Source organism: Conger conger, chromosome 2 (genome assembly GCF_963514075.1).
Source record: "Conger conger chromosome 2, fConCon1.1, whole genome shotgun sequence".
Taxonomy (NCBI): Eukaryota; Metazoa; Chordata; class Actinopteri; order Anguilliformes; family Congridae; genus Conger; species Conger conger.
This window is the reverse complement of record NC_083761.1, coordinates 14,933,861-15,078,039: the sequence shown is the minus strand read 5'-3', so window position 1 is coordinate 15,078,039 and position 144,179 is coordinate 14,933,861. Positions and strand designations below refer to the sequence as shown.

The window sequence follows — 144,179 nt, the reverse complement described above, 5'->3', positions numbered from 1 at the left end:
CAATGGAGGCAGCAGGACAACTGAAAGTGCCAGAGCCCTATGAAAGAATATCTGACCAAGAATGTACATTGCCATCAAGAGTTTTTGAGAAGCAGGATTGGGTGAATCCTGGGGCATAATTACTGCGCGTCTCTAAAGCGTCCAGTGAAAGTGACTGACTTGCAGGGTCTGATAGCCCCATCAGCATCTTTGCCTCCCACAGGCGTGTACGGGGCACAGCAGGGGTGGCCAGGCCCCGTAGCCTGGCACTGTGGCCCAGTTTGAGTCCTCCCGTCTGGGGAATGGAAGGGTGGTCGGCCCCATACGATATTGGTGGCTGCAGGGGTCGATCATTAGCGGGCTCAGTCTGGGACCAGGCCGCATGATGTCTTGTAGGCCCATCAAGGCCTCCTCCATCATGGTCTGTCAGGGCAGCCCAGCTCCTTCTCCTGCTGGACCCAGACTTCAGAGATGAAGACGGAGCACCCTGAGAGCTAATTGGACAAGGCGCGTTACAAGCTAAGTACATGCACCGGCAAAGGAGGGCAGAGCGGCGTGTGTGACGGATTGGGAGATTGGTTTATTTCCTGTTCTGGATTGAACATTAACACGTGGGCATTGCGAGGCAGCCGTAGCACATCCTGGAGCATGCGGAGACTACCAGGACAGGAAGCAGGCGATTTGAACGCGGGGCTGTTGAAGCTGTCTCACCCCACGGGCATCAATCACGCCCTCTTTGTTTTACAGGACACAACAAGATGGCGAAGCCTTTGAGAGAAAATTGCCTGGTTTGTACTTTTTTGCCGTATCAGGGCAAAATTGGGCTTTGAGCAGAACTTGAGGAAGTGGAAGAAGTAGGTGGAAAGTGTTGGAAGTCGGACCGGTTGAGATCAATCAAAATAGGGGGTTTAGCAATCCAAGAAACCAGACAAATGTTCTGACAGTAAATAACATCAATTGCAAACTTGGGGTGAAATATTTTTTAAATGTTAAATGTAAAGTTATATCACCACTGTAAAGATATTAAACATTACATAACGTCATTATTTCCTTATACCTAAAGATATATTGGGATTATAATTTGTTCTGTGTTTTGAGTGATAAAATTACTTCACAGTAAACCTCTTCCACTATAACTTTTGTCTCAAAAAAGCACATAATTCAAGTATGAAAATAGGGACCTGGAATATCTGAACTGTATAGGTTACCCACTGATGCATTGAATGAAGTTGGTGAATTATGTTTTCTGATTCATTTGAATCTGTCCATAAAAACTGAATGGCAAAACATGACAAAAAATAACCATGATGAAAAACTTTTTTTTCGTCATCAGCTAGCCCCATCTGTTTAAATGGAGGCTTTGTGTTTTGACTCTACCTCTCCTGTTTCTCCTGCGCTCTTCATTTCCTTGATAGCATTAGATAAAGTATGTGATAATGGCGGCTCACCGGCTTGGCGGGTTTCTGTGATATGCAAAGTGAATCACCATGCAAAATGACATACTCGTGGCTGCATTAATGCTGCACTGAGTGGCCCAGTCCTTGTTTGACGATATGAATAGAAGCTATGAGGAGGTTTTTCTAACTACTACACAACGTCAGCTTTAATGAATTCTGTCGGAAAGAAGAAAGACATTTGAAGCATGAAATGGATGCGCAAAACACGCTCTCGTCAAGAGCATTTGGATCGCGGGCTGCTCTGTGATACGCACATCTGGATTACCATTAGTGCCTACTTCCGCTGGTAAGACAACAAGCATGCCGCAATGGAGCAAAAAATAAATATCATTTGGAAAATTGTAGTCATTTCAACTCATGGTAATTAAACATTTTCTTTGGAAGTATTGCATGGAAACAATTAAAATATATTTAGAAATGGAAATATTATTTCTTAGTGGCTTGTGGATAGTGCATAATACTTTTTCAAGGAATGTCAGCAAGCATCTGATTGGATGACCTATTACTATAGCGAGCATTGGAATCAAACAATGCATCTGCACAGTAAATGCTATTTTAAATTATGATCTTGGGTCGGAAGTACAAAATCAAGTAATGCAGTGTATTCTATGTCTATTTGGTCATTAATGTCAATCAATCAACTAAACTGACCGAATAACAAATAATTAGAACAAGTTCTGCTGTAAATATTATTTAAATAGTTTTGTGAACAGGTGTAAGTATTTTGACTATATTGGAAAAAGGAATTTCATTGAACATGTTCACTTCTGAGATCTGAGAAAATAAACATAGGCTCTATAGTTCTAACAATCAATAAAACTTTTCAAATCACCAATAAACATAAATATTGAGATGCATCCAAATTAAAGCCAATACTGCACATTGAACCTTTACAACTTATATACAGTAATTAATACCTACAGGTGAAACTTCATCAGATGTTCAAGTGCAGTCAATTGCAAGAAACAAAACTTGCTAAATGCTAATAATTTTATTGATTATGAGACACATTAATCATTGTACTGAAGAAGACATCTTTAATCTATAAGTGATGTACTCTCTTACATGGAGAAGGCCAATTTTTATTTTAATTATAAAGAGGATTACTTTTATGAATGCATGCCAGAAGGTTAATCTTGTAAAAGACACATAACAGTAAGCACATTGTTGTGAACAGGGATCAGCAGATCTGCAAACACTGTGTTTTTCCCCCCATGTTTAATTAACGCTGCTGGGTCGTTAGAGATTCGTGAATTAGGTAACAGTACCCTGAATTAAAACGAACACTAGCTGGAAAACTCAGAAACTCACTCATTTACCAATAAACTTTTGGCATTATTAGCTCCATTAAAGAATGGGATTGTCAAAGCAATAACATTTTATAAAATTACACAAAATGGGAGGAATATTCCTCCACGTTAATGAGCCACTCATCTGAGAATTGTCTTAATGGGGGCTCTGCCTGAGTGTTATTACCCAGAACACACTAGGCCCCTCCATGTGGAAAATAGAGTTTGATACTGGTGCTGATATAATTGTCTGCTATGACTCTTGGTTTAGGCACTGTGATTCATCTCCTTTCAAATTAGCAGAGACACGGCTGGGTTTCATTTCTACCATAATCTGTAAACTCCACTGAATTCCCTGGAAAATAATAAATTGCGGCTTCATTTGTAACTGTCAGATGCTTCTCCTCAGCACCCCCACCCAAACAGGAACAAGAAAAGACCCAGAAAAATAAACATGAAATTCGCAAACTGAATTTATTTTATTTTGCCATAGAATAGATTCACACAAATTCAGTAAATCATTTAAATATGGCTATAGCATTGAATATGATATTCAATGACTATATTTAAAAATATGGAAAAATTACAAAATGTAATCATTTTATTATATTTATTGCTTAAAGTTCAATAAATAACTGTCAACTTTAATTCTTAAATACACAACTTTACTATTATTTCAAATGTATATGTGTTTTTTGGCTGCTTTGTAAATGCCCATCAAATATGTCAGCAGTGTGTCTGATTGTAACCTTGTTTTTGTCCTTTAGGTGTAACATCAGTGTGTCTCTCCACCCCAAATCCCCCCTCCCAGACCCCCCCCCCCCCAACACACACACACACACACGCACACACATCCCCCCCTCCTTTTTTTGTTGTTGTCTTTTTCTCTTGTTAATGGCAGGACTCTGAACCGTCAGCTCTCACAGAGGTCATCCATCTTCTCGGGACACCCACCCACCCACCCAGGCCGGAGCGAAAGCACCCAGCGGTCGCTCTCCCCCAGCCCCTGGTCCCTGGCTGCCATTATTCCCCGTGTCAGGGCCCGCGCTTCCCCCAGTGATTAATCATCATTTGGAGCGCGCCGTCGGGGCCCTCGGAGGAGGGCCGGGCCCTGCAGGGGGTGCTGCCCCCTCGGCGGGCGGAGGAGAAAGGCCCTGCCGCTGGGCCTTTGTGTCCCAAGCTCCTCCAGGGCGGGCCACGCCCAGCTCTCTGCCCCCTCTGCAGCGTCTGCTATTGGACTGCTCTAACCTCACGCCCTGATGAGGCTCATCTGACCTGCTTCAGTGTCTCATTTCTGCTGCTGTACTGTACATCAAAAGTATGATGGTATGAATTAGAATGTTCACTTAAAACTATTAAGTCACTTCAGCCATTGCAGCATGGCTCAGAAGAAAGACACACAACTGTGTGTGTGGACTCGAGAAAAGCAAAATTTAAAGAGTCATTAGAGTCAATGCCAAGTGATATCAAAATTATTATTATTATTATTATTATTATTATTATTATTATTATTTATGTATTTAATTCATTTTATGGGGGTGGGGTTGTTTTTAGAGCTGTTCTGCTGGACGTTAGTGTAAATGATACTGACAGGGATGTGGTAGGTGTGAAGAGTGGGCGGGCCATCCTACCCAACACCAGGATATCCTGTTTCTTAGCAGACTCATGACTGACTGCCCAGTCCAATCACCCTGACCAGCCCTTCCTAACTGCAGCTGAAGAGTTTTAATAAACATTACCCATTAATGAATCCTTTTTAATTGATTGAAATCAAAATGTGCTTCGACTCTTATGAAAATAATTTTTCATTTTAGTTTGCTTGAAATTATCAAAAATCCTATTTTCATCCGATATTGAAGTTTATGACATACACCACCATGTCATAAACTTCAATATCAGATGAAAATATGATTTTTGATAATTTCAAGTAAACTAAAATGAAAAATTATTTATGAGATTATGTTTATTAACTTTTTGTTCTGTATACTGTACGATATATTCTCAAACAAGTTTTTTTAATTTTATTTTATCTCATCAATAAACATTTATTTGCAAGGCAGAACGTTCATTTTCATAACCACACAACTCAAAATAGCCTGAGTATTATTTACCATTTAAATGAGCAAAGCAGGCTGACATGAACATTAGGAGACTGCTGCTCCAGTGCCAGCTGTGGCACGTATTGGCTGGGTCCCGTCTGTCCCTGCCCACACAGTGTGACCCTCTCCCTCAGGCCGGCACAGGAGCCACTGAGGGGACGTGTGAGCGGTGATGGGGATCCGCTGTGGACAGCAGCACTGTGCGGTGTGACAGGTGAGGAAGGGGAGCGCAGCCCCGGTGTTAGGGAAAGGTCACGCCGGCCGGTCGTTGCTGTGGGCTCTCCTGAACGTCCGTGTGACTGGGCTTGCCGGAGGATGGCTGGGGCGGCAGGGGCATTATGGTGCTGCTTAAATGGGGCTCTGGGGACCGCTGGGATTGATTAGTGGGGTCTTCTTAAATAAAGATGCGTGTGTGCATGCATGCGTGCGTTTGTGTGCATGCATGTGTTTGTGTGCATGCTGGTGTGGGTGTGGGTGTGTCCTGTGTGTCTGCCTGTCTGTGTGTGTAAGTGTTGTGCGTTTGTGTGCACTTATACATATGCAGTACAGTATGTATATACCACCGCAGCTGGTGTGTGGTGAGTGTTCTGGTATAAAATTGCAGCTGTGCATGACCTAAGTGGATGCTACACATTGGTGGTTGAATGTTTTATTTGCATTACTGTCACCTTCCTGTCTTTGACCAGTCTGGCCATTCTCCTCTGACCTCACTCATTAAAGTTTTTGCCCACAGAACTGCTGCTCACTGGATGTTTATTGTTTTTTGCACCATCCTCTGAAAACTCTAGGACTGCTGTGCCTGAAAATCTCAGGAGCAGTTTCTTAGATACTCAAACCACCCTGTCTGGCACCATCAATCATTCCACAGTCAATGTCACTCTATTTCTTCCCCGTTCTGACATTTGGTCTGAAAAACAGCTGAACCTCTTGACCACCTCTGCATGCTTTTATGCATTTAGTTGCTGCCACATGATTGGCTGATTAAATATTTGCATTGCCAAACTGGTGTACAGGTCCATGTGATAAATTGCTCACTGAGTGTAAATGTAATGGTCTATCTATACGTAAGTTAACTTTATAATCGAGCCTTACGTTATTTTAGGTGAGATGCAAGCTTTCTTACAAAATAAAACCAGCGAGACGACTTGCCGAAGTAGAATTTCCCCCCATTAGACAAGAGACGAACACACAAAGATTCCGAGGGCATCTTAATGACAGTTTTTAATATTTGAGCGCTCTCGCTTCATAACGACCTAATAGCCCCGGTGCACACAATTCATTACTGACCGTAGCAAAGATGACTGATCTGACGCTTAATGAGTAAACTTTGACTGGGGCTGAGGCAGAGCAAAGACTTTAACAAGGTCCCATGTTTCCTGAAGGCTGCCACTAAATTAAAGAACCATTTAAACGGACCATTTGTTACTTTAGCCTGGCGTGCAGCCGCTCCTCAGAGGCAGCGCTGGGGCATTGATGAATAATAATTCTGAACTCTTCTCAGGTGAAGATTAAACACTTTAATGATACCATTTGCTTAATGTCCTTCTGCATAAATCTGTTTCATGTGGAACTGTGTCATGCCGTCTAATTTCTCTCTCCAGTCAAATTTATGTGATATTTTGTTTGTACATTTTTAAAAATGATTTTTAATGGAATGCAAGAATTGACAGAGAGGCCAATTACGTTGAGTAAAGATAAAAAGTAAAGATAAAGTGTTAGATTTCCACCCATTGCAACAAGGTTGTACCCACCTGTTCAGCAAGCATTTTACATTTGGCTGTCAGTGCATTGCCTTTCTGTATTTGAGCACTTGAATCTTAATATACTTTATAACCAGGAGATATCCATTTCCCCCATTTAACTTTCTAGATGTTTGTCTGCAACAGCACTATGCCCATTATTTAATTTTACCCCCAGTGCAGTTATTGTGGGTCACAAAGGGACAGAGTGCAATGGTGAACATGTGAGACTTTCAATGGAAAGCATGGTATACACCGTAACTATACAACGTATCTGCCATTTACACTCATTGACCACTTCATTAGGTAGACCTGTACACCAGCTTGTCAATGCAAATATTTAGTCAGCCAATCACATTGGAGCAACAAGATGCATAAAAGCATGCAGACATGGTCAAGAGGTTCAGCTGTTTTTCAGACCAAATGTCGAAATGGGGAAGAAATATGATCTAAGTGACTTTGACTGTGGAATTGTTGGTGCCAGACAGGTTTGAGTATAGCTTATAGTAGAATTGACTTGGCTTTCACTTGGTCTTGATGTAATGTCCAAAATTATTGATGAAAAATATCATAGTTGCGAGATTTAGCAATGGCTGTATGGGCGATTGACATAGCTTTGACATAGCTTAATGAATCCAGGTAACCAAGCTGTCGTGAGAAGCAGTAACCACTGGGATTACGATCTTATTACAAGATGAACTTCAATCCCCCCCCCCCCCCCCCCTGTTGAAATACAAAGGTATAAGAGTGCAGTCACAGTTCTGCCCTCAGAGTGACTGATTACTGCCCAGTGCATCCCCTGGACACAGTCTGCCTCACGACCCTGCATGAAGCATCACCTATACACTGTAACTGACAGCCCAAAACCCCAGACCTTCTCCATCTGACAGTGGTTCACACTGCCAGGCCTCATTTGGCACCCCAAACCGTACATGGCGGGCCTGAAAAAGCATTACTGCCGCTAAATGGTTATTGATGAGCGACTGACGATGACACGAGTAAACCGCAGAAAAATGTTTCTCTTTCTATTTTTTTTTTTTAGTGTCCTCATTGTTTAACAGGAACATTAGTGTTAATGGCTGTTCATGATGAGAGAAAAGCCAAATGTCAATGGCAGAACGAGAGAGGTTCTAATGAGTGAAATGGCGGGATCTAATCTGACACCAGGGCTGTCATTCCGGCGGCGTTTCCACGTGCGTGCGGGTTTGCGAGCGGACTGTGGGGTTCAGTGGAGTGGGTTTGGAGAGGGGTGGAAATTGCCAGCTAATAACAACTTTCCACCGAGACGGTGGACGGCTTTTCATCTCATCTACCGTGTTGCGCGAAATACAGTAGCAGTGACACTCTAAACCGCGTGAACATTATTAAGTGTTTTTTCTTTCTCCTTTTCTGTTTTATAAGTCAAGGCGATAATTTTGGCAAGGAAGATTCCTCACATCTACGATCTAATCCTTTTTAAAGTATAACCCATAGGTGAGGTACCTCCTCGGAAAAGCAAAATATATGAGTTAAAACGTGAAATAAAATACAGAAAATGTAGTTTGATACAGTAAACTATTGTAGAAAATATTTAAAATTTACAGTATATTCATACTCATCATTCTGTGCATATATAGCATACTAGCGCTATACCGTATTAATTTCATACTCTGAATCAATATACATGTCTAGAAACTAATTCGACTAAATGTGAAAACGACAGTGATTGAATTTTTTCATTCCTTTTGACAATGAATACTATTCCTTTTACTGTAATTTGGATTTCATGTTTTTTTCATAGCGTATATTAAACACAGTTTACAATGTCACACAGACAGCTGTGAGAACCGTGATGATAATGAGGTGATTTTGAGATTGTTGTCAGCATACATACATAACCAGTACATTAGAGAGATGTTTATTTAATGTCATAATCTTACATCTACAGGGGGCTTTCAATGCCATGAATGTGATGCATTTGAGTAAGTGTAGCCTTGCTCCTGATTCCTGTGGTGACTGAGGTAAAGAGGCAGCTGGCTTGTCCAGGTAACAGGAAACGTTGTCATCCGCCTCAGGAGCTTTGCTGCAGTGCCAGGACATAGCATGAAAGCACTGAGCAGGGAAGACAACACTCACCTTCCTATGCAAATGCAGGGCGGGTGCCGCAAGGTCCCATGCTGTTCCAGCTCTTTAGAACAGCTAACAGTGATGGGGAGGAACTGGGAGGAGGAACCAAGGAGGGGGGGGGGGATGCTCAATATATCCCGCAGCAACATTATATTTTGACATTTAAATAATACATTAAGGCAATATAATAATACATTAAAGCAATATTTTCTTGGGCAAACTTTTTTGTAATCATTTGTAATATTGAAATAAAAATTGTAATATTTATATGAACTCAAAGTTAAGCAGCTAGTGCAGATTCCTTTTACCCCCACCAAACTTTGAAGCCCAAAAGTACAACTGTAAACTGTAAAACCATACAATTTCCAAGGCCATATTGAACAAAGCACATCATTAAAAAAATACAGAACTATCTATTATATGCAACATAACAACAAAACATTTTGTTATGCATAAACTGCTATTATAGGACTGTACATCCAAATTCACAAAACAAGAGTACACATTATCTTGAAAAGCTATGAAGAATCAATAATTTCTTTAGTCAGTAATTTGACCTATCATGACAGCAAAATTCACTTTTTAATTTAGCATTTTGTGGCAGCCACATTACCGAGATAAGATGTGACATCGTTTCCATATGGTGCTCAATCTGCTCTGCTGGGCTCTGGACTGGAGGGTCCTTAAAATGAGGGGAAAGTATGGCCACCAGTCCACGCCTGGAGCATGGTGTGTGAGTGACAGCAACACCTACAGAGTCTCCTATCAAAGTGCCCCTGCCTCTCCCAAGCCCATCAGCCTCTCAATTCACTTGATTACCATGACAATTTCAATGTCAAGACGCACTGTGCGCCGAAAGCACCCCCCATTGTCTTGTTTTGCGTTGTTGTTTTTCTTTTTGCTGCACTCCGGGAGGTGGGGGTAAAAAGAAAAAACCCTCATATACCCCCTCCTTTCAAAGTACCAGAATATAGATTATCACTGCACTTGCAGAAAGATTATCAGATGTGGTGGAGCCACCATCCCTGGAGTATCTCCCCTTCACTCTGCTGCCGTTGGAGCTCGGAGATGTTCCTGCGATGAAGATTCGCTGAGACTTTTCTTCAAGCCCCCTCCAAGCTGACAATGTGAGTACACAACCTACCCCACTCGACCTGATCATTTTTCTTGCGTGTCTGTTCCAACTTGTTTTCTGCAACATGCTAGTCTTTCATCTAACTCTGCTGGGTGATGCCTGCTGCTCCTCCACAAAGCCTTGTCAACAGCGGGCTAAATGTGATGTAATTGAAATGTATTATTGGACCGGGTACAACTTTTTCTGCGATAATGACAGTCTCTTATTACCAAATGTAACGGTTATATCCAGTTATTTAATTAGCACGCTTCTTGTGGTGTAAAATATTCTCCATCGCAATCAATCAAATCTGCAATTTGCTCAGACATACAATATCAATTGGAATCCACTTGCCATACACTCCAGTCATTATTGCTATGGGGAATATGTAGGTGGGAGGGAAAGAATTATCCAAAAGTGAAAGTAATGGGTCATGTTTCTTGATGCAGAAGTGTTTACAGTTTGATGGATTTGCTGGGGAAAGGCAAATTTTATGTGGTTATTTGAGCTTATGGAAAACTGGTAAACAATAGGTTTTTTTTCTTATTGCTTTTTAAAGATGTAGTGGACATAATTATGAATAAATAATTATACGTAACAAAAGCCTTTGAATGTGGATCGTATGTAGTGGTAATTTATATTGAGATTTGATTATTTTTTACAACTTTTTCAAACTTTTACTCTGACTTAAAAACTCATTTGGAGCGCCACCTTTTTAGTTTGCTCTGATCGAGTAAGCATATTTATTTTTGTACAAATTTTACATAAAAAGTTGTTAGAACACAGATTTAAATTTGCATATTTATTTTATATATACATATTTCATAGTTTTCTTTTTATCTTGCAAAAAAGTCAACATAATGTCCAACCCAATAATATAATTTACCAGTAATATAAATTATCAATATGCTTCTTAACAATCTGATAGATTTATACCATGAACTGCATTTAGGCTTTGTGAACTTAGAAGAAAAAAAAAGAAAAACTAAACAGAACCACAAAGATAAAACAGCCGCCCACTCAAGAAAGAATCAATACCAGTTGCATGGAATCTCCCACTGGCTGTCATGTGACCTCAGCCACCAAAAGAGCAGGTTAGTGTCCCGTCACTGGCCGGTGACAACCTCATTTGAATTTTGTGGGTGGACTGTGACAGGTGGCTTTATGCATTACTGCCTTATGCCCGCCCTGGGCCTGGAAAGTCTATGCCCTGCGTTCCATTCCCATTGCATTTCTCATTGTGCGTTTGTTTGGCAGTTGTTCTATTGACGGGTTGACCTCATTATTTTAATAATTTTAAACCTTTAAAAACTGTGTCAACTCTCTGTGTGTGGGAAATGATCCTGGGCCACAGTGAAGACCAATTAGCGACATCGATGCTCTGTGCAATTGTTCTTCAACTTATTAACATCGTTAGTCGTTCAGGTTGACAAAATAAAATGTATCCCTCTTAACATACCCGACTATCTGTCCATTTCCCTGACAAAGGACTCGAGCCCTAGGACTGGTCTGGTAGGAAAGAATCCTGCAGGATCTAAATTCGCTTGAATGTCAAACGCGTTTCGCCTAGTGCCAGTAAGCCATGCGAAACAAAAAACACAACAAACAACGAAAACAAGCAAACAATGGGCGAGCAATATGAGAAAAGGTCGTTTGATTAATGGTCATGTGCAGTAGCGGTTTGGCCCCGGGTGACACCGAGCGCACGCAGACAAAAAGCTGGTGAATTCAGGGGCCGACGGCGTGTGGGCGCGGTGAGCTGACGGGCCAGCGCTCCCAGCAGGGACGGCCCGGGCTCCGCGGCCAATGGGCATCCGCGGGGACAAACCCCATCTGCCAAGAGGGGCCTGCTTCTGCACAGCGTGCAAACATTTTTCTGCCTGTGGGCGTTCAACAAAAGACAAGAGCATTTCAAACGGTTTCCTTATTTAATTTGCAGGGGAGGAGGGTGCAAGAATTCCTGAAAATGTGAAGTATTCCGATGTGTGATTCATTTATGGTATCATTAGCAAGATGCCCCCCCCCCCCCACCACTCAACTGTTCATAACTTTTTTTGTGTATTTCATTTCATGGCCATTATATCAGCTTTTGAAGAACATTGTGTACTTTGCAATGGTAGCTAAATGGGACTATTTTGAAACGATACATTACAGTTCATGAATCAGCCTTTTTTTCAAAAACCATGCTGTTAACGTACAAAATGCTAGCCCACTAAAAACCTTTAATTTGTGTCACACTTTAAAACATAGAACTATACATCAATATTCGCAAATGCAGGGACGTTTGTCATAGCTCATAAAACAAGACAATTTACATTTTAAAAAGAAAATTTCATGATTATTTGATAGCTCTGAAGATTGGTCAGATTATCTATAGCTGGTGTCTTGCGAGACAGGACTGCAATTAATATTGCTTGTAAAGGGAGCAGGTTCATTACCTTTGCCTCATTATGGGTGTTCAGGCTCTGCGACAATGTTTAAAGGGCTATCCCCATTATCAGGCCCCGACACGTCCCTCTAATCAACATGGCCAGCGCCGTTCTGTCACGGGCCTGTCACATAAACACTCGCCGTATTTATTCACACTTCTGCTATTACGGGTAAAAAATGCTGCTGCCCCTGGCAGACGCGGGAGCCTCTTTCACAAACGGCCCTGAGGGATGTTAATGCCGCACGCTGTCTCCTCTAACGCACTATTGAGCGGCCCGGGTGATTTGCGGAGCTATCGCCGGCAGCCAGGGCAGTGTCATTATGGCAGCTGCCGGGAGCACAATCGTTCACTAGCCAGCCCGGGCGAGTGGCCCCAGCGGTGGAGTGAGGGCGGCTAGCGACTCCGTGGCCGGGGAGAAATGCGGGGTGGATATGGAAAGGAGAGGAGCCTCATTCTTTCCGACGTGAGAGAGAGGCAGCGAGAGTGTCTTTTGGTTCACCTAGGTTTCTGGTACAGTAAACCCCTTGGTAATGGTGTGACTAAAACTGTACCACAGAACTGCAGCTGTGTGTACCAGGTAATGCAGCTGTTAGTAATCCTACAGCAATGTATACTGACTTACATAACTTAAAAATAAAGCTTGTGGATTGTATGAGACATACCATGTTTAATGGTGGGGGAGCTGACATATTAAACTCTTTTGTAAAACAAAAAACAGGCAGGAGCCACCGCCGCTTACATTGAGAAAGTACAGTTTCCGTGTAGGATAGTACAGCCATAACCTGTAATGTGAGACGCCAGCACAGACCAAAAAGACAGATGATGCCAGATAGCAGAGACAGTAGCTCTGCGCGGATTAACCCTACTCGTGGAGGAGTCAGAAAACACAGTACAGGAAGTGCTGGATGGAACAGTAAATGTTGGGAGTTTCAGAAAGAAAGGTTAAGGGGCGGGAGAGAGAGATGCATTTTCTGATCTCTGGGTTCCAGCTGTAGGCTAGAGAGTGATGGGTGGATGAATAAAAACTTGTGGTGTAGCCTCATCAGATAGATCATTACATTTGTATAGCGCTTTTCTAGATACTGAAAGCGCTTACTGTGATGAGGTGGAATCTCGCCTCAACCACCACCAATGTGAGAAAACACCTGGATGATGCACAGCTCCCATTCTGCGCCAAAACGCTCACCAGACACCAGCCGAGGTGGAGAGGGAGGAAAAAGCGATTCACCTGCTGTGGTGAGCAGGTGCACATCCCTATGAGCCAAACAACCAGACCAGGGAAACTATACCAGAAGCCATATTTTTTTACACAGGTAGACATATTTGCACGCATTGTACCTGCACGATATTACCTGAGGTCGTTGACATGAAATTAATTATTATTGTGCTAGCACATAAACAGCACTGCATTATTCACGCAGGTGATGAGAGCATGTTTTTATGTTATAATGGCTTTTTCATCTTCGAGAAATGATACAGCAGTTCAGACCATAACTTAGGAGACAAAACTCAGTCAGTTCCACACTTGATGAAAGTAAAAGCTTGTGCCACAATCCTCTCTGATCTCTTTTGTTATTTTAGTTACACAACCATTTTTTTCCAGCTCAGTCTGGAGACTTTCTTAACCATTCTATTGATTTGAATATTCTCCCTTTTATTACATGCTGTCTTTAATGTGACTTAAATGTGTTGATAAAAGAGAAGTTTCCCGTTAGCTCACAGAGCACAGAGGTAGCATTCATACTGTGAAAGAACTGAAGTGATTGTGAAAATGATGACAGGAACAAGCGTCTGTTGTCAGCCTGGACCAAAGGCTGATGCTGTGTATTAATAGCTGTAGTTAGGAAAAATAGAGGCTCACAAAAACAGCCACACAGCAGATGTGGGCGGGCATTCTAAACTCACAAATACACACACATAGACACACACGCGCGCGCATATACACGCGCACACACACAGACATACACAGACACACACACACACACATGTGCACACATTCACACATACAAGCCTGAATGTCCTTCTCAATAAACAAATAATCTTCTTATAATCCTGAATTAGAGCACTAAGGCAAAAAATAACAAACAAAACAACTGAAACTCCACCGTAATACAAGCAGGATTAGTCACAGTAGTTAAGTAAAAATGTTTTTTACATCAGTCCATGTTCCAGTTTTGGGTTTTACGTAGTACATCCAGCTACATCAGGTATCCTGCCCTGTGAAACAGGGCCGTGCTCTATCTACAGGATGTAGACACTTGGTTACAGAACCACTCAATTTGCATAGGATGAGGAGAGTTCATTGCCTATTAAATTGAGAAGCACATAGATATATAGACATAGATAATATCGTACACACAACATAATTTTAAAGAATGATTCAAGCAGGTATGAAAAAATCCCACTGCAGCTCACTGGCATCTACCGCATACAGTACGGATCATGTTGGGGGTACTGTATCAACTTGTACTCTTGCATTACCAATATTGCAAATGACTTTCAAAAGAAACTGTAGAAAATGGCTACCCTTTCCATGGCTTCCCTGGTCAAGCCCACAACAGAAACATACTTCTGAAGAAAAGCATCTTATGAGCAAGTGAATAGATAAACAAGAGCTTCTTTGTCAATTCTTCCTATTGCAGTCCAACTGGTCCACCTCGAATGGTTTTGATGTCTCAGTCAACACAATATAACTGCTAAGACAGTCTACCATGTTCATGCCTCAAGTAAAGATGCAGCTCCTGTACTCCTGAGGCAGAATTTAACACGCCATTATTTTTCTTTTAAACTTTTGGTCAAACACTAGAAATTACCTGAATGTGCTTCAGGACAGCACCCTGTGATTATGAATGTGTGCTGTCTACGGCGTGACAGCCTGGCCTCTGTTACATTTAGAACAAGGCCTAGACATGCCTTTACAGAGGAACATGTCTGCGTTTTTTTTAGTGGCGAGTTCAACTTCTAATCTGAAGTATTACTGGTTGGTTTTTAAAACCTTTTTTGTTTTTTTGGTAAACATCTTTGAAGAGAATGTTTACCAATCGATACGATATATTTGGTGCGATTTTAGTCATTAATATTTATATTGTATTATATCTTTGCGTAGTGTCTGATTTATAACGATTGACTATTCATTCTTGTCGTATGGACGCGTGTGTCTCTTTGTTGATATTATAACAAGTATCATACTGAAATATTATGGATAGAGGATGAAACATTTACCTGAGGAATTTCCTGAAGACATGATGTAAATTTATTCGAGCGCGACCCTCCATCGTGGGCTGATGATGGACCTATAATTAGCAGAATTTGGTCACTGTGTGTGTATATTCTCAATCACCAATGCCGGTCTCCCTCCACACATCACACTACATTATATTAAATCACCGGTTTAAGGTCAGGAAACTACTATATCCTATTATCTTGCAGGTCGAATTATTCACAGACAGAATAGCTAATAGTGTAACACGATTTGTGTCAACCATGTCGAGACAGCAGTATTTTTCAAGAAAACAAGGCCGTACGCTAATGGAATGAGTTTTATTCATAGTCATTCCAGTATGTCTAACGATAGACCTAAAATGGACAACTCCGAAAAGCGCACGGAAGTGTTTGGCGTGCGCAAAATTAATTGAGTGCGCATTGACAGCATTCATTGACTTCAGCCTGATTTGTGTAAATCGCGTGTGCTCTATATGCGGCGTTCTTCCCCCAATCCCCTTCTCTAAATTAAAAGACCAAGCCGCCAATATGTGATGACCTGATCAGTTTTACCACGATATCACACTTCTTAACGCAGTCCTTGCGTCTTGCTTGCTAGTCTGAGAGAGTGAAACGGATGCCTAATATTCACGTAGTCAGTCATTCTATTTGTAACAATTCGAGATGGAGCCTACAGTAGAATTTCTGGTGTGTATATACCCTACTAAGCGCTTGCGCTCTGAGTTGGCGGGCAAGGAAACGAGTAGGTGGATACCGCCACAAACCAAGATACAAACACTGTCTCAGGGTTTGGTGGTTATAACTATTTGTAGAATATGTGGTACCCTGGTTAAAGTCGACGTCATATCGTTTAGGCTGTTACCCACGTGAAAATGCCCATTCTTTTTTTCTTTTAGCCTACATGCAACACACTACACAATTTAAACAAAGTAGGCCTATTCATTAAAGGTCGATGTCAATTATTTAATATTAACTATGCTATTATTCAATTTACATCAACGACTAAGACAAAGTCTTCCGTTTTTGAAAGAAATGACAACCCAATGTTTAAAGTTTAAACAACATAAACGTTAAATGCGCAAGATAGTTTGAGTTGATATCACATTATAGTCCATTGAACGCCTCGGGAAAGCTGAAAGCGACAGCTCAACAATAAAGCGACAGATTCACTTTCTGGCTAGTTAGTGGCACGACCATTGTATTGATAGCCTATGACATTTAAAACAAATGTCAACATGAAGGTAAGCGCAGTCATTTTAGTGGTCATCAAATTCCACTCGTTTATAGAACGAGAACACATACGCTATTACTTAAAAACAAACGTGGATTTACGCCAACCCGTATTTCCGTAAAATTGAATAATCAAATTAAACAAATTGTTTCTCGTTTGCACCTTGAAAGTGGAAAAAAAAAAAAAAGTTGTACAGATAGGCTGCTAATTAAATAAGCGACCAAAGCTGAAACTCGTCATATGGGAATGTGACTTGTACTGAGATTTAACAGTGCCCGAGATACAAATGTTAAAGATAAAAGTTAAGTAGGGCATTAGCACCGCGACCCGACTGTGCTCGACTGACAGATACAGTTGTACCCCAGTTACCACACGTACTGAAGCGTAATTATAGGCTCAGTAAGCGGAGTACATTTTTCGTCAAAATACATTTCAAATCCACGTGAAGATGTTTATTCACACATGTAGGCCATTTGTTGTGTCTTGGACTAGCATGGAAATTAAATCCGGCCCCCTCAACTCCCCCCTCCCCCGTCTCCTTTATTAATCTGCACAAGTTTCTCAACCCACGGGGGAATTTTCTTATAACTGCCCAAGCCTTGTACGCTTCTGTATTTTAAGCAGCGCTTCTATCACCTCTCACAGTGGAAATGTTTTTCTCTCTATTTTTAGCAACGTTATGGTAACAATATGTATACCCACATCATTTTAGAGTCCGAAAAAGGATACCTTATATCTCGTTTCATTACAGTCGTAGAAAATCCCGTGTAAAGTAGAAATTGACAGTAATACTGTTACGCGGAAGTACGCGTAAATGAGTTGTAGACCAGGAAACAAAACTCAGATTAACTACTTCAGCGCATCTACTGAAATTATAATTTACGCGCTCCATTCATTCAATTGTTAGTTCCATTACATGCCACTGGGTGGTGACCGCGTGAGAATGCGACCTAATAATCAAAACTTACAATTACAATGATCATTTTCTTTTTCTTTTTCTTTTTTGGAGGGTGGTGATATGATCATCATCATCCTCTCAGAGACATATATACGTATATACGCAGCATTACATTTTGTAAATATTATTTTAAAAGATAGACTGGATAATTAGATAATAGTTCCATTGGTGGTTTTCCTGCTTAGTAAAACAAAGGGTATGATAGAACATAATTTCCACTTCCTACTGTATAAATAGAGCGTCGAGTCTGCTTTCCACAAACTTATTCAAATGAGCCTCATACACTTTCCGCCAGTAATTCAAAAAAGGAGAAAATTCCGTGATTGAGACTCATTTGCTTGTGGTTTTCATGGTAGTTCAGCAGTGTGCCTGTGCTCGGCAAGACTCGTTCGTTTCCGACGCTCATATTCCGGAATGGGTTCCATATATGTACATATGGGTGTATATTTCACTCACCGGATGAAACCATTTATGGTGTGAGAAATGAACCGGAATTCCTCATAGCGTGTGAGAAATAAAGTCGGTATTGGCCTGATTATTAAACGCAAATAGTGGCAAACATGTCAGCAGATGTTGGTATCCAACTACATTTATCTCCGAAAGTTGTGTGATTATTCATGTTTATAATTCCTGCAAAAGCATATTTTTATTGACATTGTATCGGCAGTTGTCACTTGAGGGTTCTCTCCATTGACAAGTATTCCGTGATGTCGTCACCAAGTCTGAAGCCAATCCAAGCGCAACCTTTTTTTTTTTTCAAACCATCCAGTCCTTGTATGGTCAGTGACGTAACGGCGCATTCAAAGGCTCTCAATAAATACATAGTGCCACTCTCAAAGCCAAGATCTGTCATTCAATGAACATATCCACCAGAGCAGGGTTATATAGGTGTATTTAAACTACAAAGTGAGATATACCCGCAGTTTCTATGAAGGCTGATTTGTACTAACGGATCTCTTAAAGGAAGAGGAATTGGGTGTTTTAATCATACAGCTAGCCTCTGTAATAAACACACCGTTTTACACTGAAGGTTAGCGCAAAGCCTATTTTAGGGTAAATTATGACAGCCAAAACTTTGGAGAAAACTCCGGTAACTCTTAGTGGTTTTGTGCACCCTCTGTCCGAGAGCATCTATTCCGTGGACGAGATCGCTACATCATTGCCAACTTCGGTGACCATTTTCCCAAATGCCGATTTAGGGGGGCATTACGACCATATTAGTGGAGCTTCGGGAGGTAAGCTTGAACAATACAACTTTATACGTTTTTTTGTGGTTAGTTTTAACTTTTTCCCTTTCTGAACATTCGTGTATGTGTGCAGTATTGATCTTCAAAGTGAAACTATTTCCACTGAATTCCATTAGTTTTATAGACAGTGTTAAATATCAGCTGATTAGGCGGACACCTGGAATTATTGTCAAGATACGATCAGGTTTTTTTTCCTCTCTAGGCTGGCATTAATTGATATAGCCACATTGGTCACCGAAATACTCGGAACTCGCGTTCGGTTTTCTGTCCTAGAAAATTATTGGCAGTATTTTCCATAATACCCGTTATAGCCCCTTGCTTCATAATTATTTGTGTGTATTCTAACCAACAATTCAAAACTGTGAAGTACTCAGGTTAAAAAGCAAGTGCTTTCGCGCAACAAGCCCGTGCGTAAGACGCACTCCTCTATCTGAGATTTACTCCTAACAACACTGTTTTTGTGTTATTTTACAGATGGCTTGATCAATGGGGACATGAGCACAGAAAAGCGCTCTCTCGACTTGTCTTACGCCAGCAGTTTCGCACAGAACCCGACTCCACGAAACCAGACTTTCACCTACATGGGAAAGTTCTCCATCGATTCTCAGTATCCAGGTAACTGGAACCCAGAGGGCGTCATTAACATTGTTAGCGCCGGGATCCTGGGCATGACCCAGCCATCTTCAGCGTCCTCCTCACCGGCATCCTCAGTTTCTCCAAACCATTTCTCTAGCACCCTGAGCTGCACCATGGCGCAAAACCAGTCAGACATGGATCACATCTACTCTCCACCACCACCTTATTCTGGCTGCGGGGAGGTGTACCAAGACCCATCTGCCTTTCTATCAACCTCCACCTGTCCCATTTCGTACCCTCCACCGTCCTACTCATCGCCGAAGCCCACCACTGACGGCAGTCTTTTCCCTCTGATCCAAGACTATGCTGGTTTTTTCCAGCCACCCTGCCAGCGAGACATGCAGTCTATCCCTGACCGAAAACCATTTTCCTGTCCGTTGGAGTCGTTCAGAGTTCCACCACCACTGACTCCGCTCAACACAATTAGGAATTATACACTGGGAGGACCAGCTGAAGTACCCAGGCTGCCCACAGCTTACAGCCCACAAAACTTACCCCTGAGACCAATAGTGCGGCCAAGGAAATACCCAAACAGGCCAAGTAAGACCCCGGTACATGAGCGACCGTATCCGTGTCCGGCGGAAAGCTGTGACAGAAGGTTCTCTCGGTCCGACGAGCTGACCCGACATATTCGAATTCACACTGGACATAAGCCCTTCCAGTGTCGAATCTGCATGAGAAACTTCAGCCGCAGCGACCACCTCACAACCCACATTCGTACGCACACCGGCGAGAAGCCATTCGCCTGTGATTTCTGTGGCAGGAAATTTGCCAGGAGTGATGAACGAAAGAGGCACACCAAAATTCACCTCAGACAGAAAGAAAGAAAATCTTCAGCCGCTCCTACGGCAAACACGAACTCAGAGCGGTCCGTCAGCATCAGCACCACGACCGGAGGGGTCTGCTCCTCTGGCACTGGCCAGTTGGCTGCATGCCCCTCCAGGGCAGTATAAGAAACACTATGTAGGCTACATTACAACTATGGTACTATAGACTGGGATAAAGGGTAAAGTGTTAATAGATATTTTGGATGCTCAATCAAGTGTAACAGCGACACTGATTGCCGCGCGAAATGCCAGGCCAGTATCTTATATCACGTGCACAACCAGCGACCGCTTTCCTTGCGCTCAGTTTGACAATTTTGCTACAGCCAAATGTTAAATGACTGAAACGCACTTTGTTAGGCGACTTATATATAGGCCTGCTGCAAGCTGTTATCAATTCACTAGACACAGAACAGAAAGTGTCTGTCTTTTGGAGATAAAAGAGAATACATTTTGTTTTGTTCTGTCACAAATGGGTCTATGACAGTTTGCACTATGCTGTAATAACTTTCCATCATCAGCATTGATTGCAAAACAGAGGGTCAAACCGAACAATGTTAACGATGACATACTTGCAATAACTGAAAAAAGTAATGTTATGTGTATGTGTTGGTGTTAACATGCTTGATCGTTTTCTTGTTGTGCCTTGACATGCCAGTTTTCGCCATCTGTTTGTACATATTTTCAAAACCTTTTTGATTAAACTGTATAATATTCGTGATTTAATATCAATTTTTAGAATGATATATTTTTGTACGCATTGTTTGGTGTTATTTTCATGTGTAGCATAGAGGCCCAAAAAGGAATGTAAATAATTTATCACTTATGACGACTCGACGTTTGTGTGCTGTCAATGTTTATACCACTGAAATAAATGTATTTGGAACAAATCCACTAACGGAGGTCAAGAATGACCGCATAATTAAGAAATTGTTTGCTTGTCAGTTCAAAAAGAAATAAATGATTCTGAACAACCATGAACGCCTTTTATTATAACAAGACTAATAATATTTATTATCCTTATTGCAGTTCATATAAACAACACAACAGTAAGGGGTGGCGGGTTCCCAGGGACACACAAGTGAGTTCCAGTTCCAAGCACACATTCAGGCTCACAGTGATGGGTATACTGTAGTCTATTCGGGGATAAAATCAGGACATCCTTAAGATCAGCAAGTGCACACGTTTAATGCTGAATTTAGGCGAATGCTTATGCTGCTGTGTGCAAATGTCCCATTATGTGGTAAATTCAAGCCTGCACACTGATGTGATGGCATGCATAGCGATATCTGTTCACTGCACACTAATAATTAATTGCATATAGGATCACACACGTTTTATCTGTCAGCAATCTCATTTTAAAGAGTTGGGTGGGAAAGTAGTCTTCCCTAAAGGACGGAAACATGTGCAGTTATTTAAAAAATATGTTATCGAAATTCTGAAAGAAATATTAACAGACTGCTGTATTGACACAACGGCTTATTTTGGTCGATTATAGCTTTCCAAAGCACTAAATCGTTTGATAAAGGGAGAAAACTGACGCTTTTGTTCCAATCTCGGATATTGCAGATAGCTTTTAAAAGAATATCCGTGTGAACATTTTATTACAAACTTGTAATTCTGGCAATGTCACTATCCCGAGTTTAGCATTGCTGTCGTAGGCATAGATTTGAATAATTTAGAACTTTAACAAACATGCAACCTATTCAGCAATTTCATTTTCCTGAGAAAAACGGATCTCTCCCCACTTATAGCCGGGGCATGACATGCCCACTACTGTTGCTATAACACCTCGATTTCTTAAGGCTATTCGTTTCATGAGACGGGGAAGACGCAGATACACCTGTGCTGATGCATAGGACAAGGAGGCTCCCTGGCTCCCCGTCATAAATTGGACAATATGAGCTATTGAGATTTTGCTTAATCTCAAGAGCACTGAGACTGAGCCAAATCCGTAACATATATAATAAAGATATGAATAGGTAAAGCTATAATACTAAGGAATGCTAACGTCATCAACACTAGATATGGAGCAATAATGTATAATGTGGTTACTGTTAAGACAACTCACAAAGGAATATATTAATTACATTGTTAATCACATTCTTCATACCCATGTCTTCAGACAAATCGGTTTATGGGCACGACCCCAGTTCTCACAAACAGGATTCTAAATATATATAGCTATATATTGCACATACTTTTCTACTTATGCAAAATCTACTTTAAAGACCATGCTGAAATGGTGAATTAATGAATTCATAGGGCAAAAAACTTATCAACTTTATGATCTGGCAAAAATACTCTTTCTGAAAGAGTGCTGTATAATATGGGTATGGCAAAAAGTAGGACTTGGGACTACAACTAACTGACAAAGCATCTTTATAACCCCACTGGCAATTACATGCAATTATGCTGACAATAATTGTACTGCGTTTAACAGCTAATCTCAAATTAGAATAGAGGGCTAAAAGATAAAGAAGGATAAAAGAATGAATTCCGCAAAGTTGCAAAGAGAAGGACACTGCAGCTCTACAGCTTACAGCTTCATGCCTGCTCCAGAGAATAGGGTGATTCATGTACTTCCTGGCTCAATGTTCAATGCAGAACAAAATGGGAGGGCTTTAGCTAAAAAAAATTGTATTTTTGTTTTATTCGCATTTCTATTAAGTTTATAAAGTTCATTAAAAGAAATATGGAGCAGGAGTCAAAACAACATGTGCCTTTACATCATTACAGAATTTCGAGCTGCTTTGACAGAATCATTTTTGCTTCTAAATCATACACAAATTATCGCATTCAATGTAATGTACAGCTGCAACGTCAGTTTCAGGGCCGCTTCTTGCATGCACAGATTCCACTAGAAAGGAAAAGATATGAGAAAGGGCCCCCCTCCCCCCCACACAAACACACACACACACACACACACTCTTCTAGGAGCTGCCTGGACCTGCTAGTGCCAGGAAAGGCTTTCCCTGCAGTCCCTTGGCTCCGCCCCTGCCTGCATGCATAGTCCATCTCCGTGCAATTTGGCTTTGTAATGATGCTACAAGGGGATTGGGTGCCATACCTCTATTTCATGATTGCACTTCAACAAGTGGCTCACCAAAGGGTGCATTCAGTTTCACATATACGTTTCAGACCTTTCACTTATTGTACGTAAAAAGGCATTCATCTTAATGTGTTGGGCATTGGTTAGATTCTTCAATAGAGAACATAACTGCCTTGTGTCTGGCTTCAGCGGGTTCTGTAAATCATGGCCATCGATCAGAACAAGCGACCCGTCTGTCTTTCAGTCCAACAGACAAAAGCTACAGCAGTGTTAAGACTGTACAAGTGACCTTCCACTTTCGTGCTGCTCACCACAGCAGTGAATAAACCAGCTGAATGGATTAAGTGCTTGAGTCATTAAGCACACATTAAGTTTGCTTTATGAAAAGCAGGAGGAACACTTGTGACCACTTAAAGTAACTATTGATCTGCATTTCCAAGTGTAATACATACACAGGTTACTGTGCTCATTGCACAGCTAACGCAAAACTAAAGCTTTAAATGAAAGCTTCGTGCAACTACTGATAATATTCCCATGAAATGTACATTACATTACATTAATGGCATTTGGCAGACGCTCTTATCCAGAGCGACGTACAACAAAGTGCATACCCATAACCAGGGATAAGTGCGCCGAAAGACCCTAGAGGGAAGTACAACTTCAATTTTTTTTTTTAACAAGCAAACAACAAAGCAAAAGTGACCAAACTTAACTAGCCAAACGCTGCTTACCTAGCCAACTACAAATACCGATACACAAAAAAGTAAATCACAGAAAGACAACGATTAAGGTTCACAGGGAAGTAGGGAGGGACGGGGAGAGGTGCTGCTTGAAGAGGTGCGTCTTCAGTTTGCGCTTGAAGGTGGGGAGAGATTCTACAGTTCTGACCTCAACAGGGAGTTCATTCCACCACCGTGGAGCCAGAACAGACTAGTCGTGTAGGGTCTGATTTTTTGTAGGTAAGCTGGGGAAGACCCCTTAACTGCTTGGAAGGCTAGCACCAATGTTTTGAACTTGATGCGAGCCATGACAGGCAGCCAGTGGAGGGAAGTAAGCAGGGGGGTGACATGTGAGTATTTGGGAAGGTTGAAGACCAGACGAGCTGCTGCATTCTGGATAAGTTGGAGGGGTCTGATGGCGGACCCTGGGAGGCCAGCCAAGAGGGAATTGCAGTAGTCCAGGCGGGACAGAACCATCGCTTGGACCAGGAGCTGGGTCGAGTAGGGGGTGAGAAAGGGGCGGATTCTCCGTATGTTGTATAGGAAGAACCTGCATGACCGGGTCACAGCCGCAATGTTCTCGGAGAGATTATTACTAGCATAATAATCACTCTAAAATTCTGCACAACACCCCACATTGCTGCATCAGGAAGCAACTGTGGTGTGAGAAATCATCTCAAACCACAGAACAGTTTCAGATTAGGGCCAGTCTACTATGAATATTTGGATGCAGGGAAGCCTAATATTGCCTTCCATTGATTGTAGAAACATAAAAAAACATGCAACATAACGTCTGACTTATCACTTGGAGCTCATCGAATGTGTAAGAGGAACTCAATAAATAGGCTTAATCCAATCAACATTATTATGCCATCTCTGATGCATATCTCTTTAAAAAATATTGTCTGGGACACTAGTTACTTTGAATCAAAGAAAAGTAAAACGACTGCCAAGACATCCCAATATTCACTCATTAAACACAAAACACACAATGCAATACACTGCAAACAGTAAAGTGTATTGTTGTGAAATTGGAAAATCACATCATATATTCAATGAGAAATGTATTAATGAAAATGAATCAATGAAAAATAAAAAACCTTTGTCAACTACCAATTTTAAACAAATACACTTAACTGGTGAGACTAAATTCATAATTTCATTATTTTTATTGCTATAATTACATATCAAATGACAGCATTTTCACAAAAATAACTTAAGTTACAAAGCTGAAAGATGAGAAACCAGTGCTGATATGGTACCTATACTACAAAGCTAGGAAAACAGTAACTATGCCGTATCTGTGTACACAGGTATTTATATAAAATAAATTAAACACAGTTTAAGGCTATGTCTAAGTTACACTTTGACATTGAATAAATGTGTTCCAGGTATGATGGCATTCAATATTATCAATACAGCCTGCACAGACTGTACAATATAGGCATACATATATGGCTTTCTCTGACGTGGTTTATGGCCACATAAATCAAAGCCCCGTGATTGAAAACTGACGGGCATACAGATTACATCGAGCTGAAAGCCATGGGATGAAGTTTGAATAAAAAAGAGAATTCTGAATAATTCCGTTAAGTCAGTGTCTCCAAAGGATCGACCATTAAACCCCGTATCCACTATTTATGAAGCCAAAGGCGTCAGTGACTGACCGTTTAAGAATTAACTCATCTTTTTTTTTTTTTTTTTTTTTGATTTGTCTAAAAAGAAACCACTGGGCCAGGATAGGGTTCACCACCACACCAGAAATTATCAGGCTGTGGAATTTTAAGAAGCCATACATCTTCTTGCTCCTGTTGTCCTGAAACTGTCTGAAGAACTTTGTAATAATGGCAGTCTCTCCCGTCATCGGGGTCATAGGGGGGCGCGAGGACGTCGAGAAATGCAGCTGGTCCGTCAACCGCATCGATCTGATGGAGATTGTCTTTCAGCGGAGTCAAAATGCAAGGACTGCTCTCTTCTGTGTACTCCCCAATGGACCTCTGTATTGAGCGCCTCAAAGCCTCCTTCTGGTTCGGAAGTAGTGGTGGGTTGAACTGTATTTCGCTCTCTGCACCAGGTGGGTTATCCAACTTGTCCAAGCACCTGATTCTGACCTTGCCGTAGAGAACTTTCAGCAAACCGTTCATCCCCGGATGGTCATGCAGTGGGATGGAAGCTCCGGGTTTCAACAGAAACACCCCCATGCTGAAGTCTTCGGTCTCGCATATATGCATATACGTGACCGGAGGGCTGTGGGATTGAGACTTCGATGAGCTTTTAATTTTCCTTGGTGTAATCTTCAGATCTGCCGCCCTGATTTCATTTAGAAGGTTGCTGAGTTCACCTTGGTTTCCTAAAAACACTTCGTTGTCACCGTTGGCAGAGCCACAGTTTTTGAAAGTAACGCTTGCTTTCCTCGCTATTTGCTGAATTAAGGACGTCATGCTATCGCGGGGTACTTTGAGTAATTTAGCTAACATTAGCCAAGATAGATTGCTAACAGGCTCAGCAGCCTTATTGATGCCGTTTTTGTTCAAGCGTAGCCCCCCAACCGCAAGTTTTCCCAAGTTAACGTTATGTTAGTCCAAGCAGCGACTTGTTTCCGTTCAGAAGCCTTGATTCACCCCGGCTTTATGGAATACTGTGGGAACATCACATGTAATACAATCGTCAGTAACTTGTTTGAAAATTTAAAATACTACATGGTATTGGAAAAATGTAGTTTATCTAGAAAACACTCACCGAAAATCCATTTCACCGCCACCACCCCATTCACGGGTGTTTGGTCGACACGTCCGACTCCGCAGTGACAGCGTCTACATGCGTAAAATAGTGCATTATGGGACATGTAGTTTGTTCAGAAGAAAATTACATTTATGTTATTTTACATTGCAAGTTATAAACGCACACTTTGATCGCAGCGTAGTATTTGTAATTTTTCTTATAATAAAATACAGGTCTTACTTATTTCTAGTCCAAAATGTGAATAAATTATGTACATAAAATGGTATCGCACTACGATTCCCACCAGGCTTTTGCTTCCAAAGTTTACGCGAGGGAAAGGCCAGTTGGTAGGGATGTTATCTTTCCCACTCATTCGATACGACACGTCTTCGATACTTCTATTCGATTCAGTGCTGATACAATACAAATCAATCAGTTTGAAATTTTAAAATACTACATGGTATTGGGAAAACGTAGTGTATTTTGAAAACACTCACCTAAATTAATTTGCATTTAGCTCCCATTCAGTTCAGTTGAATGTGATACAATTCAGTTTCAATGTAACATTTTTACCCATGCTGTCTGCTGAAATGACTTATCCTGGATCTTGAAATAAAAGTCAAAATGTTTGTGGAAGTGCACCTGGTATTAGGGTAGTCTGTTTTGTTAGATATTAGTAATATGTTGGAAGAAAACAAAATGGAGTAATGTAGGCTTAAACAAAAGTCATTGGACATTGAAAAGACAAATGACTGAAATTTACTTACCCAAATTTACTTATTTATTTATCAGCCAGATTTAACATGGATATGCTCCTTTTTGAATGGTTACCCAATTATAGCACTATAAGACTATAATCACAATAATATTAATCACAATCTGAAAAATAACTACATCTACATCAGTTACAGCAAGATAGACATGTTTCTGAATTTAAAGGCAAAATGTCCCCTAGATTACAAACTAGAGACAGACAGGGCCATCTTTATAAACACAGATTTAGCCTAGTCCTATATTAAGTTCTATTTTGAATGGAGAATCTCAATTTATTCCTGGACTAACCTTAATCTTTGTCTGTGAAACTTGCCCACAATGTTTTACTTTGATGTGATTCACTTTAGCAACTCATGAAATGGGAGTCCGCCAAGTGGAAAAAGTGGGTAAAGTCACAGGTTTGAGCCTCCAGTGACTTTACAAAGTTGATTTTGCCCCACTAGGGATTGAGTCTGTATAAATTGGTCAGGCTTCCTCAGGTTATCACTACATGAGACCTGCCATTTCTACCACTGATGTGCCAGGTGGCCACAGGTTGCTTGTAAGTATCTGTGGGACATATGGGTCTCCTTCGATCAGCGCTATCTCTCTCTTGGTGCACTGTGGGGACAGTAGGCTGACAGCAGGCGCAGCACCGGTTTATGCTGCAGTGCTCCTGCTATGCATGGGTGAGAGGTGACTCAGGTGTTACTTGAAAGGAAAAATCGATTATTTCCCTTGGTCTTTCTCTCAAGAGTCTACAAATGTTTAGCATGGCCCTGTGGAATAACATGAACATCATTCAATAGAATACTATAAATGTATTATTAAGCTTTTCATTATAGTGATAGCTATAATAAACTAATATTATATTAACATCCATCCATCCATTATCTTAACCCTCTTATCCTGAACAGGGTCGCAGGGGGGCTGGAGCCTATCCCATCATACATTCGGCGAAAGGCAGGAATACACCCTGGACAGGTCGCCAGTCCATCACAGGGCACACACACCATTCACTCAGCATTCAGCATTCACAAACACTCATACCTATGGGCAATTTAGACTCTCCAATCAGTCTAACCTGCATGTCTTTGGACTGTGGGAGGAAACCGGAGTACCCGGAGGAAACCCACGCAGACACGGGGAGAACATGCAAACTCCGCACAGAGAGGCCCCGGCCGACGGGGATTCGAACCCAGGACCTCCTTGCTGTGAGTACTACCCATTGCACCATCCGTGCCACCCTATATTAACATTATTAAACATATTAATTACATTAAATATTGTATTGTGTGAAATGTTAATGAAATTAACTTCCCCCCCTAAGAAAAGCACATACAGTGGGATGAGAATGATATTGAGAGAAAAAATATATAATTTGAGTAATTCCATTTGAATAATTAAAGTATGTGATGAGATAAATTGCTGTCAAATAAGAGCGGCTCAATTAATATTCCAGAGTTCTGTATGGCCTTGGAGTATTTCCCTCTCGTTTTCTGAGTTATAGACAACTGCTCTACTGCTGAAAAGGATAGCGGCTGTGATCGAGTCATCACAGCTCCAGTCTGAGAATTGATATGTCTGTGTTATAAAACATAATAAGGTGAAAAACATCCTAATTGTTTTGTGAGCCTGACGGGGTCTGGGCCGGAAGTACGCCCGAGCTGACTCAGGGAGGTGAGCACTTAAACCATGCATCTGAAGCATGAGTGCTACAAAGACCACCCTCTTGAAAATAATGAGGCCTGTTCATTTACTCTAAACAGAGGCCCATCTAAATAGCACTTCCGCTCAGATAATTAAATTAGGCCCCATTCATTGCCGTGGATATGGAAATCAGTTGCTCTGACACATATGGTATTTCCACCAACACTGTTGTGCCGCAGGTTTGAGATCAGAATCAAGGAGCAGCTCATTGAATCCGTTTTAACAGACTGCTGCTTATGTTAATTAGATCCCATTGTCTTGAGAGTCAGGTATTAAAAAAATCATCCAGGGAAGGGATAGCTTGGACATGCCAAGCATTTATCCGTCTAGAAGGCATAGTGATCAGATGAGCTTTGATACATTATTCGGGAGGGATGTCAAGCCCAGGAAGTCTCATTTAAATATGCTTCTTCCTCTTTCGAGAAAATAAATTCCAAACGCAGATAAATTTTGCCAAAAAAGTAAATGGGCTCAAGGGATGTCAACATAATCTCAAATCTGTGGTCTGTATGGATGTATACACTCAGTGACCAATTTATTAGGTATTTATTATAATTATAGGTCTTCTGCTGCTGTAGCCTATACACTTAGATGTTTGATGCCTTGTGTGTTCAGACATGCTCTTCTGTATATCACTGTTGTAATGTGTGGACAGAACAATTTTTCGCACCATTTTCTGTGCAAACTCTAGAGACTGCTGTGTGTGTGAAAATCACAGGTTGATTAGCAGATGCTCAAACCACCCTTTTTCAGTTACGTTGAACTTTTATACTTTTCATTTGCCTATTCCCACTTGCTTGTTTATATCCAGTTCCCACTGTTTATACTCATATACTGTACTAAAGATTGTAACCCTTCTGCCTAACTTAAAACTGAACTGGTCATGTGTAGTTGTTCATGGGTTTGGAAACATTACTAATTTTCATATGACTAACTTGTGAAAGTGTGGCACCATGTACAAAATAGGAAGCAGAAAATATTTGTAAAAATCTTCTCATTGTTTGTTTGTTTTTTGTTCACACAACAGACACACAATGTTCATTCCTCAGAAATATATTTGTGGTTCGTCAGAATCCAGACACTTGGATGCAAGTTTTCCGAAACAAGACGCACACCCCCCCTCCCCCCAATAATGTCTTAATGTTGCACAGAAGAAAGGAAACATTATTCACTGCTGTTTAAAATGTGCATGACTTACATTGCACAGAAGTCAAGAAGAGAGAGCCTTCATATTTCTTGCAGAGATCTGGCCAAGAATCCACAATAAGAAGAGTATTTCTTTTCCCTTGTGAAATCAGCAAGCAATGCATTATGACTTTCTAATTGCTTATGGATTCCAATGAACGTCTCCTTTGTTGTACTCAATCTACTGCCTGTTCTCTTTTGTCATTGTTATTGCTTGCATGCCTTCTCCTTTCTAGCCAGAGTCCTCGCTTTCCCCTAGCATAGGAGTAAATCATTTATTTGGAAAGACACTAAAATGGCTTGTTATTTAACTATGCTAACAATTTGCAGACATTATGAAAATTCATAAGTTTGCTGCCTGCTAGATAAATATCTGCATAGATGAGTATCAAAATGCAATGCAAATGTTTGTTCTTTACATTGAAAGGTTGCATTCTGCACAAAACAGGCCCCATTTACTGATTATTTTTCATGAACACCCAATTGTGCAGATTTGTGCAGACTTGTCCTGTTATCACGGTGCTAATAGATACATTTACCACCGAGTAATCAAAAATAAATTAGCAGCTATTGTCTTGATATACGTCACACTAAAACATTTTTTACAGCCTAATTTTTTGATGAAGCCTGCTATGAATATTCAGGGTTTCAGTTAAAGATTTACAGTTTATGTGTGTACTCTGTGGTAGGTTAAATAACGGGTCTGCTTTAAAAAAAATATCTCAGAAATATACTTGGAAAGGCGCAATGCAATGTCCTGTTGTCCTCAAGGACATTCACTCCTCAGCCAAGCGTTCTGAGTGGTCTGCACGATGCCTGGAGGTCCCTCTGCCCTGCCCTCTTCACTGGGGGACCAAGGCCACACTGCAAAAAAACTAAAAACAAGTAAATCTAAACAAGTATTTTAGTCTTATATCTTGACTTAAAATAGTATTTATATTGATCTTTTGCTAAATAAGACAGAAATATTGTCAATGAGGTTAAATAGTCTGACTCATTCCAAGTTATACCAGTGGGGTAAGACATTTTCAAGCAAACGGTAACTTCAAACAAGCTAATATTTTCTACTTGGGAGAACACTTTTTTTTTTTTAAGTGTCATTACAAGACCAAAACACTTAAGGCAGACATTTTTTGCAGAGCACCACAATAGTTATCTTTTATACTAAAAGGTTGCTGATAATAATGTCTAGAACAGACAAGCTGACCATGAGCAGCACACTGCATTGCAGCACAGGAGGAAGTGGCTCATCATCAGTGTGGGTTTATTTAGCTAATACCCAAAGCCAAGTTTTTCTCAAGCTTTTGGTATTGTGTCATTCCCCAATATTTCGTCATGTGATGATGTTTACTCCCAGAATAAAAAGGGTTAAATTGAATTTCCTGAGAAACAGGCATGGCAGATGATACCTGCTGTATAGATCGGTTTTTCATTACCACTAAATGAAGTTGTTCACAGAGACTGTGAGTTTTGAGCAACAGGTCTTGACAACTGTGGTAATGCCCTATCTATCATTGTGTGAGTACCCTACTGTCTTTCATGCTTGACTTCTGAACTGGAACAAGGACCTGCGAGTGTTTTAGAATTAGAAAGGATGGTAGACTGTTCTATGTCCTGAAAAAACTGTAAAAAATATTTTTCTTTAACCTAGTGTAGCTGTGTATATGAAGTCATACAGTGTATTCTGTCATATCTATGATATGACCCATAGCTGCTGTCTTCCATCCAGGGCAAAGAGACACATTCATTTTATAGGGTATACAAGACAAGCTCATAGTATGAAATAATGGAACAGAACACTGACATGTATTAACGTTGGTGTTAGATGGAAACCCCCCTTCCCTGCCGTGAAGACTAGATTTCATGAATTAATTAACTGCCCTGTATCAGAGGGCTTTTCTGTGTTTGTTGCATTAAACGGCATACATACATTTCAAGCAAATATTTGTACATACATTAAAATGAAATGACGTCTGGCGACTGACCCATTGTCTCTTGTCTGTGCTGGAGAACAATGGCCACCAGTGCACCCTTGAATTGATTCTCATACACAGGAAAAAGCATGCTGAATTCCTCCACCGTGCTGCATGCTTATTATGGGTCACGCCTGGATGCACGATATATGAGTGATTAAAAGTCAACTGTTCCTTTTGGCCACGTTTGAGCTTCTAGGTTCATTGACTGGAAGGGAATTTCCCCCCACCCAACACAGTGGGCTAGTGCTCCTCTGGGTTTCAACAGACTCTGAGCACTGAGGAGAGGACCAGTGTCATTTTCAACTGGGCCTTCCACGGAGCCAATTACAGTGCTCACAGTGTCCACTCACTGGGCCCCCATTGCTATGCAAATTCTCTCCTTGTAAACTGGGAGCCGTCCCTGTCAAGGTGGACGGCCAGAAAGGAACGGCCGACAGGAAGGACCCCCCTCCTGCCACAGGGGGCTTTCAACCTTTGTGGGAAAATGATGTACGAGACAGCGTCTCCTATGGAACCTGAGGAGAACACGACAGAGTGGATCATCGCAGAGAAAACACTGTCCCCCGTAATGGAGACTGATGGCCTCGTCCTGTCTCCTTGTTATTGTTATTGATCAAGATTGAAATGAGTTCTCATATGAGGCACCTCAGACTGCTGGCGTCTCACGCCTGCCGGCCGCCACGTGGGCCCTCGGCGGTGGACTTCCCACCGCGCCGACGGCCCCTGACAGGAGCTCGGGGGCCCCCACTGTGGCCCGGCGGCTGCGTCATTGGCGGTCCCGGATTCCTTTTGCCATTGAGACGCATTCCTCGCATATCCCGATTTCCTTTATGTCCAGGTTTGAAATGCTTGCAGGTGGACAGAGGTGTCAGGAATTGGACAGCATCCTGGATGTCAACTCGGCAGAGCCCTGTACTGCCACTTCGTGACGAGACAGGAAGGGGGTTGGGGGGGTGTTGACTGTTTGACAGGGAACAGGTATCTCCTTCACTCAAACTACAGCCCTTCCTCCTGGTTCTGACTGGATTTGGCTCAATTAAGGGGAGCTTGTTGGGTCGGGAAAACAGCCAAACTTGAGTAGGGATGACATGACAGAGCAGGGTCTTTTGTCTCTGCATTATTCCCAGACTAATGTGTGGCACTACATGAAAACATTTGGACCCGATCTCTTGTGTATTTTCCATCTCTTATCACAGAGAAAATACAAATAGCTGTGTATATATAGATTAAATAAACAGTAATTTCAAACCCTCGGGGTTCAATTATGGTTAATGACTCTATTTCCGTAATGCTCTTTTATAGACTTGATTAAGCAGGCTAAGATTTTCGTGCAATATTGTTTGTGCCACATTGCAATTATTATTTCCACTGGTTTATTTTAGATTCATTTTCTTTGGAGGGTGCACTGTCCTTAGAAAGACTTCTATTTGCCTTTGAACATAGCAAGACAATTCAAACGGAGCATTTAGTATGGCCTTGTATTGTTTGTATTTTGCTTTGTTTCAAAGTTATTGACCACTGTTGGTTATCAGCAATTCTTAGAAGAGTTTGCTCCCAAGCACACAAATTACTTTCTTTCTCTATTACCAGCAGCCTCTGCTTCGCCACACTGTACAGTACTTTACTATCATTGATAGATAATGGTGTGTGGGGCCATATCCCCTCCATTTAAATGTAGGGGTATGCCCCTACAGGTGGCAGTACCACACAGAAACTATTTTTATGCATTTGATTAAAAGATTTTAGTTCCTCTTAGCATTTCACAATATGAACTGTGAAATGCGAATAAGTGGAAGTCCCCATCAATTCGCACATTGTCAGTCTGAAAGTGCATAAAATGAGACAAAAATAATTTTAAAAATAACAATTATCATTATTATTATTATTCAACCATCCATCTGCTATCTAACTTGATCGTTCATGGACAGGACTATGGGGGGCTGAAGCCTATCCCAGCATGCATTCGCCAAGTGGCAGAAATACGCCCTGGAGTGGTGGCCAATCCAATGGAGGGCACACACACCATTCACTCACACTCATATCTACAGGCGATTAGGACTCAATTAGCCTTAGTCTTTGGACTGCGGGCGGAAGCGAGAATATCTCCAGAAACCCATGTAGGCACAGGGAGAACAACACACAGAAAGAACTCGCCCTAGATTTGATGTGAGGCACCCTGCTGCCCATGGTTATGATCATTGTTATTTTGTTAAATTACTATTATCGCTGTATCAGTCAGGATGATGTGATCAGTCATTTCTGGGTTATCAGTTTCTCAGAAGAACCAGCAATGGAATTTCAACATGATCTTTATCATCATCACAAGTAGATAATATAGCTTCATGTAATTCTGTAATGTAATAACCTTTTTCATCTAATAAACACATGTTTATTTATGTAAACCTGTATTATTTAAACTCCAGTAAGGAATTCAGAGTCAAAGAGTGTCAAAGAAAATGTTTGTATTTCATGTCCATGTACATAATGTATGCAGTGGGGCCTGGGGTCTAGATTGTTATATTGTAAGGTATTCCTGAGAGTAATGCTGTGTTTTCCACAACTACATCACTAAATGAAATATTGTTGACCATAATGTAATGTAATTAACCTGAGCTTTGAAATGAACGCAGAAGAGAGTAATATTTTATAACAGTTTATTTATTTATTTAAAACCCATCTAGAATGTTGGTGACACTGTTGGTGAATCACAGCCATGATTGGCACTATAAGTTCCTCTTTCCACTTGTCCTTATATGTTTTATATGTGAAATAAGGCCAATTTAGTCATTATTGCTCATGCAGTAACTTCTGTTTTTCTTCTGCTAACCCCTGTATTGCCTAACAGCCCCTTCTGCCAGGACAAGAAGGTCACAGTCAAACGATATATGTCCAGGCAACTGCCTTGAGCATGTGTATACTTCATGTTTTTTTCTTTTTTCAGACTGAATAATTCCAATGCCATTATTGTGCAATAGACTTCTCACTTCTGAATAATTTCTTGGGTTGTTTGACCACAAAACCACATTGCAGCACGATGTCTAAAAAACATGCTTAAAATATATTTCAATAACTTTTGTGGGAGAAACCTCTAATTTTCTTATAAATATGTTTAGGGTTTCAATTGTAGAATTTTGCAAACAAATCCTACAGATATGTTTACTTTTTATGTCATTGGTGTTATGCCCTAGTGACAACATCGGTACTGCTAAATGTGTGTGTCCTTTTCTGTTGTTGCTTGTTTAGTTCAGGAAGTTTACAATAGTCATGCTGTTGTTACTCATGGATCAAGGGGTAATGATTTTGCAAACAATATGACCACAGCTCTAAAAGGGGACTGTGCTATTCCTGACCATTGCTGACCATAAGACCCTGACATGGACACATCACTCACCACAAGATGGGACAGGGTGAGGATGTAGGTCTGATAGGGAGTTTGGCTGGGGGTGGGGGGGGGGGGTCACACCCGTTTGGCACACCCAATGAGACAGTGTGCAGTCAGTGCCTCTCCTGGGTGGGGGGAGTCTAGTGACCTTAGAACAAGGATCTGAAACTGAAGGATAGCTGCACTCATCCTATGCTGTGTTGGGCGTTGTCTGTCATCATACATGCTGCAGTGAACGAGACATGTTGCTGATCTGGCTCTGAATCAGATGTGTGGATCCTGAGTGATCCTTACCTAAACCAAAGTGTCAAACAGTGCCTGCAAATCTCAAAATCAAGCCTTTCAAGTGGTCTGTTCAGATTTCATAACAGGATTTAGGTTATTACATGTAGTGGTTACACTGAACATTTGTGACTTAAGATACTGTTGAATTTGTGTTTGTTATTTGCATTTTCAAGTTGTGCATTTTTTCCTCTGTAGAAAAGGTCATCAGCCAAATAAATTTGATAAATTAAAATATTGCAAATACTACTGCCGGTAATACTACTATTACTACTGCATTTTTGTCGTGTTGGAATGCACCCTGAGCTGCACCCGTGAGGGCATCCTTTGAGGAAGTACTTTTTCAGACCATGTGACATCGTCCTGTGGATCCACCTCTCCCCCATCTGCCATGCCTGTAGTTGAAGTACTATCAAACTTCCGCTTGAAAGAGCAAGTATGTTCCATTTTCCTAATAAACATTTCCCTGATTCATCAGTCCTTGCATCCTTTCCTCACTCCCTTTCCTTGCCTCCACCAATGAGTGGAGCTAGGAGCGAGGAAAGGAGCCAAGGAGAAGTAACGAGGAGGTAAACGCCCATAGACTGGGGCACAGCAACGATATCACCCTTAAACTCTCCAAGTGGTACACAGGGCATGGACGAATTACCATTACCCTGGCATAAAGGCTAAAAGTCAAGTATTGCAAAAGCAGAAGGTGCAGTTCTGCTCTGCACTTAAATATAGGCTATGCGACCTTTTCACTTCCGGTAACATGTAAATATTTACAAAACTGCATGACTATGTGTTGTCTGATGGTTGCTGCTTAGGAAGTGAAACTAATTTTAAAAATACATTGTTACAATCTCTTTCTTTTTCTCATACTATGTCTATAATGCACACACATACAATACAGTGTGTACAGTACATGTACACACACACATACAGACGCACGCACACATGCACGCACACACAGTATATAGGTCAAAACTCTTTTTTAACAGGAAGTCGAATATTCTGGGTAGTTCACGCTTAAATCAGAAGGTAAATCATTCTTAAAGCTAACTGAAAATACAGTAAAACTCAGGTCCCCATCCTGTGTCTGACGGAACTCCTGAATGCGCTCTTGATACGTGGCTGCACTGTGGTTTCTTTACTTGTATTTTTATATGCAAGCTTGCATTCCCACTCTACTTGTAATATGCTGACCCATGTACACAGCAGACAGCAGAAAATATGATCTGGTGAGTCCTCACAACGACACAGGCTGATCACTTTTTTTTTTTTCCTATGATTTCCTCAAGTGCACACTGCAAGCAAAAACTCTGCCCTAATTAAATGAATGGGCAGCGGGGGGAAGTGTGGAAGACACGGTTTCATTTGCATCATCATCACCAACAGGTCTGCCGCTTGGAATAACTTGGGTGCTATTGATCTGCCTCAGCTCATAGTCATGCCCGCTGAGCTGGAAACCTTGCACACGTAGGCGGATGTGACATTCATCTCAGGCCCAGGCAGAGCTGATAGCATCTGGCCGTCTCCCTGAAATGAGTGATTGCTCCACCTCGGCCTGTGAATGACCTTGGAGGGGAAAGTGTCTTGGTGCGTCTGCCCTGTAAACTTGACTTCTTCCACAGGAAATTTGTGTTCCATGACAAAAGGGCTGGATCCTCCCCCCTGGTTGGGCCCTCATGTCTCTGGGCCTGTTTTCTGCATTCCCCAATCTGTGCGAGAGGCCGTCTGCTCCCTCCAGAAATGAGGCACTGTCAACCAGGGAGCATACAGTCAGGTCCATAAATATTGGGACATCGACACAATTCTCCTCTTTTTGGCTCTATACACCACCACAATGGATTTGAAATGAAACAAACAAGATATGCTTTAACTGCAGACTTTCAGCTTTAATTTGAGGGTATTTACATCCAAATCAGGTGAACGGTGTAGGAAACAGTTTCTATATGTGCCTCAAACTTTTTAAGGGGGACCAAAAGTAATGGGACAATTGGCTGCTCAGCTGTTCCATGGCCAGGTGTGTGTTATTCCCTCTAGAGTTCATTTCAAGTGTGCTATTTGCATTTGCAAATCAAAACAAACCCATCAGAGAGATAGCAAAAACATTAGGTGTGGCCAAATCAACTGTTTGGAACATTCTTAGAAAAGAAAGAACGCTCAGCAACATCAAAAGACCCGGAATACCACAGAAAACAACTGTGGTGGATGACAGAAGAATTATTTCCCTGGTGATGAAAAACCCCTTCACAACAGTTCGCCAGATCAAGAACACTCTCCAGGAGGTAGGTGTATGTGTGTCAAAGTCAACAATCAAGAGAAGACTTCACCAGAGTGAATACAGAGGGTTCACCACAAGATGTAAACCATTGGTGAGCCTCAAAAACAGGAAGACCAGATTAGAGTTGGACAATGACCCGAAGCATACTGCGAAAGCAACCAAAGAGTTTTTTAAGGCAAAGAAGTGGAATGTTATGCAATGGCCAAGTCAATCACCTGACCTGAATCCGATTGAACATGCATTTCACTTGCTGAAGACAAAACTGAAGGGAAAATGCCCCAAGAACAAGCAGGAACTGAAGACAGTTGCAGTAGAGGCCTGGCAGAGCATCACCAGGGATGAAACCTAGTGTCTGGTGATGTCTATGCGTTCCAGACTTCAGGCTGTAATTGACTGCAAAGGATTTGCAACCAAGTATTAAAAAGTGAAAGCTTGATTTATGATTGTTAGTTTGTCTCATTACTTTTGGTCCCTTAAAAAGTGGGAGGCACATATACAAACTGTTGTAATTCCTACACCGTTCACCTGATAACGGTGAAATACCCTCAAATTAAAGCTGAAAGTCTGCAGTTAAAGCACATCTTGTTTGTTTCATTTCAAATCCATTGTGGTGGTGTATAGAGCCAAAAAGAGGAGAATTGTGTCCATGTCCCAATATTTATGGACCTGACTGTATATCCCCATGCGCTCCAGAATGTCCAATTTCAGTACAAATTACTCAAAAACAATTGAATAATTCAATGATTAAAAAAAACATTTACTTTTATTTTGCCAGGCAGACCCATTGAGACTAGATCGGTCCAAAACAGTAGTACTGAAACACGAAGCCAGATTGTATGCAGAATTTTTCTAAATTGGTTCCGCTTGCACAGCAGTTACTAGTGTTAAACCAATGCTAGCGGTGTTAATTAGACATTAGCAATGTCAATATGCACTCTATTAGAGTTAAAAGTACTCTAGAGTTTCAATGCTGAAGATTTTGCTGTGTGTTTTCGGGAAAAGGCAACTCGTTGAATAGAATCAAAGCTGGCTGAGATATTCTGCAGCAACAAATCCTAACAGCAAAGCAATGGCACACCATATCTTGAGAAGTTGTAACTTCCTATGTTTATATGACTGCAAATGCATGACTGAAAATACATTTAACAGTATTGCCCTGCATGAGTCCATTCAGCAAAGGTTATTGCTGCATTTTCTCAGGCCCGGTCCAATGTCGGTATGAAAGGGGGGCGATTAGAGTTGGTTGTTTCGATGCAGCACACTTATAGTCCGCTGGGTATATGCAGGAAACCAGGCTGTTCTGTAGCTGCTGTGCACATGCTGCTTCGCCCATGAGGTGACACCAGTTCTCAGAAAACCAGCAACACCGAGTACAGGCCACATGCAGTCTGGTCATTATGCCACTCTGCCATTAACCTGAAATAACAAATACAAGCAAGCCATGCCACCCTGCAGTTACACTTCTGACAGTTTACAAAAGGACAAATGCATAAATGAATATAATATCAGATTGATGACACAATCTCAGAAAAATTCTCTTTAAGGTGTGAAAACAAAGTTACATTTTCAAAACAGATTCAAGAATCAAATTGTATTTTACGTGATAGGGGCTACTCAAATTCCACCATAACTTCAATATGACATTCAAGACAACAATGCAGATCTTGTTGTTTCATCATCCGTATAAAGTTTATGGCACAGGCAGCAGACAGGGGAATTTCAGCATAGCAAACCCAGTACTTGGTGACAAACGAGATTCACAAGCGCGCTGGGCACCGCACCTACGCGGTGAACTTTCAGACCTCGACGTGGCGCAGGCCAGCGATACCCACGCAGGGAGCGGCGGTGTGGCCAGTGGCGGGCACGCCACACTCACACCACTGTGGGATGACACTCTTCTGCCCTCTATTGGTCACCACCTTCAACTTCATTCACACCCCGGCTCGTCACCATTTACATTTACATTTTAGTCATTTGGCAGACGCTTTTAATCCAAAGCGACTTACAAGTGCATAGGTTCTACCACAAGTCAAAGCATCACATCCAGAACTAGAAAAATACACCTGGACTGCTGTTCTAAACATATAATCGTCATCATAAGTGCAATTTTTTTTTTTTTTTTTTTTTGGGGGGGGGATTTAGACAGGGATAGGGGTATCAGAAGGGGGGGGCGGGGTAAATCAGGAGGGGGGACTAAGGTAGAGTTTGAACAGGTGTGTTTTGAGTCTGCGTCGAAATAGGGGGAGGGATTCTGCTGTCCTGACAGTGGTAGGCAAGTCATTCCACCACTGAGGAACCAGAACGGAAAACAGGCGTGAACGTGCAGCTCGACCGCCAGGTGCCCGTAGAGAGGGAATCGTAAGGCGACCAGAGCTGGCAGACCGGAGTGGTCTAGCTGGGGAGTAGGGAGTGATCAGGGATCGTCAGGGATCGTCAGTCGTCAGTCGATCAGGGATCGTCACCAGTGTGGTCACCTGCCGTCGTTCCTCACTGGTTCAGCCCTATGTTTTTATTGGTGCATTTTTGGAAGGTATGAACTACATCAGACCGCTGTTGATTCTTTTAATGACGGAGCTGGCATTCTCAGCTCAGATTAGGCCCAAGAATCCAGGCCAGCACCAATGTTTTTCTATAGGCAAGTCTTGCATACATTGCTTTGAATTCATTCAAGTAGTCACCCAAGCAAATGATAGCCCTGATAAACAAAAGCAATTTGCAGTTAACGTGGATGGATTCTTGGATACAGAATCACACAGCATACAAAGTAAGTCCTATAGGAAGCTCCTGAAGTTTTATTTCGTGTCCTTTACCTGTCTTCATAGGAGATGTCTGGTGTGCTCCTGCCATTGCCCTTGACCAAGGCACTGGGCTCAGAACTAGAGTTGGTCCCCAGGTTACCCACTGCCCCCAAGTAACTAGGATGGGTCAAACACAGAGGACAAATTAGCCCACAGGGTTCAATTAAGTATATCTTTATCAAATATCTTTATCTTATCTTCACTGACCCTGGACTGATGGGGCTCAGGAGAGAGTGACAGGAGAGGCAGGTCCAGGCGGGATCCATCTTGGATCCCTTCCCTGCGAGCAGGGGCCAGGACTGGCCTGAGCCAGGCTGCTAAAGAGTGTTTCCGAATAAAGCAGTTTATTTACTCTGGCGTAGGTCTCCCAGAAGGCTGTTTGGTCATTTCCCACATGTTTTTAAGACACCCCACTCACTTAAAAAAACTCTGTTTACACTGTTGTTTTTGAAGATGGCCGAAGAGAAATGACGTTTCATCCACTTTTTTTTTTAAACAAGATGCGGACATTTCACAGAACAGCACCCCGAGGACCAAGAACTGTATTCACAAATCGCATTTCGATTTGTAGGAGAATAATGCAGGCAGACACTTTCCATTTAATACTAAATGTACAATGGATGGTTCAAGCAAAATAAACTTTAACGATTCTTGAAAGAGAGAAAAGAAGAGGGAGGGAGAGTGATGAGTGAGAAGAAAATAATTTCAGAAGGTAAGCTGATAAATAGCCCACAACAATGATGAAAATCAGATATTCACATATGTTTTAGATCAAGGTTTATATTTTAAGACAGGAATTCTGTGTGTGTAGGCAACAGGCATGGTCCTTCATATAGGAGGCCCTCCATCGTACAGGAAACCACAATGGAGAAAGAAAACATGTTAGATTCCCCTTATGGTAGAATATTTATGAGGGTTTGGGAAAAATGAAGGCAGCAGATGCTCCCTCACCATTTTTCTCATCATTGAACAGCTTGGTGAATAGGAAGCTTGATTTACAACTGTGAAGTTCAGCGGATGTCTTAAAAATAACAAATGAACAAATCAACATCAGTGATCCTTTATGACTTTTGGACCTGTGACAACTTGAGAGTGTTTCATGTCTAATGGACACTAGCCTGTCATCTTATTGAGGAGTTGTGAGTGAAACTGAATGTGTGTGTGTGTGTGTGTGTGTGTGTGTGTGTGTGTGCTGGTGCTTCCTCCTAGCTTGTGAGCCCCTGAGAGTTTATAAAAGCAGTGAGATAAAATATCAGTTACCCAGCTCAATTTCAGAACTTTTTAAATGATAAAAACAACTTTTGCATGTTCCCCTGACCTAGATACATTGAATATGTGTTTGTCATTCTGTGATCATCATTTTATATTTTTTTTAAGTAAAAATTATTAAAATTATATTTTTCAATTTTCATTCCATTACAAAAATAACCAAGGGATGTGTAATTAAACAATTCAGATGTTTGCAGTAGCATATTCTCACCTTTTATTAAAGGGTATTTATTTTCATACATTTTGGTTTCACCGTGTAGAAATTACAGCACTTTCAGGGGCACCATAATGTTTTGGGCAAATGTCTTCACATGTGTTTTGGATTAGCCAGATGTGTTCAGTTGCTTCTAGTCTTCATTCTAGGCTTTTGGTTGCCTAGTCCCTTTGTGGAATTCTGGCAGCACAACCGGAGTTGTACCAATAAAAGTCCAGGAAGCCAAACAGTCATAGGCGAAACAACATGCTTACCTAAACCAACCATTTGGAGCATCATTATTAACAGATCATCATTATTTCCCAGATATTAACCAAATAATTTTCACCATAATGAAACACCCCAAGACACCTGTCCAGCAGATCAGAAACAGTCTTGAGGAGGCAGGCGTGGATGCGTCAGCAAATACTGTCTGCGGAAGACTGCACGAACAGAAACCTTGCAAGATGCAAACCACTAGTTACAGGAGCTGCAATAACAGGATGGCCAGGTTACAGTTTTCTGAGAAGAGTCTAAAGAACCTGCAGAGTTCTGGAAAATGGTTTGTGGACAGATGAGACCAAGATTGACTTTTGCATACTGTAAGCATATTCTTTGGTGTACTATTGAAGCGACTGAATACACCTGAGTAATCAGAGGCAGCTGTAAAATTACTTTTGGTCCCCTAAAATGGAGGGGATGTCAACACCCTAATTCCTACACTGATCACCCAATATGGCTGTAAATATCCTCAAATTAAATGTGACTGTCTGCACTTTAACCTCACATTCATCGTTTCATTTCAAATCCAAAGTACAGAGCCAAAAACACTGAAATTCTACCACTATTCAAATACTTATGGGCTGCACTGCATATAAAAAAACACGATTCTAGTCAATATAACAAATTGTTATCTCCATTTTGATGCCCAGTTGGATCCTTTCTGTCACATTACAGCAATAGCCTCCATTAGTTTGTTTACATGTGTGCTTATGACTTAAAATGAAATCCATTGGGGAATTAAAATCCCACTCAAGGATGTAATAATTCATGCAAGAAAGGACCAGCCACAATTTCTAGCAAGTTTCTATCAAGATGTCAACAGCACACATAGTTTTGAATGTGTGTTTTAAAAACACATCACTTGTAGAGTTTGTTTCCAATGCCATCTGATTTCATTGGCTCTGTCAAATAGAGGACATTGTTGCAGGCATCACCAACTGGTAAATAAAATATGTTTTTTGTATTTATTCTAAATGTCAGGATCTACATTAATCTGGTGTTCAAGAGAATGTTAGCAATAGTTAGTATCAAATAACTGACACACTGTACAGTATATTAAAGAACGGTCATTTGCCACAAAAAGATGGGTCACTCCAGGGAATAAATATGTATATATCTCACATCACATCTGTATTCATGAAGCACATCTGGAAGGACAAACCATACAAAGGCAATGTGCTTTACCATGCATTCTATGTCATACCTGATCTGTAAATATCCTTGAGTGACCATTTCAGACTTCAAAAATAATGACCCACTATAGCTGGTGATGAGGCAACATTCCTCTCTTGTCAATACTGCATGCATAATTCTAATAATGCACCAGCTAAAAATACAGATGTACAGTACACTAAAATTTCATGACCAATTAGAAATATGCAGATTCCTTTTTGCATCTCTATCCTATCATTTATTTCTGACTCAACATTCACAATTCATCAGAGAAATTGAATTAAAGATCTTAGACACCAGCTCTTTATTCTCATTGGCTATCTTTTTCAGATTCATCACAATTGTACATTTAGTTTTTGATAAAACCACCGTATCCAGGATGAAGCCCTCCTTACTGAAGATCATACGGATCAGATATAAATGTATTGTTAAAACACCAGTTTTGAGAGTTGTGTGTCAGTGGTGTCAAATGGGTAATATGTTCTTATATTTCCCAGATATCAAGTTCCCATGACTGCTTAAATGTAACATCTGCAGGGGAACAAGACTTTGGCTTGAAACATTAACTAAAGCATTAAGCATTAAATGGGTCTTTGCCCTTACATATCACAAACTACTCAAGTGTAGAACCCTCCACTGTCCAAATTTCCCCAGAAGCAAACACTTTATAAAAGATGTTTTCAATAATGTTCTCTCCAGCATGGTGCCAGCCTGGTGCTGTATTATCTATGTTGAACATAAACATTACAGTACTCTTCCAGCTGTAACTTAGGCTTAAAGCACACTGCAGGGAAAGCAATACGTTCAACTTAGGCAGGGACGTCACATTAAGTCACAAGAATGGAACTCATACATAAACTCTCAATGGCATCTACAGGTGTTATGGTACCCAATGAACCCAGCATTTTCGTTTAGTAATGTTCCAGCATGGTGCTATGAGAGCCACACATTTTCCTGGCTCGAGTGTAAAGTTGGACTTGAGACCTTTTAGTCTTCACCTCTCCCTTTATTTTACCCTCTCTCATTAGTCTCCGTTTCTTGGGAAGTTTCGTGGGAACCGAGTCTTGACCTTTTTGTATTTGTTCTGCCAATATGAATCATCGGCGATGATCGTGTGACAGCTGCCTCTGTAATGCAATTAAGCCCGCTTGGTTTAAACTCAGACAGCTTTTCACTGTCAGCTTCCACGATAATTACAGGCTGTTGCATGTAAAATTGAGCAAAGAGATCTAAAAAAATGCCAAGAACACAGTGATGGGAATACAGCCAATTGCTGTGTGTCGCTGTGAATGATTTCTGTTGTGCGATGCAATGATATAAATTCTGACATGTAGCATTCAAAGAACTTGACGGTGTCCTTATTTGCTTATTGCCTGTGTTTACATTGGCACTGGGGGAATGATGGTATTCCAGGTCACGCTGTATTTTTTGGTTCTCTGAGAATACTTATTTGCATACAAGTTGTCCCTATCCAGGCAGCAAGCGTTTTATAGAGTCTTCAAATAGAGTGGCAGAGAGAATTGCACCTTGAAATTTACTGAGGTACTTCAGGATGTGACGTGGTGGGACAACAGCATGCTTAGAGGGAAGTAAGCACTTCAGGTAATGTTGGAACAGGTTTGTATCACAGTTTGCGATTGTAGAAAATCAAGGCTAACAACAAACAGCCAAACAAAATAAAGTGCTCAACTTTCATGGCCACTTAAGGCCCATCAGTTATTCAATTATCACTGAAGCAAAGCTTGAATTTGAATGAGAGAATCCTACTGGGTAATGACTGAGGATGTGAATCACCTGCTGCTTCTGATTGGTTGGCATTCATTATATCAGCTTTGATCATGGGCTGTCATCAGACACACTATGTCTTAAGATCTGAAACAGCAACAGCAGTGCTTGGGACCCAAACTAAGGACTTTCTGGTCCCACGTGTAGTTTCCCATTGGGAGTCGGAACTATGTGGGAAAGCTTTGGAGATTGCCCTAAGAGTCCCTGAATAAAGCAGCATTGTACTGTGCCAGTAATGCCATGATTGTGGCCTCAGTGGTGTCTGTTATGAATTCTGGGTCTGAAATGTCTGTTGTTCTCATCAGGGCCCTCTGCTGATGAAATCTGGCCAGTTATCTCCTCTCAGCTGCGATGGTGCAGTGGGACAGGTCTCCCCTCTCCACTCAGCGTATGCTGGGTTTCAATCAAATTTCATTTGTAGAAAGAAGTTTGGCACTCCGCAAAACTTGGCAAAAGGGGTTCAATTATTCCTCTTATTAATAAAAAAAATGCTCTAAATGAAGTGTTTGCATTTGCTGAAAACCTCAAAAGACAGGAAATTAAATTGATCAGCCCTAAGACGAACATCAGCCTACTCTCCAACAAAACGTATCAGAACAGATCTCTGTTACAGCCATGTATAATGCCTACTGTATGTCAAAGAGCATATACTCACCACTGGGCAATTCATAATCGGAGAGTAGTGCGCTGTAAAGTGTATTGGCAAATTTGCATATTAAAGGCAATATACTTATTTAGCACTTTTCTAAAGCATGCTTTATTTCCAACGTGTCCAATGTGTCCTATTTGGTACCAACTATTTAGCAAAAAAAGTTTTATTAAGATATTGTATGGGTATCCAGAACACAGGAATGGCGCAATGTAGCAATACCAAAATCTGTAATTGACATTGTCGTAGACCTGCAAAATGTCATTGAGATTGGTTTGTAACAGGTCAGATATTGAGGTTCACAATTAGCGATTTTTAATGGAAGTGCTAACCAACGCAAACATATGATAAGTGTGGTAGGCCTTGAATGCTGTAAACTCAGAAGAGCTGTACTGCACGAACTGAGTGAACAGCAGAAATGTCCATTCATATCCACAACTCTGAGCCTGTTTTTGTTGAAGACATTCTCAGTGTGTCCCTCTTTAGGGATTCAAATGGAACTTTTTCCTTTTTCTGTTATGCCATCCATCCAGTGTTTCTTGCATCACCTCCACCTCTGTGGTCTCCGTCATTATCACTGCAACACAAACACAGAAGTGCACGCTCGTTTGGAGAAAGACAATCGGCTCTGCCTTGCTCTATTTCCAATCAGCCCAATTATTGCTAATTAACAGAGCGCCTCTTCAGACTGTGTGTGTGTGTGTGTGTGTTCTCAAACAAAGAGCCCTGTGGGAGAACAACCCCATCTCCGCCCTTCCGTGAGGTAAGAGAGCTCTAGCTGAGATAACACAGCAGGCTCTTCGCACAGCTCAAAATATAAACTCTTGACAGGACAGAAGAGGCTTCCACTCCTCCTGCTCACCCCGGTGATCTTAGCCTCCCGCTGTACCATGCTTGGGATCAGCCGTGTCTTGCTCTGTGTCAGGGCGAGCGGCTCTGAGCGAGATTCCCGCTTCTCAGTAGATTCCCAAAGATCACGTCTCACCCAGGGGCTAGGCTTTCTGCCCGATCAACAGCCTGCATTCTATGTCTGTTTGCTCCATTCACAGCAGACTCACTCCTCTGCTCTGCACAGCACTCCACCTCTCCCAGGAGAAGGACGTACAGTAAGGGGGCTGGAGAACAGCCCAGGGACAGCATGGGAGCTCTGCTCATGAACACCACTGCATTCAACTGGATCAATAACAGTTCTGTCAGCACACATTTAGATTACACATATTTAGATGACATGTATTTAGATTACTTAGATGGATATCTATGGCTTGTTATATTTTTTTCCCTTTTAGCATGTTTTGGCATGGTCTTATAAAAACTGTAGATATGTCTCTCTTACTTTTTTTCTGAATAAATGAAGTTTGAAAATGTCTCTCTCCCTCCCTCCTCTCTATTTCTCTATTTACATTACATTAATGGCATTTGGTAGACGCTCTTATCCAGAGCGACATACAGTTGATTAGACTAAGCAGGAGACAATCCTCCCCTGGAGCAATGGAGGGTTAAGGGCCTTACTCAAGGGCCCAACGGCTGAGTGGATCTTATTGTGGCTGCACCGGGATTAGAACCACCGACCTTGCGTGGCCCAGTCATTTACCTTAACCACCTACAGTTACTTACTTGGTCAGCCCCTGGATGTCCTCTTGTACAGGGCCGTTCAGCATTGCACAATGCATGCTCCAACACAACCAACACGATCCTCAACATTGTGCTGTATTTTCCCAACTCTTGGGCCCAAAGAAAAGCCTTCGTGTCAGTCTCTGAAAATGGTGTTTGGTCTATGCCTATTGTTTTTCATGAGATATCCCTACTTCTGAATTATAATCCATATTTAACATTTTATCAGTTGATATGCTATTTATTATTACAGTGAAACCAACAGGGATAACATACATGAAAATTCTGTTGTTGCCCATTTAACTTCTGTAACACAAATTATCTGTTTCACTCATGCTCGTGGTAAGACCGGCCATCTGGCAAGTCTGAAGGTTGCCAGTTCAATCCCCTGGCCGGGGTGTGTCAGGGGTGTCCAGACAAAAGATTTTCATCGGTTTTTGTCACAGAATAACCATGGTCTGAACAACTGTGATTTTTTCAAAGCAACATTTTAAACCTTTTGAAATGCATTTCCTTTCGGAGCGAGATTTACCTACCATGGTAGCATAGCAACAAATGATTGTACAAGGGTAATGAGCTCCTCCACGGCTTTATAAAGTGCCCCACTCTTGAAACAAATTCATAACAGGCATTATTCTGGCACCTGTAATAGAAAACAGCAGCTACATTCTCATCTCAAGCACTGAATGCTCTGGCCTGCAGTAATACAAAATCACTCACAAGTTATGTTGGCAAGTAGACAGACAACTAGTGTCAAACCTGTAAAATTTCAGAGGTTACACTCAGCCAAATTGAAGGGGGAGACTCACTGAAATCCCATTAGACCAGGGCTTAGCTCTAGTTCTGTGTAGCAGTAGATATCACTGATCTCCTTTGGGTGATGAGAGACCAGATCCAGACAGAGAGAGGATATGCTTCCACACTGAGGACTGTGGTTGGTCAGATCAAGTCACTGACTGCCTGCACGTGATGAATGTCCAGTGAATGTCCACTGCAGTGGCAGCCTGCTGTGCCTATTCAATGGCAAAAGACATAATTGACCCTTGTTTTGGATAAACCAGGGTCCTGACTCACTGTGGCCATTAAAGATCCCATGACACTCTTCACAAAAGGGGGTTCCTCGGTGTCCTGGCTGAATTCCCAATCCTGGCTCTCTCAACCTGCCACCTAATCATCTTCTGATTCAATTGGCAAAAACATTGCTCTCTCCCTCTCTTCCTCAGCTGATGTGTGGTGAGCGTTCTGGCACAAAAATGGCAGCTGTGCATCACCCAGGTGGGGTGATGCACCTGGGTGGTGGTGGAGGTGAGTTTCCCCCTCAACAATGTAAGTGCTTTTATCTATCCATCTATCTGTCTTTTTATCTCTCTATCTATCGAGAATTTTTTTTTTTAATCATAGATAAAGCCATACAGATTGTAAATTATCCCAGAGACATAATTCAGTAGGCTGACCTAATTAAACTAAAATGAAGTACGTAATCCAACCAGCAATACGTACTTGTTACATTGTTAGTGGTTGACATGCAAAATAGCAGTTTCAATTAAATTACATTTACTTTACACACACAGTCACTATAGAATTAACTATAGATGTTTTGAAATACTAGAAGTTTTGTCATTCCTCATAATCTGTACAATAATTTACATAGATAAGAGTGCCAAAATAAGATGATGTTGATAATGCGTCTGTGGACCTACTGCTTGCATGATTGCTCCAGTTATCTATTGGCGCCATCTTGTGTCCAAAAAAGTTCACAGAAGTAAACAGATCCAAGTCTACTGCCTTAAGATATCTGCAGAAATAGGAATGGAACATACAATTAAATAAACAATATGGTATTCATATAGAAAATAGTACTGAAATGTAAATTTAAACAAACAAATTGAAGAAAACAATAATCGGCTGAATATGTGTGGCTGACATTATTGTGAGTATTGAAATGTTGCCACTTTAAACTATGCCAAAGTATAAATCCACATGAACACTGAAAGACAAATTCATGTCTGAAGTTGCAGCCAAACACTTTTGTGAATTAATGCCGATATATTTAACATGTTTTGTCATACTGTACATTCGCATTATATAGCTGCATACATATAAATTAATGCTCAAGCTCTCCATTTGGAAAAATCAAGACAATCACAGTCTCAGATCAGGTCCCACAACTTTCAATTCATTACTACCCAGTCAGAATTATGTGCAAATAAATATTCACTAGAAATGGAACAGATATGATGTAATTAATATAATCAGGACATTCATCTTTTAAAGTTTGGACAAGCATTCTATTTATCTGCCTAATTTCAGGTCTGATAATTTATCTTAAAGTTTTATTTAGATGTTGAATGCTATTATCTAAATCCACAGAAATAAATGTCCTTTTTAAGTTTGCTGAATTGATCTCGGTTCATTGAAACTGTGTCAGATCACACCTGGGGCCTATATCACATAGCAGGATCACAGATAGCTGGATAACTACAGCAAAAAGAGCAGTTTTGTGCATTTTTCCAGCTAACTCAGAGGTCCCGCGACATGATACAGGCCCCTGTTGCAGCCTCACTCATAGAAGAACCTGACTGGTGAAATACAGTCACTGCTGTGAGCCTGAGAACACTCAGTTCATGGAGAACTACAGTGCAGTGGTGTGAAAAGCTTTTAAATGAAGGGTTAGAATCCACCTGTATATGGAATAGTTTTGCAACATCAACATAAAACATTCCAGTAGTGTTGTGTCATGTAAATGTTTGTTTTAACACTAATTTCAGCTGTTTAACCCCTTGTGCAGTATATATGAAATTACAATGTCTATAGATTCATTACTATCTAAAGTCCAGGAGTCCTATAAGCCCAATAATTCTTTTCTCACAGAAAGTAAATAACCATACAAAACAGGAACAACCCAAGCTTACATACTCCTGGGAATTCCAGAAGCAGGGACAAATTCTTAATATGCTTTGAAGAAATAATTTATTTTCATACCGGATCCAAATTATAGGATCAAATCTGGAGAAGAGCTCTCTTTTCTGGCTTCAATAATGACATATTATTCTCTCAGGGCTCATGTCGGACCTATGGTAAACTAAGGGAATAGGTTATCCAGCCATCAAATGCACACCGTGAAACAGCTGTTGCCTTCTTGAGTGGCTAACCCACCCCATGCGGAGGGCTTAGTGTTCCTGTACGTCACACTATCGCAAAACCAGATTCAGAGAGACGCTCTGATTACTGCTCAATTCATCCCACAGCGGGCTGCTGCAGGGTGCAGACGGAAGACACAAAGCCACCCCACAAAGGGTTAAACATTTGCACACCTGTTTACTTTTGCACCCCTCCTCTCGTTTGTGCCAGTCATTACTAAAAGGCGATTATCAGCCTCCCACACCATGTACAGGTTTGGGTTGGGGGAAGGAGGGGGATGGGTTTAAGAATAGCTATGTACATGCAGACAATTCTCCCCTTTTTACTCTTTGTGAGGAGGAAATGAGGGCGCACTGTTGGCTTTGTGTGACTTAATGCGCACTGTTGGCTTTGTGTGACTTAATTAGACATTATGTATCTCCACACTCAAAAGCTAGTGACAGAAACTTCCTTTTACTAATATTGTTTTGCATATTATTTTTTCGGTAACATGCCCATCTTATCTGAGACTACTCCATGAGAGACTCACCAGCTACTATTCCTGATAATCAAAATAATGATGGTTCAAATAACCCATTACAGAACCACTATCTATTTCTGCCTTAGTTCTCTTAAATTAATAACGGACATAAGGAATATGATATGATATGAAACTACTTACTTTGTGAAACATGTTATGCGTCATAAGAAGCTCTGTTCCACGTGATTACATGACATCATTTACACATATATGCATCACACAACACAAAAAACCTGACCAAAGCCTTATGGTGAAGTGTCAAAAATAACAAACACTTTAGAAAAATAGGCAGCAAATCCTGGTGGCATATATTCAATACTTCAAAGAACTAGGGAAGACTACTGAAACAACTAACAAGCATTTTCACCTTTAAAAACTGGAGATGTATCTAATGACGGGAAGCAAGGCAGAATAATACCAATATTCTGACATAGGCCTTCACGACAGGCTTCATATTTGGAAATCATTTACGATAAAAAAAGTTTGAAAAACAGTATCAGGAGGAATAGTCATGCAGAGCATCCATTACAAATCTCCTGGGCTTCTTTGAGAAAAAAACAAAAACAAGTTTAGACTCAAACCAGTCCCAGACATATGATACTACCAATTTGGTAAAAATGTAAATAGTATACTGTATAGTTTATAGATGCTTAATATAATTGAATGAGAAATATAATAGCTGATGAGTAGGATATAACGAGTATCAATATGAATAATCACATCTTAGCAGTGGGTGCTGTAGTGCTGTAGGAGGAGTCCCCCATGGATCAGAGTTGGGACCTGTGCTCTTCCTTATTTATGTTATGAAGTGAATCATTAGTAAAAATATGATTGACTTTAACTCATAAAAAATCATCTTGAATTGGGTAGGCGTCCTGCCAAATAAAATGCAACAGTGGCAAATTCTGCTTGTTGGAAAATACAATATATTTTTATGGAAGGGCAAATTTAGAATGTACTCAACTGAAAGATATTTGGGAGTAATAGCTGTCCCAAGCCCAGACTCAAAAAGCAATACACGATGCTGTGATATAGCAAATATAGAAGATATAAAAGATATAGCAAAATGTATAACTCACAGGTTACTTCCTTCATCAGTCCAGTGCTGTGTCCAGTTCTGGGCTCAACACTCAACGATCTAGATTTAGAGGAACTCAATTGGTTTCAGGTGTCAAATTTAGTTAAAGGCAAATACTAAAATGTTCAATCACGTCGCTCTTGGCAAAAGGGGGGATTTGAGGTTTGATTTGATATTTGAAAGGTATTTCAGGTTCCGTTCTGTCAGGGGAACAAATAGTATAGGTAGAAATTATATGAAGGCACATTTTTCATGTATCAGTAAGTTTTTTTTCTACCACTACATAAAATAGTTGGGTCATGAAGTAGATGCACAGACCATTGAAGTACTAATGACTAGGTGAAACAAATTGCTGCTGTAGATATATTTCCTAGACTGTATAAATGATGGCGAGCCTCAGTATGCTGAATGGCCTGTTTTTGTCATAAACATTCCTACATTCTCAATAAAAATTGTACTTGGAGCTCTGCAAAAGCAAAGTATTTGCCAAACACAAAGATGAACTAGGCCAGAAATGATTAGCTTAAAATAAACAATTATGCTTCTATCTTTTTCAAGGTAGCTCTCATTGATTACAGTAAAATATTTGATGTGAATTCTGTTATGAGTTAGCAGATTACGCACTTCACTGATTTTATTTATGTACTACCACAAAGTGTATTATATAATGCAATAAGTATGGGCTCATGAAAACAAGTTTGATGATCCATGAACGCATCTGATGCCCTTGGTGTGAAATCCATTTTTACAGGAAGTGGTTTTGCTGTGTATGTACAATGGGCGACACCTAGTGGTTATTCAGAGCTTGTGTCAACATTGACGTGAAACAACACTCCACAAAGCAATACATACTGTATGTACATGTACAATGTACTATATACAGAGGCGAGATAGAAAAAAATACTTATAATAATACAATATAATACTTTCAGCGTTCAGAAACAGATAAAAAGATTTTTAAAAACATTTTCAGACGCAGTATTGAGTATGAAAAAAACAACATGACATGATATTAATATGATGTATCATAGAAGGACATTGGCCTGAATAGTAGAAGATGATTTGAATTATATTCAAATACATAAGTGGGACAGTGAGCACATATTCCCTTTAAATAAATTAATTTCTAATACTGAGATGAGGGACAGTGAATTATAAACCCATGCTCTGCATTATATTTCACTAACTGGAGACACTGGCCTCAACAATGCAAGCAGGTTGCCAGGATACACCCTTTGCAGTACACAAAGCTACATTAAATTAAAATGTTTTTTTACATTTTATCACTGGTTATGACTGGTTTCGACTCTTGACTCTGAATTCTCTTAGTCCTTATTACTGTATTTTATAAAATATTTTATACAGTATTTTATAAACTATACAATATTTGAGTTTTCACTTACTAGATTTATTTCTCTGCTTACTGTTCAATATTCAGTTCAATGCACCAAAGCTTTGATGGAATGCATCAATTCTTTCCTTCTTTCCGGAACAATTTTTATTCTTTACACGTTTTCAGTCTTTGAACAGCAATGTAATTTTGCAGCATATTTTATCCCTATTTTAAAACCCGCTATTGTGTATGCATCACTGCATCAGCCCTGAATGTCAGCTAATATAACAAATGAATACATTTGTCTTTCATAGGACTGAAGCAAATAATATCTCTCATCTCGTCAAAAATAATTGGCAGGTCACATGTCATGGTGAACTCTGCAGTTCAACATATTTCAAAAATGGAATCTCATTTATTATGGTCCTTTTTGCATTCTTCTGGCCTTAATGGGCACATTCACATATTTTACCCATAATTCTATCCTGAGGATGATAACTGTACAATACAAGTATGTATGCTGTATCCTAAAGAACAATGGTTGAGTAGGAGTAACAGGCCAACAGACTTTATGGTTGTAGCGGGGGCGGGGGGGGGTTCAGACCAGACAGGGCGAGAGAGTTGGGTGACAGTAGGGCTCAAGCATAGAAGAGGGCGTGCACACCACATAGGGTTGGCATCTCCAGATACAATCCTCAGCTGATCTCCACACTCCAACCACCTAATAAACTGTAGAACTCTTAACAGCCACACAATATTTCATTTAATGGAATGGTACAGCATTAACGGTCTGTTATATTTTGACAAAATTACTATAAAGACTAAATTCTACTCAAGGTTGTTTTTTCTTAACTGCCATTTTTTTAGACCATTGTGTCTTCCCCACCATTTAGACTGTAATACTCTTCTCGCATATTGAGACTGTCATTTCATTTTCTAAGAGCTCAATAGTATTTTAGAAACCATTTTCTATTAGGGACCATTTCGCAGCAGTTCTGGATAGAATTGACTGCCATTTCATTCAGTTCAGCTGTCCAAACATCTGTCTCTCAGTTTTGCACTTAACAGTACCGTCACATCATCAAAGACTTCATACAGTACCCTTCATGCCAGCGACTATCCATTTTTTATGAGAAATTATTTCGAACTTGAGAAAGGGCCTGCTAATAGCGGACTCAAATATCCAAAAAAATCAAAGATAAAAGGCAACTTCATGGAAAGGTGGCTGGTCCACTGTCTTGTATTATACAGTTTCAGTTGAACTGCTGTTACAGGCAGAAGACCACCACAAAAAGAGCTCAGTGGAGAGTTGGCTCTGGCAATGCCATGTTTGGTCTCATCGGCGAGAGGCGGTCATTTTGCAGAACGCCAGACCGGCGATCCGTCAAAGGCCTCGCACACGTGGCCGAACCGCTGGAATAATCCTGGGCCACTTCAGGCAGAACACACAAGATCCTCGCACACAAAGAGCTGACGCAAATGCACACAAAAGCGGCCATCTGATGACGCAGGAGAGGGAGGGGGACACATGCACAGCCATCAAACCCAACGCTCCATTCATAACGCTGCCCCGTCGCCAAATTATCCAAGGCACTTCCGGAAAAAGCGTACAAGGATTGAGCTTCCCCTTCCAGTAAGATCAATGATGAGATTGTTCTCAAGTGCTTTCGTCTTCAGTTGTGGAATGGTCTACTGGTTACAAGAACTAAAACATCATTTTTACAGGAGATTGGGAGGCCCTTAAAATGTTTTGTTGATATCAAGTGTTAAAATATTAGCTGTACATGAAAACACATCTGACATCCATGTCAATCGATTTCAGAGAGAAAATGTTCTGAAGTTTAATTCACTGACATTTGTTTTCTGCGTTTCACAGACTACATTATCTCAGATGAAAGCACACATTTTGGCTAGAAGCTTGGTCATGTCGATAGAACAAGTATAATAAACTAAACTCCTTTGTAAACTAAATGTTCCTTCAACATTTATTGCATTTATTTCAAATACCAAAATACATAAATATTTATTTTATATATAATATTTATTTAACTTCTTTGTTAAAGATAATCCACATGTAATTTTTCCAGCCATGTACTGTAAGTGCATTTCAAGAGTTTGATTTTGGCAAGTACCCTTTATTTACACTTTGTCTACCGGGCATTAGATATTACTATCTGTTTGAAAACATGAGGCACAGCACCGATTCCAATGCAATAAGTATAAAACAAATCCACAAAAGATTTTCTCAGTGCATAAATTAGCCATGAAGGCTAGTTTAATAGATACACATTTAAAATGAACTATTTTAACTGTTGGACTTTATTTTAAATTATCTATAATATTTTATACCACAAAGTCATTACAATAGCACCTCACAATGTGCTATTCTGATGGGAAAGTTATCTCATGGAGCTGTCACTCAATTTACTCATTTTGAAGCTACAGTTTCAAGTAATTAACTGCACAGTGAAAAAGACTTGCAGCAATTACAATACTCTTAGATAGTTTTCATATGTTCTAAAACAGAGGGTGCAATGCACATATTACATTATCTCTTACCACATAGTTTAATGAAAGTGGCATATACACTTATTCATATATTATAAATACAAGCTATAATTATATAATGTATACAAAAATAGACCCACCATTCTTATTAATCGTAACAGTCTCTTAAACAAGAAAATACTAAGGCAATTGTTATTGGAATTGGTGGTTGCTATGAGGATGAGGAATAAGGATTGCCTTTAATGAGTCTTGCTAAGCAAATCAATTAAGTAATCAAGTTTAATTATTTGCTACATTCAGCAGAGTACACGGTGAGTTAATATAGAGACAGCTAAGCCCAATCATTAATAGGTCAGGAGAAATAAAACCTGAAGGAGATTGAAAGGAAGAGGGAGAGAGAGAAACAAAGAGAAAGAAGACTGAGAGAAAGTACCAGAAAACTTAATTTCAATGACATCATTTCAGCTCTCTCTAAAAAGCTTGAATGATTGAATCAATGAATCAATACCTGAATCTGAATGGATGCCTGTGGTGGGCAGCATGGGGGTTCCAGCACATTCAATGTAATTCTTGCTTTGGGATTTCTTCACACCGATTCCAGATCTCCTGATCTCCAGATCACCAATCAGTTAGGAGGTTTGTGAAGAGGGCATCCTTTCTGGGCAGGGTGGAACCTGGAAATACAGTACAGAGGAAAGACGTGTCTGCGTAACTATAGCACACACAGCAGTCATCGGGGGCAACAACTAAAGACAAAAAACTCCAATATGTAGGGTTATTTAAAATGTAGGGCTGCTTTTTATCACTGGGGAAGGTGGTTGGCATAATCATTTGCTGCCCTGCATGCATTCTTTAGGAATAAATGAATGTGAGCATATACAATGAGCCAGTTTTGTTTCTAAACTAGATGTTAAAATGCTAAAGATTCTTGCCACACTCACCAGCTCTTGGGCCTTCTGCAGTCTCCATTTTCAAATCTGCAGCTCTAGGTACCCATATGTGAATATCAATCAGAATTAATCCAAATAAAAACTAAGTAATTAATTCAAGTAAGAACCAGGACATTAAATAACATATGGATGTTCATAATACAATTAAGTCAATAAAATACACATTTTAGTACTCATTCGACCTTTACTCATGACTTAACTTTATGAATGCACCCTTGTTAGTCATTACATTACACTCATTGAGAAGAAACTCTTATTCAGAGGTACTTACAGCACAATGTAGGCGATGAGTCAGCCAGGAAGGGTGGGTTTTCAATCAAATTTACTGTCTGCACATTTCCAAACGTTGAGACTCACCAATCTGTAGACTGAGAAGAATGTCTGCAGATCAGTGACAACACAAATGCATTCAGGTTTATAAGCAAAACATGAATAGCATTATGCAGGCAGGTGGAAAATCATCATGTTACCTTTCCTATGCATGTTCCATGACCCACTTTTTTCAAATGCAGAAAGGATGGCATAGACAATGCAGTGGCTGACTGCCAAATAAAACATACACTATTTTTGCAACAAAAAAAACCCCAAAAAAACATTTAAAAAATCACATTTTAAAAGTAACCTACAATTGCTAAATAAGTCGCAATGGCAGTTACATACTCAGCCTTCAGATTCTTCTATTACCTCTGGAAAACATCAAAATAAGAGCTCAGCTTACTGATTATTATACTGAATTATCATAACTGCAACTTATTTCATAATTACAACATATTTAACATCTTTAAAAATAACAACAGTAGCAAATATGTTGAATCAGTAGAACTGAAACTTGCTCTATACTAAACATACTCTTAGACTGAAATAAACCACAAGCAGGGTAACATCCAAAAGGGTACACTTGATACTGCGTTAAGGGACAAAACAAAAAACTTACAGTGCGATTTTGGCCATTCGACAGATTAGAGCCACTTTGGTAGTATTCCAAGAACATCACCGCCAAGGCTATATGTCGCAAAAGAGCCCGGCTGAAGTGCTGAAGAACTTTCCCACACATCTCCTGCTGAGTAGACTCTTCCAGAAAGTTATGAATTGTGATAACTTCCCTGGAAACAATTAACAATGAGAAAACATGGGGGAGGGGGGTTCACCAATGAAAGGGGACCCATACAGGCCCAGGGTTTCTACACTCATTTGTTAAAAGTCAGCCAAAGCGAAAGCCTCAGTTGTTGCTTTTTTTAGGAGCTCTCAGATGTGCTGCCAGAGACATATGAAAGAGTCGCACAGACAAAATAACGAGTGCGCTCATTAAGTCATGACATTTGAGTTCTTCAATGCCATTTTTCATGGCGACAAAAACCTTCTTTTCACTCCACGGTGCGTGAAATCACTCAAAAGACAAAGCCAATTTTGTGACAATCTCCATTCAAGGCACTTAGCAGATTTTCACAATTGACATTGAATCCGCTTATAAAATGAGTACATGTTTGAAAAAGAGGAATAAATGTTGCAACTTCCCTCTTTACAAAAATAACAAATGAACAAATATAATAGACAGCACAATAGACTGCTCATCATGTGTAAACACGCGTATTGAATTTAAACAGCTTGAAAATGAACCGCAGTGACTCACTTTTCCTTCCTCTCCAGTTCTTTCTCAGACTCCTGGAGACGCTCCCTCGGGAAGCTTAAGACCATCAGGGCGACGTCCACCTGCTGGGATCATAGACTGTAGAAAAATATGGACTCAGTGCATGTTACATCACCCACTAACTATCCATGCGCTTGTGAAAAGTTTACCGGCGCTGCCATGTTGTACAATTTGGAGCCAGAGACTGTGCAGTAGGGAAGCCGGTGCAGCTCCTCCACTTAGAGTGACGTAATCTTTTCCCGTTTCATCAACAAAGTAATGCTGTATTACCATAAAATAATGAAGGGAGGCACATTAGATGAAGAAAAAACACAGATTGTGACTACATTTTCTTGCGAGAAGAAAATATTTACTTTCTATTTTGTCTGCAATTGTACCATTGACTTTACATTCAAAATGGGTACACTGGAGCCAATGAGCACCATCTCTCAGGACTCTCCACATGACCAGGAAATGAGCATAAAAAGAAAGCCCAGTTTTGGTTAGCTGGGACAGGGTCTGCTCCAGCACTTCCAGTTTCTCCAGGACCAGGTGCCCGTAGTGGGCAGGTTCATGTAGAAGCTCTGCCACCTTCTGCCCAAGCTCCATGCACAGCTTCTACAGCATTCTCTGGACAGAACCGTGTACCTGTCTCAGAGTATTCTCCAGCCTCTCCCTCACACAGACCTCCGCAGGGCCTGCCCGGCTCATCCTGCAGCTCACCGGCTCAACCGTGCACCTGCCTACGAGGCCTCCCCCCCGTAGGCCAGCCAGCAGGACCCTGTGGATGGCTGTGAGTGGGACAGGTCGGCGGCCTAAGCTTAAAGCCTCCTCTCCTCCCTACGGTATCCACTCTGTGCTCAGTCACAGTTCAGCTCCCACAGTTCTCTGCGCGGTAGAGCAGTATATCTTCACCGTCAGACCTGGACATGGGGCTGAGGTCCTCCACAGGAGGAGAGGTGGCTGTGGTCCTGGTGTGGCCTCAGGGGAGACAGACACGGCGACCTCTGCTGCTCCCCACACCGCAGGCAGAGAATGGCCAGCCAGAGGAGGGCCACCCCAAATCATCAGAAAGGAGAGCCTTTCTCACATTGGACTGCATTTCACACACAGCCTGAAATGAAAGCAGTCTTATGGAGTACCAAGAGCCCATCAGTCACAATATCATGTTCAGCTATGCTGAGAAATGGCAATAAAACAGCAATAACACTAATTGCAATTTATTTTTCCTATGCAGTGAGCACTTAAAACTACATCTAGTTTACAGCTGAGAATAAAACAGCATGCTGGCACATGCAATAATAGACTGCTTTCAATATAGCCTGGGTGTTTTTTTGGCTGGCCCAGACATTTTCCATGCAATACAGGGAGTGAAGGGAGATGTCTTCCAGACCACATATACCCAATGTTAGGATCCAAAATATAAACCAAATAGTGAAATTACATGAATAGTGGTCATTATGTATACTTATTTTGCATCAAATCCCACGAGGCCATGATTTCGTTTGGGTTGCATGTAATAGTACGGAAGACTTTCTACATTGTACCATAGTCAACTAGTGGCAAATATTTGCAGCAGCCCAAACTTTCACCAAACCTCAGTATAAACGAAGTGCATCCTGCATGCTCGTGGACATGGTTTCCTGTAGCCAAATCTAGTGCAATGAATAGACAATTACGTTTTCCTCTTGTGCAGCTGTGAACATGGATATACACGCACATCTCACTTTATTTCTCCAGAACAGTTTGGTAAAACATAACTCAAAACAAAACATAACATGTCTTAAACTCAAGCAGTGTTAACTGCTGCGACACGTGCTATAATTATGCCGGGTAATTTAAGTACCAAACCTCCAAACGCAGCAGCTGAACGGTCTCAATTCATGCTAAATATATGAGCCACTTTATGTTATGTAGGGTGCAGTGGAGGCTCCTCCATAGAGGTGGAGGAGGCCTGGCCTCCCCAATAATTTGAGAGAAGAGAGAGATTTAAAAAAAACAATAAATATATTTATTTTATTTATTTATTTTAACAAAAAACATATTTTTTATTTTTTATATTCATATTATTTTAGTTTTGTTCATAAATCTAAATTTTCCCATGGCTAAAACCCAATATTGCAATTGTAAAGCAACAGGCCAGATTTCCCTATCAGTTTGTATTAAGGGAGGCCAGGCCTCCCCTAGGAAATTAGCTTTTCATAGAAGTCAATGTAATGCATTTTTTTTCATGCCAATATGTGATTGGCCAGATCACTGAAAATGGGTGGGCAACGGAGGCCTGGCCTCACCATGCATTGTGTCCAGGGCTGAAAGATTGACATTTTGTTCGTCCAATCACATGCTACTGGTTCATTTGGAATCAACTATCCTTTCCTTTCCTATTCAACACAGAAGCCATTTTGAGAATTCGCTAGTCACTTCAGTCAAACAAACACTCGCCATAGTGGCTACGAGTATCCTATCAACTTGTGCTTTTCAGGAAATTTAGAGAACACCCCTGGCTATCATCCCTGGAGGTTATAGCTCATTTGGCCAAACACTATTGCTTAAAACTACCTCGGAAGTCGGCGAGATTCTGGCGCAATTTGAGATCTTGGGCTGGAGATATGCAGATTCCAGATACTAGGGAGTGAGAATGACATTCAATAGGTCATGTTAGACACCATTTGGGATTTATTGAACAGTTTTATTTTTAATGTAGTCCATTTCGTTTTATTACAAGTCAATTTAATAATCTTCCATATCAAATTACTGAATTGTTGCTCTGTGAGGAAATTCACTCCAAATACGAATAGAGTGCTGCCCTCTAGTGGATAACGTTAACGTTAGATAAAGCCAACTGGAACCATATTTTTACATATTTTATATTAAATATATTGAATAAAACTACATATGATAAAGAAAGTGTTATCTTATCTTTTTTATATGCTAAACTTGATTAAATTGGTGATTACATGTTGAAGCTGTAGAAGAATGAAAAATGTAAGCTAAACAAAATTGTTTTTAACTACATAATTAAAATTCCTGCCTTTTACACATGTTCACTTGGCATTTATATTACATCCAAATGTCATTTCTCAGCTTAATTATCAGGCAGGCTCATAGACTTACAGCAATGTCATTTCTTCAGGAAGGCACAAGGCTAAGCTCTGCACAATGAATTTCATCAGCCAGAACTTTCTGACTGTAGCTTACACTCCAAATAGTATGCCTTTGGCCAGCACAAAGACAGATAAGAGAACAGGGAACATTCCATCGCGAGTGAAGTGAGCAAGCGGAAAAAAATGGCCTCCTCAATTCTGGAAGTCACCAGCCTCCACTGGTAGGGTGCTAGATGTATTATTAGACTGTTGCAGAACAGTTATCTAATATCTATCCATGTTTCAATCGGGAATCATACATTTAGGTAGGCTACACATACGTTGCTTTCTGTTTGCTAGGTGTTTCACTGGCTTCGTCGTAGCTTTGCAATTGAGTGAACCAATCAGGGATATTGCAACTCATACAGCAGACCCGTCTTCCACGCAAGACACGCCTCTAGTCAGTGGGCTGTTTTCTTTTTCTTTCTTTCTTCTGAGAAGTAGGCTTCAACTATTATGCGAAGAGACCAGACGTGTGCAACCGCTACAAGTGCAACAAGCAAGCTATTACTGAACTTGGCTACGTCATTGGATTAGCTGCTTGGCTTACCCATCTCCACTAAGCACGTCCTATGTCTCCTTTGTCTTTTTTTCTGTAATAGAGCTGGAATTATAACTATGAAACATTGTCTGATGGCTTGCTTTGTTTTAATTGTAAAGGTAACATTTACATGGTTTATTCTTGGGATTTATTTTGCTTTACTTAGAAGGTTTTTTCCAGGTTAATGTTCACAGATTCACACACGTAGGGGATGTACAAGTTGCTAGTATCCAGAACTAGACTTGATTTCTGACAAACCAGGGTTATGAAAACAGAGTTAACACAATTTGATGTACAGTATCTGTTTATTGGCTCAAAACTGAAACTAGACCAGCCATATAAACACAAAAACCAAAGTACTTGGTTTTCAGTTTGGCGCCCATACATGGACATATCACGGTCTGTCTTTGTACCCCTATTTTTAGAACCTTTGAAGAATGTGTACACTTGGTTTGGACTCGACATGACTATTCTTGCAGAAAGGGGGAGGGACAAATGGGAGAGGTTCTGTTTATCTTTGTATAGAAAATGATACAATCCATGACAGCATATGGCACTTTTGTTGCATAAACTCTTTGTTTCAAATTTAAGCTGTTTACAGTATCATAAGTAGTACAGAGTACTGCCTACAATACATTTGCTTTGTTGTACGCACTGCATGTAGTTCTTATTAAGTTCATCATTTTTAGTTTCATTGAAGCCATATGTTTTCATTACAGCTCCTCGTCAGTGGCATGCAGAATTTAATGTCTTTGTAGAGTCTTTGAACACTATATTTTGCTTTGAGATCGTCAGATAGCATTTTTGTTTATTGTAGTTGTAAGGGAAAAGTTGCCTCATCAGCTAAGATCAGGGGCCTTCAAAGCTTTATTTAAACCAGCTTTGATGTGAGGGCAGTGCACATTTTACCCCTGAAAACACAACTTACACCCTATGTATATATTCGTACTTCCAGAACTAAAAGCAGACGGCTCAAAATTTTATTAAAGGAGGAAGAATAGTTCTGTTTGGCATCTCGTTTTACAAGCTTTGATTCTGTTTTAATTCAAAAAATGTATTTGCCTTGAAGCAAGTCACATGAAACTAGTTATATGGTGGGAGTTGCATCCTGAGAGTTTGTTCAGGGGAAATCATATGCTGATATATGACGCTGTAATCTTCTCTCAAAATAGTAATTTTCTATTGACAATCTTACGTGAATGTCTGTGTATTTTGCACATAAGAATAGCAATGTGGAGGCGATTACTGAGGAATTGACCGTGGGCTTTAATAATGCTCAGGCAATACTTAATCTATGGCATCTGAAGGCAATATTTATACTATATTGATACTTTTACTTAGGTATCTGATTTCCAGATTCAGACTGAGGCTACCAAGTGGTTTGTCCTGATAAGATACGGGATCTTGTGATAACGACTGCGAATAACAGGATGGTGCATCAGGGAAAAAGAGGTTCAATTGTTCCTTTTTAATATGCACCTGAAGTTTGGATACACCCTAAGCACTGGAGGTGTTCTGTTAAGAAGCAGTGATTGTGCAGCTTACCAGCTGGAGTGAAAAAGTGGCACCAGGTAGAACTTGTTTCGTTCAACCAGGCATACAGGCTTGAAATTGTTCTCTTGAAACTCACTGAGGACATTGCAGAGATGGGATGGGGCTATGAATCAAATTCGGGATTCAGCATTGTGAAGGAAAACTGGTTTATTTCTATGTTATTACCCCTCTGTGCCCTGCAAGGGTGCATGTTTTTGTTAAAATGCCTATTTGTCAAATAATATGACACATTTTGGAAAATGCAATACAAGCTACTGGCTTTACAACTCTGAAAACCAAAGGAACAACTATGGTCAGCAAAGGCATTTTTATGTGTATTCCTGATATAACTTCACAAGAATGTTCCTGAAAACATAACTACCACAAGTTATTATATTGGTTATGGCATTCTTATTCTACACATTGCACGTTATTGAGTCAATTCAAATATTTTTGAAGTGTTGAAAAGGTGGAAATGTAGGGATGTCACAAAGTAGGTATTGACAATAAAGTTTGAGCTATAAGTGCAAAAAACATCTCAGCTATGACAGTTTCTCTGAGAACAGATGCCTCCCCTCAAGCCCTCCAGCTGTCTCCCGGTTCAGTTGTGCCTTTGATTATAAGCATGACACTGCGCTCAGTGTGGAATTTCAGACGCATTAGTAATAGAGATGGTGCTGTAGTATTGCATTTCATAGCCTCCTCATTGTTCCCTGTACAGCAATACAGACACGTGGTGGTTTGAGCTGACGCTTTTCTGCAGCTGTGTCTCAGAGCCCAAAAGACCATACACACATAAGGTGGGAAAACGCCTGAGGGGGAAAAAAACCCTGCCCCCTGCTGGAGGGTAGAGGGCAATAATCTCAATTTTCACCAAAGTTTTTTTTCACTGTCATATAATACAGAGATTCAGTGGCTGTATATTAGTTGGACCATTTGGCATCTGTTAAATTTGATTATTCATAGAAAGTCATTTAAATAATTCCAGCTTCAGCATTTAATTCTATTACATACATTTTGTAGATGTCACATCAATTAAGTTGAGATAACATTACATTATTGGCATTTTGGCAGATGCTCTTGTCCAGAGCGACATACAGTTGATTAGCAGGAGACAATCTTCCCCTGGAGCAATGCAGGGTTAAGGGCCTTGCTCAAGGGCCCGACGGCTGTGCGGATCTTATTGTGGCTACACCGGGATTCAAACCATCAACCTTGCGGGTCGTCATGTCTCAGCTTTGGGATCTACCAAGGTATCAGCATACATCCATCCATCCATCCATTATCTTAACCCGCTTATCCTGAACAGGGTCGCAGGGGGGCTGGAGCCTATCCCAGCATACATTGGGCGAAAGGCAGGAATACACCCTGGACAGGTCGCCAGTCCATTGCAGGGCACACACACCATTCACTCACACACTCATACATATGGGCAATTTAGACTCTCCAATCAGCCTAACCTGCATGTCTTTGGACTGTGGGAGGAAACCGGAGTACCCGGAGGAAACCCACGCAGACACGGTGAGAACCTGCAAACTCCGCACAGAGAGGCCCCGGCCGACAGGGATTCAAACCCAGGACCTCCTTGCTGTGAGACAGCAGTGCTACTCACTGCACCATCCGTGCCGCCATCAGCATACATAAGAACACATTTTTTTAAGCGAAATACATCAACAGTTATTAACATCAAAGGGTTGCTGATTTATGATCTCACTTCCTGTTTGGCAACTTTGCCGCCATTTTTGATTGACTATGATGGACGAAGGCTTTTGTCTCAGCCTTGGGATCTCCCAAGATATGGGGCAACATGGCTCAGGCAGTAAGAGCAGTCGTCTGGCAGTCGGAGGGTTGCCGGTTCGAACCCCCGTCCGGGCTGTGTCAAAGTGTCCCTGAGCAAGACACCTAACCCCCAATGCTCCTGACTAGCTGGTCGCGCCTTGCATGGCAGCCAATCGCCGTTGGTGTGTGAGTGTGTGTATGAATGGGTGAATGAGAAGCATCAATTGTACAGCGCTTTGGATAAAGGCGCTATATAAATGCCAACCATTTTACCATTTACCACACACAATAATTACTTATTTAAGGCAAAGACATCAACAGTTATTGGGAAAAATACATTTTTACTAATTGCAGCGCCCCCAAGTGGTCAAACGACTCACATTTGGATATCCTCAGGAAGGGGTACTGAGTCTATGAACCAAGTTTGATATCAATACATGAAAGCGTAGCTGAAATATGAGCTCACTTCCTGTGACAAACGAACTCTTTTCAAAATCAAAATTCCATCTGATAACTTTTGTGAGGCTTGGTCTGAACATTATCTGTGCCGAATTTGGTGAAGATTGGACAAAATTTCTGACCTGTGAAAATGTTCTGAACCTTTTCAGGAAATCCAATATGGCAGAAATTGGCATCAATTGGTGCTGAACTTTGAAAATTGGGCATACGGCTCAAAACATGCATAAACATACCTCCAACTCTGACCCGTTGGTGGCAAATCAGTGTGCCAAATGTAAAAATGTTTTACCATACGGTAAAGATGATGATGATGATGATGATGATGATGATGAAGAGGTAGAAACACACTGTGTGCCTACACTGCTTCGCTGCTTGGCCCCCAATAACATTTACTGTAGTGAATTGAAGTTGCATATTTTCATCAAGGCTCACAGAATCCAATATTTGATATTGGATTTGACCAGGTACTTGAATACTTAAGTGCTTGAGCAGAGGTGGGTTCATGTTATTGTTGTTATGCAAAATATAATTTTATGCTGTGGTGAAGTCTTTCAATTTGCACACCTGCTTTTTGCATCTGACAAGATAGTACATGGCTGTGATGAAGGAAAATCTGTTGGCGAGTTGACAGAATTAGCAATTACAAGTGACATATTGATGTGGGAGTGTGTTATACAATTGTACATCTGCGCAAATTGACACAGGATTGATGAGAAATACAATTGCACAGGCAGTGTTGCAGTGAAGCTCATTTGGCAGGCACACGGCAACAAACATTGCAAATTTGTTACACGGAATATGAGACAAATTCAAGCAAAATATTCACAGAAATGATGATGCCTCTAAGATGATTTATGCAGCTTGGTGCATTAATGGGCCCTATGGTCTAAAATGGAACCCTGACTGTACCAATGTTAGCTGGTGCAATCAATGTAATTAATGTCATGGAATTGTGATGGAGCCCTCTTTTTCGAGATGTCACTGAAAATGCTATATAATATATTTTTATATGGTACACTATATACCTAGAAATTCTCAAACATTCTGACCAATAATTGGCATGTATTAGCATGCATGCACACATAGTTAGTGTCTCTTTCACGCAAAAATGATTTTGTAGCCACAAACAACTGGCTTTTCTACAAGGCACAAGTGGCAAAGCAGCTCCTCTTGGTGCAGTTCACCAGTGGGGGCCATGAAGACACCCAAAGATCCTACCTGCATCTTTTGCTGATGTACTGTAATTTGCTGATGTACTGTAACTGAGAGGCGATAAAGGTGATTTTGGCCACAGGTGTATTCCCATGGACCACATACATCAAGTAGGGTCTACTGGGCTATTTTTCATCTATTATTTTTTTATCTATTTTTCATATCAGCAACCAATTCAGACCTACCTACCTCCTTATGTACCTTGTGCAATATCTTCCCCTATTACTTTTCTTACTTGCTACTTACAGTATTTACTATTTATTTTACACACCCCTGAAGGAGTACGTCACACCAACACTTCACTGTACATACTGGTATGAGCATGTGACAAATAAAGTCTCTTGAATCTTGAGGCCCATGAGATCAGGCGAGGCGTGTTAACTGCGTAATTGATATAACTATAAGTGATGGATTAAGTGCCAAGTAACAGCACAAAGCCACAGACCCTGTGGCCCACCAGAGTGAAGATCAATGGTGTGGAGCTTCCTCAGGCACAGTCCTCCCGCCTCAGTGATGCAGCTGAACGCGACCCGCACGGCCGCTGGGGGGCACAGCCGGACCGTTCCGCCCGGCCGGATGATGAAGCCGGCAGGTAAGCCTCACTGTGATTAATGCAGCCCCAGTTCCCCTGGAGACAGCCAGTCACAATGTTCCCCTGCTCTGAAAGCTACAGAGGTGCTGGAGTCTGTGTGTGTGCAGCCCTGGCTTTTTAGCATAACTCTGAAATAACATAAAATGGGGGGGGGGGGGTGATATCGTTGCGTATCTGGTCGTGTGAAAACTGTCAGCCATTTAAATGCACTCAGTGTCCTCTGCGTCTTGACGTTTCCAGAGAGTTCCGCAAAATACAGCGCAGCGTAGTGCTGCAGTGTATTTTTTTCATAAAATCACTACATTATCAGCTCTGGTCTCCTTACTGAATACATATTTTTTCCCATCCTTCACCAGTTAAGAGTTTTGCAAGCCAGCCAGCCGTAGAGGAACGGCCTTGTTTCACCCCATCTCAGATTCTGCTTAAAAGTGAGAAATTGGCCGGTGCCGGGCCTCGGTTGGTCCCGTAGAGCCGGCTGTCTGACTGCCTGAGGCCCAGGCCGGCTGGATGGGACTTGGCACTGGTGGCCAGCACATGATGCCTGGCTTGGCTGGCATGGATCCAGAGGGGGAAAGGCTACCTCACAAGCCCGGGGATGGACTTGTTCGATGAAACACTTTTTGTGAGAAAGGGTCTGTAAACTACCTCGGCAGTGCTGGGGGCCAGCTGGGGCCATTTCTAATTCTCCAAACTCTCGACGGGACTCAGCGATGAAGATCTATGATTGATGATCCCACCTCCATTAAAAGAAACACAGGCCAGCACGTACGAACACACAAACGCACACAAACACACACACGCTGTAGATTACTAAACGCCCCCTTTTTTTTACTGTTTAACATGACACTAAAGGAGCTCGCGTTCCCCCTGCGCGTGGTGGCAGCTCCTCGTGAGTGAGCGTCCTCTGGTGCTGCAGTCTGTTCTGCGAGCTCAGAACTGGCAGAGCATCTCTGCGCCGCTCCCTGGAGGAAATCGATGCCAGCCTGCAACCTGCCCTTGTCATTCCTGTCAACAAGGTAATTGTAAAACAGTACACTGCGCATTGGGATTGCAACCATATTCCGTGACCTCCATATTTCATCCCGGACAAGCGCGGCAGAATGTTTTTTTTCTTTACTGCAAAGGTATGAGAAAGGTGAAATGCGTGTTCCGTCCTCTGCGCAGTCAGGGGAAGTACCTGGCTGTGTGTGAGTACTGAGGCCTGAGGTGATGAGGTGTATCACTTTGTGCGGCTGGGTTGGAGCTAGCATCCAGCTGTGTGTGAGCCCAATGATGTCAGACAGAATCAGGGTCTGTCCCTTTTCTGGCAGACTGGATGAGCAGAGCAGCCCCCCCTCCCCTCCCCCACCTCCTCCGTGAGGGGAAGCAGGTTTCCAGGGTATAGAATGATAGACACCATAGAAAAGATCCAAAAGTTTGTAGATCATGAACCCTATGAATATAAAGAGAGAAGAGGCATATATTTTAATAACTGAGCACAAAGAAGGGTCTGGTAGGAGCTTTCAGCTGTACCTGGCTCAGGGTAGTACATTGGGGAAGAAATCCTCTGCATCAGAGCTCATTGATATCCAGTCATTAAGAGTGAGTACCAGTAGCAGTGCTCCTTGCACAGGTACCTGTGCTGAAAAGAGACAGCAATTCCAAACTGTGGGGGAAAATTGAAGCCGTGAGCACTGTTCAGAGGTTAAACAGTCATGTTCTGACAGATAAAATGCTGCGAGATGAAGCTCGTTTTGAGAAATAACCACCATCGGCACTGGCTCCTCACACAAGAAGCTGCGAGCAGCACTGCTGCTATCTGTGTCAGGGCAGCAGATGGGTCCCTCCTGATCACAGTCCTCCGATGCGCAGCACAGAAAATGGCACTACTGCACTTCAGAGGCCGGCCCAATAAGGACACTGCGATTTGGGTCGGTAGTCATTTCAGCCGACTGTCTTTGTCTTCAAGATCAAAACTCGATATTTTTTCTTCTGCTGCTGGAGCCTATCCACAAAGAGGTTTGATGCTTTGTGTGTTCAGAAATGCTTTTCTGCATACCACTGCTGTAATGCATGGTTATTTGTGTTACTGTCTCCTTCTTGTCAGCCTTGACCAGTCTGACCCTTCTCGTTAAGCCTGTGTTTCTGCCCGCACCATTCCCTGCAAACTCTAGAGACAATTGTGTGTGAATATCCCAGGAGATCAGCAGTTTTGGAGATACTCAAACCACCCTGTCTGGCACCAACAATCATTCCATGATAAAAGTCACTTAGATCACATTTTTTCCCCATTCTGACATTTGGTCTTGACCATGTCTGCATGCTTTTATGCATTTAGTTGCTGCCAAATGATTGGCTGATGAAATATTTGCATTAACAAGCTTACTTACTTGCTTGCTCACTGAGTGTATATCCTTGTCTCCAGAACCACCGGTTGAATCAGCGGTTGCTAATAAAGCCGAGGCCCACTTTCCCCCAGAACGCACAGGGCTTACTCCTCCTCTGATGTTTGTGGCAGGCCCATCTTTATCGTGGTAATTTTCTTATTGGCGGTTGAATTTATCGGCCTCTTCTCCTCCCTCCCGTCAGCGTGTCCCAGTTTGACCTACGTAACGCTCGCATCCTCATTTCTCTCACGTTCTCAACGGTTAAATGCACAAATATCTCATTGGGCCTCCACAGTGCGAGATCCCATTATTCATGCACTCTGATCTCTCTGCCATGATCAGTGCACTGCAGCAATGAGCTCATGAAGATTGAGGTCTCGTCCCCCAGGAAATCCCCCCTCTTGCTTGTGGCCAAAAGAGCGACAACTCGGTCTTCTGCTGTGATCATAGCGAGTACATTTTTACCAGGAACTACCCCCTAAACCTGCAAAGTCGGCTCTCGGGAATAACCCAAAAAAAACGGCGACTTTGAAGGAGTCCCAAGGTCGACAGCCTGGCACGTTGCAGTACCCAGCTGCACAGCGGAGTGCACACAGTCTTTCAGAGGATAAATATTTTATCACCAGTGCTTGAGCATGGCTGAGGGGAATGATCTCTTGTGGTGTACTGCACTTCATTCTGGCAGATCTTTGTGTACCTACAGAAGTTTGCAGTTGAGCTATTTAATGAGTGTTAGTCGACAAACCTTTTTAAGCCTGGGATTTGTCATGTTCTTACCGTAGGTAGCTTAGCATCTCACACAGAGAAGAGGAAAAGCTGGGAAACAGTAATCTGGTGTACATACCTGCTGAACATAAACACAGAGAATAGTTGTTCTCATCACATTGCCCCACTTGGTCCCAATTGCCACAACTGGCTGCAGGCTTCCCTGTAAGAAGAGCCATGCCAAATGCCACTCCAGAAGAACATGGCACCACCATGCAAGGGTGGACATGTTCAGTCTTGACATCCAATATGGCTAAAACTACCCCATAACCCTCACATCCCCAACCCCTCTAACTGGCTGACAACAATGTCCTTCAACAGTAGGATGATGTGCTGGGTCAAATTCTGACCCTACCATCTGTATGCCTCAGCAGAAATCGAGATACATCAGACCAGACTATGTTTTTCCAGTCTTCCACTGTCCAGTTTTGGTGAGCCTGTGCCCACTGCAGCCTCAGCTTTCTGTTCTTGGCTGACAGAAGTGGGAACCGAGCATTCTGCATTGGATTCTGAGATATTTTTCTGGTCACCACAATTGTACAGAATGTTTACAGAGGTACTGTAGCCTTTCTGTCAGCTCAAACCAGTCTGGCCATTCTCTGTTGACCTCTCTCATCAACAAGGCATTTCCGTTTGCAGAACTGCCACTCACTGGATTTTCTTTTGTTTTTCACACCATTCTGAGTAAACTGAAATGTCTGGCACCAACAATCATGCCGCAGTCGAAATCACTGAGATCAATTTTGTTCTGATGGTTGATTAACTGAAGCTCCTGACCCGTATCAGTAAGATTTTATTTCACTGCCGCCACATGATTGGCTGATCGCATGATTAAGTAGGTGTAGAGGTGTTCCTAATAAAGTGCTCACTGAGTGTATGTAGTTAAACAGAATTCATTTTCATTTTGCCAACAAGCTCGTTCATGAAATGCATTAACATGAAAAAGCGATTGTTAAAAGGCTCTGAAAAAACACAAAGACTGAAAAACTTTGCAGGGGAAAAATGCGTGGCCCAGTTTCCCTCCATTTCATATTTTCCTCTGTGGATTTAATCAGCTCATTAAACCTCTTTATTTTTATACATAATACGTCTGCTCTTTCCCAGGGAAGGGCTCTGCCCGGCCTGTGCTTTTCCTGCTCTCCTCCACAGTAAATATTTTCAGAATGCCTTCATAACAGTGAGCCTGTTTATTTGATGACTGCCTGTCTTTGCCATTTATCACAATGACCACTTCACAGACTGACGTACAAGAGAAGAAACATCTCACCAGCATTTCGTAATAGCGTATTTTGGCCTTTATATATTCATATGTATATGAATAAAAAATTATGCACTGAAGTCAGTAGCCAGTATTTCCATCTGTCAAATGACTAAGGACAATCTGATTTTAGGAAACCAAGCAGTTCTCACCACGAAACGCACACACACACGCACACACACACGTGTGTGTGTGTGTGTGTATATATATATATATATATATATATATATATATATATATATATATATATATATATATGTAGTATAGTATAGTATAGTATAAGAAACACGAATACTGAGGCAAAAAATTGCAAAGGGCAGCACAAACGAATAGCTTGTGTTTTTTTTTTTACGTGCCAGCAGATTTCAGACTGCAGAATTCTCCACTCTGCAATGTGTCTTAACGACCCTGTGAATGTAAAAAGTCTGCAGTGAGGCAAAACAATCACAACAGATTAGAAGTGAGAACATTGCCAGGGGTCACTTTGAAACATATTTAATGGACTGTGCTGAAGCGGAATAAAAATAGGCCGTGATGATTAAGAGAGGCAGTGAGACGCCCTCGTCAGGGGCCACACTGCTGTGACGGTATCGCCCGCGAAACGGGAACAGCTCCGCTAAAAAAAAGGAAGGAAGAGTGAAGTGAGGAAAGGGTAATTTCTGACACGCGTGCTTTGGTGCAGAACATTTCACGGTGCAGTTTTATTCACTGATAATTTACTGAATTTACTGAAGCCTACAGAGCAGAACATAGGGGCCTTTCGAGTTGAAGTAGCTGAATGAATGTTCAGGTTCATCTCACCCCTTGTCCTTTCCCCCGGTCACATGCTGACACAGTCATCCCTGGTTAATGACTGGCATCCTGGACTAAAAATATATCCCATTCTGCCCGCTTTAGAAGCTGAACTTTATTAGTCAAGTCTTTGCCAGCTAGAGATGACTGCAGACTGCCGTCAAAGAGTTAAGAGTGTTGAGGCAGTCCCGGTGTTTGGCCAGCAGGTGGGGTGCTGTGCTCAAACTGCCGCGGAATCAGCCTACAGCCCCAAGGCACTACTGCGAACACGCAGGCGGATTATGCTCTCGGTTTAACATTCCATTCATACAAACCGCTCCCAGTTTGCTCTGTGCGCCCCGGCTTGTGTTATATGTTTCGAGTAAGTAAGTAAGGGGGGTAAAGGTGAACGCGCATACCTCGTCCGTCTTCAAAGGAGAGAGGCAAACCAGAGCGCTTACATTGTAAGATGTGCTCCAGTTAAAAATAGCTCGTTTCCGTTTTAGTGATTCTGCACAGAGTATAACATTATTGTAAACCAGACTGAACTCATAGGCAGAACAATCCCTGCTGCTGCTGTGCTCGTGATATTGAGAGGACAAGATCACAGCCTGCTCAAGGTTGCAGCCCCCTCCCCCTCTACCCATCCCACCGCACCCCACAACACACCACACACACGTACATCCACTACACTCTTAGACTGGATTCACTTAATTCATTTTAAATCGATTTTCTAAATTGACCTTGATTTATTTTCCGAGTTTACAAGAGGTTCAAACAAAAGATTCGAACACAGGCGAGGGATGGCAGTGTATACACGTTTGCACAACCTTATACCAAGGTTTTCACATCAATTGTAAGTAAGATGAATTGTGAGAAGCTGTAAAGTGAAGAAAGCCTCTATAAGATGCATGTCTGTCAATATAGTATACATAAAAACTAATTCACCGCAATACCTGCATTTGAGGCTCGTACATGGCTATGGCAGTAAAAAAAGAAAGGCAATATTTTGGATATATTTTTAGCAAGGGCAGACTTAGGGGTAAACCTGCAGTGAACATGTTCAGTGTGGGGGAAGTTCTGACTCTCACTTACTGCACACATTAAACCAAAAGGCGTCATTGTCGCAGTCCTCTTCAAACAATACTTGGAAGGAAACAACATTGACGTCAATAGATTTTCTGCATTTCTGTAATGCATCTGTAGTACAGGAGTGACCTTTAATTAAAAAAGCACACAAGATAAGACACTCAACCACATACATCCTCAGGTTTTCTTGTAATTGCTGTCTTGGTGAACACAGTGCTGAACGGTGTACATAGCAGTTTTTCTGGGTCACTATGCATGATGTTTGTGAGAAAAAAATAATACACAGTTCCAATGAATAGGCCCACCACAAGTTATTACAGTGTAGTTTGAAGTCAAACATTTGGAATATTCCACTTTGTCCCATATCTTCCTTTCCAAGAGCAAATACAGTGCATGTCCTTGTTTTGCTCCTGAATCTGCTTACATCTGTGAACATCACTAGGTAGGTGAGCGGATGTTATCATTTATTCAGACAACAGGGGGTGCAGTCAACCAAAGCTCCAAACCACACAAGTACCCAGCTCAAAATGAAACATTCTTTCCTAGGAAACTCAAACCGAACAGAAGTCTGCTCTTTATTACTTGGTGTGGTGGGGTGGCATTTCCAGTGCTACACTTAAAGCACCGACATTCATTCACTGTGGCTAAGCCATCGGCATGAATTCAAGTACATCTCTGATTATGCGCATCAGGGTAGTATACCACTGCTGAGTGAAAACACACTGAAGTAGGTAGTAAAATATTTTAATTAAATATACAGTGGATCAAAAGTACAAAATATTTCGTCAGCTATGTGATTGGAGAACTAATGGGACATGGTATCAAAAAGCATCTCAAAGAAGTACAATTTGGAAACACAAAGTACAAAACAGGCAAACCGAGTGCTTATAATTGGCTCAGTACTCATAAGTGTAGCGTTTCGAACCTATAATAGTAAGGTCACTCAATATCCTTAAAACAAAACTATGTAGCGTTGTCAGCTCAGGCCTTACTATGTACAAATACTCAATGTAATAACAAAAGCTAAATATGTGTACAACATTTACAACAAAGGCTGCAAAAACAATTAGAGCAAAATACGGATTTAACTGGTAAACAGATTTGTGTTTCGAGAGCCCTGACAGTAGAAGTTGAACTTTAACATCTCCAACATGGTTGGATATGACAATCTTACACTGAGAGGTCCTTTAAGTGCTCCCGACAAACATTCTAATTATAGGGCCTAGAAATTCCCAGCGCTCATTACAGATATAATGAACATTGTAAACTAGAGCAGATGTGCTCCAGCTTGGGCTTGTGAACATGTGGTCTAGTACAGTACCCATGCGAAGATTCATTTCACTTTACCTCAGCACACTGTACAGTAACAACATTCAACCAGTAACACAGACCTCTCTGTTCACTAAGCAAGCTTAGTATAACATATGATGTATGTTAATGAGGTTCTTAAGATGAAGGGAAAGCCAGATGTTTTTGCTTTAAACAAAACTTGAATCATGCTCATCCACTTGTAAATAGTTAACCACCAAATTTAAAAGGCACAAAACTTGCAAGGGAGAAATGAACTGAACACAATTTCGTATCTTTGTAATTTATGGTTGATTGAGATAAAAGTATTCATAATAACTCCAAGGATAACACAATTTTTGTGCTCTTTTTTCTTTAGTATTGGGGGGGAGGGGGGGTGTAATGTGTAACCACTATTGAATGCAGTTTAAATTGGAGATACTGCAGCCTTGTTATGGTGCATATAAAACAGTTTTATTACTCTTTTAAAAAAAGTTACATAGCAACCTTGAGTGTTACTCCAAACATTTTGGAGTGAATACATTTCTTCAGTTCATATTTAGTCTTCACCAATGACATATTAATAAAGATTGCTCCATACTAGATTTTCATTCGCACCGCCTCCAACACTCCCCCCCACCTCCTTCCATCCCCTCCCCAAATCCTTTGTGCAAAAATAATTACATAAGCCTTTGTTTCACTGCTGGCAACCATTTCCCAAATTGCATTATGCGTCATTCCATTACATACCCTTTTCATTGATTGCTGTCATCGCTACTTCTTTTTCTTCCACTGCAAACAAATTCAGAGCAACTGGCCTTATGCTTACTGAGAGTCTATGGGGGGCTGGTTTCTGTGCTTCACTACAGTTAAGTGCTCCTTAAAAGAATCATAGTTTTAGATTTTTTTCCAGTGAAGGCTTAAATCTGTGGTGTGGCTCCTGAATTTGTCTTCTGAGAAAAGGATTACAAGTCTTACATCCGCACAAAAAAAAGCCAATTTCAGCTTCCAAGTAGTCCCGGGCATTGCACTTCTGTCACACAAGAACAAACCCCAACCCTTTCTTATCTCGTAGTTCAGAGCGGTCAGAAATTACAGTAGCCAGTGAATAGGATACAAAACGTTGTAATATTTTTTGTTTTTCACTATTTACAAACTCCTTAGTCCTACATTTAACAAATGTATTTAACATCATCCTGGTAAACAACAAAGTCCTCTATGTCATATGACAGGCTGTCAGGGAGGGCCGGAAACAGTGATTTAAAACAGCATGTGAATGCCACTTCACATTTTATCACTGAAGTTGAAGATTTCCTTCAAGGAGACAAGCTTGTCTTTATTTACACGGAACTGCTTTGTTATACTGCAATGTTCAGGTCCACGTGATTGCATTCAACTGCATTAAGTCACTAATGATAACCCTTGTAGGCTTGAAATGAACTCCACACTGCAGATCTACAATTAAATAAAAAGAAATGCACAATAAGGAATAATATTAAAAACGAAGATTGAACTTTTTTCAGATAGTAAACCTTGATTATAACAACTCCTTTAACAGTGTTCCATAGTATTTCATCATAGTGTTTTGTAAAAAGAGAAAACCCAGGATCTGTTGAAATTGCACCGTGAATTGCATTGATTTGTCACATGACTTGTGTTATCCTTTGGATAGCCAGCGGTTTGATGGGAGCTCTTGCTCGGAGCCCTCCGATGCTGCATTCGTCACCCCTGCACTTTGACCCCAGACTCAACAGCAGCTGACACAGCAAGCCACAATCAGCCCGAGTTGGCCCACGTACAACATGTGCAAAATTTATAAAACCTTAAGTGGCAAAAAAAAAATCTGGTGCAAAAAAAGCTATTGTTCCCAGATTCAAGCATCTTCAAGATCTTCTGCTATTTGTTTAAGGTCTATAGCTTGGCCATGCTTGCTGGACAAAGAATGGGTGAGGAGCTGCTCTACACTGCTTTACCAATGGGAATGTCAGGCTGGTTGGTCTAGGACAGTTTGGTGCTGGGGTGTACGGAGGGTAGCTGGGAGGGGCTGAATGCGGGCTGGGGGTTGAGGGCAGACATGGGGTACATGCCGTGGTGTAGGAGGTCCCCGTACGAGGCTCCCGCAGGGTGGCGGTAGAGGTGGGCTGGCCCTGCCGTAGAGGCCAGCAGCTGTCTCTGCATCATGAAGGAATGGATGGCGAAGGGGGGCATGAGTGGGGAGATGACCGCCTGGTTTTTCAAGTACTGCAGGGGGTGGGAGTATCCGGCGGGGATGGGGGAGCCCAGGCTGTCACACATGTCCTGCACCTGAGACAGGAAGGCCCCGGGGTAGAGTCCTGGGAAGATGGGTGAGTGGAGGGGGAACTTGTGGCTCTCCGCGTAGCTGTTGACGTGCACGCCGTGCATGGGCTCCGCTGGCTTCATGCCTTCACTCTCGGGGTCAGGGGTCCTGGTCCGGCCCATCGTGTCCTTGGCGGAGTGCATGGGCGTCACCACCCGAATCTTCTTTTCCGGTGGCCCATTCTCGGGCTCCTCCGGGTTTCTCTTGAGGGGCCGGGCGGCACAGACATTCTGGGGGCTGCTCTTTGCACTCAGGATGGGCCGGGACATCTCCTCCACCTTGTACCCCATCATGTCTTCCCCCCGCCCGTTCTGGAGCTTGGCTCCAACTCTCGACGGGGGGTCCATAGCCTTTTTCGGGGCCGACATGGCCATGGGTGGGACGCGGCAGGCTCTGGGGTGGTAGTCCATACTGGAGGTCTGATTGTTGCCCACCTGAAAGAGTGGGGGGGTGCTCACGTCCTGCTGGATCATGGAATGGGATGCCCTGCATACCGAGGGCTTGGGGCCAGGCAGTTTGTGGGGGGACAGCTTGGGTAGGCTCAAGTCCGTTGGCTGGTCCTCAAGTGACCTTTCCCCGGTGGCTGTCTTGTCCTTTTGGCTCAAATGAGCACCATAACTCAGGCCGGGGTGGTTTTCGGGGTGTTTGGCAGGGCAGAAACCCTGGACACCCTCGCAGTCTCTGGGAAAGGGTGCCTCCCGGCTCAGGTACTTGGAGAGCTGCTCCTTGCTCAGGTGGTGCTCTGTCTGCCGGTAGAGGCTGTGCAGGTGGGGGGAGGAGTAGAAGTCGCAGAGGAAGCTTGGCGCCTGGGATGGGCGCACAACTTTCTTTTCGGCCACCTTCTCTGTGCTGTCGTAGGGGTCGGCCCTCAGCAGGTACGGGTCCCCAGTGGGGCTGGGCTGGGGGTGGGGTTGGGGTGGGGCGTGGGCAGGGTTGCAGGCTTCGCCCAAGGACTTCCTCTCCTCAGTTCCTCGCGGTTTGAAGCTCTGGGCATGCTGGATCACGGACGGCCGGTTGACCAGCAGGGTCTCCGCCCCAGGCCCCTGCGGACCCGGAATGCTGGAAAGCTCCTCTGTGCCACCGTTCACACACTGTTTGTTGATTAATGGAGGGGGCGGGCCAAAGGAGTAATTGTTGGGCAGGGCAGTGCCGCTGACCTGGGAGAGCATCTTCTTCTTGGCCAGGGGGGACATGATTCCGGGGTTGCCCCTGGGATACAGCGCTGGCGTGTAACCGAAGCAGGGCTCGTCCCGGCTGGAGGATTCCTCCTTCTCCGGGAGCACGTCCCGGGTGGCGAGGGGCTGCAGGGGTTTCAGAGTGGGCAGCACCATACCCACGTGGTTATGGGCCTCTTTAACCTCGGCCGGTTCTACACTCTCCGCGGCGCACGGCATACCGGGCTCTGCCCCGCCGTCCTGCCCCCAATCCTGCGCTGGGCAGTGGCGTGGAGGGCTGGCAGCAGGAGGCTCGTCGCAGACCGGCTCCCGGAGCTCGGCTGGGGGCAGGGGGTCTCCGAGGACTCGCTCCGACGGGCCGTCCTCCCAGAGCGGGGCGCAGTGTGACGGTATCTCCGGAACGCCGGAGCTGAGGGCCTCCTCTTTCACAGTGAGCTGGAGCTCCTCCTCGTCCTCCTCTCCGCTGCTCTTCCTCTCCTCTTTCAGTCCCGGGGCCTCCTGCTGCCTTTCGGCGTCGTCGCTGCTCCCGTCCTCCTCGGGAACCTGCAGCCGGACACACGGACAGAACGGTCACTGGATGAGCCTGCCACCCCAGCTCCAAAGCCAGAGCAGGCTACACGCAAAAAACGTCACTCAACGCAAACGCAATCGAGCCGATGAGTGACAGCCTTGTTTGAAAAACAAACCGGGTGCATTATGAACAAGTGGCCGACATCAAAGCAAACTGCCAGAGCCTAAGCTCATCTATGTGGAGCGCAGGCAGTTGACAAACAGATGGCTCGAGTGTTAGAAACACCAGCAGTAAGCTGAAAGCTTAACCTTGCCTATAGCAGTTGACACAGGCCTACGCTTTTATTCTCTTTTAAACAAGAAACCCACCAGAGATAAAACAGCGGTTGTCCAATTCCTGCTGGACCAGTTCTTGCATTGTGTAGCTGAACACATTAACTCTGAATCCTAGTAAGTATGGATATTTTTTCACACAAAGAAAGCACAAACTCACAAATGTGCTGCTCAATATATCTGCTTAGGCCTTTGAGATGCGGAGCATCATGTGACTGCTGATGTCGAAATCAGACTGAAAACAAGAAACAGAAATTCTATGTTTAGAAAAGAGCAGCATCCTTATTCCTCGCTGGTTTTTCTTGCTGACTTCATTTGCAAACTCCAGGAAGGATTTCATTGAAAATAACCCATTAATTCACTCTCAAGATCCTTGAATTTGGAGCTGCATATACTACGTATATACTACGTATATTAATATGTGGCATGCATAATGCTCCTCTTTTTTCCTTTTCCTTCTTCTCACTCTTGCGTTAAAATCAGACAGAAATGTTGTATGGTAATGATGCTTGTGCGCAAATTTCCTGCCTCTCTGCCCATTGTGCGGCAGGTGACCTCTGACCTCTGAGGTCAGGGCAAAGCCGGGCTCGCGGCGCAAGGGAGTGACAGGCCCATTCAGGTTTGTTGACACTCCCTTGCAACTTGCAGGGACACATTGTCTGGGGGGGGGCTTTTAGTGCCTGGTGACTAGCAGTCCATATTATACTGCCCTAATGGGGTGTGACTGTCTGTTGGCAATGCGGGCATCACTCAAGGGCCGAGAACTGTCTTCATCTTGGACGCGGTGAGTGAATTAACACTGCTTACACGTTGCGGCTCTTAGAAGAAACCACCTCCTCTCCTATCACATGTATCGTCTGTCAGCATTCCGCCGACATTGAATTGTTGAGACAGTTCCTTATACTTTAACCACAATCTGACAAACACAGAACATTGGTGTAGTGTCTTCAACACCCCTCCCCAGCCCTGTTCTCCACTTAATACATCTCATTTCTCAAACAGCATACCATTTCATTTGCTCCTTACAATGTACAATCAATTATCTGAAGAGGCTTTCAAATTAGAGAACATACCAGACAGATGAGCTTGGCGTGCCACTGGAAAACTCGTCAGCCCTTACAACAGCCCTCTTTGTTTCCACTGCACAACCTATTATTCATTTCACGCATTGCGGGAATTAATATATGCTATGTAGCTGTTCTAAAATGTGTCTAAATTTGACACTTTGCGAGAACATTGAAAAGGTCTTTTCATCTCCTCTGTAATCATTTGGTTATTCATGGGAAAATAACTCCATTTTCATTCCCTTTCAGTGCCTTGTTGTTTTTTTTCTCTCCCTATTTACGCCTAACTACAGACATTCGCAAATCACCATGCATTTATTGGCTTTTGATGGTAAAAATAGCCTGTGGTTTATGAAAGCGCAAAATATGGCATCGCTTTGATTCCATAACAGACAGATCGGTATTGATATTAAGCATTTCTCCACCAACCACGATCTTGTCCCGTTTTGCGGAGAGTAAAATATTGTTCATAATAATATCTGCCGTCATGTTTTGATCTGATTTCAGGGATGGTTACTGGAAAACACACCCAGAGCACAATTGTTTTCTGAGACTAAATGAACAGCTAAAACAGGCAAACGGTAGAAACTGTTAGGAGTTGCTGGAGCGGAGAAAATACATTATGTTTACCACGTAATGCAGTGGTTACAGCCTCTATTCAGGCAAAAAATAATTATGTTAAAACCAGCTGCTCATGACAACATTATTCTGGAAAAGACTCTGACAGCTTATTTGTTAAATAAAGAAAGGCACCCTCTCTAAAGTGGGCTGTCATGTTGTGTGTGCGGAGCGGGGGGTCTGTTTTTTTTTTTGAGAGCAGCGAGTGTTCCTTGGCCACGCCGAGGTAAATGGGAGCGTCGGTCGGTGACTGACCGTCGAGACTTCCAGGCCTTTCACAGCTGCATCCTTTTCATTCCTGGGCTTCTGGTTTTGTTCCTCTTTGGGGCGCTTCACCGCCATCACCTTTGTCTTGTTCCCCCCCTCCTGGGCGCCAGCCTCCTGTTTTCGGGGTTTGACAGGGGGGAGGGGCCTGTCCTCCTCCCCTTTAGTATATCTCTCGTACGGGAGGATGAGTCTGAGGAGGGAGAGAGGGAGATACAGGTGGAAAATTTGGCCCAAATTGCAACATCCCACCCACCCCCTCACATCCAGTGACTACCCCCACCGTGGCCTTTATCGTCTTCCAGGAAATACAGACATTCCTGGGCAAGGCATCACAGACCACTTACTGTCTAGACGACTTAATTCAAAGTCTGTATTTATTATTTATATTATTTTTTTTATTTATATTTTGTCTCTTTATCTGGACTCATCTACCTGATTAGAATGTTAAAATCGTAATTCATAAGAACTCTCCATAAAAGGAAAGATTAAATTAATCTGGTGCAGGCCAAATTGGGAATGTAGCAAGTTGGAAATGAGATGATACACACACACACACACACACACACACACACAAATGCCTCTTTAGCACTGAAGCATGGACAGATATGGATAATGCACTTGATCCTAATTAAAAGCATTTCTGATCCCAGCAGCTGATCCCAGCATGGCTCCTCCCCTTGTGTACCCCACATTAACAACATCTAAATCTATTCTCTCAGATAAGCATCTTCTGTAGACTACAGAGACATAGAGACGGAGAGGGAAAGAGATAGACTGAGAGAGAGAGAGAGAGAGAGGGGGGGGGGGGGCTGGGGCTGTAGTTCCACATTATTTGATTTATTTTTTCTTTGTTGGAAGCTAACTGAACACATTGAGATATTTCTACTCTAATCTGTTTTGTTCCACATTTGTGATAGGGACCCCCTGATACAGAGATGGTAATTGGAAGGGATATATTTGGGCTGTAATCGCGCTCTCTGCTCGAGCGGTTTGAAGTTTTTATAATGTGTTTTGTGTGATTAATGAGTCACGGTGGGAATCATCTGAGGCATGCGGAATTATAAATATTAACTGTACTGTAGCAGACAGAGTCAAAACATTTCGCAGATCACAATTTGGGAATGCAAGCAGAACAGAAATAACAGAGGATGAGTTTTACAGGGGGATATACAAAACAAGACAGCTGTATTTAATTACTGGGAATCTAGCACCCTACCCCCAACAACAATCCGCCTCTCTGTCTCTTCCCTCGGCCCCGTTTACTTTTAACATCTCGGGGTGTATCTTGAATCTGGACAATTTCCTATATTTTCAATGAGTTTAATCAACGGCGGAGAACGCCACCGCACCGCGTTAAACGCGGTAGCGCGGTAGAGCAAATGGGCCTCACTGAGCATGCTCGGGCACGGCGAGTGCAGGGAAGCATGAATAAAGCTATGCCGGCTCGGGTTTGGCAGCCAGCCAACAGCGGAGCTAAGCAGGAGCCCAGAGGGAACATTCATCTTCAGATCCCATTACCAAAAGAGTTTAAACATGTTACAGCTGCTAAAACTGGAAAACGCTCGCTCTACGAAGTCGAATCAAAATAGTGCGCAGCTGCCAAATACCTGATTCCCACTGTAATGTTTCAGTCCGTGTTTACATAATGAAAGCATAATAATGCACACAATAGCTTATCTTGTTCATAACTAATCCTTTGCAGTCTTTAAGTCCCAAGCTAAGTGTGTATGTTTTTCAGAGACCCCTCGTCCTTGCCTCCCGTGTTTACGCAAGTTTTACTATTGCCCTTGTTTAGTTATATGGAATGGCAAACATAACTTTTCGACCTTCCATTTTCCCTTTTTGATGTTTCAGGCGGTAATTGACATCAGATGTAGTTTAATATTCTTGTGTGTGTCTGCCTTTATTTTACTGAGTGCTTAAATAAAACTGGATACAGTCTTTATAGCAAGTTGACGAGTCAAGAGAACAGACAAAAAGCCTACATCATTCTTTCCATATTACCATGTATGGACATAACTGCTCCCTTTCCTCTTGCAAAAAAAGAAAAAACATTGGCAAATATAATTCATCTCTCTGCAAATTAGGTAGAGTGGCATATTTCCTTTCGGAGGAAAAAAATGCTTTTAAGAGTTCAAGTGGGTCTGTGAGATTTTACATTTTTTGTTATTTTTTCACTGAGCTGTGCAGCTGGCATATAGACAGCAGTATAACTACATTTCATACAGCTGGTCAAAGGCCCAGAGCCAAAAAGCAGGAAATCTGCAATTAAATGTTCCTTTATGACGGAGAGAGGGAGGGAGACTGACCGAGAGAAAGAGAATGAGACAAAGAAACAACAAGAAAGGGAAAAGGGAGTGGGTGTTGGTAGAAAAGGGCAGACCACAAAACCAATTTCCACTCTATTTTATTCAAGTAAAAAAATAAAATAAAATAAGTAACCATGATTATCAGGAAAAAGCAACAGGAGACACAAAAACGATACAACATACAGTATGTCACAGTAAGATGACGCTCTTTTTTGAGCTTTGAACATGCTTTGGGAGTTTTGAAATGCCCAAACTGTTCCACCATCTTCTGTCTTTCCTCACTGAGGTTCAGTACAGGCAGACCTACCCACAGGATGTGACTTTTTTCCCACCAGTTAAACAGTTGACATCTCTGAAGTGAGTGATTACATCTCCCAACGCAAGAGAAGCCTAACGTTCACACCAAACCATAAACTGCAATCGGCTATGGGCTAACATGCCAAATTCCTGCGTCACATCAGATTGTGCTTGCTGGTCTGGTGAGATACTACTACAAAGAAAGAAAAAAAAATTATTACTGAGTTTCACTTCTCCAGTTTTTAAATAGCTAAACTACCCTCAGTGAGCACTTTATTAGGTATTTATTACTTCTTCTTTAGACTCATTGTTCTTCTGCTGCTGTAGCCTATCAACTTAGAGGTTTGACGCATAGTGTGTTCAGAGATGCTCTTCTGCATATCACTGTTGTAATGTGTGGCTATTTGTGTTCCTGTCACCTTCCTGTCAGCTTCGACCAGTCTGGCCCTTCTCCACTGACCTCTCTCATTAGCAATTTGCTGCTCGATAGATGTTTTTTGTTTTTTTGCACCATTCTCTGCAATCTCTAGAGACTGTTGTGCGTGAAAATCCCAGGAGATCAGCAGTTTCTGAGATATTCAAACCACTGGTACGAACAATCATTCCACGGTCAAAGTAACTTGGATCACATTTCTTCCCCATTCTGACATTTGGTCTGAAAAACAGCTGAACCTCTTGACTGTATGTCTGTATGCTTTTATGCATTTAATTTAAACTATTGGCTGATTAGATATTTGCATGAACAAGCTGGTCTACCTAATAAAGTGCTCAGTGAGTGAATATGTTAGCAGGCCTTGCTTTTATTTTTTTCTTTGAAGAAAACTGCAATATTTATCTTTGCTCTCCAAACAGAACAGGCAGTAAAGCTCTGTGAAAGAATTAACGGTAAATTGAGCTCTTAATATGAAATTCCTGCTTTTCCAAATAGCCAGGCCGCAGCTGAGAAAAACCATCTGTAATCAAAACTGGGAAAGTTATTTAAAGTGCCCTATTTCAACACATTGACAACGTGGGTTCATTTTCAGGCCAGATAAACATGTTGCTTTACCATTCAGTAGTGTTTTACCAGAGGGCAGGCCCACCGCTGGTAGAGCACTTCACTACAGGATATACATGTTTATATAAAGACATCTCAGTTTCTAACCACTGTGCCTGCAAGCTCAGCTGCACCTGTGCACTCGGAAAGCAACGGTACGCTCACCAACCGCTGAAACCGGAAGAAGAGCACGAGCCCCCATACAGCCCCCGCTTTGTACAGCAGGTTGCACAATTAGCGCTATAAACTGCACATTCATTTCATGGGTCGGACTCATTCATACCTCTAACGGTTCCAGAGAATGTCGGCTTGGACAAAGTCAAAAACATTCTGGCGGGGTGGCATCTGCGGGGGCAGGGACTGAGGTCAACCTTATCCGCGCGTCTCGGTCAGAGATCATCACTGACCATCTGATCTGAACAATGCATTATTTATGCCCATTGCATTCGCTCCATTTTTTATTTTTTCATTTTTTTATGTCTCTATTATTACAACTATTTCTCGAAAGAGAAGTTTCAAATGTGCAGCATATAAATAAATTGCAAATTTGATTTGGCTATGTGCCTTCTCATTTCAGAAATTCATACTGATAAATTCATTCAATAATTATTCATCACAAATAAACATTTTCACAACACATAATTTGACTCTATTTTTCCAGAGTCAGACAAGGCCAGTTTGCTATTAAAGCCTCAGCTTGCCGCTTGTTGTGCAAATCAGTAGCTTCTTCATTTTTTTCCACATTGCCTTTAATGGAATCATAATGTAAATGCAATAGTTTTTGTTTCTTTGCTATTTCTTTTCATTTAATAGCATTTAATGTTTTATGTAAGTGATTTATATTTCCGTACGAAGGGCAGCATAACTTTCTTTTTTAATGCGTTACCTTTCTCTAAGTGGCAACTTACCAGCTAAAGTGCCTATTTTTCCATATTCCTGTACATATCAATTTTTTATTTGTTCACCTTGTTCTTGTCCTTATTATGTATGTACAAATAAATGGACTACAGCTAAACTGCCGCACACAAAGCAACCTTATTTTCAAAGTCACACATTCAATTTCAACAAAGCAGCACGGCCTCTAAGTCATAAACAGAAAAAAACAAAACAACAACAACAATCAAAGCACAGGTGTGAAAAATGAAATGCTCGCCGTCATTAATCCAGGCTCGCGATTGCTATGCAGGATGAGGCCATGAATAATGAACCGTTCTTAACAGATAGGGGCGTTACTACAGAGATGGCTGCCCGGCTGAAAGAAATGAAGGTGAACTGAATGCCTGTGTACATGGCCTTTATCTGGGTGCAGGCTGGGCTCCATCTCCACTGGGAGTGCTGCTGAGTGGGTAATAAGATTCTGCCTCACTGTCTGCTTCCCTCCCGAGCCTCTAATCCACATCTTATATAACATTCATTTCCATAATAAGCCTTCGCAACACAGGCTCTTTATATAATCTCACTTAAAGAACACAATAATTATACAAAGTGCTGCGTTTATTCAGAGCGCAGGTACGCTCGTGGGGTAGTGTTCTTGCCCAGGGAAACGGCTGTAATAAATAAATAAATTAGAAAACCATGGCAACGCGGAGCCTGTTCTCTCGTAAAATAAGCAGGAAATAAATACAGGTATGCGCGCTTTGGTCGCATAATGCTTAAATGGAAAAAATAACACCGGCTTAAACTGTTATTTCCTGTACAGGAGAACATGCGTAGCAAAGGTGCTTTAAAAGCTACACTGAGTAAGCTAAGCAATGATGAGTACAGAATTTAGCAATATCCTCTACAGCCCCCATCACTGTGGTACAGGAAAGATGAGCCAGGCAGTCAAGCTGGGGGGCTTTTTGGCCTTGAAGGTTGCTTACAGAGGTGGAGTCATAGCACATTTTTTGCTCTTTTTTTTTATTATTGGCCAAAATCTTGACCGCAACTGCACCCGGCAGTGCCGAAGAGGAACGAGAAACGTTAACCGTGCCGTAGGTGTGGAAAGAAAAGGCCGTGGCCATCACGCAGATGGTGCCTGGTCTCCAGAGCAGGGGCAGAGGCAGGTAGTTGACCTTTCTCGTGTTTCTCTACTGAGCAACCGGGTTTCTTTACGCCCAGGTTCAGGGACTTCTCAGCAGATGACCCACAAACGAGTCAACGCTGCAAACCTTATATCAGCATGCTGTGTTCTGTGTTACAGTCACGCCTGGGAGACTGTGCAACAAATATCCATGAATATTTATATAACCTGTTACATAATCTGATAAGCTTGCATTTGAGGAATGGTGTTTACACAGTTTTGCATTCACTGAGAAACATACCAACAACTGATTGTGGTGAATACAGTCATTTGAGATCAAGATCGCATTCACACATATACACATATTGTTTGATAACAGACAAAATAATTAAATGTTATTATAAGTATTAAAAATTATATTAATTTATTGTAATATTATAATGAATATGAATCATTATAATACTTGTTATGATACTATAATAAATATATATTGCTACTACTAATAATACTACTACTACTACCACCACCATGAATGTTATCCACCATCTGTTATTATATTGGTATTATTATTGTCATTATTACTAATATCACTATTATATAAATGCTGTAATTCTCTGTCTTGGTCACAAGATGGCACACTGCCCACTAGGAAAAATGAAAATAAAAGGATGTGAATGCAGACATATTGTCAGCCCATAATGGTAGACATGTTGTAAATAGCATATGAAAAATAACAACTGATTGTGTACATGGAGTAATGCTGTACAAGAAGGCTTATATTAAGTCTATCTGAAATACATATGATGGATGTCAACTGTTTATATGGTGCTCGTTTTTTACATTCCTGTTATCATCAAACCACAATTATCTGAACACACATCTCACATCTCCTTCATCTAAGGAGATTTGAACATTATTCCAGAAGATGTGTCAGGATGAAAGATAATTGCAAATGAAATTACTAATTTGACGGAGACAAAGTAGTTTTGGGATTGCGTTTCACAGAGTTGCCTCTAATGACTGGTTGATGAAACACCACTTTCTGGCTGTAAATTACCACTGAGCCACAGCGAAGGAGAGGCGAAGCCAGACGGCGGTTCAGCAAGTTTCTGATGCTAAATGAATGTTAAACAAACAACTGGATCCTTGTTATTGAGCGTAATGGAAGCTGCAACTGAGCGGGAGGCCTGGGGGCTTGCTGCAGCTTACGGAGAAAACCAAAACACCATCTTAATTATCACTTCTGGAAAGTTGTGATCTAACTCGGGCGCTTATAATTAAAGTCATTCTGGGGACTCGAAAAAGCAGGATGGTCTGTGGCTAAGCAAATGCACATCTAATAAAAGGAAAGAGAGCAAGACAGAGAGCAAGAGAGAGAGAGGCAAAAAGAGAGACAGACAGAGACAGAGAGCAAGAGAGAGAGAGAGAGAGAGAAAGAGAGGGGGGGTAAAAAAAGACATTGTTCCATAGGCTTTCATAGCTGCCTCAAAGGTTTTGTCGAGAAGTCGACCCTTGAACTAATCCTGATTCACACAGTTAAACAGGACTGTGAGGGAATGCCAAGCTACCCCTTTTGTCATGTCTGGCTTTTAGACCTGAAATTACCTCATCCATTCCCAAAGGCTAAAACCCATTAACTTTCAACAGCAAATTTTAATTATTAAAAGTGTTGAAATATGTTCGAGGGGCACTGTGTTCTTGTGTATATATTACATCCTTTTTTAATTCACTGCTCACAATTATTGGAAGAATTTTCTTTCTTTCCAGTGGAGCCAAATGCTTTTTTTTCTTCTTCAAAAAAATCATTTTAAAGGAATAAAATCAAAGACCTCTACTTTGCCGCCAAGTTCCTTGGAACATTTTTTCTCTCTCTCTCTGCGCAAAACAAACACAGGAACCTTTTCTTCTCAGGACATTTTATAGCTATACAGCAGAAATAAGCCTTCAGTGAATATGAAACTACATCAATACTGTGGTTGCTAACAGCACAAAATCTCAGTTCCAAAACTGAGTCCTAACAAAAAAGAAAAATAGGGAAAAAGACTGTTAATCTGCAAATTAAGAGAAACCAGGAATCTGAGCAGAAGGCAGAATTGGAACCCTACCCAAGAAAGCAAAGTCTAACCTTTGTAAATGTTTAATACAGGTCAGTTACACATCATTGGCTGACGAATGAAAAATCTATTGCCACAGTGGAGAGAACTGATTTAACATATCGATGTAACCAAGGACTACGGCCACATATGTCTCGCCTTTCAGAGTGACTGACAGGGCGCACTTGGGGACGGCGCGGCGAGCATGCCTAAGGTGCTTTGTAATTGGCTGGGATTTACACCGCCATGCACTTAATCATCTTTAGTCCAGCCTATCGGAGAGGCGCCTTTGTCTCTCCAGAAAGACTAAAGCCACGCCGTCTTAACCGCACAAAACGAGGCTGTGTATATATGAGCGGATTATGATGAACAAATTACATCAGCCAAAGACTGAATTAAAATGGCAACTCTATAAGAAATTTCAGCTCGAAAAACCAAATAATTGTTGATATTTCAGTGCATACAGGAACTGTAATGTCTTTGACACTTATACAAAGACAAACAAATACCTTTTACATATATGCAAATATACACATGTGAAATGCAACAGCATGCAATGCAGAAAGGTTCAACATGGCACATCTACTAAGCAAACCGTGTGTTTACTGTAGGGAGAAAGATCTCAAATAAAGCCCTAATCTCTCAGGGGGAACAAAACAGCTGATGTAATGCTCAGCGGAGAAGCACTGGTTGAAGCTGAGATCATTAAAATACTTAAAGGCCCTGCATTTAAATCTGTCATACTCACTATAGGTTCAAGGATGTGTTCTCTGAAGCATGGCTTGCCTGAATTCAGAGCAAACATTAATTCCAACGGGAATACAAAAATCAATAAAGCACTAGGAGGAATGGATGCCCCCCCCCTCTTTATTTTGTTGCTCTCTATAGAAATGCATTACTTGCATTTGTAATGTTCGGGCTTAGCGCTTCTTTTGTTGACATATTTTATATAGAGCCAAATTGTACAATTATACATTATGCTAACTTGTATGTATTACAATACACATACTTCCAGCTGAATTTTTCATTCCTGGAACTGGGTTGGTTGAGATTTAATGGTTCTCATGACATTTTGTGGCGTGATATGCATACCTCTGAGGGAAGAAGAAAAAAAAAAAAGCCCACAAGACTCAAATAGAAAATTGCTATAAATGACACCGTTGCCATGGATCTTTGTATTTTTATGGGATACGAATACATTTCTCACAGTGATACAAAGTACGTACACAACAAGATTTACAGGCTGCTGCTGTCTTCACTGCTGCATTCATGCAAGTTTCTCAAACAAAAGCCTCTCTCTAGAAAAGCGGGGGATGAAAAGCATAACGCGAGTCTGATCAATGCCATTGACCTATATAATTAAAAAGCAGTGTGAAACGTAAGGAAAGAATGTTGCAGTCTGTTTCAAGGTTATTAGCATCATTTTTATGACCTAATTTGCAAACCGAGTGTCGCCGCCCCGATAGCTAATCTTAGGAACCACTTAAATAAATATCATTAAAAGTATTTGTAGAGGGTGAGGTCGGAACATTAGTATGAGGTTACATATTGATTCTCATCCTCTCTGAGAAACAACCCCATAACCACTTTAAGAACATTGAATTAAAGACAACTGCTAAAATTAGCTTGTGTAATGTTCACTTTTTGCCACAGGGAAGTCGTTAAATTCCCAAAAGCTATCCGTGTGAAGTTGAGAATCTTTTACCTTGCCCACTTCCTGAAAGTGAAGTGCAAACAGAAATGTTCTCAGCCAATCCATTCAGGAAAGACATCCAAAACCAAAGAACAGAACTAAACATTTTTTTCTGAATAAATAAGCTAAACTGGGAAATGATGTGTTCACAGTATTCATTTGCACTGAAAACTGTGTTAACAGACTGGTTGAGATATCTGTACTGAATAAAATTAATAAAATAAACACACAAATAACCCAAGTGTTCAGCTTGTTAAATTGAATTGAGAGCTAAAATGGCCACATTCCCATCTCTGGCTAGGTCCCTTTGACGAGAGCGTGCGAACGAGTCTCGTCAAAGGCCACTTCAGTCCCGAACCCAAACCTCTGGGCACATCGCCGAACAATGGCGCCATTGCACATCCTGAAACGGAAGAAGCGACTGGGGACCCGACCAGCCTCACCGTGGGCAGATTCATCTTTCATCCGCCACCGAAAGGAAGAGAATAACTTCATTTACCCCAGCAAATTAATTCAATTAATTGCCCCTGCAGCTGCGCAAGCGAAAAGCATCAGCAAATCTGGTCTTTTGGTCAGGGATGTTCCCCTCCCGTTTGGCAGCATATTATTCACTGCGCCAAGATATTATTGGTTTGTATCGATTCAGCAGAAAGAGTGTACCTGCTGTTTCTGCTGGAGTGCAGCCAAGCAAAGCTCGCTGGCGGGCTGACTCCATCGGCCTCACCTGCCTGACACTGTCACCCTCTCCTTCAGCTGTCTCCACACTCAACTTAAAAGGTCACATTGGACCGCTGTTCCGTCCCCGGCTCAAAGACACCGCTCGTGCCAGGAGCGCGGGCAGTGTATGACGGCTGATATTAATGGCTAATAGGGCTAATACTGTATGAATATGCATGCTGCCCTCCAAACCTTTACTGTAAGAGAAGACGGACGCACCCACACACAGTGCACTCTTCAGTCATGTAAAGGCAAAATAGCCTTGGAGAGGAGGGCTCCATTAAAGAACGCCTCACCCACTAATTTGTTTAGCTTGTATAAAGGACACTTGGTATTAAAGTGGTATATTAAATACCATTCATAAGTGCTTTCTTTTTTAAATGGGAGCACAAATCAACATAGACAACCTTTATGCACCGCGCCAATGCAGAGATTTATTCTCACTGCGAGGAGGGGATCCGCGGAGGGCTACACGCAGCACTCAAACGCGGTTTGACCAGTTCAGTGCCGCTTTCCACCATGTCCATGATCACTTCCCAGCACACTAACAAAAAAAGTCCCCATCACACTGAATCTTAGAAAGATCTACTGCACGTGCCCCGATCTCTTGATATTTCACAAAACAGAATATATTTGACTGCACCTTTCTTTTAAAGAAAAAAGAAATAACTGTACAAATCTGTAGTTCATTAACTCGACATGACCAGTCAAAAGACTGAGATTAATTTTCCCAAAAAAACGACAGTTACAGTGAGACGCGCAGGTGCCCCAGTTGGGCCTACAGTACAACAGGAGAGTACAAGCCACCAAAAAGCAGGGGTGGCAGACTCCAGCAGGAAGGAGAGGAACCTCAGACTCACCTTTCATAATGTCTGCGAGTGCAAGTGGCAGCACTGGTGCTTCCAGGATTTCCACCCAGCTCGTCGTATACATTTTTCCACTGTCGGCGAGCTGTGATCTGAGGAGAGGGCGACAGGAAGAGAGGGGGGGTGGGGGTTACTGCCGAGTGTGAAGGGTAAACACATCGACATTATCATGGCCAAACACTGCACTGGGACCACTGAGGGGCCTGGGTCCTCTTTTGGGTTCTGCGTCGTCGCCGGAGGCCTTACTGTCTGCAGTGGAAGCCGCCGTGATATCGCATTCACTCCAGCGGATACACACCTCGCAGTTATCTTCCGCATGCAAGACACTGCAGTACAACCGCCATGGTAGACCACAGACCTATAGCAACGACGTTGTAGCGTACGTATGAACCTAAGTTTTAACTGCTGCCTGTTTCAAGGCCCGGTGTGGCTCATATACGCTGAACCCAAAAGTGACCAGCTCTCCTTTGTGCAACATTACATTACATTTTATTTAGCAGATCTTTTATCCAAAGCGATGTACAAAACAGCGCATATCAAGGTCATACAACAAACAACTGAACACGTCAGATATGGAACAGTTCATATATGATTGGTTGTAAGGCCAAATGTCCAGTACACAAGGTAGATAGTATGGTAGCTACAGACTTGGCCTAAAACAACTGCAACTTGAAACATAATCCTGCTATAATCTTCTAAATATGAAAACAATTCTCGCAGTAGCAGCAGAGTTGGCAAACAAGGAGTTAAAGCTGCCTGAAATGTATTCCTCGAGGCAAATGCAATTAATTTGCTGATGGTTTCTGTTCATTACGTGAAGTCACCTCTACAGTCCATACTAATACAACATCTAATCTGAATGAGCACAGTAATAATTACATACTTCCCTGGATATAAACCTGCACGTGCCACATAATTATTTCCAAAAAACAATTGATAATTCAGATGTGTGTTTATCTGGCCTTGGAAGAATCCTTCTGAAATCAATATCCATCTTTTTACAGGATGCTAAGCTGCACCATATGAAACATGCCATTACTGTAAGGGCAAAACAGTCTCTATACTTTCCATCAGCAACTGATCAGAGGGCCATCAATCACATGCTTTCAGATAATTTAGTCTAATTGTGTATATAATGTCAATTTCAACCTTTTCCATTAGTGTCAAAAAGCATTTGATAGCATGTTTACAGAACAACTTGTCATGTCCTTACACAGGCTTAAAGATCCCCATACTTCTGACTGCATGTGAACTATACATTTTCTCAGGCTCCTACTACGCACTATGAAATACCTCAGCTTTAATATTTCATGACTGCCGTTTGTTTTCACATAGCTATTATCAGAGAGACAGGTTTTAAGTTCGCTTCTGGCAAGAGAACACAATTCTGTCAGGCCGAGTACGGCCCTAGCTACAGAGCTTAATCTGATCATTGTGTGTAATGTAAATATTTCCAATGACATCATTTTCCGCTGAAAACTGATTTTTATCACAGATGTCAGCTGCTTCAAACCCATTCTCCAAAACCAGCCAGGAATAATTTCAATACTAAAACGCAACCCATAATGGTATTGTGAATAATTTCATTACAGTAGATACACAAAGCACCATGCTTCCTGTACACAGGGTAGGCTAAACTACCGATAAACCATACGATAGTAGGCTTGAGAGAAACCTTTGAAATGAGGTGAATAACTTCCTGTTTGCACATAACATAAACAATTTGGCTGCCACTCTCTTTTTTTCACTGCTGATAAACAAATACAGAGCCATTTACAGTATTTGAATAACCTTAACTGATTAAATGGAAAAGGCCTTAAATGCTTTTCCTATATTAGAACAGAACAGATGTCAGGTTGGCTGCCAAGTGAAATCGCTTTATTGTACTGTTGGCTTGTTGCACAATCCTCGTCCCTACAGAGACTCAACATGGGTACTTCACAGACGCTACCAATTTCCCTGACAGAAAAAGAGTTACATATGTTTTCCACTTGTACATTTTACAACAACTGCATCATTCCACCAAATGTGGATCTAGGCAAGGTTTCATCCTAGCTCAGCCGGGTAAACACACATCTGACAGCAGGCCTCAAATCAGAAAATGATTCTGCTTGTTTTTCATGTGCTGTATCTCAGAGCCGGAGGAAATAAGGAAGAACGAGAGGCAGAGATTTTCAGTCAGAATTATGTAAACACTCACCAGCTCATAGCCTCCCAGTTTCTGAGCAGCTTGAAACATAGTCCAAAGGTTTACTGTTAGAGGGATAATAAGCATTAAGATCAATAACTCACTGTAAACACACACAGACACACATATACAAACACACACACACACACACACACATACATACTGAAACACACACACACACACACATATACATACTGAAACACACGCAGTCACGCACATATACATACTAAAACACACACATGTACACATATACATACTGAAACACACACACGCTCACACACAAGCACACACAAACTCACGTGGACGCACACACACACACACACACACAAACACACACGCATACACAGAAAAACAAAAAGCATCAGTCCTTCAATGCGAGGAGCCATTCATGCAGGATCTGAGATATTGATACACATTAATTTCATTACTTCTCTCCCGCCGTTATATTTTCTTGCGTTATGAATGTTAACATGGTCGTTCACAGATAATGGCCCAAATAAATTACAGTCTATTTAATGATGTGTAAATGTTTCATATTCTAAAATGGCAACAAATAAACTGAGGGACTTCACAAATCAATCAGAATTCAATCACTACTCGCACACTGCCCTGGATTTGTCAGAATGGTGTTTTCCTATCTCCAGATCTGTCCGTATTGATTATTTTCCCCTCGTGGCTGCTGAAGAGGCTACAGTAGAAATGACAAAGGGAGGCCGCTCCATACCCTGGTGAATGACATTCGCCAGGTGAAAGCCTGCCTATATATGCATCAATAATTACCGTGGTACACAATGACGCTATAGAAGCCCAGCTCGGATGCTTTCATGTCTTTTCAAGCCGTGTGTTCAGCCGCGCCATTATCATAGAGAGAGATGCGTGCATCAGATCCACGCACATCCAACGAGACCAATTAAGCTATCCTTGATAGGTACCTCTGAGAAGACGGCCAGGGAGAATGCGCTCTATTCCCAAGGACACTATTGAAAATATGCCACTGGCTCTGGGAATTACTGTTTATCTAAGAGAATGAGAAATAATGAACCCCTTTCTCCTGTCATTTTTTTGCAATTACGTTCTTTATTATGTGGTGTAAGGTGGTGGTAGAGACCTAATTAGGCACGACTTAATGCTTAATGCTCGTACACTGGGAGAGAGAAAGAGAGAGATGTCACTTTTAATCTGTTTTGGTCATTTATCTGGACTTTGGTTATGTGTAACGTAAGGAAGGGAAATGTAGCTGAATGGACACTGTGCCTGTCACAATAGCTCGGAAAGCACCGGCAACTGATCAGCGCAGTAATACGAAACCGTAATTACGGCCTGCGTATAAAAGCGCACAAAACGACCGGCTTCGTATTACCTCCAGAAATTTGAGTTTTGATTGTTAACATTTGTGGATGGCCTTTATGAAGGAGAATTCAATGTGAAGGAAGGGATGTAGGATGATTTAAAAAATATTTTATGCGCTTTCATTTTCTGTGCTTGGCAAGCGGGGAGGGGTTTGAAGCAGCCCTGCTCAAGAGAATCAACTGATGGTGCTTGATCTGTTATTCAAGCCATGTACATGAAAGCAGTTGGCTGCAGCAAATTAGTGCGATAGAGTTGACAGAGTATAATTGTCTCTTTCATTTTCTTAAGTTACAATGACCTACTTTGCAACCCTGCAGAAGAGATTACGATCTTTTTTTAAAGAATACTAAAAGCCTCTGTGGGGATAAGGCCACAGCGTGTACACTGTAAAGTGTTAAGGTGAAATAACGATAATGGTTCTTTAGTTACTCAAAAGATCAAAATGGCCAATCTGATTTCAGTGAAAACCGAAACTCCCCAAACCGTTTCGGCTTTACAATTTGCGTCGATTGAACCTCCGATGGACACAGACAAGATGCGTTTCTTTAATGCCACTAAGGTACCCACGTTTACTCGGTACGAGAACCTCACGCTAACCACCCCGCCCCAGCTCTTAAAGACACGGCTCACGTCGGCCGGGAGTGTGTGTAGTGATGGTGTGTGAAGACGTGCTCTCTACTCACTCTGCTTGAACCCGAGGTATGGGATCCTCTCAATAGGCGTTTTCCTCTCTTTCATGTATTTGTACAGAGCTACGAGGAAGGCCTGCTCGTCTGCCCGGCACTCCTCACCTGCCTCCTCCTTAGGGCTCTCCTCGGCCCCCGCCTTCTTACAGCTACTGCTGCTTTTGGGCTTGGCCAGACCCACCGCCTTAGAGTCAGCTTTTACCTGGAACCAAAGACGACAGGGCAGGGGTGAGAGGGCGAGAGGGCGAGAGGGCAAGGTGGAAAGAGAAGACGTCACGGCAGAAGGTTTGGGCGGCTGTGGTGAGGAGCAGCCAGACAGCGAGGAACAGTTGAGCTGACTACCTAGGGCTGAGGCAGCGAGGGGGTGGTGCGGGGTCCTCAAAAGGCCACAGAGACTGCACTTCAGTTCAATGCAATTACGTTTTATTTATATAGTGCCTTTTTACATACGACTGTCACAAAGATGCTTTACAGAGTAACAGGGCCCAGAATTTCTTCTGAGGGCCCTGAATTTTGTGCTGCACCCCTGGCCCTGGGGGCCTGAATCAGCTGCCTTGTGGGCCCCTATCATATCAGAGATCGTACACTGAGTCAGCAAAGCTACAGTTCTGTTATAATGATGCCGTCACACAACACTCATTTTCTGGCCCACACACGTCTGTTTATCCATCTGTTATAGATAATCAAGTGAATTTATTTTCTACAAAAGAGATATCAAGGCCGGTTAGGATATGCACATGCAAAAAAAAAAAAAACTCCAAAGAACCAACACTGGACGTTCAGATCTCAACTAGCTAAATAAATCTGCTTTTTTTCACCCACGTATTTATAATTTATCCTTAAATTTATACAATCAAGTATAAAATATATCCATATTTGTTTGCTAACATAGTCGATTCAATATATTTAACTACTAACTGAACTTGGCGGTGGGATATTTATACAGAGACTGCAGTTTTTAAAACACCAGCGTGGAGTATGCTTTCTCACACCTCAGCAATAACAAGCACAATCTCCGTTCTGGGTGACTAAAGCTCCTCTGGAAAAATTCTAATACATTAGCTGCAGAGGCTATGGAAGTCTAAGCTGTTTTTCTGGAATGGAAACCAAAATATTACACGAGTGCCCCCCCCAGATATTGGAAATAGATAGATAGACACATTACAGGGGACAAAAGGTCATTAAAATAACAAGAGGAATAACAACTGTGAGGGTCATAAATACTTGATACCCTAACATTAATTAAACATTATCGGTACCCCAGGAAAAGCGAGCTTCCTTGCCAAAAATGTGGAAGTGTATACTCCTGGAGAGCAGCCACTCTGCGATGGTCTTTTGAAAGGGCGTGCAGGGAAATGTAATGCTAATGAGAGTACCTTGGCAGGGGCCTTGCCCTCGGCATTGCTGGCCTCCTTGATGGAGCTCTGGCTTTGGGAGTCGCGTCGCTGGGAGATGGAGAGCTTCTTCTTCCGGGGCCGGCCCTTCAGGTTGGGCGCTATGGAGACGGGGAGCAGCCAAGCACAGGTTAGCGCCCCACACGCATATACTGTATGGCACAGCTGACAGATTAAGTACACAAGTACGTAGCATACAGAGACATACACCGCTGAATGAAATTCATTAATAGTGTTTTAGTCGACCACATCTAGGCCTTAGTTTGGCCAACTTATGTCTAAGCACAAGTTTGGTATTGTAATATCAAGGCGTCTATTGTTGAATGGGAAATTTAAGCAACATCTGCTGTCAACGGCATGGCATGGCACGGCAAGAAAATATCAGCACGTTAGAACACGCCAGGATTACACACCACCACCTGTCACAATGTCTCTATGCACTGATACAATCTTTAAACTTCACTAGTAAAATGCTAACTGTCCAAGTGGAAAGATACTGTCAGAGACAGTGGGGGGGGACACCTCCTTCCTCAAACCTCTCAAAGCCTGGTGATGTCACTACCAAGCCCTTTGTGTCTATCTCCCAAATCAATTAAGAAATGAGTTACTAGGAACTGTCATCACTAGGAACAACATCATTCAGCCCGACAGGCCTTTGACTCAACTGAAACAAGCAGTAACATTCGGTGTGTGATGATGAAATCCAAGGTTATAGTGATTATAGGAGGCCTATGGCAAGGGAACATTTTTATAACTAATCATATTTGCATTGTAGCTTAAACCTTAAAGCAAAATAACAGAACATATTTCAATAAAGCACATTCACCAGAGCCAATTACTGCAGGTGAAATCTACTGTGACTGTTTGACATTTTCCTTCATGGTTGTTCAGGCAGCAGCACAAAACAGAAAATGAAATTAAACCGTTCCACCACAGAATCATTCCTGCACTACATTTCTATCACCTGGGAAGGGTTTTTTCCACACATCTCAAACAGGCTTGTTCAGGCCTCAGAAGACCTCACACTGGGGGTAAAAGGAACATTTTGTAGAAGCAAAAGCTTACAGTATTTCTCAAACACAACCAGTCTTTGTCCTGAAGATTAATGTGCTCTCGCTGTTCTTTTCATATACTACATGTCCGTTTGAATTCCACCCCGATGAGTAAGGAATTACTCATGTTTACTTAAAATACATGAGTTAACATTCAATGCCACTGTGCCTTGCTACGGTGTCATCAGTCTGAACAAACAGTTACTACATTTTCGACATACAGTACATATTTCAGGATTGCTAAATATACCCAAGCTTCATATTATGATTACAACAAACCACAAACAACAGTAGAAACAGTAAAAAAAAAAGGTCAGAAAAGAGATGTGCCTCGGAATAGCCGTGGTTGAACTAACTGTAACATATAAAACGAACAGAAAAAAAACCCAACAGGCTTCCCCGCGTTTAAAAACCGGAGATGTAAATATTACCCATTCCTCCTGGCGCTCTTCACCGCCGGCTCTTCGGCGTGTGAATAGCGTCCCGCGCTCCTGAAGTGCCCGGCGATTCGAGCGGAGTGAACGTTTTTTGGCTTTTGGCTCTTGCGTTTTCGCTTGGCCCTGTCTCAGCGCTCCATTACTCACACATAAACAGATTAGAGGCCGGCCAAGAGCGGATTGCATGAAGGGCATGGGATGGGAGCCTGCCAACGGGGCCGCTGCCCCACTTCTTCCCTTTATTGACTTTCCCCAGGACCCGTATACATACGCTCTCCGCAGATAAGAGCTGGGAGCGGAGAGGGGGGAGTTTTGGCAAACACAATCGCGGGCTTGTAAAACTGTGTCACTGTACTGCTGTGAAAAAGAGTTCAGAAGCAGCAAGGACAAACCGGCACTTTTAGTGAAGTTTATAATCACTCACAGGAACGTATTAGTCCGCCTTCCAGGTAATTTCCAGGTAATTTAAGCAACTATGTCGCAATGCTATTTCTACATAGCTATTCTCTCTCTATCTCTCCATCTCTCTATCTCTCTCTCAATTTGCTTTATTGGCAGGACAACCACAGCCACATTGCCAAAGCAACACATGCAACACACAGGCACAATGTATCTCTCTCTCTCTCCCTCTCATCCCCAAATCTTCTAACTGTAATTTATTGCCGGGCTTTACAAGAGCAGCATTTAAATTTCAGTGGGGCTTGAGGTTGTAATGATGTGCCACTTTGCTTACCCAATGACTTGACTGAGAAAAATGTGTGCACTGCTAAGACCTTAACCTTACTCCTCACAATTTTCTCACGTTCCCTCTGAACAAACACCTTCCATTTAAGGCGGATCCCTCAACACTGAGTGAAAAAAACTATTTCATAAAAGCCAATTAAATTAATAAAAAAATAAAAGTAAAAAAGGCAGTCTACGGCAGGCACAATGTGTGAGGATTGTTATTACGGTTATCTTGTACTTGGCAGTTGCCATTATCTGGTGATCTATAACTGTGGCATTTTACCCTGGAATACAAATGAACCCCCCAAGGTAAATGGAAAATGTTGATTTCAGGGTGTTATCTGCAATCCTGGTGATGGAACATCTGAAACAACACTACCATGCATACATCACAAGTGCAGAATTTTCTTGTTTGTGTGATAACTTAACAATTTTGGGTCAGCCTTCACACAATGTGTTATGCACACATAATACAATAAATGCAGCCATCTTATGACAATTTGTCATTTGACAGAGTTTTTTCTCATATACAATACCGTGCCCTCATTTGGCAGACAAACTGTTAATACTAATACCAGTACTACTACTACTACTACTACCGTACTACTACTAGTAATAATAATAATAATAATAATAATAAATATTTCAAATGAATAGATTTCATTATTGGAAAGTGACCCATTTCTAATGGCTCCCCATTCCACACAATCCGTAATCTTCGCTGTTCTAAAGCTCCATGGTATAATCACCTGATGGGTAATGACGGCAGTGGACACACCTAACCCTCACATCCTCTATCTGCAGTACTCATCCCAGACCCATCTGTATGCCTTTCAATGAACAAGGCAAATGAGAACGCTGGCAGAAATATTAATATCAATGTACTGCAGTAGGGGAAAAATTCCTGTCACTTCAGATCTGTCTACACAGAATACAGCTTCTGTCTGTAAGAACAAGGGGAAAATCAATCCTCTCTGTTCTCTTTCTCTCTCTCCCTATCTCTTTCTCTTTCCCTCTCTCTCCCTCTCTCTCTCTGATTGAACTATACAGCAGATGGCACTGCCATACACAGAAGGAGAAAAACATACACAATGAATAAATGATACCTTCCTCGCTAAATAATGCTGTGTGCTCCCCGATCCCCTTCTGAAAAAAGGAACTGCTCTATTTTTTAATCATATATAGTTAGAGGGCTTGCTCAACGGTATTATCCGGGCTTAAAGCTTCGCTGCCATCTAAATGTGTTTATTTTATGTCATATTTGTTTCCTTGAATACTCAGAGGCCCCACATTTCTTCCGGTGTCTTGCGTTCGTACAGCAGAAACACGGCCGGTCGGATGTAATCCCGCGCGCCCCTGCGTCCGGGCCGCATGGGGCGCGACAGTGGCGGTTTGGGAACGGGGAGGGGCTACGGGGCGCTATACGGGCGCGCGTGCGCTACGCGGCGGACCGAACCGCTGACAGCGCTGATGCGCTGCAGCGTAGCGCGTGTCACCTTTCCTCCAGACCCACACTGCTTCGTCACCCTCCCTCCCTGTTTACTTCAGAGTGCGCGGCATCAGCTGAATCTCGCGCAGTAAATATTTCATTTATGGATTTCCTTAAATCATTCATCGCTCATAACTTGATACGCCGTTTTTCATAGAGCGGCGGAGCTGGCTCCTCTTCCTCATCTTCCTCCCGGCTCCACCGGCTGGGTGGCTTTGTTGTCCTTTGTTGGACACACAAGAGCTGCAGATAGGAACTTTTCTCAGCCCGGGATGGTCTCTCCGGAATATTGATTGTCAATATGAAATGCCCTGTCTGTCAAGTGCTCCGCAATCTCAATTTTACACCGCGCTGCATCTGCCAGCGTCTCCAGGAAATCAGCTCGAAGGAATGAACCCCCAAAAGCAGGAAATTACAGAGCAAAATTGCTGAAAAATATGAAAACTCTATCCAGGCTATGTTTCTTTTAGTTCACTGAAGTCCTCTGTACCACATGGTTTGCTCAGCCAGCTTTATAAACTCATGACCAACTGTTATTTGATCATTATCTAATGTAAAACATTCTCTCTCTCCCTCCCTCCCTTCCTCAGGCTCTCTCTCCCTCTCTCTAGCAGGCATGCACACACACACACACACACACACACACTCAGGGCCTCACCATTTCAGACTACTTGCATGAAAATATTGTTCTAATTTTACTAGCCTGGGGGTATAGCTATTATTACAAGAAATAGAAAATATGACAAGAAAATGAATACTGGCTAGCCACAGAACTACTCTGAATTATTTATATCCCTGGTGTTAGAGAGCTGCGCACTGACAACTAGTTGCCCTCTAGTGTCACTCCGGGGTATTACTCATAAAATAATGACCTCATATAACCAAGGAATGTGTAATGACACAATTCTATGTGGACATTCATAGAAATTGCATGAAAAATGATAAATTAATCACTTCAGCTCTGAAGAAAAACAGACATAATGACAGTAGGACTGAAAGCGTAAAACAGAATAGATGAAACTCTAAGGAAACATTGCCACAGTCTTTTTTAATGCCATACTAAAGGGAGGTGTTTAATAAGTTATCAAACATGTCTTACTCGTTGCAAATAAGCATTAAAATAAGCAACAGCAGTGATGACCATCATGGTCAGATGGCTTAGCGTAAACAAAATCGCTTCCTGCTAACTTTGAGCTCACACATTTTCTTCAGAAAATAAAAATAGATTAAACAAACAAATGGGCTCCAGGCAACATGTCATCTCCACCATCCTTAAAACATCACAACAAACCAAAATAAAAACCGTAATGGGAAAAGAAAACCTCCTAAAAAGTCTCTATTACTCCCTGCGTGTCATCTAACAGCACAGACACAGTCACAGGCACTGAGCATGCTGGGTCTGAAAAGACTTGGCAAGGGGGCAGCCATTGCTACAGCAAGGTCCACTAACCCCGGAACAGGGCGCTACGAGCAGGATTTATAGACATACAAATTAACGGCCCCCGCCGAACAACAGATGCGCTGTAACAGAATCCCCGCGCTCGACGTTTACTTAGTATATCTTCCATACGCTGCATTTCATCCTCATTTAGAAATGTCACACACAACGGGTGACCGGGGGGGGGGGCAGGGGGGTTGTATGCAATGCAAGTTTATCTGCTATCCCTGGCATGTGTCATTGAGTCATCCCACTTCTCATAAATCCCATTTTATAACCCCCCACCCCCCCGCTAAAGCACACCCTTCCCCTGCCCCTCTCTCTGAATGAAGACACTCATACGCGCTGTGGTTTCGCACAGTTCTTGCCATCTGTATTGACATTTAATGAATGGGGCAATTAACACTTAGATTCCAATGGATTTCAAACAGCTTCCCTGGCTGATGTCATTTACATTCCAATCAGGAGAAGATATCTTCTTGGCGTGCAAAGCAAGGCTGCTTATTTAAAAAAATATATCTGTCTCAAATTAAATATTTAATCACGAATAAAAAAGAGGCACATGCGCATTTAAATCTATGCAAACATAATATAAGAATATGTTTAATTCATAACGCATATGGACAAATGCAACATTACACTCCCTTACAATAAATATTTCATACGGAGGGGGGGCGTGGAGGAAAGATCAGTAGCTTCCAATTTTAAAACTGCTAGAAAAATAATCTACAAGAGGGTAATCACAGGCGCCGCGATACATTTTTCAATATAAATTGCGCCGCCTTCTCCGGGCGAATTCACGCGCGGCGAAAATTAACATCAGAATAGCTGATGCAACTGCATTACTGCCAGCATGGAGCAAATGCAATTAGTCTGACAGATGCAATGCTAAAAGGAGCGCTCGCGCTGCAGACTGCCATCAGAACTGTGTGCCTGTGTTGTTCCTAATGCATGTGCCCTGTGGGGTTATATAACCGGTCACAATGCACTTCTCCAGCCTGCTGCTCTGTCTAAACTCCACTGCCCCCCGACTAACTTGTTCGGGGATCTGTTGGGGGCGGTCAGGCGGAGCAGAGATTTCGAGAGATGACGTCGCACTTGATACGGCGGTATCGCTTCTCCCTCGCTTACTTATTTATTTAGACGTAGTGCAACTGCAAATTAAAAACACCTAGTTCTTCCTACCCCGTTTTCCATTAGTGTATTTACATGGACCGGGGTCAATTCCACAGGAAATTAATTGCGATTCAAGTCATGGATTGAAAAATGGAGATTTTCTTTTTTTTAATTTCAGCTTCAATTCATTTCCTGGATTGGTTGAACTTCAATGGTGAAATTGAATTGACCCCAACCCAGATACATCAGGCCCACTTAAAGTATGTGTTATGTTGCGGATATGCATCTAAGAATTGTATAAGCACTTTAATTATTCTGTTTTATTTCAGGAAAAGCTATACCAACTGTAGACAGGGGGAAGGAAGGGGGGAGAGAGATACAGAGACAGAGAAAGGAGAGAGAGATAAGCGTTCTCTCTAAACGAGAAACGCTGTTAATTAAAAAAAGGTTGAGCGGAGAAATGTGTAAACAATGGTACTTGATCTAGAAATTGCATGGCAATTTAGCGTACACTGGTAACATAATTCAGTCCCAGTGACAACATTATCTGTTCATTTAGCTTGCCTTTAATCTTTGCTTTTGAATGAATGGGGTAATGTGAATGTGACCCCTCCTTTTTCCCTTCGACTGGGAGGGATTTGGGCTGTCAAGCTGCTCGACCATGCCTGTTTGTTCATCTCCATATATAAGGTCAATTCCACGGAGGGTCCACCTACCACAAAGATATGGCAGCTCCTAACAGATTTACTGACTAGCTTTTTAGTGCACATAAGTATATAGAGCAACATGTACCTTTAATCATACTCAGGACAGGCCTATGCAATAAGTCCTCTTTGTAATACATATTCCACTGCTAACAACCTTCAGAGCAGGGTAACCGGTAGTTATCTTAGTATTTATGGTGTAATTGAAAATTGGAGCACACACACACACACACACAAACACACAATGAATAGTGAACTTTAGAACATATTATGACTTTGAGCCAAATGGTGGAGAACCTGAAACAGGATGAAGCTGTTGTTATCTGCATGTATGATTTCAGAGCCATGGCTGAAGGCCAGTCGCTAATCATCATCACACAGCAAACAGTGGACCTGGAGTCCCCATGACAACAGGCAACTGGGGCCGCATGTATATTTGCAAGAAACATAATATAACTTTGAAGTCAGCGCTCCGCACCTCCCCAGGTGAGCTGGCTGCACAGACATGATGGACCCCATTCTTCGCAGGCACACACAGACATCAAGAGGACATTCACACCTCCTATTATTTTTCCTGGTGTTAAAATTACAAAGATAAAACGTGGGCCCACAGGCCCAAGGTAAAGTAGCCCGTCCAAGAAGATGCGTCTCAGAAATGATGACATCATCTAACCATCTGATTACACTCTGATTTAGGTATCAGCCAGCGCTGACAGTTAAAATTTTACAAAAGCCGGCCATCTCCCTTTCCCCGTTTCTTTTAAACCCTTCCCTTTCTTCTTTCATTTGACAGGTTTCTCCAGTGGAGAATGGAGCCAAGTTTCAACCACACTACATCTTCTTCGGATATAATTAAATCTGTCGTCATTGCGTTGATAACACTCAAACATTTATCACCATTGACTTAGGTGGGCGTTTGCTCATTGAGTGCAGTTTCTGAAAATAATATTTTCTACTAGAAATACTAGAACAAACATCTGTACCTACATTTGACTTTCTTGCAAGCTAAAGCTGTTGTTGTTTATCTGTTCGCATGGAGTATTAAGTTAGACATTCACAGGCTACTGAGTGTGGGGGAGGGAGAGGGGGAGGGGTGTATGATGAGGGTCTACTTTTGTTTGTCAGGGGAAGCCACCCCAGCTAACACCAGTACAGATGGACAAATGTCCACAAATGACAAGCCAGTTCCCATCTCCATCCCCTCCCCTGGGAAATCTGATTGAAGAATAGGAGAAAAGAAAAACAGCAGATCTGCTCACGACCCCCCCCCTCCTCTTTTTCTCCCCCTTCCTCACAATATTCAAGGACCCCCCCCCCCACACACACACACACCCTTCCTTCTAGCTACAGCATCCAGCACTCACTATAAACACATTTGCATATCATTTGTAAAACCTTGAATCTGCAAGTTCTTCACTCCTGGCAAGATGGGTCAACAAAGTTAACCTGCAGGGACCCCGCTGCTTGATATGGTCTTCCATGCAGCCGGCGAATGACAGCGCCCATTTATCTTCCACGCAGAGCGTCAGCGCAGACGGGAGGTGTCCTCCCAGACCGCTATCTGAGACCGCAAATCTACAAGTAAAACACGGTGATGCATCCTCATCATCCCGGCCTAAAGGCCTTCCTCTCTTTAGACTCCCCTTTTGTGCCAAGTCCAAATAAACTCACAATAATAACTAGAATTAACGAAAGATGGGAGAAACCAGCAATTAATTAAAGCTTAAAATAATTGTGAAATATTTCTGTTCTTCTCCGCCTCTCTTAATGCAGTATGTGTTTATGAAATATACACGGCTAAAAAAAATGAAAAAATAAACAAACGGTGATGCCAGGAATTTCAATTATAGTGTTCACGTAAAGTAATTGTTGGCATTTGCTGCCATTTCGAAGTCAATTGTACCGGCGAGAAAAAGCTTTTAAGGCTCGGAAAAGCAGGTTTGGATGAGCAATATTAAACTGCTTTGTTATTAAACCAATAATATGTATGCTGACATGCTCTTGCTGGGTTTTGGTATTGTGCTGTTCGCAGCAAGCACGCAGAGGGCTCCGAAACGCTTTCTCATCACGACATTGTCATTTGTAACAACGCTTACAGTGTGCGGTGACAGCACTGGGCTGGCGCCAGCCAGCTCTGCTCCTATGTGGGCTGAAGACAAAGCCCGACAATCATCGGGCTTCTGTTGCGGGATTTCTCAATGTAAAACACATTCACATCCCAGAGACTTCAATGGAATCATTTGTTTTTAATAAATGGACTGTAACGCAGTTAAAACGGTCGTAATAAACCTTTCGGTCCCCCGTGTAAAACGCGTCCCCGCAGAACCTCGTTAGCTGATTGAAAATATCGCACGTCTCACAGCGGACCTTCACAATGAGCGATGTTCTGAATGAGCGCGCCGATCAGTAAGAACCAGAGACAAAGAACATAGTTTGCTACCGAGATACAAAATGGTGGCTTTCCGCAAACGTACAAGGACCGCAAGAGTGCAATCACGACAGCACTGCTACCGACTCATTACCAAATTATTCCTGTTGGAGATGGGAGGCATTTATTCTGACATTTCTAAGGGAATCATGAATGAGTACTGGTGAATGCATGCCAACGCCGCCTTCTGTTCCACCCTTTTCATTGCTCGAGTGTGTGACACAAGCGCAGTTAGCTACTGGAGTTATTCTCCGGAAGTGCGTGTGCACAAGCAAGTTTTCCGGTCGGATGCCCTCCGACCTACAGTATGTCGCCTCGCTATTTTACGGTAGGCTACCATATGCCTGGTGGTTGCAGGCGGAAAAAGCCATGTCAGGGTTAAAAAAAAGAAAACAGAGTGTCAGCTTAAAAAGGTAAAGATTGGAGAGACTCAAACAAGAACCATTAGTCATAGCAACACTACCGTCTAATTTGGAGGGCTGGCTTTTCAAAGACTGGCTGTAATTATTCCTTATCGCACACTTTTAAATGGCCTTGTTGATACAGCGCGTTCTGTTTCACACGCTTGCATTCCCGTTCCCATAATGATACATGATTTGTATTTGTATTTTGTGGCATACAATGACTGGGGGAGAAAGCCAAGGCACAAACCAACTAATTGTTAAGCTGAACCGGAGGGCTATTAAGGCCACAACTGCACTGCTCTTCAAAATGTAGTCAATTATTTCTGCATGAATGGCCTTGTGCTATGCAAACTTATAATACACTGCAGCTCCCAAGTCAAAGAAAGCCTATAGCAACAGCTTTTGTAAAAAAAAAGAAAAGAAACATACATACAATAAAACAGATATCGCGTATTTTTAACTAAACAGCGGTTACTGTGATATTTTCTGAAGGCTGCTTTCTAATTTTGAAGCAGGCCAAACCACTCAACTTTATGACAGTTAATTACAGTGAAATACAAAACTAAGCAAATTCATCCCAAGGGTTCACTGCTGTCAGTACGGTATGCAAAAGTCAATGAGTTACTACCATAACAACCTTGAGAGGAGAAAGAAATTAAGGTTTACACAACCAAATTGTAGAATTCAAATAAATGTAGCCAAATGTGTCATCTATCATAACCATTTCACAGTTTATTATGCCACTTCTGGGAATGTTTCAAACTTGTTCTGCTCAATACGCATGAAAATCCGTTCAGCTTTAGTATACCATTGTCTGTTTATTTTATTGGTAAGCCCGATATGCTTAGCCATTAACTTCCAACGGACGTCTGAGGTTACATTGCGGGTCACTTTTGACACCACATTTCACCAGTTATTAAATTATTGCCCGGGCTGAAGTTGGAAAAATATGTCACGCAAGTTTGAAAACGACAACCTTGCCCTATTTAAATGGCCTCCATTTCTCATGCAGTACATTAATGTCATTCAGTCGCAGAATGACTTGTCCCCTGTTATGTCGGCGCTGCAGCAGAAATGAATGGGGAAGCATAACGCACATACAGCGGGCATCTGCAGGGAGTCTGCAGCAGTACCTGGAAATGAGTCTGTGGGGGGTGTTCAGGGTGGGGGGGGGGGGGGTGAGATGGGCCAAGCAACCACAATAAAACCTAGAGGGCCTCATGCATAAAGCCTTACGTGAGGTGATTCAGGAATAATTTGCACTCCATTCAAACAGAGCAGTAATGATTCCGAAATATGAATCATCTTCAACCGTGTCGCTGCCCTGGTAAAAAAAAAAAAAAAGCAGATATAACAGAAGGGATTCCATTTTGTGTCCGTTTAGTCATTTATCAGCGTGACAGATGGAGTCGTCGCTGACACTTGTGGGAAATAAAAATCTGAGGTCAGAAACGATAGCGGCGCTGGACCAGGGTGTTTATTCTGAGTAGCAGGACCGGACTGATCTCAGGTCAGCTCGCGTCCGTCAGCGAATGCACGCATCAGCAAACGGCAGCTATGCCACCACTCTCAATACAGCGGTGTCGGAATGAAGTCAAACCACGCTGAGAAATGCCTTCCTTTAAAAAAACCTACATCCACTTAGAGACAGATGTTTGACATAAATACAAACACATATACCAGTCTGCAACAGAAAACATATGCTATGGCCTAGTGGCATATGTTTGCAGGGATGACAGACAAAATAAATTAAGATATAAAATTAAAAATTAAAAATTCCATATTAACATGAACACAAAAACACAAAAAAATAATTTCGATAATTGAGCATATGGGAACACTAATGCCTTTTGTGTTCATGCGATGCATGGCTGCCCATGTGACGCACTCATGATCTCTGTTATGTGTCACAACTGCTCATTAATACGCATCACGATCGCCAGAGTCAATGCTGGGAGCTTTGAACTACTGCCAGACTGAGAAGTTCTACTAACAGAACTTTGACCTCTAAACGTATAACTTCAACCTTCATTTAAATCTGGAATCTCATTGTGTGTGTGTGTGTGTGTTTTTTTCACATGCTGAATCCAACCCCAACTCCACCCCCTTGTGCTAACTGCAGTACAAGGGAAGAGAAAAGATTAATCAGTATCTTGCTCTAAAAATACCCATCTGAGCAGTTCACATGCTGCTCAAGTTCCCCTTAAAGCAGATTTGCTATAGCTGTTGAGCTTATTGGCTATTGTTTTCGATGGTGAAGGGGAAAAAAAAAAATCCCCTTTCAAGGATTATTAATAATGTGATGTTAAAAGCACAAGGCTGAACTAAATACAGCACTCCATGTGCCATTTAAGAACATTACATAATAAAGGCACACAAAATGTGCTGACCTTCAAACACTCAAAATCCATTTTACAGACTGCAATAAATGAAACTAAATGGGCCGGCCTTTCAAATGCAAACAATCTGCTTAGCATAAGAACCCAGTTGAACAACGCCCAGCCTTATGTTATTAATTACTGGAAAAACACTGCGCTTTGTCTTCACCTCGCTGTCATTTCTACGAAGCGGGATAGATGCCTTTCAGTAACAGCATCTCAGCTGACCTCCTTATTCCCAGCGTATTTTGTCTGGGAATATGGGCCGATACGAGCGGACGAATACGTGGCGTCCGTCCAATAAGAGCGACCGGCTGTTTACGTTCACATTTGGGCCTCTGACTGCATACGGAGTTGGGGTGGGGGGGGGGGGGGGGGGGGAAACATTCTCTGGCAGCAACCGGCAATAGCACGCGGTGGACCATAAACAAAAAGAAAAACGAGACAAACGACAAACAGTGTACAAAAAGGCTCGGCCGAATTCGCGATATAGCGAGGCAGGAAAGCAAAAAAACGATAAAAAGCTCGCCTGAGACGGACGTCACGCGGCCAGTGACGAGCCTGCATAATAACGTCCTTACCCATGACACCATCTATCAACAGCCATCTCAATATTCTTCTCAGGAAAAGGAGCTGCTTCTGGGGCCAGCATGGAGGGCCTCTGCCGCTCCACTCTCTCACATTCCTAAAAGCCTCGCAGAGAGGAATAATGACTAACTGTGTACTAAGAAGAGGAGGAGGAGGAGGAGGAGGAGGGTGGGGGGGTACAAATAAATAAATAATGAAAACAAAGGAATTCTGCCTGTAATAGGGAAGTAATGTTTTCCTGATGGCGCACAAAGAAGTCCTTGAAACACTATTTGCTTTAAACCTATTATCAGATATTTTTGTGTGTTCTTTCAGATCCATGTACTCAGACTCATTAAATGTTTATGGGGGAAGGCGCGCGGATGTCAGTGCGGCAATAAATCATCGAGGCTCCGAAGCCTCGCGAAAGCAGCGAGCAATCCCTGCAAATCAGCCGGCGTGTAACCTTACAAAGAGTTAGATGAGATTCCAGAACAATAATTAAATGCTGCATCAGGCTTTAAGTGACATTTTATTTCAGACTCCAGTATATAAAGCAGGTTTTTTTTATTTTTTATTGCCGGTATAAAAATTATTCTGAGCCCCTGAAAGGAAGGTTCCATTTTTTTGGCATGAATTATTTATTTTCCCTGTAAGTAGTCTGCTGGGGATACAAGAGACTAAAAATCAAGCTCAATATTTTCTTTCTGGGTGCAGCATTCCAAATCAATGCACATCATAGCCACATTTCTGAAGTTACTTAATAACAGCAGAGGAAAAAAAAGCCATTCAAGTGTTGACATGCAGTGTTCTTTCTTGAAAGCAAAGCAATACTTTTGAACAAGAAATGTCGACTCTCCATCTCCTGAGGATTTATTGCCAAGAATGAGCTCTTTGACTAAAGAGAGCCAGGAGCATAATTAGTGCAAATCACAGTGGAGCACACTAAAAATAACAGCACAACCTCAAATGTCAAACCTAACAGATAATCCATTCCTACAAAGTGAGTGTGAGTTATTGGTATTTCGTAAAAACATACACGCACACACAGGCACAAACACACAAAATAATTACTATATCAAGAAAACACCGACATTATACGAGACCCTTAAGCACGGGATGAACACAGAGGCTGTTTGTACAGAGGTTGAAATCAATTTAGTTACACAATCCAGGAAAGATTACTTTCTGCGCTGGTTTGTTCACAGACAATTGTTATGCCGATTACATCATCCCTTACTACAAATTTAACAACACCAGGACTCCTACACAGCAGGTTCCCAGCACTTTAATAAAGTATTTCGTATAACTCAAAACTGTCAGCAGGCTTAACTGCAGAGGCCCCAAGCAGCATTAGAGGAAATAGCAATTTGATTTTAATTTGACAATGCATTACAAAACAGTAACTGGAATTTTTACATTGCTGTCTCCTCTCGGAAGTCCTTTCAGCTGAGAACATTATCAGCCTGAATTTCTAACGCAGTCCATATTCACAGCAACAACATGACACAAATAAAAGAACACAGGGGGATTGTGGGAAGGGCAATGTTCAATAATGAGGAGTTTAAAAATCCTTTCTGAAAGCTGGTGATGGTGGGCCAAAATTCCCCAGGAACCAGAGGAATGATTTAGCCATCATGTAAGAGGGCTACGGTAAATACGAGCCCTGTGTAGACAAGCTATTGTCTTTATGAGTTTCTGGCTACGAGCCCCATCGTTTAAGTGCGGATCGAATGTCAGCCTGCTTGCATTTTAAGACTTACACCCCAACAACTGGAAACCATCACACAGGGGAATGTATACCTTGAAATCATTTGGCATTCAAAAAATATAAGTTAAGCATTGCAGAATTAATCTGATGTGATAAAACAGTGACCCTGCAGACATATTGAGCTAACCGCAAATGACATGTGCACGCCATTTTATTTGAAATCCCTGTACACGTTAACCTCCTGTGTGATGTTACTCAAGGCAGTTCACCGATGGAGGTTGTAATAACCTGCATCTGGCTGTCTTGCATGTTATTCATTAAGGAGTAAGGGAACAGCATACCTCCCTGTACAATTGTACAAATTCCACTCAGGAGGAAAATGCTTTCAGATTTTAAGAATTTTTCTGTCAGAAACAAGAAGACTGTAGGGAATAGTTCTACCGAGACTATTACCTGGGAAACAAGTAAAAAAAAACATTTCAGGCTTTCAAATTCTCTTTGATTTAGATGTACAGATGATGTGTACAGCCATCAACAAAATGAAAATGACTGTGCTCTAACAATCCATACAATCCAAAATTAAATAATGAGCCAACATATAATGCCATGCCTCATTTTCAGAATAAAGCAAAGGATCGCTACAAGCCATTTTTCAGCATCTGTAAGTAGTGGTGTGCACACTAGAAAATAGTGTTTACAATACCTTCTGTTTTTTTAGGCCTTCATACAATCCCTACTTGAGTGTCTTAGATGATTACTATGCAGTATAATTTATATTCAGGATTGTACATGGTTCCATGGCAGACCTGAAATGGATCTGTTTGTAACATCTGGATATCATTAATAACCTGAATTAAATCCACCCAAGACAAATGCAGGCTCTAAAGAGGCTCTGATGGAATCCTGAACATGTTCCCAGTTCAGGAAATGCTTATGTTTTGCGAAATGTCGACAGCACCGTTTGAAACAAACAAACCACGAGTATTTAATTTTCTTTTCATCCCCAAAGGGGAAACTAGGACAATTTCATATCCTATGTGGTCAAATGAAAAGCTTGCTATAAATAGCAAAAAAAAAGAAAAGAAAAAAGGATCTTCTGCAAATGTGCAGAAATGTTTATTTAAAGCTGCGTGCCTTTGCAAACATGGAGGATTGCAACAGGAATTGGCCAACTAATTCTCTCTTATGTTCCATAATTCATCTGGCAGGGAATAACAGCATATAGGAGACAAGCCTGATGTTGCGCAATATTCTAAATAAAAACTTTCCATACGCTAAATGATGAATCTTTTCCCAGTATCTAATTATTCAGATTTTCCATGAGCCACATGTTCTCACCAGAGACTGGCCCACTTGTGTGTACCTTCCCAGCACCTTAATGGCACTGCACTGCTGTTCTCGGGAAGGAGCTGCATATTTTTTGATGCAGCCAGGAAATACCAATATTATGCTGAATAATTCCCCAGAGACTAAGCTCAATCCTCAGAATATTTTAATAAGCATACACCGTTTCTTTCTGCCGCTTGAAACACAGCTACAATTACATACATGCACACAGATAGAACTGCTGAGATCTGCAACAGAAATGACAGTTACTTTCACACGTGGGAAGGGGGGGGGTTAGAAAAGGAAATAAATGACCCATTTTCATTGCAGTATTTGTGTTAAACATACCCACGGTACCGAGCGAGACACAAAATGAAATTTGAATGCAGCCTGCGGATTGAAAGCTCAGACCTATTGGGGCAGTAACGTAATGCTGTTTTAATGTGATTTATGGAGGTACAAATTATCAGCAAGCTTCAAAATAAAAGCCCAAACAAAGGGCATTTCGGTGATTAATAATAATAATGCCTTCTCGCTGTTATGCGCATCTTTTCCATTAGACAACCAGATAACCTTCATGCACTCATTCATCAATGGTATGCGCAAATCAGACAAAAATAATCCACCATTTTCATCATGGAAAGCTAGCCTGGACAGACCATTAAATTGACAAAAATATTTCCAGATGTAAGGTAAACTCCAGATGAACACAAACAAAACACCCACCTTATTTAAAAAGAGAAGAATGCTCAATGACAGGCCAAAGACCTCCACAAGACTAAGCATTAACATCACATTATAAACAACAACTGTCAGCCCAAGTAATGAGAGGTTCACTTCAATATTATTTTACTAACACAGAACTTGTTCGTATCCTTAATAAACCCTTATAGTTCTTTCCTTAAACTCAAAGCAGGAAATGATCTGAGACTTAGAAAGACTGCAGAGGATTTACACACATCATCTTGGAAGCTGTGTTCAATAATTTACCAGTCCTTCCATTGCCCATATAAACAGACTCATCATTCCCAGAGGATGACTCCTCATACAGCTGAGCTGGGCTTTGTCCTTCTGTCAGAGGGGAACTTCTTGCCATCTGGAACTTGCGGAGCGAGAGCAAAACATTTTTAATACAACTCTTCACTGTTTGTTACTACTAGTTGCAAATTGGGAAGAGATGTGTTTCAAAGGCAACGAGGAATGTACTGCAATAGCTGTGGAAAGCTTCTGCAAGACACTCTGTGAAGCAGAGGTCAAGGTCAGGGCCTTCAAAACCATGTAAAGAGAGGTTCCCGCCTCCTGACCAGTCACAGAGCGGGATCCCCACCCCTCGTCCACCTGGAGCACGGCCCAGTAAAGTGGGGACCAGACAGCGGCAAATTTACAACTCGCTGTTTCCTTAAACAGAAAGAAACGAAAGAAAAAAAATCACATGTTCAAAGAGGCAAGTACTGTACTCCCTGTGGCACTTCCATTAAAAAAATGAAGGAAAGCAGGAATCTCGATTCGCTCCAAGGAACAGTCCACGGATTACAAAAAAAGCAAGGCTGCAACGTGTTGTTCCGAATGTATTTCCAGAGTACAATGTTCAGCAGAATTCCCCCCTTCTGTTGACTAAACTTGTCTGGACCCTCTATGAAATTCTTTGGACTTTATTTCTTCATTGCTGTGTTACACGGTTCAGAAAACAGCTTGTCAAAGAGTTCTCAGAAAGCAGGGGATTTTTCTGCCAAGTAACCATAATTCCAAGCATAAAAAAGTACTTTCAAATTTTCTCAGACGTGTTTTGCATCAAAAATACAATCGTTCCCTATGTAATACAAACGGCATATGGTAACTCTTGTGAGAACAGTGACTTCATAGCATGAGACCATGAGACTTATTAACCCTGTCTAGCGTTAAAACACTGTTACTGAACTGGACTCTCTGTCTGCTTGTTGAAGTACTTAATAAAAACGCAGATTCAAAGTTTAAGAGAAGTTTAAAAAGCAGAAAGGCATCCATATAAATCAATGTAGCTACCTGGCAAATAGCTTTCATTGTCTTACCCATTTTAAGCATTTTCATTTCCACATCAAAAGCATATATTATAAGTGCTGTAGGAGCTTTTGAAGATAATTAACCCTTTCAACAACTGTGTCACAAGGCAATTCTAGCATTGCTGTCTTTGTTGGTTCTTCTCAATCCAGTGTCTACTGGTCACACAGGGAGGGATATGATTTAAACTGAGTACGAATCAAGGAGCAAAACAAAGGCTAATTAGACAGTTATGGTAATTGCTATGACAAAGACCCCTAAGCCACAGAGGAAAATGCTCTTGTTGCATCTCAGTGGCACACCTACTGTTGAAGGGTCAAAGGTCACTGGTTACAGGATGCAATTACACACGTGGATGTTCTCTGATGAAGAAAGACCCGTAGAGATAGATGACTCTGCTTTTGAAGAGTGAAAGCTTTGCCCTGTGGGTTCCTTTCGGTCAGTGCTACCACCACCACTTGATCACTGAGAGAGTTATTTTCCGTTCTGTTAACCACAGCGCTGTGACCAAATTTCAATTGCTCCTATGAAATTTTACCTCAAGGCTAACAAGACTCCTCCAACACAACCCCCATATATACACACTCACTGAGCACTGCATTAGACCTGTACACCAGCTTGTTAATGCCAATATTTAATTACAGACCAAATGTCAGATTGGGGAAGAAATGTGATCTAAGTGGCTTTGACTGTGAAATGATTGTTGGTGCCACAGAGGGTTGTTTGAGTATCTCAGAAACTGCTGGGATTTTCATGAACAACAATCTCGACAGTTTGCAGTTTTTTGTTTTGCGAAAAACAAAAAACATCCAGTGAGCAGCAGTTCTGAGAGCAGAAACTTATGAATGAGAAAGGTCAGCGGAGAAAGGCCAGACTGGTCGAGGCTGACAGGAATGTGACAGTAACAGTAATAGCACAACATTACAACCGTGGTATGCAGAAGAGCTTCTCCGAACACACAACTCTTAAGTGAATAGACTACAGCAGCAGAAGAGCAATAAGTCTAAAGAATAAGTCTAATAAATACCTAATAAAGTGCTCAGTGAGTGTATATAGCTGCTTCTACGCTCTAAATGTTGCCTTGTTTGGAAACTTAACTTTACTTTCATGTCCAAGGTTCTTTGCAGTGGATCAAATTCAACAATGGCCATCAAGCAAAGGCTCATTAACATCTTTGGCAATAACATTTTAAAATTAATGACTCACATTACGCACGCATGCATGAACAAGTACGCATTCATAACCAAGCACACACCCACACAGACATGCGCACACACACATGCACACATAAATACACACACACACAAACACATGGACACGCACGCACAGGGTTGCGACCCCTCACCGAATTCGTCGCAGATGCTCTCGTTCTCAATGAGAGTGGGGTGGTCGAACGTGTCGCGGCAGTAGAGGATCTTGGTGTTGTTGCTAAGGGAGGCAATGCCGCCGAGGGCCAGCACCACATGGTCTGTGAGCAGAGAGGACGGGCGCTCGCGCAGACGGGCGATAACGGACCGGTACCGGCAGTACTGCGGGTAGCTGAGCACCAGAACCTTCCGCTCTTCGTCGTCTTCGCCTGAGGAGAAAGAACAGACAGCGCACCATTAAAAAAAGAAAGAAAAGAACCAATCACAGTCCACCAATCATCTGACTGTTTTACAGTGGGCCCACATACAGTATTCTGCAGTTTAGCAGTCAGCTCCGGGGAATCGGGTGGCCCCATGTACAATATTCACTGCAGGCCTCAGGCATACTACCTATTATGTGTGACCAAGCAGCTGTTTGCACATGATGCTTCCCTGCGTGGACTGGCAGTGGAGAAATGTCTGGGACAGGAGCCATGTCATTCGGTGTAGTCAGATCACAGCATAGCAAGTGTCATACAGAGAGAGGCTCCTGCTTAACCAAGACGTCACCCAAACCCGAATGAACTCCGCTAACAAATCACAGCATCAGGTCGCATGGCATGGCAGGCAGTTAGAGACGCACCCCACCGCTATATCCTCGAAATATTTAACCCACCATTCTGCTATTGCCAGGCAGCTCGGTCTGCATAAAGCCACAGCCAAGAAATGGGAATAAAATACAACCCGCTCCGCGCAGTCGAAAGTGAGCTTGCGTCTGTTGCTGCAGTCAGAATCTATCCGTGTCAAAGGATGTCAGGTAGAACACTATTGTAAAAGCTGACACACAGCATGCCACTCAAAACAACACAATGCTGAAAATTGCTGTGTTTCGCGGAAAAGGGGCATCAAATCACTGAAATATTTTTACACCGAGGCCCTTGCCACCAGTGGTTTTCCACCCCACTCCCTAACCTACTTTCTCAGGATGACAGAAGACTTTTAAAATCTATTACACGTCGTGAAATTTCCGTCCATCACATCTTTTGAAAGGCAAGACTGCAAAAACCCTGAGTTGCATAACCCAGACAATTAGCCGGTGTATTTCTTCTGCATGGCATTTGCGACACAAAAAAGACTTCAGATAAACTTCCTGCACATCGCTCAAGGTGACAGGGAAATAAAGCAGTGATGTTTTAATACTGTACATAGTGTCCCCAGCTCTGAGCTTTTAGTGCAGACAAACAAAAACACACACTTCAGGAATCTGGTTAATCTCTCTCTGTCAATGTTATGAATCGCTAACACCCTTTCCAGAAATTATAGTCCTTGGTGCTTTTCTCATTCCAAATATACTCCCAGTTAATTCCCAGTGGACTTGTGATGTCAGTGCTTCCCATATGTGGGGAGGAATGCTGCATCATGTTTTCCCACTACTGTAGGCCCAAGCTGCCACATTATTCAGAACTAATCTTCCCAGACTTACTGAAACCCCTACCTTAAATATAACACTGGCCCAAATGTAGAGGAATCATTCCACATTTCTGATAAAAGAAAATATTTTTTGAAAATGTTTGGAAATATTTGCTCAGTTTGTACATAGTTTGCCCAGATATTACTAATAATTGAGTGCAGTATTCTCATACGGTATACACATCATAGTCACGTTATATAGTAAAATTACATATACGGATCATAGTAAATGATGTAGTAAATGTTTATACAAACATGTACAGGATGAGTGTATTATATATACAAACATAAACACAACATATATTTCCTTTGTCGTGGTGGATTCACTTTTGCGTTGTGTGTTTGCACCTCACATCAGAGTCCTGGAGGCACTGTAGTCCTCGCGTTGTTGAGCTTAAGTTTACAGCAGGCAATCCCACTGTCTCGTTCCCTCAACGACACAAAACCCTCTCAGCTCTTCTGAAAACCTGACGACACACCTTCCTTCCTCCATGGCCAATCAATGTGTCTGAAAGTGCTTTGAGAAGATCCAGGATTTTATAGGCTACCACAGGCCCGCTAATCCCGCCTGGAGAGTCGGCCCATTGTGTTGGGTGCATTCGCTCTGGGCAGCGATGAGACCAGAGAGGAGGGAGGTAACCCAACCCCCTTTCGCTTCACAGCCATTTCGTTAATAAAATCTACCCTTTTTTAAATAAAGGGATCCTTATCTTAGCAATTTAATTGGTTGGGGCCGCACTATCATTAGAGAGCAGAGAAAATCACATTAGGCAATTTTCTTTTAATACTCTTGACAAGCGCCCTTTGTCAAGAAAACAGGTATGCACAGACTGGTTGCAAAATCAACCTCTGAATCTGCTTGACTAAGCTTCACATGTCTTATCAGATCAGGAAGCATGAACTCCCAATTCTTAACCATGTCAACTATTTTCTCCTGATTTACAATCCATGTCTTCCCATAGAAGGTCTAGACAACTGTGGGAATATTTACAGAATGAATATTCCCACAGAATGAATGAATATCACGATGTGATCTGACTAAAAAAAACATACACCCACACACAACAGTTGTCCTGTTATGGTCAAAAAATGGGAAAATTGTACTTATATTGTAAAATATTTTTGGGATTACATAAATTAGTCAGTTATACAGGAGACCAATGTCTCTACAAAGTTAATGTTTTCCTACTGGTGCAAAATGTGACAACGACACATATTGGGGGCAGGGCTTAGTGGGGGACAGCCAAACACAAATGTTTTGATTACAACTTACAAAGCAGACAATATGATCCCAATAACTAGGAGCTTAATAATTTCAAACCTTATGTAGGCACAATTATACCGGGCCTGTTTTTTATTCATAGTGTAGAATTAAAAAATGAAAGGCTCACACCTTATTCATTTGTTAACAATAATGATTCATTAATTATTAATAAATGTAAGTCAGAGGGCATTAATGCACCAGATATGGTCAGCTTGACATGGAAGAGTTTATCCCTGCACACAGTTGAGGACAAAAACAAAAACAAAAATATTAATGATGTAGTGGCACTCAACATTTGCCATGTTCTAACAAGAATGTCTTTTTCAGCCAAACCTGAGATACATCTATGAAACAGGGAATGGCAATGGTCACAACATAGATGCCAGCTTTCCAACTGAAGTGTGCAGTTTTTGTAAATTATTAACACTCTTCCCTTACTCTGAATGTACCCTGAACAAAGGGAGTACAAAAACAACTCACTATGGGGTTAGCACGCAGGAAAATGAATCCTCACATAATTTTAACAATCCAGATAACAGTTGATTACATCAAAAGGTCCTTTGACTATCTTACTTGGAAACCAAGTCTTTCAAAAGGCATTGTTCCATATCAGCCCAGAAACATTTTTTCGACGCCACAGTGGAGTGACTGAGCTCCTTACACAAACAATTGGCCGTGTGTTCCCTCCAATGCAGATTCTGCATAACCTTCAATGTCTCACCAAATCATACACGAGTTCCCATGAAGCACAAACACAGCCACTAAAAAGCATTCCTTGGGGGCCCCACCCAGAGATCCGAGCATTTCTCAATATCTTTCGATTCAGTCTCAACAAACAACAAATGCTTTTTTCCCCCTGAATTAAAAAAGTAACAGGTATTATGGTATATTGTCGAGTGAGAGAGAACATAGCCATAATGCCAGAAAATGGCAACTGCCAATTGCTATTCTGAACACTGAAGTCAACACTGCAGTCTTGTGTTGACACTAGAAAGTATGTAATTATAATTAACCGTATAAAACCACCTATCATCTTAAAGGGCTATTTTTGTGATTGTTGACTGAATATCCCCACATATTGCATATTTCCAGTACACAATACACATTTTTTTAATCAGATTTGCCATTTCCACTAAGGACCATGGCCTCTATAGTTGTTGCTAGGGTGTACAGCATGGTTTACACAGTTAAAGAAGGGGATTAAAACCCTGCCATTACTCATGCTGAGATCCCAGCAGATTATGTTCAAACAAGCACAACATTTTTTCAACATGTGTAACCCAAACTCCTGATAACTAAAAGCACATGCATTTTATTTTTTTGGAATATTTCTAAAAAAATAAATTCTGATCAGATTTCCCATTGACTCCATTCTGAATTATGACGAAATACTTATTTTTACCATCTGTGAAGCCTTCCACATTCTCCATCTTGGCTGGGACGCCTGTGAGGTACTTGTGGGTGTCAACACGCCTAAATGCATAACATGAGTCACACGGTCACACTGGTGTTGAGTTTAGTACTATCAAACAAACAAAAGTAAACACATGAAGCGAACATTAACGAGAGGAGCGCTGTTTTGAATTCAGTGAGTGCTGCTATTTGTTGTTCTACTGGTATCGATTTCAGGGTTGCGCTGTTTTCATTTCGGCGGTCCCCGTTCATGCGTGTAACACAGGCGCTAATAACACAAACGCATCGCCCTCTTTCTGCGACATCAACAGTTTTGAACAAAAGACGTGCCACAGTTAGCAGCAGGCCCGTCGCATCTCAAGCTGTTTGTCTTTATTTAAAAAAAGGAGCTGCCAGTGAAATATGCGAGTAATATAAGGATGCACATTCAGGTTCTGCGCCACCACTAAATATATAAAAAAAAACCTTTTCATATTTAAATGAATTTAATAAGCTCCGCCACTGCTTACATTGTTCCGTGAACTTTCTGGAGCCCTGCACATGCCCTATATTAAAACCCACAAAATCGTTCCTCTTCAGTTCAGATCTGTTCATTAGAAATCATTAGGGGTTGAACCAGCTTTTCTCTCACAGCATGTCTGAAACTCTTCAAAGCGTATCACATTTGTGCAAAGGTTACAAGAAGCCAGAGGAAACCTTCTATTGAAACTATGCTCTGGGTAAATTACCATGCAGGTTTGTCCCTACGTTTAATCACCCAAACAGTCAAATGTGCCTTTCTCTACGCGCCTGCTTTATTTGTGCAATTGCCTACTTAGATGCCAAAAGAAACATTTCAAAGATGTAGGGATAATGTATTACAATTTAGTGAAAATGGACACGGGCATAACCACATACCCTGTTTCTCCCCAGACCACAATAACTTTGCTCTTTATTTGAATCAATTTTTGTTGAAACCTAAATTGCCTTTAGCCACATTTTCCAAAATATACCTCAAATGTCAACGTAAAACACTCCGGTGATGATTTATTTTACCTCATGTTATTTTATTACATTAGACATTCCATTCTCTAAGCCTTGCACTTTCAGTCCGCTCCCTAGCAACCAACCAAAGCAGTGATTTTTGTGCAGCTGGCAGAGTTCCAGTTTTACCAGTCTGTGTTATTGATTGCTAGATTGCAAAGTTTGCATTTAATAGCTTCTGTGCTACATGACAGAATTATACTAAATTTGTCATGCCAAATTGTTCCTTTGCCCGAAGAGACTGCAGTTAAAAACAAAACTAATATATCAACCTGAGCTCGACAAAGCATATTTAGTTGTAAGTACATGCACATCACTCCCCACCCCCTCCCTACTAGCCAGAAAATAAACTGATAAATATCTGTATCATAAAACCATTATTGTTTTAACCTAATGCAACAGTGAGTAAACCAGGAACAAAATGACTTCATAAAGACACGGGAGATCAGATCAAATGGGTTTTATGTACAGAAAACACATTTCCCAATCGCTCCTCTCCGCTATCGGAACTGAAGCAAACACCATTGTTTTTTTATTACAAATGAAAAAAGATAAAGCACTACTCAGTAATCACCACAGAATGCACTGAGAAACAGGCTTGCCTGAAGGTGTACGCTGCCAGAATAGTTGGTCAAAGAGCAGTTTTAGAACAGGATTATCCGGTTAATCTTTAACAATAAAAATTGAGCTCAGTACTTCAAACATAATTCTCTGAAAATGTATTTTGCACCAACTTGTCTGCAAATATGACCAGTTTATTTTATCAACCGGCGAGACACCGAGAACATTGTAGCACTGTGGCCTCTTATGAAGAATCGACAGAAGAAATTAACTTTCACTTTGAAGTTATTTTCCTTATCTTGGCAGTCGACAAACCCTACTGACCTAGCTTGTAATATACAAGAGATTGTGCTATTAGCTAGAGGTAGGCTAACTCATAGTTACTTGTTCGAATAACATGGCAAACATGACTCTCCCTTTTACTGTCCAAACTACTCTAATGTACCAGCAAAGGTAATGTAGCCCCTGCCCGTTAAAACTGTCTGCCTCAAAAATATACTAGTGCAGCCAGTTTGACCAATATAGGAGTGCAGGTGCACGATTCCAACCCAAAAACACTGCATCCTGTTGATGTTAACAAGGTACTTCTAATCTGCCTACTAACTTGGATATCCTCTTGCAAGACCCTAACTTCTCTCTTCTAAAGGGGACAAGAGCCAGCACTGGATCAGTGTGCCTGTGTTCTCCTGTCAGCATTTCTAAATGCTGTTGGCTTGGGTCAGCTGATATCCCCAACATGCCGTGGAGTTATTATTATTTTTAGGTAGAGGCGTGATCTCACTTCCACACCCATAACAATTGAATGTAAGATACTCATTAGCCAAACAAAGGTTAGGGATGTTTGATTGACAACAACCATAAAAATAAAAAGCTAAATGACACGCTTTATGGCACAAAGTGAAAGTCATATGTACACTATATGGGACTACAGTAAAGGTAATGCAGCTAGCTTGTCACAAAGTAACAAATTCATAGTTTGCGACTATCTACAAAGAATGCACTATTGTTTGTTTAGTCAATGCAGCACAGTTGGAGCATGGATTGTCCTTCTAAACCATACATAATAGAGTTCTATGAACCTGCACAACATTACAGAAGAATTCCTTTACTTTTTTTAAATTACATTACATTAATGGCATTTGGCAGACGTACAGTTGATTAGACTAAGCAGGAGACAATCCTCCCCTGGAGCAATGCAGGGTTAAGGGCCTTGCTCAAGGGCCCAACGGCTGTGCGGCTACACCAGGGATTGAACCACCGACCATGCGGTCCCAGTCACCTTAACCACTACACTACAGGCCGGTTAGCTTTTTCTTTGGTTAGCCAGCTAGCTAGGTAGCTAGTAAAATCATCATTTGACACTGATAATTTTCTCCACAAGTGCATTTATTGATGTGAGCCACATAGCCATTATGTTCATTACAAAAACAAAAAGTTCAATAGAATAACTATACCATTGTTTACATTAGGTGCGAACACCTACATTGCTGAACGTACATCAATCACTTCGCAAGGAGAACAACAACTACATTTTATTATATACAGTTACTTTTCACTGTCCACAAAACATAATATTAACTTATGTTTACATACAGTACTTGGCAGAAACACTTGGACCAATTAGTAGCTAACCGTTTATTTTTGTTTTTTTCATACTAACTTTAATGTGTGAACTAACTGACAACAGTGTAATCGCAGGTTAGTTTTCTGAATGAGTACACTGCGTGTCATTGCCCTGACTGGCAGTATTGCAGTAATTATGTTTTAAAATAACTGAGTTGTTGCTTAACTGTTCACTGACACACCCTCCAAGAATGCTGATATTCAGTTGCAATACTTCAATTCAACTTGGCAGCAACTTGCCCTTCTATATCCTGTCATTGCAATATTATTTTATATTCTTAGAACTGCAAAATAAACACGTTCTGCAGCCAACACAGTTATACTGGTATAGTAAAAACAAATTCTCTCTGGTTTGTGTGCCTATACTGTAGCACATTTTATTCACAACTTCTATTACAAATTGGCAAACTAAACTAAATAAGGCGATGTTGGATCAAAGTACAAGCCCATTCACTCCATCAGGATCTATTTTGGTTTGAGTAAGTATAAGCTTGAGGTTACATTTGGAGGCATAACTGTGCACTCAACCAACATGCTGGTCAAGCCCCAAGATATTATTATGGGATGCAACAGCACATAGTGAATGGTATTCAAAGTGGAGGTGGCCAAAAACATGAACCCTAAGGAGATAAGCAGACCTCTCTTTTTCCTTTATATCACAGACCACAAGGGTGTGATCCACAACACTATGTCCAGAGTGCAACAATACTGTTTCAGCTTCCCAGCACATGTGCCAATATCCCATGAATGAGATATATGACCCCCATTTAAGTATAACTCCTATCAGCTTGGACAATCTGATCTGTGCCTGTGTCAGGATAACAAACATGACTGGCATGTTGCCATGTCCATTTTGTGTCCAAAATTAGTATGACCCCTAATAGGGAACATTCTTACATTGCTGTTTCACATGAGAAACATGTCATTTTTATTTATACGCATAGCTGATTTGATGACAATTCATGGCCAACCAAGTGGGCATTTATGTAGATTCCTAGTAGAATTGGAAGTGGGTCTCACTTCTTGCCAAGGATTCCAATTGGAATAAAATACAGTAAAAAAGCAACAGCGATCAAAGACATTCTGAGAAAGGTAGAGTTGTTCAGATTTCAGACAGAAATAGCAATTGACTTGTAGCAATGTGGAGAGTGCAAATGATTCAGTGACATCATCAGGCATTCAATCTGCAGCCTGCATTATGCTGTTTCTGGTATGCATGTCTATACATGCTACTGTAAGATGCACAATTAATCACATCACATTATAGATTGTGTTCATGGTTTCTTAAAGCAGAAAAAGGAACACTGGAGGGAAAAAAAGGATTTTAATTTGAGAAAGAAGGATTTCATTTTTAGTTCATTTTAAAAGCGGTGCGGTGTTCAATTTACATACGTTTTATTTGACGCCAGCTCAGTTGCGTTCAGTGTGAACACAGCGCTATCAGTCAGCTGAATTTTGTCAGAAATAAATGGGTCATTTTCCTATAAATGTATTTTTTATGAGATGCAAAATGCATATTTCAGCTGAGCGTGGTGCAGGATAAGACAATAGAAGACACTGAAGTGGGTCTGGGGACTTGTGTGCATTTCTGATTCACCCTGCCCAAAGTAATCTGCAACAAACTCTAACAAATGGCTCAAGACATCATGTGAAACATAATTTAATGCCGCCAATTTAAATCCACTATAAAGGTTGTAAAAAATGTAAAGGATTTCACTGCTCATGCATGTATATCACTTCCACACCTGCTTAACAAAACAGCACAATATTCAGACCTATAATCTGTGTGTCAGAGCACATAAATAAACAATAATAAATAATAAAAAATATATTTTTTTATATAAATACTAAAATAAAGTAAAGCATTCCATTCCGCTGCAAACACAAACTCACCATTATTTCTGATTAGCGGCCATGACGAAAGACATTGTGAGCTGGTTGAATAGACACATCAGATCTATGAAACATCATTTTAATGCCTTAAATTATTATTACATGCCACGGCCTGTTCCGCCCATCCTGCACATTATACAGGCAGACAAGATCACAGCCGCAGACTGAGGTAATAAGCTTAGGGGCAGCAGAACTTGAATACCTAATGCACAACTCAGTCCTGCTAGCTATTATTCAAAGTCATTATGCGTAACAAACAAAATGTTTATTTTTCCTTACTTTTAATATGCAATTTAAATATGCATTACCTTGCAAGTAGGTGTCAAACAGAGGACGGACAAATGCCAATGTCAAAGCGATTAACTTCAGCTTGTTTTGTAAAATGAAAATTAAATTCTAACAAGCCATCCTAAACAATAGATGGCCTTTTTTAGCATATGAGTGGGTGAAATGATTACAATTTCCAGAGAAGAGGAAGAATGGCAGAGAATAATGGCATTACTCAATGAAACCAATTAAGGAGCATTTACAATCTGTCACAAAGGGAGGATTAGATGACGGCTGGGATAACAAGATGGTATATTATCAAGGCCCCATTGTGCTGATTTCTTTATTTGCAGTCACTTCAAGATGGGTCTTTCAATTACTGTCCAAAGAATAATTCATTCATAATTCTAGGGCCTGTCTCACAGGGAATGTATAGTAAAGATTTTTTGTATCAATTTTACAAGAACACTGGCTAATTCCTGAGCGCACTGTCAATAACCCCCAGAAAAAAAATAACATGAAGGTGGAATCTCCACCCTCCAGCTCAAGGATTTATATCAGGTTCAGAATGTTTTTGTTTTTTTGTGTGTGTATTTAACATTTTTGTGTATTTAAACTAACGTTTATGTAGCTCATGTGTGGGAACTAGATGTAGTATATATTTACACACACAGACAAACACACAGATGGTTGGACAGACAGAGATATTTTAGTTATGGTGTCACCTATGTAACTAGTAACTTCAATCAGTCAATCAATCAACCATTTTGGTGTTTTACAGTTAACTTCTCACAATACACAATAAGTGTCTTTCCTATAGTAATAAGCCTAAAAGGTTTGTGGGAAAACGATTGAATGAATAAGCCATCACTGATGGTTCCCTTTCCCTGGGGATCACTACTCAAGAGGTGCAGAGGTCAGCAGTGACACTCGCTCATAGAAAACACCGGGCGAGTCACGGGACCTGATTGGCTGAAGGACACTGGGCCACTGCCTCCTGAAAAAGGAGCTTCAGAGGAGGTGGGAGCTGAGGACTAACTCGCGGCTGATGGGAATCACAGCCAGAGGTCTACGGCTGATACCACTTCAGTGCAGAAATATTTAAGGCCAGTTTTACAGACACAGATCAACCCTAGTTCTCGACTAAGTTCAATTTTGAATGGAGATCCTCCATAGAAGGCTCATTTAAGTCCATGACTAAGCTTAATCTGTGTCTGTGGAACTGGCACTTAGTCTCCTCCCTAAATGCAGCAACAAAAGCACCACCACGATGCACCACCACGATGACAAACAAAATTATCAAGGTGGCTCCAGCACAATATCACTTCAAACGGTAACATTTTGGAAGAAATATACTGTATACTTGTGAAAAAATTACCATGGCCAGCCAATTCCACAAGCAGACAACTGAAAGATGTAATACCAACTCTTTTGGATATTATAATAAGACTGCAGCTGGGATGAATTTGATTAGTGAATAATTAAATACTCGTGCACACAATATTCTTCCAGGAAGCAGTTCCCTATGACTAAATAAAATGGATTAGCAACACAGAATGTCATTAAAAAGCCAGTGCCAAATAACGGATTAATTAGTCTCAGAGATGGTACTGTGTGCAAGTTCCAAGTTGTTTAATATTTAAGGAAGGCCTCTCAGTTTTGCAACAACCCGCAGCTTGATGCAAAATGATTGGCTGGCGATAATAGCAGATTAGTCATCGTGACTAGAAGGGGCCTGGCACAAGGACTATAAAAAGCCACATTGTATTTTTACAAACATGGGGAGTGCCCTCAGGTTAAAATTAACAATGCTAGTATGGCTGCGTGGAGGGGGTGGGGCACTGAAGGACACTACACAGCATTGACATTTAATTGAATTTCCCTTTCAAAAAGAGATCCGTTTTAAAAACTGGGAAAATCTAATAAAGCAAACAGATAAATGGACATATTTCTGGTAAGCTTTACCCCTCCCCCCCGTACTTTGCTGTTGGCAGTATGGGTTCTTTTATGCTATGGAAGTCACATTAATAACTTCTCTGTTGTTTCAGACCCAGTAATGGACAGACAATAAAACTATTCATTTCCTCAAAGGTCACCCCTTGGAGACATGCACATTGTTTAACTTTCTACCAGCGCAGTTATTATTTCGCAACAAATTGCAGGGAACCAAAGGCAAGAAGTAGGAAATTACTAAAACAAAACGCAACAACAAAAGCACAAAGTTTGTATTTGGAATCATATAATTACACTACAGTTTTGTTTCTGCTCCATGCTAAAAGCTGCTCTAACATTCTTAAGAGCTAACAGTCACTTTCTTCTCCAGCTCATAATACACAGATTTGGAATTCTTGGCAGCTGTTCAGACTTCAGTCATAAGGGAACTAATGATTTGAACAGATCACCATGTTATAATGGGCAAAAAGACCATGTGAATATCCCAAAGGTCTGCAAATAATCATGACAAGATGACTATAAAAAGGCAGCCTAAAATTGCTCACAGCAAACACTATACCACTTGACACTAAAAGGCCAACAGAGGAGAATGTAATGTAGATAAAACATTGACTTAATTACTTCAGAATGTTTAGGCCTCTAGATGAGTTAAAGTGCATTCCAGAAATACATAGCTTCATTTTGTTTCATGTATCTAGGCCAGGGGTAGTAGATCTTATCAGAAAAACCCCAGTGAGTGAGCAAGGTTTTTGTTTCAGCACTCTGACAATGACTCAACTAATGAACTAATCGTGATCTTCAATCAATACCTTGCTGAGTAGAATCAGTTGCCTTACTGCCGAGCTTTTTGGATAAGATTGGACGCCCTTGATCGAGGCACAAGCATTGTTACTACAAGACACCCTACCTGTGCAATATGTTATTCAAAGAAATTCAAATGCATCAGCAGTTTCATCAGATCCTCATTGGATGTGTACATTGTGTGTGCGGTGCGTGTGCATGTGTGCATGTTTGTATGTGGGTAGTTATGTATGTGCATGTATTTCCTTATTTTACAGCATATGCATAACAATATAACAATTTCCCAGACAAAAGTCACAGTGCTGCAATGCAAAATCATTTGCACTCGGAGCAGAATACATTACCTGGGCAGCGAGCGCTACCGTGTCTGTTTTTACTTTCCTATTACTCTTCCTGCCTGCATCAGCACAAATATTTGGTGGGAGCCACATTCAGGCCACAGGAAAAAGCAAACACGCCGGTGAAATCCCACTGATCTCTGTTCCAAATCAGCAATATCGGCTGTGTTTCTGTAACGTGATGTCACTGAATCAGAGAGAGGTCAGCAAGCGCTGTCGCTGTAAAAATGAGCCAAACTTCACAAGGGGCTCCAAGCCAAAGACAGTTATAGCTGATAAGTACACTCAGTGAGCACTTTATTAGGTATTTATTAGACTTATATTTTTGGCTCATGAAGTCTTCGGCTGCCGTAGCTTATCCACTAAGGGTTTTGATGCGTTGTGTGTTCAGAGATGCTCTTCTACATACCACTGATGTAATGCAAGGTTATTGGCATTACTGTCACCTTCGACCAGTCTGGCCCTTCTCCTCTGAATTCACAACGTGTTTCTGCCCGTAGAATTGCTGCTCACTGGATGTTTTTTGTTTTTCGCACCATTCTCTGCAAACTCTAGACACTGTTGTGTGTGAAAATCACAGGAGATAAGCGCTTTCTGAGATACTCAAACCACCCTGTCTGGCAACAACACTCATTCCACGGTCAAAGTCATTTCGATCAAATTTCTTCCCCATTCTGACATTTGGTCTGAAAAACAGCTGATTTCTGCATGTGTTTATGCATTTGGTTGCTGCCCCATGATTGGCAGATTAAATATTTGCATTAAGGAGCTGGTGTACAGGTCTACCTAATAAAGTGGTCACTGAGTGTATATAGCTCACATGAAACAGAATGGGGACAAAGCATGAATTCCAGTATTGTGGGATGAGGTGGCACCTTCACAAACATCCTCTTTCAGGCTAATGTCAGCAGTTCAATACGGTTAGGTTAGGTTAGCACTGGAGCCAAGCAAACTACAAACAACCTTGCACTTTGGTCAAGACCGGTGTCTACTGTTTAGTAACAATATGCTCCCAGTAGCCTACCACTTCAGCAAACCATCATCGGGGCTGAGCACTGAGGCATGTAAGCAAAGTTTAAAAGCACTTTGTTTCACCGCTGGTGTATTTTGCATAGGCATATTTATACCACGGCTGCTACATAAAAAAATACAAGTTTTGCCTTTCGTATTTTCATTTTCATCCAGCAGAACCTTCCTCCCTCCACTATACACAATACACAGAAGAATTACAATTTCTGTCTCTTCATTTTTCCCATCGGGCGTACTGATAGGCTTGCTAAGAGAACATGTTATATTGATAGGTACATTGGCGATGGCACATCCACTGAACCTTTCAATCTCTCTGCTAACAAAATGAATGAATGCTATCGTGAACAAACAATAGAGGTCGTACTGCAACAATAAGCCCCGACTGCTTCCTGGCTTTGACTTTGCATCCTAGAGGAGATATTGCTTTTTTCTTCCACAGCACACTTGAGCATTAGAGCTGTCAGACGCGATGTTACAAAGCCACTGTGTAGACTCTCTGGTCTCTCTGATCGTGCAGCCATTGCCATTTCCTCTGATTGCATTACTACTGTGATGCTGCTGCAGACCAGGGAAGTGTTAACTGCAAGCACCACGGTGTTTGCCTTTTTGAGAAAATATGTCACACTCGCTTAAATGCTCGATAAAGGCAAAGTGCCATTGAGGTTGAACTGAATATTCCCGTGGCTTCAGTTCTCCTGCTTTGCACATGCCGATGCAAAGTGCAATCAGGTCTTTTGCATGGATTAAAAAAACATAAAATTAAGGTCCTTAATGTTACTTAATCACCTACGTGTACTTCTGGGGCAACAACTGTTCGTGCTTTGGGACAAGATAATGATAAAAGCGGTTTAATTAATTTCTATTCATTTAATTTTTTTCCCCCTAAACATATTGCACTACTCTCTTTCCCAGAAAACATGACAGAGTAGAGCACAACTCCATTTCTCACCCCTCTGGAGAGGTTTATCACTGGAAATGAGATGCACTTTAACTTCAAGGGTCTGTCATAAGTCGTATCCAAGTCTCTCAGGGCACAGAATATTTTAGGGATTATACAGAAATGCTTTTTCCAGCGTGTGAACCACACACATCACTCTGTATAATTACTATTTTATTTTGTGTCATCTGACATAAAAATGAGTGCTTATCCGTTCTCCCCAATTACATAGATGTTGAAATTGCATCTCTCGAATTAAGTTTTGATGAACACTTTCAACATTTTCATTCACTGAGATAAAAGTTTGAACACAACCAAGTGCAATCAGTTAAATTTCCCAGAATTTAGCAATACAGTCGCTATATCACTGCTCTTCGCGTGTCCAAAATACCACCAAACCTCTACCGGAAGACTCAGAACAGCTTGCTGAAATTCACAATTGGGAGAGATTATAAACCTTCCCACAGCACTTGCTGAATTGGCATTACTTCAAATGACAGCCCAGATAAGTATAATATTACTATTCGCCCTCCCTCTCCATGGTGACCCAAGTCTACTGTGAGAGAATCTTTATAGCACTGCCTTCTCCCCTGAGATGGGGCTTAAATTATAACACCATCTCTTTGCTTTGCAGTAAAACCCACAGTGAGACAGTGCTAGCTAGGTAGGCCAATCTGAAAAAAATTACTGTACCTAGAATAAGAACATTTAAGAAGATGTTCAGATTAAAATACATGAATAAAAATTACTGACAGCGGATGGAGTCCGGTTAAATTGTGGCAGTTGCCATTATTTTAAAATATGATACAGGATGGCTACCTTCTACACATTCCGAGCTGAACACTTCTAGTGATTACTGGTCGATAGAGTACTTGACAACTGCCAAGCTTCATTTCATTCAAGAATTATGGTCTGGATTCCATCAAGTTTTGCCCTTACACTCGACAAACTGTTGTTTGAGCACAAACACAGCTTGGCATGATGACTGAACAAATAAGAATAAAAAACTGAACACTGCATGTGACTGAAGCCCAGGCCTGTGTTCATGACCATTGAGCTATTTTGCCAAACTGGTGAAAGCACTGCTTCTGACCACAATTTCCTGATAATGCACTGAAAACCACTTGCTTATTTACCAACAACTAATATTCACTCAACTGATTTAACTGTTGCAACACGCTGTACTTCTAATATGAAAATGAGAAGAGTCATTCATCAATTCATTTTCATACAGATAAAAGAACACTTTAAGTCTCCATAAGAAACCTAGACAAGATAGACCCTTTCTCATAAATTCATAAAATTCATTTTATGGTTTTATATGTCAAATTAAATGGCAAATTAGTTTATTCTGTATTGCTGGAACATATTATAATTTAATACATCTCTTAATAATGAATTGAATTTCACAGAAATACTAGCAGGCAAACCTCGGGGAAAAGAAAAAAGTGAGCGTGGCTATTTCATGTGGCTGTTCAATTAATGATTTATTTCCATCAGCAGGGCTGCTTTTTAAAGTCTGCTTTCTGCTGAATGATCCCTTTCTTTCTCTGGGTAACAAAGAAGAGCAAATTTAAGCTAGATACGGCCTCTGGTCCACTGCCAGAATATTTAGCTTACCAAGCGAATTCAGAGGCATTTTGAGTAACTGCATTTAGTGTCCTGACAACACAAACAGGAGGACATAGTCATTAAAGCACAACTTATTAACATTACAAAAACCTATACAAACAAATAATAAGGTTACAAGTCGGACAGCAAATAAATCCATTAACACATTTTTCTGCCTGCTATTGATTCGTATATGCAGCTGTAGCTCTAAGAGTGCCTAAGTGACAAAGCATCCATTATTGATTCTCCCGTCTAATCTCTATAAGAATCTAATACAACAGCCGATTCAAGGGCAATTTAACATTTGGTTCCATGGACTGAAACAAAGCAGTATGCAAATTCCAGTAACTGGCAGAGTCAAATGGAAGATCTATCTATTACGCCGCGGTAATACAAGCATCCACGAGACACTGTGCTACGCATGCATCTAATGAGCTTGTTCTGCGCTCTTTTTTAACCCTGAAAAAGTGCATGTTTTACAAATAGGCCAGACCAACCATTAGAGGGACAGGGAAATAATGCAGGTTCCGCAGAGGCACATACTGATGCCACAACAAAGACCAATTTGTTTTGTGGAACAGGACTGCTGCATGGCAGTTTAAAGACTGAATGTACATCGACGGAAGACAAGTTTTGTTAGTTGTAACTAGGTATCTGCTACACAGAAAGGCAGCCAAAAATGACATTTATAAGCCCATAAAGCTTACACTACAGCTTCCATACCAAGCTGCAAAGGACTGTATAAGAACTGAGGCATGTTAGGGATATATAAATACATGTTATATAGACTTAAACTGCAGTGAGATAACTAAAACCTTCAATTTTATGTATTTATTTTCTCTCTTTGTTGCTTTCCTCATCTAACTAATGTAAGTCAAAACTGAGGTCTTAATTTTTCTGCATATCTTCTCCCCCCTATAATTTGCACACCATGTTGTCAGAGATACAATTCAAAAATAGAAAAGCTGGGAAATAAAGGGGGCCATTATTCAACATATCTACTCTATACTAAGTTGTCTGTGGGCCCTATCTATGATTAATAAGTCCTCATTATCTGCATAAAATACACTGTTCACTTTTTGGTGGTCCCATTTGTATTAACATACAATGTGAGGTAGACATAAAGTATTAGCACAAGATGGAGTCTCAATTGGGATTCGTTATGGATCTTGCAAAAATAAAAGCGCACAATCCCCCAAATGACAGCCAAAGCAGAAAAGTCCACCCAGGACACAAACAGGAGCTGGTCACATGCTCAAAGCACAGCAGAGGAGGAGAGGGGGTCAAAACGATGGTTACCTAGCTCTGCCTTTTCCTTCAGGACATCTTTGAAGTTGAGGCCACTGTTGAGGGTGGACTCCCTGTACTTCTGTAAGGCCTCGCACTGGCCGTTCCTCCCCAGATCCCTGAGCGTGGTGGATTTGAGCGGGACGGCCCTCAGACCGCACTTCCACTGGGAGCAGTCGGAGACTGTCCATTTCACCAGGTCGTCCAACTTCACTATGACTTTCTCAGAGACGGCGACGATCTCGTCCTGCAAACAACAGACATGGCGTTAGAGGAGGTAGCAGGCGGGACTACGTACGTGAAGTTTCCATTCACACTAGGTCGTAAGACATCAGCTTCCTTGGCCAATGGTGTATAAGCACAATGCACAAAGTGCACTGAAAAGTAGGCATAACTCGTTTTTGTAAACCTCAAAAGAACATTGTCACGAGAAAACACTCTTTGATGGTTTGGTCACAGGAAGAAGTACAAAGAGGAACACTTACTTTCCATCTTTATGTTTCTCTGTAAAATCGTAGCTTTGGTCATTTCTAAATGTACTCCCATATTATAGAACAGTCATAACATTTTGCTTGCTAATCTGACAAAGAATGGCAGGAGGTTGTCTTAGTTGAGTAATTTGGAGAACAGATATGTTGGTTATGGGAGAAAGGCATTTAACATGCAGTTTTCAGTTTTCTCAACTGCTCCTAAAATAACACTGTGCACCAAATGGCTGTTATCACCTTTGGGCCTGACACCCTGAGATGACCTAATAGAAAACATTGATTGCAGGCAAGACCTGCTCCACAAGGTTTGCTTACAGACCTCCTTTCAACTGCTGTAGGCTACATTTCTACATTACAGGCAGAAACTTGTGCTGATTGTACTTGTTCAAGAACACTTTTAATAAGACTTTCTATTGTGTCAGGGACAACTCCAAAGAGCACTCAGGTTGAAACAGCTGCTAAGTATGCATAATTTACATACTGCATACCAATGAAAATACACGCTTCCTGTTTTGCAAATAAACAGTATCCCATGTGATAATCTGAAACCTTTGCAATTGTTTTGATCAGTATCATAGCCTTTTATAAGAAATATACTAAATAGCTATTTTGTTAAAATACAAATACATTTAAACCTGTATATACACTCAGTGAGCACTTTATTAGACTTCTGTTTTAGATTTCTACTGCTGTAGCCTATCCACTTAGAGTTATGATGAGTTCAGAGATGCTCTTCTGCATAGCAATGTTGTAATGTGTAGGTATTTGCGTTACTGTCACCACCAGGTGTTTCTGTCTTCAGAACTGCTGCTCACCAGATTTTTTGTTTTTTTGTTTTTTTGCACAGCTCTTTGCAAATGCTAGAGACTAGTGATCAGCCGTTTCTGAGATACTCAAACCACCCTGTCTGCCAGTAACAATCATTCCACGGTCAAAGTCACTTAGGTCACATTTTTCCCCCATTCTGATGGTTGACATTAACTGAAGCTCCTGACCTGCATCTACATGATTGTATGCATGATTGTATGCCCCAAATTTGACTGATTAGATAATCCCATGAATAAGTGCTCAGTGAGTGTATCAATACAGCATATATTGTATTAAATTACTGCACCCAAGTCTATTTACTGTTATGATACACTTTAAACACACACTAACATTTAGATTACAATTTAATTTAGGTCAAATAATGATAAAGAGATTCTCTGGGATAATATAATTTTATTTAATAGTCTTAAATGAGAAGAACATCATTGAGAAACATCTAAGACAGCTATAAATCTTCCATCACAATTTACCATCCAGTAATCTACTATAAAAGAATGCCAAGTATATCATAATTCCATTTGCTAAGGGAACAGGACATTACCTCTCCACTCTAAGTAAATTACACACAGTTAAGTTAAAAGCAGTAGTGTGCCATTTCCATTCTGAATATCAAACCAAGCTGATCAAAACACATGCATTCCATGTGGAATATAACAGCAAAAGAATGCTGCTCAAGGACAACAATGTTTACTCTCCAGTCTAAACAATGTACTTTTCCTTTGTGCAGAAAGAAATACGAGTACAAACACATTCTCATCAGTGCTCCCTGCATCCCTGGGGAGTTTGAGCCCTAAAAGTATAGCCACAGAGCTATCAGTCTAGGCCTCTACATAATAAGCAGCACAGCACTGAGGCATCTGTTTTCATGTCCCAATAAAACTAAGTGGGTCAAACGTTGTTAATCCTAATGGCGACACAGAAAACTTTACCACAAGATCACATGCTCCAGTCCACTGCTCTGAAGATCAGACACTCACCAAATTGATAGAAAGTTTGACAGAAATGTTCCTCAAACTTGTTTATCAGATGGTGGGGGAAGGGGGAGGGGGGTATGTACATGTATAAACACATTAACCAACCATTTTTATTTTTGTTCATATGTGACTGATGTCGTCAAAAGAATCAAATCTGTTCACCAAAGGATTGCACATTATGAGTTTGAGTTAGCAAGAAACAATCAGCTCCTTGTTATAACACATTAGGGGGAACTGAGCCATTAGCCAGAGCTCTGCAGTAAAGTAAAGCAGCAAGCCCACTAACAGTGTCATGCTGAGCCTGTTTCACCCCACTGATTCTGGGGGTCAGGGCAAGAATTCCCCAGGTCAGAGCAGATTTGTACACCTGCTTGCATGCCTATTGAATTATTGACCTGGTAACATGAACAATGTGCCAAGCAGATCCCGGGGACGTCTCTGGGTAAAGTTCTTAAAAGCAAATTAACTATTTTTTCTTCAAGTAGACGATGTCTCCCATAGCCCGTGTTAAATACTAAAATTGCATAAAAAATAATCTGCACACCATGCGCCCAAGTAAGACACAGAATGAAAAGTGCTGAGAAAATTAAGGAAAATGAGGACTAATGAATCTGAAAAAGATGTGCTTTGTCCATATTCGCTTGTGCTTGTAGCATAGAGTAGCCCAGAGTAGAGTTATACATTATAAATAGTTATAGTATTGTTTACATTGTTTTCAGTGAGCATACTGTAGCTGCAATCTGGGGAAAAATAGTGCCACAAAACACAATGGCCACACAGACACTATAATTCTTGTATATGTTATACAATCATATGCATATGTATTTACAAAGTCTCAAATCAAAGACACTATGTAGAAAAAATTCAAAAATAGACATGTAGAAGTAACAAAAGACGTGTTAGCAATAAATGTATAGGTACACAGTAATATGAGAATAGCTTGTATTCATTCTGAACAAACAGGTAGGCCTCATAATCATACTAATTTAGTTATTGGAGAACTTGTAGTGTTCATTTGAACATATAGTTCAGCACCCCCTGCACACACATTCATGCACTAGGTCATGTTGCACATGTGCGACACGTACAACATATATTAGATAGATGAGGGCACATGTGCCATTGTGCGCTAACTTCAGGGACAGTGCTCTTCAAGGCATATATTCCAACTAAAACCATAAATATCACATTAAAGAATGTTACCTTTGGGAGAAAAACAGATGATCTAATTTAAACTATAAATATATTCCGGGCATTCAAACAGAAACATGGACTTTTGCCAGGAAGATGTCTCTGGATGCAAGCCACACATTTCCTTTGCAATAGTCACAAATCTTAAGCCATAGACCCACTGCTTTGTGATTCCAAACAATAGCAGGCAGAGAGAACCAATTAAACGTGGGCCCAACTACTGTAACTTTTGTTCTCAACCCACCTTGTTTTGGGATTAGATGAAGCTGAAAACAAAACCTACAGCCACATTTGGTTTCAATAAGACATTTGTGTGTATAAAATAATGACCTCCATTGTAACTATGCAAACTGTAATTTAAATATTAAATATATTGCAGTTGACATAATCTGAAATGGAACTTAATTATAATACACCAACATCATTTAGATCATTATTCGGAAAGACAGCCTTTTATCTTATATTGTTTTGCATTACCATGACCGATGCGCTGAAGTTATTGAGATAATATGTGCTTACTAACTAGACCATGTTAACTGAAATGACTTAGTAGCTACATTTAGCTTTTTACAGCTATTTTATGTTTCACTTCCCCCCATATACCTAATCCAAGGTGATATAATTTAAATATTGACCCCACAGAGATAGTGCATTCTCATGTGACATTCAAGGGTCAGAATGCTTTATGATAGTTAATGTCAATTAAATGCTTGCATCAACTGTGTTATTGCTGGAAACGATAATAAAAAGGAGAAAAAATAAAGAGAACAAAAGCCAAATGTATGAATGTTTGCTAAATAGACTATTTTCTTAGTCAGAGAATAAGTGGTTTGGTGCCTGAGCTTTCTTGGCAGGAACAAACCTCTTTAGAAGAAGACACAGTCAGTTCCACAAAGTAAAAACAGCACATGGCTAAACAGGAGCGTAATGTTGCCCTCTCTAGGTTCAAACTCTAAGTGTTAAATTCTATAGGCTGGCTGCCAGGGCAGGATCACTGCAAGCTTGTTGCTGTTTCTGCCACTGCTATTCTGCTAATGAATGACTAACTCAAGCCAGAGGGGAAATTACATCACCTGGCTGTATATACAAAAGGCATCTGGAAATATACTACCCGTTTTTATCACAGTGATTCTAGCTGCATTGCAAAGCTCCAAACATAAGTTCATGGTCATAACAACCTAGAGATAATGTTAAGATTCCCTGACTTGGAAAATATGCATGAAGACAGGATTCCAGGAAATTAAGCGATAATCTCTCTGAACAAAGGCTTACGGGACTCAGCGGTAATAAAGAAAGATAGCTACCCTTCAAGAAGTGTATGTCAATACATATTTTCAGCAAACGTCATGCCAACCTTTTCAAAAACCTAATCGTATTTCAATTTATTTCATTTAATTGAGTGCACTTTCACTGATGAGGGCGTTACATTCTGGTCTTCATATTACCGCAGGTTACAGGATGAGACGCAACCACATTGTTATTTAGATTTCACATATGCCACTGACTTTCCTACGTGAACATTTAAGATCTATCAAGCACATACATTCCACAGATCTTAGGTCAATGTGTGACAAAGTGCAAATATGAAACATCTTAAAAGTAGCCACAGCACTCAAATATAGGCTATACTTATAAAAAAAAACTTACAATAATTCCATGTCGTCTAATAATTGACTGTAGCTATTTAAAACTGATCAATAATTTAAATATATATATATATCATCTCCTATAGCCTACCAATTTCGATCCCTCGGTTATGTTTAGCGTATGTACAGGCAAGCATTGTCCTTGGACTGTAATTCTATCTCTTCCAGATTCTAAATCACCAATCCTGTAACGTAATAAATTTGAAAAGCAAATAATTCGCAGTGCTGGTGAGCGGGGGCGGGGGGAGGGGAGCACAGAAGATGACGAGCTTGCGAACGAACAGTGTCCGATCAACTGTGTAAGCATGGGAGTGAATCGAATGTTTTTCCCCCCAATTCCAGCTCGTTACATTGTGTAAACACCGATGCGCACAAGGTCGATTCAGCAGACAGATAATAAGCATTCAATATTTAAACTTATGTGACAGTGCAACCTTGAGATTTCACTTAGACAAGCCAAACAAAAAACCTGTTGCTTATTATGAAAAAGAAATTTGATACCCAAACTCCTCAGGGGAAAAGTACAATAAAAGTTCAGAAGAGAAGAGCTGTTTTCTTTGTAATCTACCAGAGTGATTATGCTGCCTACAAGATAAAACAGGTTTACCCCCTCATTACATTACCCATGTGTAACCAGCAGCTGTGTTTAGCTATCTGTAATCGCCATATTCAATATTGCAACACAGGATTCGAACAATATAGCCAGATAAGACAAACAACTAATGAAGGCTGGCAGTTTGCGAGTTAAACCTTCAAAGAGCACACGAACATTTTTTATTATAATTTTGAGAAAATTCGCCTTCACGAGCGCGTAGGCTATATCTATAATACAATTAAAGTGTAGCACTTTGACATAGGCTAATAACCTTCATAAATGTCACCCGTTCCCTTTAAAGCAGTTGCATCTGCCTGCCTTATCAGCTTGCCTTTATTAATGAATTGCAACTGACCGAACGCATTTGAACGCTTATGGAGAAAATGTCCGCTTATAATAGCCTACCTCTGAGGCTATGTAGCTAGCTAGCTAATTTCTCTCTCATTGCGCGATAAAATAATCGCGGCTGTAAATTAAATCTGACAGATGATATTTTATTGATTAAGCACGATTGTTTTGTTCGCCCAGCTAACGCAATAGCTTGTATAGCCGACATAAGTAGGCTATTTAAAATCAGCCCATTAAAATCGAGCACTTAAACGTAGTATTGTAATGTCATTCATCACATTATTCAACGCAATTCTGCCAGCACGAGGCTTTTGATCTCTCTTTATCTCCACATCGTAATTTCCGCCCTGTTTTACACATCGCTGATATGAAACATTAAAACACTAATACAGTAACTTTACAGTAGCCTCCAGTCACGTCAGTAAACCAATCAAGATGTTATTTTCAATGATTCTGGATCATTATATGACAGAATAAATGTAGCTACTCGCCAATTCCAACAAGGAAATAAATAATGAAATGAAAGTACGATGGAATTCAAATGACATAGTCCGTCTTACAATTTAACACTATCGTATGAATTAACCGCTCTGAGCTCTTACATGAGAGAAAAATATGCTAGCTACGTGCTATCAGGCTTTGCGTCATTGCAAACAGAAAGCAGAATGGATAGCTACATATAGCTACAGTAGCTAGCTAGGTCATATTTCAGCAATGCATCGATTACATTTCGTCCAAATGTTTTCCAAAGCCATCAATAACATACTGTAAACCACGCATAAGAGCAGAAATGGAAATATATTTATAATCACCTCTCCGTGACTGACAGTTCTTCCCTGGGGAGTATCTTCTGGGAGAAAATAAAGTTTAGAGCTGGATAAAAGTTGCTTGGTCGTCCTTTCTTCCCACAACAGCTGGAGTTCTGCTATGCAAATCGGATCCTCTGGCTTACATCTTACAAAGAAAAAGTCGCCAAGGGACAATATTCTTGGTTTGTCTTCAAGATGAAATCTAAATGCCTTGTAGAAAATGTAAGGTCCGTGTAAGCCACAAGGTGAGCCTACCCACTGCGGAAATAGTCATGATAAATGTATTTAGTGCACACTCTTCAAATTCAATAAATGAAAAACAAAGATCCATACAATTCAATTGAATAATAAACATACAAATGTATAGCATCACAGCAGAACTGTTGACAAACTGTACAATTATTAACGCAAATGTTTATACGCAAATTATCAGCATATATTTTAATGTTTGTTAACACGTAAAGTTGTTTTAAAAGTTTAAAACGTTCATTTTAAAGCTTCGTGAATCCCATACATGTATTCGTCAAAACGGACTTCACAATAACGCCAGCAAAAGAGGCTAATACTGAAAATAAAACATTCACGGATAGGCTTGATAATACCTTGAGTGAGTTGGGCTCCATCTCGACGTTCTGAATTGATTTAACTCAACATTCTCTCCAAACTTGTTGGCTTGAATGGATTGCTAACGGTCCTGGAAGGGTACAATATTTTAACGTACACTATCTTCCCAACTGTCAATATGAAATCCACATAAAACAAAAACAGCAAGTAAAAAATGTCTGAAAATACTATCCAATATTTCTTTAGAACACAAAATTTTACATTCGATCATTTCTGTGTCATTTTCACCACAAAATACTCACATTTAATTCAAAATTGCGAAGGGACATTGCGGATCTAGAAGCGTTTCTCCTACTTATACACTATTTTAAAATATCAAAGGTAATTATTCTCATTATTTACTTTAAATATAAATATTTCAACGTTCTACATGTTTCCATACATAAATTCATAATAAATTGGGTGTATTTTCACCTCTTTTTGTGCAAATTTGTATCATTAACTGGATATGTGTCTGACAGGACCTGCAGCGAGGACGTCTGTATAATAGAAAGAACATTTCCTGCAGACCTGCAGAGATTCGGGGCGCTCTTTTATTTCTGGAATGTACAGTATTTGATTGGAGACAGACTTTTGTAGCATTTTTCAATCGAAACCATTTATTGTAAAGGCGGTGCTTGTCATGACATACAATTCACGGACTGCTACATTGTTTTATAAATGACAACTTTCTCCGGAGCTAAATATTGGTGGCCGGATTTATAGTGCTAGAACGCTTCGGGCGGGGAGATAGCAATAAATATAGCCTACTGGCAGGCATCACGAGATATGGAAACAACTGACAACATTGAATTGCTGCCATTGTTTTTTCAATGAACAGGAACATGTAACAAACGCATCCGATTACGCCTTTACATAGGTCAGTCTGTGTGATAGCCAATAGGTTACATCAAGATGCAGTGTTTCTAAGTCGATTTAGTTTCATAAACGATTAACTACATTCAGCTAGTATCCTCTCATCGCTACCCGAAACAGATTTTTTCAATGTTCTCTATTTGATCATTAGAAGCATGTTCCA

At 41.3% G+C, this 144,179-nt stretch overlaps 3 protein-coding genes across 4 annotated transcripts; 1 reads left to right on the top strand and 2 right to left on the bottom strand.

Moving 5' to 3' along the window:
• Window positions 1–18,488: 18,488 nt before the first annotated feature.
• egr2b (early growth response 2b) lies at window positions 18,489–21,309 on the top strand. The gene is made up of 2 exons (XM_061232188.1): window positions 18,489–18,860; window positions 19,347–21,309. The coding sequence occupies exons 1-2, from the start codon at window positions 18,686–18,688 to the stop codon at window positions 20,459–20,461; spliced, it is 1,290 nt and encodes a 429-aa protein (XP_061088172.1). The 5' UTR covers window positions 18,489–18,685; the 3' UTR covers window positions 20,462–21,309.
• A 3,796-nt stretch (window positions 21,310–25,105) lies between these two features.
• Window positions 25,106–26,938, bottom strand: adoa (2-aminoethanethiol (cysteamine) dioxygenase a). The gene is made up of 2 exons (XM_061232392.1): window positions 26,843–26,938; window positions 25,106–26,741 (listed from the first exon to the last, which is right to left on the bottom strand). The coding sequence occupies exon 2, from the start codon at window positions 26,578–26,580 to the stop codon at window positions 25,819–25,821; it is 762 nt and encodes a 253-aa protein (XP_061088376.1). The 5' UTR covers window positions 26,581–26,741; window positions 26,843–26,938; the 3' UTR covers window positions 25,106–25,818.
• Window positions 26,939–75,534: 48,596 nt separating this feature from the next.
• On the bottom strand, window positions 75,535–143,160 carry arid5b (AT-rich interaction domain 5B). Of its 2 annotated transcripts, XM_061221846.1 has the most exons (10): window positions 143,140–143,160; window positions 142,541–142,795; window positions 135,671–135,905; window positions 118,188–118,418; window positions 99,012–99,130; window positions 97,633–97,837; window positions 95,612–95,664; window positions 93,406–93,503; window positions 82,387–82,588; window positions 75,535–80,149 (listed from the first exon to the last, which is right to left on the bottom strand). In XM_061221846.1, exons 1-10 carry the CDS (start codon window positions 143,158–143,160, stop codon window positions 78,092–78,094), a joined length of 3,477 nt encoding a protein of 1,158 aa, XP_061077830.1. In that variant the 3' UTR covers window positions 75,535–78,091. The 2 variants fall into 2 exon arrangements, with proteins under 2 accessions (XP_061077830.1, XP_061077841.1); XM_061221857.1 differs by lacking the exons at window positions 118,188–118,418; window positions 135,671–135,905; window positions 142,541–142,795; window positions 143,140–143,160 and adding an exon at window positions 100,513–100,586.
• Window positions 143,161–144,179: the final 1,019 nt, after the last annotated feature.

Bases quoted from the DNA above. Each gene is read 5' to 3' on its own strand.
- egr2b (XM_061232188.1), top strand. From the start codon at position 18,686: ATGACAGCCAAAACTTTGGAGAAAACTCCGGTAACTCTTAGTGGTTTT. The intron at 18,861-19,346 runs GTAAGCTTGAAC...GTTATTTTACAG, and splicing joins TATTAGTGGAGCTTCGGGAG to ATGGCTTGATCAATGGGGAC.
- adoa (XM_061232392.1), bottom strand. From the start codon at position 26,580: ATGTTAGCTAAATTACTCAAAGTACCCCGCGATAGCATGACGTCCTTA.
- arid5b (XM_061221846.1), bottom strand. From the start codon at position 143,160: ATGGAGCCCAACTCACTCAAG. The intron at 93,504-95,611 runs GTGAGTGTTTAC...CCCTCTCCTCAG, and splicing joins AACTGGGAGGCTATGAGCTG to ATCACAGCTCGCCGACAGTG. The intron at 80,150-82,386 runs GTCAGTCACCGA...GTCCGGCTGCAG, and splicing joins AAGGCCTGGAAGTCTCGACG to GTTCCCGAGGAGGACGGGAG.